This window comes from Anthonomus grandis, chromosome 11 (assembly GCF_022605725.1).
Source record: "Anthonomus grandis grandis chromosome 11, icAntGran1.3, whole genome shotgun sequence".
In the NCBI taxonomy this organism is placed as follows: Eukaryota; Metazoa; Arthropoda; class Insecta; order Coleoptera; family Curculionidae; genus Anthonomus; species Anthonomus grandis.
The window spans coordinates 20025396-20169574 of record NC_065556.1 but is presented as its reverse complement, the minus strand read 5'-3'; the positions used below and the strand labels follow the sequence as shown (position 1 = coordinate 20169574).

Here is a 144179-nt window from a genome sequence, read left to right as displayed (position 1 = left end):
TAATAAAAGCAGCCAGAAATCATATAGGTCTCTATTTGGCAAATGAAAATTACCTTTCGGCCTATCAAAGCAATAAAACACTGAAGTATTGGATTTCCAAAATTTAATTTTCAACTCACGTGCCGAAAATGAGGTTATTCATCCAATAAAAGCATCCGAAAATTAGTTGGCTCTGCTGTTTTTTTTTTTTGGAGATGTTTTTGGGTAAATCAATTTTTAAATAATTTTTTTATAATAAAAACATGAAATAAATTTAATTATAATTAATTTTGTAAATAATAATAATTAATTTTGAAAATTAGATATTAATTTTTTTAATGACTTGCTTCAGTGGAAATGAGTGGAAACACGTGCCGAAAATTCTACTTTCCTTACCACTCGATAATAATCTGGAACAGTAGAGGCTAATTAACTTTTCAAGCATTTTCGCACCCTTTGAATAATTAAATGTGAATAATAAAACCCTTTTTAAAGTATATTAAATAAGTTTAGTTTAGTGTATCTACATGATCTAATACCGTTTTTCTTTTTTATACATTTTGCTGCCCTTCCGGCGGCAAACCAATCTCTCTGTGCCACGTCACATCCCTCCTGTCATCTTTCTCTATCGTAGATGGTCACGCCTGACGCTCTCTTTACACTATTTGGTATGTTTTCATACTTACTTAAATTATATCGTATTCATTTTTTAATCGAGAACTTTGCTCTTTTAACTCTGTTTTTGTTTTTTTTTTTAATAAATTAAGTTAAAAGAGCAAAGTTCCTTAAAGCTCAATTTACTTTTTTCATGTACTTTTTAAAATTTATATAACGTAAGTTGAGCTTTTACCATCATTTTTTACTACTTATTTTCATTACGTTTGTATTTGTGTGTCTTATTTATTAAGCTTGCCGCTTAGACTCATCGTTGTTTGTTGATGATTTTTTCAATTTAATCTGTTTTTAACTTTTTCCTTTTTTATTTTAATATTAATTAGTAGATCACTTGCATGATTTAATTTGTTTTTTTTTTATTATTTTTTAGTATCTTTCAATCTTTTCCGATTCTTAAAGTTTGAATTTTGTTTATTTTTTACACAGTATTATTCATCGTACCACACACATTAAATCATTTGGAATGAGAAAATTTTAATTTAGGGCGAGTTTAAGCTATAGAATACGTTTTTTTTTTTTGAATGACAATTGGATATTAATGGTCATTAGTGAAAATTGTTAAGAAAACTTCCTTTGGTTTATAGAGTTTTTGGAATTTTGACTTATTTAGATTTTATTTATTTTTTAGGTATTGTTTTTAAAAATCTTGTTTCTCTCATTCACTGTTAAAGTCATTCTTTGTTTCTTCCAGGCAATTGAGTCCAGCTCTGGTTTTTTTTTAGGGTTAAGAAAAAATAATAAAAGAAAAATAAAAACAAAGTGAAACAGAATATTCAGAGAGAAAATTAAAATTTACATTTCTAGATTCTTAGGTGTAAAATTCTTATTTTTTTTATTTAAAGCAATTTTTATTTCTTAGGCAATTTTAAAATTTTTTTGTTTTTCTCACTCTGCTAGAATAATTGTTTGTTTCTTCCAGGCAGTTGAATCCAGCTCTGGATTTTCTTTTCAGATTTCTGGAGAAAAAAACAAAAAAAAACAAGAAAGAAACGATAACCTCTTAAAAGAATGAGAAGAATTTAAGTAAGAATTGATATAAGAATAGAGACAAAAATAGCATAATTATAAAAAAAAAATTAAATATGAGTAAAATTAAATGGCTTAAAGAAATTAATAATTAAAAAAATACATATAAAAAAGGAAATGAAAGTATTACGTGCTTCAGAAGTGAAAAAAAAAAATTAATTATTTTTGAATTATATTTTTTTAGCAATTTTGAATTTTTCTGTTAAAAGAAAATTATTAACAGAAATTAATGAAAAAAAAACAATTTTTGACTGATTTTCGAAGGAACCGATAAATATTTTATCACATACGTGATAAATCTTTTATAAATCACTACTGAGATAAATTGTTTAGTGCATACAGGAAAAACCCATTTTTTCTTGATTTTTTGGTGGACAAATCTTTAAAATCACTGCTGAGATATATATCATGTCACGTTTAATCCTATGTGGAAAAAATTAGTTTTTTTTCATAAAACATTTACTTAAAGATAACTAATTTATCAAGTCCATGGTAATAAAGGAAAAAAATGTTTTTCTAGTATTTGGGTAAAAAAACCTTTAAATCACGACGTTGAGAAATATTATAGCTCGTCCAGGCATATAGGGAAAAAATTCATTTTTTCACTTACCCGCAGATGTAAATAGCTCCGCACAGAGCTATTTACATGGTTACATGATTTACGGTGCGGAGCTATTTACATCTGTGCACTTACCAATAATGGAAGAGAAAAACTGTTTCACTGATTTTCTACCTCAAATTTTCTTTTACTTATTTTTTTTACTTGATAATGCACTAGACAAAAATTTATAACTTAAGAATTTTAAACGGTATTTACTTACATTTAACACAATGTCTGAGTAGAATACTGCCTTAATCCTCTGCTTTTTATTTCATTAAGCTACGTGAAGAAGTTGTTGAGATATTGAACCTTTTTGACAAGTATGACCTATAAAATCAATTCTTCTTACTGGACCAGGCACTCGGAAAACTTATATACCTCAAAAAGTTTTAATGCAATCCATTTATATCCACAACAAATATTATAGTAAAATGTTTTCTTAATATTCTGCTTTTCGTTTCATTAAGCTACGTGAAGGATTTTTTGAGAAATTGACCTTTTTTGATAGGAATGACCTATAAAGCCAAATCTACTTACTGGACCAGGCACTCGAAAAACTTCTATAATTCAAAAAGTTTTAATGAAATCCATTTACATCCAAAACAAATTTTACAGTAGAATGTTCTCCTAACGTTCTGCTTTTTGTTTCATTAAGCTACAGGAAGGATTTTTTAATATATTGAACTTTTTTTGATAGAAATGACCTATAAAGCCAAATCTACTTACTGGATCAGGCAGTGGAAAAGCTGTCATAACTCACAAAGGTTTAATGAAATCCATTGAGACCATTTCACCTAAAACAAAGTTTTTAATGGAATCCTTTCTAAACGTTCCTTTTTCTGTTTGAAAAATTGAACTTTTTTGACATGAATGACCTTTAAAGCCAGGCATTGGGAAAACTTCTGTAACTCAAAAAGTCTTAACGGAATTCAGTTACACTTAAAACAAAGTTTAGGTATAGTAAAATGTTCTCTAAACCTTCTGCTTTTTGTTTCATTAACCTACTAGTCCTATAGTTAGAAGCTTTAGTATGATACTCAAATTGCGAGACAGTTTTACCACTAACCAAAAATATTTATTTTACTCTCGACACCTGTTTCGCTAACGATGTTAGCATCTTCGGGAGAAGTCAAATAAATCTTCTTCACTATAAAGCCTTATGTGAACCTACTGGAAGAAAATCACTAATGACCATCTATATGCAATACAGTAAAACCCAAACCCTAAACGATTCTATAAGCTTGCGAAATTCGCCAAAAAAACCCTTAAAAAAACAACCTCTACGAAAAAAAAACCCTAAAATTAAACCATCACCTTTTAGGGGTGTACGGTGACGTGCAGCGGGTAAAAATCTTGTACAACAAAAAAGACTCCGCTCTGGTGCAACTGGCCGAGCCACATCAGGCACATTTGGGTATGCCGATGCCGCGTTACGTCAAATTTTGTACTAAAAACTGATTTTTCTTTAGCGATCACTCACATGGACAAACTGAAAGTATTCGGCAAACATATCAGGGTGATGCTGAGCAAACATCAGACTGTCCAGATGCCTAAAGAGGGACAACCAGATGCCGGATTAACCAAGGATTACACGCAGAGTCCTTTGCACAGGTTGGACTCACACCCTCTCTAGGTACTTTTAGGTACTAATAATTGTTTTGTTTCTAAAGATTTAAGAAGCCAGGCTCCAAGAACTATCAGAATATCTACCCGCCGTCCGCGACTTTGCATCTGAGCAATATCCCCGCCACCATCAATGAAGAGGATATCAAAAAGGCCTTTTTGGATAACGGGTTTACCGTTAAGGCCTTCAAATTTTTCCCGTAAGTATAGACTTGTTTGTTAAAATGGCTACTCAAGCTATAGGCAACCCGCTTTACAAGTATTGACTAATCAAGTTGGTTGCCTATAAGATAGAGATGGAAGTTAGGCAACTTGTCAAACTTTGCAGAATAGCTGATTTGCTGATTGGCAACACTGTAGATCGCAGTATCTTAAAGTTTTCCATTGGCCGGAATATTCAAAATTGTGGTTTTTGGCGGTGGTTTTTAACTTTAAGTTTTTCTGCAATAATAAAAATTAATAAGGGCAAAATAACCGGAAGGATGGATCTTTGTAATCTCCGATGAGTTTTTTCTCTTTTTTTCCGGGTGATTTTAGCAACATAATAAAAAATGTTTAACACTGATAGAGGAAAAATTACATTTCTAAAGGGATCTGTTAAATCATAAATTATAAAGAAAAAATAATTTTTTTCAGTGAAATTACAAAATCACTGCTGTGATAAATATGTCAATACAGTCAAGTCTATAAAAAAAATTAACTATGTCTGAATGTTTCAAAAATGGTCAACAAAGTCAGGACAAGTATTTAACGGAAGGTGGATTTATTGGACATGTATACGATAATTGGAAAAAAAAGTTAGCGGTATTTCTAATTTTTTTTACACCTTTTGTGAGCCATCTTCAATGTAGAAACTGCAAAATATTGTGAAAAAAATCGGTTTTAAAAGAAAATAGAAAACACTGTTGCTATTAAAAATGAGATAATTTCATACCAAAATATGGTAAACAATATTTCACTCTTCAGTTTTTCTTAATAAATTACTACATCAAATAAATTTTTTACATTCTTTTCTTGAATAGAAAACCCTAATTCAGAAACCCAATTATTTTCACAAGGAACTCTTTAAAGATGCAAGTCCTTTAAGGCCATTTATTACTCCAAAAACCCAGTTATAAGCTAACGATAACCGCGATTTTTAAAAATTTATCCTTAATCAAAAGCACGAAAAAATCGTCTTAAAAATGTTTAATTGCAAAATTTTACTTTTGTAATGCCCGTAAAAAATTTTGCCATTTTTTATATTTTCCTTATTTAATTACTATTTACTATTAACAGGGATTTTTAATTATTTACTTAACTACGAAATTTTAATTTAAAAGATCCCTAGAACTGCTAATGTAACCAATAATATTTTTGTAACAAAAGTTTACTTACCTGTTAAATCTTTACAGTATAGTTGTTTTTTTTACGTTACTACTTAATATAAAATTCCCTATAAACATTTAAAAATGCCAAAACAAACTGGATTTTTTATAGAACTAGAGAATATAAATAAAAATACTAGCTAGAACTGTCAGTGTTACCAATAATCATTTATATGCGGCGTAAAAAATATTTTCCCAAATTAATGGTAATTTTTTTGAATTTTGGTGTGAAAAATTTTTTCGAAAAAAAAATTCCTAGAACTGTTTAGGTATGCCAAAAATAGTTTTGGCAATTTTTATATTTTTTCTATTTAACAGTAATTTTTACTTATTTACAGAACTACAAAATTTTACTTTAAAAAATCTCTAGAACTGCCAGTGTTACCCATAAAATATTTTTATACAAAATATGCCCATAGCAAATGTTTACACTATTGTGTTTTTTACGTTACTACTTAGAAAAAAAATCCCTAGAAATATTCAATAATGCAGCTTTAGGAAATATAAATAAATATCATAAAACCAAAAATCATTTAAATGCGTTTATAAAAAAAGGTTAAAAAACTAATAAGTTGATGGTAATTTTTTTACAGCTTTTTTTGATTTTGAAAAATAACTTATTTAACCTAGGACTATTTAGTATTATCAAAAATCATCTTTGGCATTTTTTACAAAATATATTGAAATTTTGCAAGAAAAACTTTGTAGTTATATTTTTACATTTTTTTTTGACTTGGTTTTTAATTCTAAAATTTTAATTTATTTTTTTTTTTAAATAAAAATCCTCAGAACTGCAATTATTTCCATTAACTTTTTTACAAAATCTACCACTGTTTAACAGTAATTTTCGCTTACCGACAACTGCTCAGTAATAGCAAAAATCAATCACTGTTTTTTTTTACAAAATGTACTCATGGTTGTCAAATTTTCTAAGTAACAGAACTCTCTTCGTTCACATCTTGCACCTAGTTGTTATTGCTTCCCGGTTTTCTGGATTGCGTTCTGTTCTCAATTTGGGACAAACATGAGATCTGGAATAAATGATTCATGTCTTAGAAGTTCAAACATGAATCATTTATGTCGCAGAATATTCTTCCGAAGGTTTTAAGACCAAGTAATAATAAGTCCGATCATGAGAAAGAGACAATTTTCACTTCATATAAGAAAGGGGTTCAACTAGAGAACCTTTCTACATTTACACATTCTTCTAAAGGTTTTAAGAGCGAAATGAATAAAATCCGATAATTAAATCTTTCTGGTAAGAAAAAAAACTTACTTTGGTTGTTCTTTATGGCTGCATGCAGTGATCACTGGTACGTTTACTCACTGGGGTCACTACAACTTTTTAGAATATTTAATTGTTTGAAAAAACGGTGCGTTTATTATTTGCAATTTAACTCTAAATCATGCTGTAGTATTATTTCCCTAATTGTTATATTTAGATATGACATTTATCACTTAGGAGGTATACTAAATGGTAAGCTCTTATTTTGAAAAGTGAATATACAGGGTGTCCCGGTTCATGTGGGAAATCTCTCGGATTCAGGTAGAACTTCGAAAAATAATACCGAACGTTCCTATAAAAAAATTCCTATAGGCCTTCTTTACGAAGATGCAGCCTCCTAAAGGACGCTGCTGGAAATTGGTTTTTCATAAATTACTTTTAAACTACCCGGTAGAATTTAATAAAAATTTTAGATGATGAACACTATTAGGGACCTCTTAAAATGACATCCTTAAAATACATTTACCTTGTTTAGTTTACCAGGGGCGGACTAGGTTGTACACTTTAATGCGTATATTTTTTACACCCTGTATGTTAAAGTCAAAAAAAAATAAATTTGGATACCTTGAACCCTGGGCTAAAAAAAGGTACTCTTGTTCATTATCGATAAAATGAATTGTTTTGTAGAAAAAAAATAATAAACGAGCCAATGTTTTTTTTTTTATTTTTTTTTTAAATGAGATAAGTACGCTAGTTATTTAAAGAACAGAGAAATTTCGATGTAAGTCATTTAATTTAAAATAATACATGTTTCTAAAAATACAGTGGTGTCCTAAAAAATACTTTTACAAAATAATAAAAAAAACTTACAATACGAGCAATAAACCATTAATTATTAAAAACTTCATAAGTAGGTTCGACGTGGGCTCCGTGAACTTTAACACATTCGCGGGCACGACGAATCGAGGACTGCTGCACTCGCCACAATAACCCAAGATTGTTTTTTATATTATCACAATGAAATATAATTCTTTGGAGCAGTTCTTCCCGAGTATCGACTGGGGTGGAATACACCAAGGTTTTGAGGTGACCCCATAGATAAAAATCTAATGGCGTTAGATCGGGAGACCGAGGAGGCCAAGCAACAGGTCCTCCTCTACCTATCCAACGGTTTTCAAAAGTATTATTTAAGTGGTGTCTTACAGCAAGGTTAAAATGGGGTGGGGCTCCATCATGCATAAAATACATATCTCGGCGGCTTGCAAGGGGCAAATCTTCTAATAAATCTGGAAGATTGTTCTGGAAGAACTCAAATACAGAACTCAAATAAAGTTCTCCGTTTAAACGTGATGGCAGTTCAAATGGCCCAATCAAAAAATTGCCAATAATTCCTGCCCAGATATTTATTGATTGGAATTGATGTTGATGATGAGAAATAATAGTATCACGGGGATTTTCATCAGCCCATACATGCGAGTTATGTAAGTTTTCAATTCCATTTTTGGTAAACCCTGCTTCATCCGTAAAAAGAATCGTGCTGATAAAGTTAGGGTTATTTCGCTGCTGATCTAACAGCCAGTTTGCGAAGTGTATTCTAGGAGCAAAATCTCTAGGCAGTAGTTCATGCACTTTTTGTAAGTGATATGGGTACAACAGTTGTTCTTGAAGTACCATATGTACAATTGTTTTGGACGAATGAAGCTGAGCGGCTAATTTTCGAGTAGTCGTTGTAGGAGTCTCAGCTACAGCGTCTAAAATATTTTCTTCCAATTGCACTGTACGTGCTGTTCTCCTCCGACCACCATTATTCTTTTTTTTTTCAAAACATCCTAAAATTGCATTAAGGAAATTTAATAGTATTACTTCCTTAAGTGGAAGACAGAAACCTACCAGTTTCCCTTAGACGTTAATCAACACGTTGAAATGTTTTCTGATCCGGAATAATGCGATTGGGAAATCTTTCTTCGTACAATCTTTTTGCTTCCAATGCATTGCAGGACGCCAGACCATACATAAGATGCATATCTGCATACTCAATAAAAGTAAACTCCATATTTTGACATAATTTAAATTAAAAGTTACCAAAAAATACAAAAATTAAAAAAATATTATCAAATAAAGGATTAATATGTTGACAAAAATTAGGTTTAAATGATAGGTATTTGCTAAATTTGGAGTATAGCAACGTTTCTAACAATAATGCGTTCAAAAATGCAAAAATTCCGATAAATAAGTCAGGTACAATACAGTTGGTTTACATTTTTTTTTAGTTTTTTTATGTTTCGTTTTTATCTTAAGAATAACAAAAAAGAAATAAACGTATAATAAATAAGAAATATTTTGTAAAAGTATTTTTTAGGACATCACTGTATTTTTAAGAACATGTATTTGTTTTAGATTAAATGACTTACATCGAAATTTTCTGGTCTTTGAATAACTGGCGTACTTATCTCATTTAAAAAAAAAAAAAAAAAAACATTGGCTCGTTTATTATTTTTTTTCTCCAAAACGGTTCATTTTATCGATAATGAGCAAGAGTACCTTTTTTTTAGCCTAGGGTTCAAGGTATCCAAATTTTTTTTTTTTAAACTTTAACATACAGGTGTTAAAAATATACGCTTTAAAGTGTACAACCTAGTCCGCCCCTGGTAAAGTAAACAAGGTAAATGTATTTTAAGGATATCATTTTAAGAGGTCCCTAATAGTGTTCATCACCTAAAATTTTTATTAAATTCTATTGGGTAAGCAGCGTCCTTTAGGAGGAAAGTAAAGAAGGCCTGTAGGAATTTTTTTTATAGGAACGTTCGGTATTATTTTTCGATGTTCTGCCTGGATCCGAGAGATTTCCCACATGAACCGGGACACCCTGTATACATAATATTTACAGATATTATATACATATATAATATATACAGAAACTATAATTTTAGATTAAACTTTTACCATGTTTTTAATGTGATATGCTAAGAATTTAAAAAATGATTGCATACTTAAGATTATTTCGGTTGGGAATTTCACTTTATATAAAAAAGGAGCTCAACTGTAGGACTTTGATACATTTATATATAAAGCAAGTTTCACTGATCCAATTTGAATCACCTATGTCTAAAAACTTGCAGAACATTATTCCAAAGGCTTTAAGACCAAAATGAATAAAATCCGGTCATCAGAAAAAGATGATTTTTACTTTATATAAAAAAAGGGGTCCAATTGAGGAAATTTTACAAATTTATAGATAAAGCAAGTCTTACTGATCCAATTTGAATCATTCTTGACTTAAAAGCTACACAACGTTCTTTCAAAGGTTTTAAGACTAGAATAATTAAAATCCGATCATTAGAAAAGAAATATTTTTCACTTTATACAGAAATGGAACTCAACCAGAGAATTTTTACGTTCCCATCTAAATGCATGTACATAAAAAAAACTTATATTTTTCCCAATTTAACTCTGATTTTTTTTTAATTACAGAAAAGACAAAAAAATGGCCCTGATTCAACTGCCGACCATGGAAGAGGCAGTAATAGCCCTGATAAAAATGCACAACTATCAACTGTCAGAGTCGAACCATCTGAGGGTCTCGTTCTCAAAATCGAGTATATAATGGCCCTTTGGGGATGTTCCGATTCGCGCACAACAGTATTCATTCCATTATTAGCCGACAGGAGGGCAGCTAAACAACCTTTAGGGCCCCAATTATTCAACAAATTGTCGATAAACAAAAAAGAAAAAAAACGTTAAACCCCGTCGCAAATATTTTTTGTTTGTTATATAGACTGTTTTTTGAGAAATCGTCGTTCTTTATAAACGATTGGGTTTTTTTCGAACTGCTAATGGCACTCGCAATAGAGAATTTTGGAAAAATCATTTGTTATTGCTGTAGTGAAAAAATTGTAAATATTGAAAAAGTAGGCACTTTTCGGTTCCATTGGCAGTTCTTTTTTTTAATAATAATTATTATTATGGATAATTTAAAATTTTAGGTTTATGACATATTTAATATTAATGCAATAATATATTTTCTTATTATTATGACTTATTTTTCTATATATGTACTTGTTTTTCGCAATGATTGATAATCTCTCACCCCAGTATTATGATTATCGCTTTAATTTTCTTTTGTGTTTTTATTATTGGGCGTAAATGGAATGTTAGTGTTAAATTTTTTTAGAAATTTATTGCGCCGCGATATGTTTTCTTTTTTTTATATAAGTTTATATAGAGATGTTTAACACATGTTATTATAAGAATGTGGTGGGATAGGTGAGAGCCATAGAGTTTGTGATGCTAAGTGAGTTTTGTCGGCAGCTAGTTTTCACTTTTTTTTAACCCAAATACAAATATTAAATGCAGAGATATTTTTTTACAATTATTGTTATCTCTCACACGCTTTGAAGGATCAAAGTGAAATTAAGGCAGTATATGTTAAGGCACAGGCAAAAGATTGTTGAGAAATTCGGATTTAAAGTTCGTGAAAACTTGGTCTCATTTTGTTTACCCTTAATTTTTTGCATACTGCTTGGGATATTTTAGTTATTGTACTGTCAAAAAATTTACCTGAACATAAAAAACTGTGGACAGAACCGTACTTACGCAAAATTAGTTACAGGGCAGCTTTTAATGGAACGACTAACATTGCAAAACACACTTTTAGCCAACGGAAATATTTTAAGGGGGTAGTTAGCATACATATAGAGCTATACAGGGAGAAATTCGTTCAAAGAAATTTTTATCTCTACCTTATAAAATTCTTAAGTTAAACAAAATTGCGGGAGTAAACTTTAACCAGAGTAAACTTTTAAACTTCCTGACTAAATTACAGGAAGTTGAGGCTTTCTAAATTACGGGGAATATAAATTGGGAATTTTTAATTATAATAAATTCAAAAGTGTTATATTTTATGTAATTTATAAATTGCCTTAAGTTTTCATAGAAAAAATTTAATTCAGTTTTTGTCAGTTAAAAATCGGATTTTTCAAGATATTTCTTGGATTTGACAAATTTTTAAATTAAAGGAAAATTAAAATTATATAAATATGGCAACCACTTTTCCAAAATGGATTAATTTTTCCAAATTTCATATAATTATTATCAAAAACTAATTAAATCCATTAAATGAGAAGAAAAGAAATCCCCTTACAAATATATCCAGTATTATCAAACATCAATTTTTTCCCTAACATCCGTCAAATCAAAAAACCCCTAGACAATTTATATTAATATATTTTGAAACCCTGTTGAGACACCCTGCACTCAACCCTCAATACAAGATAAGCTCCAATGTTGTCAAGGTTAAGTAAGTTTTAACGCTACTTATAACGGATTATAAAAACAGTGATGGAATAACAAAATCTGGTTAACATTAAACCCCAGCTTCTCGGGTCAAAACAGTAGCAATATCGCGGTACAGCATGCTTTCTTCAGACCTTCCTCAAGAAAAAGTTGCCTGCGACATATTTGCTGGTGTAGACAACATATTGAGCTTCTCCTTAACCTAAAAATATTTTGGCAAACTGGAGCTTAGTGGCTAGTGATCTGACTACAGTCATCACGTCAATCCAGTGGCGTAGTATTTGGGTTAAAAAAAGGATCGTTGTTCTTTTCTAACTTAAAAAGGTTTTTCTGTTGGCCCGCCCTTCCACCATAATAAAATAGGTTATTTCATGTGCAATATGTTAAGAAATATGAAACTAGACGTGAAAATTTAGTCGCCAAGTGTTAAAATTAGAAAATCAGCTGGTTATAAACGCAAACAAACGTTATTTGGTGTGCTAAACGTTAGCGAATTAGTTTTATTAGTACAAATTGCGTTTATACCCGGTGTATTAAGGGCACGTTGGGAAAAGTTGTTTCTTTTTGCAGATTTTGTTTTTTAGTGCCCAATCAGGTCAGTATAATATAGTGCGACTCTAAACTAGGGATTTAAATTTAAACAAACAAAAAAATGATATTTATATACATGAAGAAACCTTAAAATCTAGTATTAAATAATGGCTAGTAATTGTTAATTGTCGCGGAGTTTTTTTAGAATACATTTGGTAGTTTATAGCCAGTGAACTAGTTTAGGATAATCACACAGGGTGTAGCCTTACCCTAGAAATGTGAATATTTGTCAATGCTATGAGGAAAATTCACATTTTCTCGATACAGGCAATCGTGTTTAAAAACAAAATGAAATCTCGTTATCCGAGATATGATGAATCTCAATTAATATAAATAATTATAGACGATAGTCGAGCGGTCTTCTTTTATATATGTTTGTCTCTTCAACTGTGACTTTTTAACAAGTTTGCCTGAATCTATTGGTCTATGATAATTCTCTTATAAATGTGTATAATCTCTTTGACAATCATGAATTTCATAATAATTTTTCTAAATGCTTTAACTGTGAAAATGAAAGCGTGATCCTGCTTTGTCTGATGTACAAACAATGGAGGGAAGCTTAGAATCATAGCGAAGTTTTTGGTTTTTAAATATTTCTTGTGGAAACCAAGCAGAAACTGGATGTTCTTGAATTTAGGTGAATAGGCACTAAAACTTTAATTTTAAACCTAAGTCTAAAATTTGTTTCAAAAAAATTATGAAAAAAACAAAAATTTAGATTAGTTTACAAAAAAGTACGTCACTTAAATTATGACTTGTTCTGTTACTTAAGCTCAAGGACACCCAGTATAAATTGCCCATAAGAAATTTTTTTTTTTACAACCAACACGTGCAAATCCCGTGCCGAAAGTTACTACTTTCCGCACTAGTGAAACAATAAAAATATCAAATGAAAATTTTACCCAGCAGATAAAACATCCCTTTCATTTTCCCTTAAATTTCCCATTTTTTCTCCCTTTCCCTCTCTCTATCTACTTCCTCCCTGTTATTTGTATGATCAAAAATTTTATATACTGTCGAATGACATATCACGCAAGCGAGCATTTGCCAAATTCGAAGTCAATATCTTACAATATAAATGTGTGTGAAAGGTTTATTTAATTTTATTATTTAATCATTACTAACATGTATTATTTTAAAAGTATTTCTTTTTTTGTTTTAATTTTCGCTTTTGTTTATTCAGAACGCTTCTCAGGTTTATTCTTAGTCTTTTATATTACTTACTCCCTTATGTATTATGCATTTACTCTCTTTAGTTACGTTTCCACTTGATTTTTATTGAATTAAATTCGATTTTCAAGTAATTTTTTTTTTGTTTTTTTTTTTTTTTATTTTTAGGTTTGGGTGGTTCTTCTGAAAATAGAAATTAGTATAATGTATGAATGGCAATCAATATTATATTCATAGGCGTACTTGTTTTTTTTGTTTGTAAATACAGTAATTCACCCACTTATCTATGGAATTAATAAAAAAAAATAAAAACGTGAAATAAAAAGAGTTTCAGCTTTGTACAGAAAATTTTAAAAAAATCGTTTTTTTATTAATAGGCTGTTGATTATGTGAAAAAAAGTGTTTAAGGTTATGTTCGTTTTTTAGTGTTTTCACTCTAACTCAAAAACGATGCGTGTCGATAATAGAAATGTCATATTGGATGGTCCAAATAGTTACATTTTTTATGAAATTAGTCGGAAAATTAACAGAATATGTATCAAAAAATATATTCTATATCTATATCTATTATAGAAATTATTGAAAGAAATTAGAAATTACTTTCGATGCTTAGGAAACATTAAAAAATCTACTTCCGGAATGCTGCTGGATGCCTGGAAAATCTGAGGGGTTATGTTTATCCCTATATTATATTAATAACAACATCAAAAACTTATTTAAAATAGATGAAAAATTTGAACATTAGTCTTTATAAAAATGTCACTATATTTTGAATTTTTTTTGTGATTATTGACTAATTTAATAGAACTTTATAATTATGACATTAAAATAATAAGTTATTTAGAATTAATGGCATGTGAAAGTTAAAAGCCTAGAATATGTTGAAATTTTTCTTTCAAATGCCTGGAATATATAAAAAATTACTCTAAAAGCCTGAAATGGAGTAAAAAACTATGCCGGAAAGAAATGTTAAAAACGCACTAAATGAACATATTTAAAATTAATTAAAATGCCTAAAATATGGAACAAAGGGTTTCAAAAGTTTTCCAAAGACGTAAGAAGTAATTTCTAAACATTAATTTATCAATTTTTATGTAATAATTGCATCATAAGGGCACCATCACCACTTTTTTTTCCAAATGGGATCTATACAATTTTTTTTTGGTGGATTTAACCATGAATTAACGGAAAGTTTTTTATGAATTTTGAGATAAAGATAAGGCCTTTTCCAAAACTTGTTCAAAGAAAAAATTATTTCCAATTTCAGGTCGTTGTATGAACCAAGGTACACAACGTACAAAAGGAGGTTCAAAGTTCACGTTAGAACTGCCTGGGCGTAATTGTTTATTTGTTTCAAATAATTGATGTTACTCCTAGTTTATCATACAACATATGAAAAAATGCCCGATAGTGGTGCTTTCACGATTTTGTTATGATAGTGTTGTTATTCAATTTTTTTATTCAATTTTACAAGCAAAAATTTTGAATTAATTGCAAAAATTTGCCTTCATATTTTGCCTTCAAATAGTAATGCCTTTAGCATTTTTTTTACGACTGAATTTTTTCAGGCCAATTTTACTAGCAAAAACTATAAGTAATGGTACTTTATTATTCATTTTTGTTCGAAGATAGGGATTTTTATATTCATAATTTTAATCCTTTGCACTAAAATTTGATAAAAAAAATATCTCCTATTTCCTGAAAGGTGTCAAAAACTACCTGGAAAATGCCTGGTATGCGCCTTCACCATTTTTTTTACAAGTTTTTTTTGGTTAGTTTTATTCCCAGAAACCGTGAATTTAGTGGCACTTTTTTATTAATTTTGATCCAAAATTAATGCAATTAAATAAAAACTCATAATTTTGGTCTTTTTGAAAAAATAGTTTTAAAATGCCCAAAGACGTAAGAAGTAATTTTTAATTTGTAAGTAAGTCCTTATTCTTCAAATAAATAATAAATAATAAAGGCAAAACAAAATACCCAATTGGTTCTTCAATAACATCTTAAAGAAAAATTAACTTTTTGAACTTCCAAAGGTAACATTTTAATAAAAAAACGACAACTTTCCGGTAGAACAGATAAATCGAACATAACCTCAAAAATCTAACATTGGATATGCAATGATTTTTATTAATCATTTAAATGAAAACGTTTAAACTTCTATTTCAAACACATAATAAATAGCCTACTCTACTTGTCGAATAGAGAAACTGTACAATAAGTCACTAATCAAAAAAAAATAAGAAAAAAAAATATTCCAGTTTTATTCAATATGCGACGCGGAAACGTTATTGCTAATACCTAAAAGACAAGTCAAAACCGAATTTGAAAAGTGTATTTTTGATATTCAGCATATTTACATAACATTTTAAAATACCTGACGATATTCCTGCAATGTAAGCGGGCTTCATGTTCTCCCTAATACTAATATTTCATTATCTGGGTAACTAAACTGTACTTTGCTGTTATAAGATACAGGGGCGTTTCTTGGTTTGCGTTAAAATATATAAGAAAAATTGAATAGTCTTAATTTACACCCGTAAAACGAGTGACCTTATGTATATTTTTTTTTGCTTTTTTTTTCACGCTATATATGAAATTATTCACCTCTCATTATGCAAAGTGTTTCATGTTTTAACGAGCATTTTATGAAGAAAAATTCATTGGGACGAGAAGAAGTACGAATTTTCTCTTGCTTGAAGCTTATTATAAAGTTTTCTGTAATATTAGAAAATTGTTTAGTGGATTATTCTCTGATTTGGCCTAAAAATACAAAAATTCACGTGAAATTGGACTTTCTTGAAACTATCCCAGATATATTCCACTTATTGCATAAACGTCCCGATCGATGTTTTTAAAATATCCTAGTATGTACCATCAACGTCTGAAAATGTACATATTTAGTTCTTTTAAAGTAGACCTCTCTAGAGATCTTCTGAGAAGAATCTTGTCTCGACTTCTGGATGAATAACTGATTCACGTATTACATGGCACATTTATATAAACTTTTATTTTAATTGTCTAGTTTATCATGAATATGAAACACTCTGCATAATAAAAATATTTGGGATTTATTGCAATTCGATAATTGAAGCAGAGGCGATTCACTAAATTTATCCAAAAAACGGTGTAAAATAGTTTAACACCTTACTATTTAATTTAAAAAAAAGGTTTCGCATTCACCATAATAACATTAAACCACCATTTGCAAGATATTGCACACCACGTTCGGGAATATCCACAAAAAGGTGAAGGCGCCTTAATAATTTTCGACTAGGACATGAAATAAATATATAATTCAGAGTATTTCTGGGAGTATTAAATTACTTAAAAAAATTAATTTTTTTAAACATTCCCATAACCTACTTAGCATAGTCATATTGCAAGGATGTTCTATGAATATCTCGTTCCTGATTCCAGTTATTTTATTTTTTAATTTTCTCATCGTTAGTTATCTTCGACGAAGACTAAGAAAATGTAGTTCACTTTCAAATTCTTCATAAACCATACGTAAATTAATTACTCTTAAAAACAATGATTTTTATAATATGGTGATCATACATAGAAGCTCAATATTTGTAGAGACATAGACACAGTTGACATAACATGAGAAGAAAAATTAATCCTTCACACTAGTGACAACTTCCAAAGGAATGCCTTCAATAGAATAAATATAACCCAGTAAGTTAACACTTGGACTACAATTTATAGAGTAAAATTGTTCCGATATTTAGATTCATACAGTTAATTTCACACCAAGCAACAAGCCTCGAGATCATGCTGCACTTTAAGGTTGTTACAAGGATTTAAAAATTTGCAATAGAACTTCAGAGATCATCAGCAAATAATAGACATATACAGTGTTTAAAACAATTAGCAATGTGATTACTGTAGAGAGAAAAAAGGAGGGATCTCAAGTGGGAGCCTTGGAGAACATTGAAAATAATTGAGATCTAATTAGAGTTGTAATTATACACACTCACAATCTGCTTACGATTAGGTAAGTAGCTTTCAAGCCAATTGTATAAGGATCCACTAAAGCTGAGATAATTTATTTAACAAAACAGATCAAAAGCTTTTGAGAAATCAGTATACACTGCGTGTACCTGAGCTCCCAATACGATAGAATGTAATTTTGAGAATATTTCTATATCATTTTTTCCTAAGCACACTGCCGCATCTTCACATAGCGTCATTAAACCACCATTTGCAAAGCATGAAACACCACATTTCGAACGTGGGTATTGATCAAAAATATGGTGCTCCCCAAAACTTGTTTCGTACGTGAAAATAAAATTTAACTTATACACAAAATGGTGAATGCTCCCGTAAAAGTTTTTACCTCAAAGGCAGATTTCTTCGAGATTATTACACTTTTTAAGCACAAATCTCCCTGCATATTTCTCCCCAGATTACAAATGTTCTTGCAATGTGCCTCGTTCTCATATTATAATATAGAAGTGATTGGAATGTTCTTTAATTGTTTTGTGCGATCAGCATTATATCATTAAAAGACCATTTCTTGGTTGCCGATAAAATGGATAATGCATTATACATGTATTTTCTTTGGTGGGTAGCCTCTGCAAACTGTTTTTTGCTTGATAAAAAAAACAACTTCTACTTAGGTTATACAGGGTAAACATTTGAATTATGTAAATAATTTAACAGAGACCATTTTTAATCCAAAACTAGCTTATTAAAGTAAATAAATGGGGGAAACGCTTATATAACTTTCATTTAGTGTACATAAGATTTTAGCGTAAAGAGACAAAAAAAATGTCAAAGTATACAAACTCAATTATTGTTGATGTTTACACGATATATTTTATGATAAAGTTGTTATTATAAATATGCATTTCAAGGAACGCCCGTGCTTCGCATCTTTATCGTCTCCGAATAATAAAACGAGGAAAAAAAAGCTCTTTTTAATTTCAACTCTATTTTCAGAAGCATCAAAGATTTGTGATTGGTAAAACATATATAGTGGAGCGTGAACTGGCACACGCGTAGGTAAAAAAAAACAAATTACAATTTTCGGCATTATCGGTGCCTGACCGTGGGATCAACGTGAAACAACTCATTTACTTCAAGAAAAAGTATAATAACAATTTTGCACCCATAAAGTACTATAACCGACACACGCGTATATCTATATCTATATTCCCATTATACTCTTAAAACTATAACTAGATATTACTTACCTAGATAAACTGTAGATTTAATTATTAAACTTAAGTCAGGTTTAGCTAAGACTATGGGCACAATTTAAATTAACCAGTGATGAATTTATTCAGTCTTTTTTGCACCCTACAATTTCTGTTTTAAGCCGTCAGTTTCATAAGGATTTTGGGACAAATTTTAAATGTCTTATCATGGGACAGATACAGCCATGCTAGAGTCAAAAAATCTGAATGTTTCATGGTGTGCACCAGAGTTTGCCAGAGTTTTATAAGGATTTAGGTGTACAGGAACACAGAATCACTATTTTGGCAAATTTTTATCAGTGTTTACATGATAATATTCCCAGTGAAAGGAACACCATTTTTCACCTCTCGGAGTTTCTCTTGTACCTCTTTTTGCTGAGATTGGAGTGTCCAGAAATTTCTGGGTATTGCAAGCAAAGACCATGAATTTCTCCTTAATGCAAGTTAAAACTAAATAAACTTGTCCTTTAATAGTTGAGGATCTCTGGATATTGTCAGCTGTACTAATTCTAAGTTAGTTTCTGAATTAAAGGATTTTTTAAAGGACACTGATAGACCAAGAGTATCTGAACTTTCTAACATGAAACCGTGAAGTTATCCTTAAAAAGTTCAAGATTTCTGGATATTTCAAGGTATACAAAATCTGGATTTACATAAAAATTATTTTAATTGAAGGATTTTTCAAGGAAGAAGTCAAAGCATCCTAAAATTCCTTGATATTTCAACCCAAAAATATACGTGTCACTTCTGAAAATTTTCTGAATTTCTGAATATTGCAATAGTGAAAACCAAATAAATTTGCCATTGAATGGTTCAGAATCTCGGGATATTTCCAGGTGCATTATTCTCCCAACTAAAGGATTTTTTAGAGATACTAAAAGGCCAATGGATTTTTACTTTGGACTTTTTACACTTGGACTTTAAACTTCAAGATTTCTGGATATTTGAAGGTGCACTAAATATGGATTTACACACAAATTAGTCCAGAGTGTTGAAGGAGTTAAAATGCTAAAAAAGGCTGGATTTGTCCAACTAAAACGGTAAATTGATAATTTAAACATTTCATTATTGCTGACCTAATTCGAGCTTTCGTACATAATTTGCCTATATAAGGGAATTTTCGAGATGGCCAGGAATTTCTTTTCCAGGAAGATTTTTTTATTGAATTTTAAGGTATTGCAAGTTAAAACTAAATAAATTTGTCTTTATACGGTTTAGAACATCTGGGTATTTCCAAGTTTACTAACCCTTTATTTTTCCAACTAAAGACTTTTTAGGGGCTAAATTAGGACACTAAGAAGACCAGTATCCTAGGCTTCTTAAACTTCGATTTCCTCTTAAAAAGTTAAAAATTTCTGTAAATTTCAAGGTGCACTGGATTTATACCCAAATTAGTCCAAAATGTCCCGGGACTTGAAATGCCAAGAATATCTGGATTTTTCTAACAAGAACATAAAGTGAAAAAGTTAAAGTTAGAACTCAACTGTCTGGAGTCCAGCGCAGTTTGAGCCATATGTCTATGTGTGTGGGTGTTTTGATAAGTACTCAGCCTCACCTGACAATAAGCACCAACCTGAGACCACGTCAGAGAAGCGTTTGAGTGAGAGGGCTGTTTAAGTGAAATCTAAAGGACGTCCTGCGCCGTGTCATATAAAAATGTCATGGTTTTAAAATTTCCCAATTAAGGATATTTTTAATATCTAGGAATTTCTGAATATTGCAACTTTAATTTTTGTCATTCTGAACAATCCACGGTATACAAGATATCTGGGAGTACGTCCATGTTCTTCGATTTAAAGGATATTTTAATTCCTAGATATTTCTAGCTTAAAAAGCTCAGAATTGTTCGGATATTTACAGATGCACTAGATCTGAGCTATTTTCCCAATTAAAGAAATTCTTCAGGGCTGAAATGGGTGCATGGAAGTCTCTGGATACTTCCAACTACCCCGTGAATTTGACCTTAGACAGCCTGAGAATTTCCAGACATTTGAATGTAAAACCTTGAATATATCGCCGGAAGGCTAAAAAAATTTCTTTGTAATCTAAATTTGGGCACAAATTACCCCAATAGATGTAATTAACCCAAATTTTGACCTCGAAAAGAATCTTGCATTTACCCTAAGTTTCTCACTCACTACAGTAGATTCAAAAGCCCCAACTCATATCTACTAATTTGCGCCAATAGAGCAATTTAAAATTATTACACTACTGAAACAAGTGGAAAAATCCATGGTGGAACAGCTGCGTGAAAGAATCAGTTTCTTGCTCCTAAATGGTACTGGTTACTAGCACAAAGTTTCCTTATGAAATGATGGAATAAAACAGCGTAGAAAACATTTTAAAATGAATATACCTAAATCTGCAGGATCGTATTCATAGCTCTCTAAGGGCTTCCCTATATATTATGTAAAATATCGTTTATTTTTTAAATATTTAACGGAATATGACTAGTAATTATGCGGAAGTGTCATATTCCTTAACTAGTACCGAGGTATGACGACTATTGATATATTATGTAAGTTCAATAGTCGTAATATTTAAATTGCTTTTTAAACAAACATGTATGCTCACATTTTTTGCTAAAATACCCAAAAAGTAGCTCTTAAGAAATCTTTTAAAAGGTCTGATAATCAATGATAGGGTTCTTGTATTTTAGTGATCTAGTGAATTTTCTAGTGCCAGTTGAAAAGCTTGACAAATTAGATAATTTTTGTTAAAAGAAAATTATATATAGTATCAAAGAAGGTTCACTCATATCTTTTTCAGATCATCGATATTTTCCTTAAAAGGATATGAGTTTACCGAGAAACGTTCGCCTAGACTAATTAGTACCAATCTTAAGTACAAAACTGGCAAAAGGGGTACTTCTGTGAAGTTGTGTAGAACAATCAATAATATTTCATTTTGAAACAATCCTGCAAGAACCAAGCTAAAGGCAATCATTACATAAGGATATTCCCTATATAGTTTGCAGTCCAAGTACGCTGCTTGGCCTTTCGATTCCATCTAAAAACCATTTTCGACGGGTGCCAAGATCAGTATTAAATAAATAATTATTAGAACGGCCAGTTCAGTTGGTGTAATTTAAGTATATAAGTTTAGAAGAATTACTAATTTGTATGGGTAAGATAAATAATATATTTATTTAGTTGAAGATTGTCTATATCATGTAATCCAATACATATTATATCTATATCAACTATATATTGATTCTGAAAATTTTAGAGTTATTCTTGGTCATTTTACAATAAAAAGAAGTTGAAACATCGCAGGAGTCTCATTTTACTTTTATCACCCCAATGCTGACACACAAAAAAACGCCATTATAACACACTAGTCAAACTAGTTATCGTAATCTGACAGGGGCAGGAAGGCATTTCAGCTTCGTGCTTTTAAGTTGCTTCTAAATCCCAACTAAGAGTAGGAATTTCTTTTCTGTAGCATGGGGCTTCATTTATTTTTTCGCACAATAATAAAAAATTATGATTGGTCACGGGCCATACAGGAATGTCCTCTGCTTCTGATGGGCAGTGACTGCATGGCTCCAGTGACTGTGGACTGCGAGGGATTCGTGATGCACATTGCAGGCAGAGAGGAGTGGCAGCATTCCAACAGACCTGCATTGCTAAATAGGGGGACCATCTGGTACACAGATGGCTCCAGAATGAATAACAGAGCTGGATCAGGGCTTATTGGTGGGATCCCACATACCAGTAGGGCATACTCGCTGGGGGAGCACGCCACTGTCTTCCAGGCCGAAGTATTCGCTGTATTAAAATGCGGACAGAAAATCCTAAGCTGCGGATACCGCAATACAGTCGTATCAATATGCTCGGACAGCAGAGCTGCCATTAAGGCTATCACAGCCGCAAAGGTAAGCTCCAAGCTTGTACTAGAGTGCATAAAAGTCCTGAAAAAACTGGTACAGGTTAGATGCAGGGTCCAGCTCGTCTGGATACCTGGCCATGCAGGCCATGCAGGTAATGAGGAAGCGGACTCTCTTGCCAGACTGAAGCCATCTCCATACTATCGGTATTGCGGACAACCCGGAATGCCGATGGTGCCGTGAGGAGGATGAAACCGTTGACCATCTAGTCGGGGAGTGCCAAACACTCACGCGCGCCAGGTTCAAATACTTGCGTAACACTTTCAGTGTACCGAGCGAGTTTAAGTCCTTCAGACCAGAGAGCTTTATCGGTTTCTCTAAGGCCGTTGGGCTCTGGTAACCCCCGGTGGGGCATGACGGGTCCATCAGGAGACCTATATGAACAACTGCCTTGGCAGCCCACTGTTTCGTCAATTCAAATAATTATAGTTTCAGTTTCTACTAGACTCGTGAGTAGCCATTTCTGGGTAATAAATCCCTAGTCAAATCCAATTCTCCCTAATCACGACTCTGCTGGAAAGTCAATTTTCCACTCCATAAAGTTTCTCCAGGTATTTATTTACTTGACGGCTTTAGGATTGACATTATTTTACACAATTTATTTAATCGGTGCATATTGCATAACTTGAACTAGACAGCCTTTACCTTTGAAAAAAATATGCATTTCTGAATCAAGTCAAAAACGCAAATACGTGAAATGATAGTGCACTACTGAAATAAATGGAAAATGCTATAATTTGAGTTTCTACTACACTTGTAACTATCTATCTTTTTTTCTCTCATGATTCAAATTTGTCTGCTCCTACAACAAACACGCTCCTACCTGCACACTTACTCATATGTACTTACATAAGTGAGGAGTGACATTTGATTATTGCTGACAGAACCTATTTACACGCGTCAAAGCTTCCACTCCTTATGTTCAATCTCCATGGTCCTAACCTTAAAAAACTAACGCCAAACATAACCTAACCTCACTCATCTTGTGACAATACGCAGAAGTCCTTTTAAATTTTGTGGAAAAAAAAACAAAAAAATGTATTAAAGACTTTCATTCAGTAATATCCAAAAAAGTGAATATTTCAACAAAAACACACACTAAAAAGCAGGTACTGTTTTCTTCTATCCTCCTGTCCTGAAGAAATGTTATGTAATTTCCCAAAGAAAACTCATTAATTTTAGCAAGAAAAACGATGGGTAATACAGTGTCAGCGGCTGAAATAGCTGCAGCCCAAATCGTTCATCCGAACGAACCCATTGAAAAAATTTTAGACCCACACATGCATAAACATGCATTTGACACAAGTAAATACTCAGGTGAGATTCCCGAGGAGTGTCCTATGCATAAGAAACAACAACCAGCTGCTTCAGAATGTCCAGTACAACATGGAGACAAAGAGATCAATCCCTTGAATATGGTAAGAGTTTCTATGAATTTTTGCCTCTCTTTTCATGCTCTTTATAACTTAAATAGATGGGGCCCGCAAATCAAAATCCAGCTCCCGGACAACCATTTCCTCTTTCCAAGGAGAGACAAGTTTCCACCATACCAAAAGCCATAGTAAAGGAAGGTGAAGGCTCGTTTTGGGTGTATCCTAGTGCACAGGTAATATATTGAGCTTTTTTTATTAACTTTTTAAAACATGTTTTGTGGTTATTTTGTCTGGTTTTGTCAGTGTCTTATAGAGCCACTAGGGAAGCATTTATATTTAATTTTTTATATACTGAGCAACACATTTCCATAAGCAGTATAATGTTAGTATATTAGCATCCTTAAAAGCAATTCTGTAGTATAGATTTTAAGGGTAAAATAAACAGATTTCACAGAGTCTGTTCATACAATACAATATATACAATTGCAGTAAACATGTACTGGTTAGTGTCTCGAAGCTAATAGGTGTTAAGTAAACTATCATCCGAGGAATCTGATGCAGTTGGTTATAGGAAAATGGTTTTCCTGGATAATATCTCTTAAATTGTTTATCTAAAATTTTTGAAAATATTCTCTATGACAATTTATATGAACATGTTAAACATAAAATTAACAAATGCTGAGAGCTTTTAATGTGAAAAAAAAAACTTAAGATATGGACGAATATATGCCTGGTAAAGCATTTTATGAGGCATAGATTGTCTTGCCGTAAGTTGTTGGGATGTATACCCTTTAGTTTTAAAGAGACTTCTAACTTTTTGCGAAGCCGCCTTACTTGTTCCTGCTACATAGTTATGCCAAGACATATTGACCATATAACCTGACGAAGACAGCAGCAAAGTAAGCCCAGACATAATAAGGTTGAAGGCAGCCAGAGGAAGCCAAGTCTTAACTCCAATAAACTCAATCATATTGCACTCACATGTGTTTTCGAAAATGTCGTCCATTTTTGCGACCGTCAAGACGCTAATCATATTCATGACTCCAGGTATTTCAATAATTATGAATTGTAATAAGTTTTACCGTTTCTTTGGTGATTCCCCGGGCTAAAACAATCGGACGATATGTTGTCTTTTTTCCTTTTTTAAAATCTTGCGCGCGCGAATAAAGCCCTTCTGTATGAAAAAAAAACTTTTTGCACAATGATGGTCTCAGCACGACTTTTTAATACTACTGGCAGGATTTCATCAGGGCCAATGGTCTTGGTGTTTTGCCTTGTGGGTCAACGGTAGATGTGATTATGCGTGACCCGGCAAGTCTACCTTTTCTATTGCGGGCATTTCAATTTAACCATCTTCCCTAAATTTAATCTACAGAAACCTTGACCAATTGCTTTTGCTACAGACACCGAACAATAACAAGACTAGAAGTCCCACTCTCGGTCGGGTGTTTGAAGTAGCTCTCTCAAATACGAGCCGCCGATCGCAAAAAAAACCACGCAAGTGTTCAGCTGTGTCGGCTCGTACGAGGGTAATGCAGACAGTTAACGGTGCGTTGGCCATCAAAATAAAATAAAGGTTCACTTACCGGGGTGTTTCAAAACAATCAAACTATGTAATTAATATTATTGTGTCCCATTCTGTTTTAGTTGTAGGTATTTAAATAAAAAAGAAAATATTTTAAACTGTTTAATTGATTGAAGATCATAATTATAACATATCCTAAATTATTATATTACACATTACATGCATACAATCATATAACTAAAAAATAAAAAAACGACATTAACAGTAATCTTAATCTGTTTCATTGCTGAATAATACTTGTTCTACACTTGTTTGTGTTGCTTTTGTTTATTTTAATCTTCTAGCCTCACCTGAAATATTAATTTTCTTATTTTATCTTAACAATAATGTTTTATAACAAATTGTTACAATTCATCAAATAAATCAAGGTAAATTTATCTGTATAAAAAATGAACACACTTACTAGTTTCTCCGCTATTTTGCCATACATTTTTTGACGGGACAGCGTTATACAGCAGATTTGTTCTTACGGTATTACGCATTAAGGTTTCTTGAGGAAAATGTAAATCGCAGACTCTTAATTTATTACTACATTCTTCTGGAGTCATATTGGTATACCTATGATTATTAACAAATCCCAAAGCCCGGGAGCGACTTCGAGAGACTTAAAAAGAGTAGCGTCCGATATTCGAGTGAGATAGGCATAAGAAGAGGCGGAGCGTTAAGTGAACCTTCTAGTCTTGTTATTGTTCGGTGCTTCAGACTAGAACAATTTTGATTCATTTGAGCAATTGAGATTTGTAGGTATTGATCGTCTGCTTGCACGCCTTTCTCAAGGCAACAAACTCAAACTCAAAAATGCTTTAATGTCAATATAAACATAGAAGTTGTAGACAAAGCCAATAGACTGTACATGAAATGAATAAAAACGAGAAACTAATTTAAAATTAAATAAAACTTTGAAAAATACTTAAATGCTAATCATTAAAAAAATCACTTAAACTATAGTACGCTTTTACAAATACTTCACAAATTTGACACAATTTGCAGAGTGTGGATCAAAATGAAAGTAATTCTTACAGTTGTATCATTAAGAAGGTTTTTCTATGAAAACTAAGGTTTCTGAGCTCTTTCTTTTCTCAAAGCATTCGACGAATTATGACCTCTTGTATAGCGCCTTGGCTAATTATTTTAAAGACACTTCACAGCATGATGAATCCGATCGTTTTCTATAAAGATTAGAACTTTTTAGAGAGTATGTTGACACACTGGTTTAACACGATCAACGAGTTTTAAAACTATACTATTTTCCTACAAAAGTCTAACTGTCTACCGTGTAAGCTATGTGTCTTGAAAATTATCTAAATCAGATAAAAATTTATTAGTTTTCTTTAGCAATGGAATTTTCCCTTAACCATTTTTTTTATGTAGTATGCACCATAAATTTTAAAATTGTATTAGGTAACTAAATTTTTAATTCATCAAAAAAATGGTTTACCACGATATTTTATTTGCAATCGTAGTTCTCAAATTATTCAGTCATGCTCTTTTCATAGGCAATTTCATGTTCTAGTATATAATTATGTTTTATTTTGTTTATAAGTATTCTACGTTTAGTCAGTTTATTTTGCTATAAATTCTTTTGTATTAATATAAATTTGCTACAATAACCGGTCGTTTCCAACCCAACCCAATATCCTTTGGAAAATATGTAGAATGACCGGGGAACCTAATAAATATATTGATATTTTTCAAACTTACCACTGTCTTTGGTGATTATATACAGGGTGTCCGGAAAAAGGAGGGCAATTCGCCTGCCACATATAGGGTGGACCAAAATAATGCTACTTTCGTTATGCCATTTTTTAATTGGGCGCTCGGTATTCAATATACAGGGCGTCATGAGAAATATAAAATCGTTTCTTTGAAGTAAGTCATGTGTTAAGTCAATATTACATTAAAATTTGGTGTGAGGGAGTTTTTGATTCGCTATACCTTGCAGAGGGCGCCCCCTGGGGTATATTGCATGTGTTAAAAATACTAAAACTTTTTTGTACCCCTGTATAATAAAGTTCTAGTAAAACATTCTGCAGCATGGTTTTGTTATTGATAGTGACAAATCTGTGTATCCTCTCAGAACAAATCTCTAAGGCAATTGAGTCTATGGAGCAGTTAGATGTGCTATACACCGATTGTGAGAAGGCATTTGACAAGGTAGATCACTGTGTGCTTTTAAATAAATTGGTTGGCTTTGGTTTTTCTAAAAAAGCTTTTAATTTCATGAAATCTTATTTATCTGGGAGAAATAACGTGGTTAAGATTGGTAATTGTCTATCAGATCAATATATGTCAACCTCAGGTGTTCTCCAGGGTAATAAGCTTGGTCACTTGCTTTTTGTTCTTTTTATTAATGACCTGCCTGATTGTGTCTCCTCATCTGTAAGTCTGATGTATGCTGATGATTTTAAACTATTTAAAACTATTGCTGTCAAGTAACATGCTGTAAAAAATTACCTATGTTCTGTGGTTGATTGGTTCAAGATTAATAAGATGTCCCTTAGTGTTCAAAAATGTGCTGTGGTTACTTTCACTCGTAAAGTTAACTATTTTCTTGAAGACTACTATATTGATAATACCAAAATTCTCAGAAAAAACTTTATTAGAGATTTGGGAGTAACTTTTCAGACCAATATGAAATTTAATTGTCACTATAGTGAAATAGTTAATAAGGCTTACCGTTCTTTGGGTTTTGTAACAAGAAACAGTAAAAATTTTAAAGTCAGCACTATAATTAGACTTTATAATGCCCTTGTTATGCCACATATGGAGTATGCCTCTACTATCTGGTCACCTGAAGCATCATCACATTTAGACATGATTGAGAAGATACAGAAAAGATTTTTAAGATCTGTATGTCAAAAAGAACAAAGAATACCCATATATGGTGTCATACAGGGCAATGTTAAAAACGTTTGACTTCCAGATGCTCTGTATCAGAAGGCAGAATCGGGCAGTCATTTTTACATATTTCATTGTAAATAATGTTAAATACTTGAGATGGGATCTAATTGAATACATTTCTTTTAAGATACCAAAGATTAGATTAAGAATAACTAATAATGAGCTGTTTTATATAAATAATTTTAATACTACATCTCTAATCAATAATATGTTAGGGTTTTGTAACAATGTCTTAAATGGCTTTGAAGATGTAGATATATTTAATATCAGGGTTAAGGAAATTAGGAGGTTGCTTGAGCATCGGGACATAGTTTAGGACTCATGTTTTACTTTTTTTTTCTTATCTTTTTTTTTTCTCTTAGGTTTAGTATTATTGTTGTGAAATTATTTTAATATGTTTCTTGTTTGTTTTTCTTTCCTTTTATAGGCTTTACGTGTAATTACTATTACCCGATTTATAGTGTTTGTAAAGTTTTTTGATTACCTAAATAAATTAAATTAAAAAAATATTCAATTATTTGTTTGTACACATAAAATGGTTGTGTCATCTAGGAAAACTGTTAATTGTTACAAAATGGGGCTAAGCACAGACCTTTGCGAAACCCTATGACTCATTGAACAAACATCAGACATAACTGCCATGGATCTATCTGCTGTACACAAAAGAACTTAACTGATTTCATTCTGGTTCATATTTTCTTAACTAGGAGCACTACTTAACAAATTTCCCAAGCAATATTTTCAATTTACACAATTGAATGCACTCATCATACTTTTCTCAACAACCATTTTAATAATTCTTGATCGATAGCCAAGGTAAAAGTAAAATAGCTCTATAACTACCTGCATTGTTATTTTGATTCCAGATGTTTTGGAATGCAATGCTAAGAAAAGGCTGGAGATGGCGGGACGAGGATATCAGCCAAAAAGACATGAATGACATCATCAAAATCCACAATGCCAATAACGAGCAAGCCTGGCAAGAAGTTTTAAAATGGGAGGCTTTACACGCCCACGAATGTATGGACCCGAGACTAAAAAGTTTTGGTGGTAAAGCGGCAGACTACAGTCCAAGGGCGCGAATTCGTCAACTCTTGGGTTATGAATTACCGTTCGACAGGCATGACTGGATAGTTGACAGATGTGGCAAAGATGTCAGATATGTCATCGATTATTATGATGGAGGACAAGTGGATAGCAAGTATCAGTTTGCTATTTTGGATGTCAGGCCTGCTATGGACAGGTAAAAATTTTCTCAAATTAATCAACACATTTTGATCTTTCGGTGTAATAAAATTAGTATAGGAAAGTGATTTAAAAGAGGTAATTTTGCTACTAAAATCAATTTAATTCAGTGGGACTTTTTCAAAAAAGTCAAGTCAAAAAAAGATTTATTATCCTAAGATATGGATCTTCTTGACAAAGCCAATATAAATTATCGTAGTTCAAAGGCTTGATTTTACAATAATAGCACTATCTATAAACTATAAAAGAAGTCTTAACATACATGCACACATCAGATATGAAATACAAACATGAAATTAAAATATAATGGGGTAAAATATTTGTTACTCATTTTAGTAAGACTAACACAAGTTACTGTAAAGCATATATGAAGGTTTCCCATAAATTCAGGGCTTCAACGAACTTCCGTCGCGATGGAGAGGGCTTACTCAAATCTGACAACAGCGCCGTATCTCCTATTTCTCCCACCACCATTGTGGCCAATCCGTACATCTCTGCAACGCTCAGTATTGGCTTAGCAGCCGTTAATGGTGAAACTGATGCTCCATAAAAATATTTCAAAAGAGTCTATAAAAAACGCACCATGGTTCATTAGAACCACCGATCTACTTAAAGATTTGAAAATAGGCCCAATAAAAGACTGAATTATGAAGAACCATACAAAATTTAAAGACATAATCTCCAACTCAGACAATGAAATTACACACTTTTTAATATGACATAGAACTGAAAATGCATCTTTGAAAACTCACAACTCTAGTCCCTAAAGCACAGCCTCCTTAACAAAAAAAAAACGACAAGTTTGATCAAGTCTCAAACTTATATTAAAATTAAGAATATCTTACACGTGTTCCGCCCCTTAAGGCATCATCAGACTCTATAAACACCTTCTAAAAAGTACGTTTTTAAAAAACGGCAACTTTAAGACATGTACTCTATTGATAGATTATGTATACGTAGTCTGTCTCTTTAAAAAAAAATAGAGGACTACTTTCAGTAGTTCTACTTGCAGAGCTTACACGTTTCGCATCTTAACTAACACAGTTTTTAACATTTTCCCATAATTAACCCCCTTGAAACTTACAATCACAAAATTAATATTACTGAATTTTTGTCGTTTTTGAAAACTTCTAATCTATTACTCCCGAACATTCTTGTGTAGTTTATTCTCCCGAATAATATCACGCAGTCTATCTATCTAATCTATAGTCAAAATGTGTATGTTTTTTACTAAAATGACCCATTTGAACAAAAAATTCCATTGAAATAAGTTGATTTTAACAAAAGTTACTTATACAGCAGAATTTTGAAAGAAAGTTACTCATACAGTAGAATAGCTGCGACATTACAAGATTTATTTTAGTGTGGAAAACGTTTGGGACAGAATGAGGGTCGCATGGTGGAGATGGTTCTACAGTAATCAATAGAAAATGCCGACTTACCAAGTAGTGATACCCATTAAGATTCTTCTTTTAACAGCACTATTTATTATATTAATGAACTCAAGTTTCATGTGTAAAAGTAATTTATTAGATGTGATTCTGCAATAAAGTACTATTATGTGAAATATTTAAGAGTTTCATTCATTTTAGGGCAAATAAAAGAGTATTTAATTTTTTTACACTTTATTACATAATAAGCAATTCTCCATGTCAACTAATCTCTATTATAATTAGCTTTTTAATTCCGTCTGATCTAAAAGTTTATTATAAAATGTAGCAAAATTATAGTTTCTGTGGTGAACTTTGTACAGCGAAAAACACTTATCCTTGTACTGATAACAAAAATATTAATAGTATCATCATATACCCTGGAAATTGGTTACTTTTTGCCTGTTATATGTCTTATGCAATGGATGGATTACACTAGTGAGCAATAACCTATTTACAATCTCTTCTTATTTATAAAATTTAGTGCACTCAATTTAAATTTGATTGTGAAATTTGTTTATACAAATTTATTATTATAGACAGCTTTTGATGATCACCAAACACTGTCTACAGAACATTTATAACAAATACGAGTGAAGTATACAAACATATAATATTAAGTGTGTTATTTGTGCATATTATATTATTCCTTACAGTCAGTATAATAAAAAAATAAAATCACAATCTAAAATGTATATTATTAAACAAAGCAATTTTATAGGACACACAATATTTATATTATTCATTTTTAGGTTTAATTTATTATTATAGTAAACATTCTTTACATGTCACATAAGTCATTTAACTTATAATCATTTTAACTTACCCCGAGACTCTGAGAGCTATAAGGGTTTAAAAACAAGTTATTATTATTACAAAATTGCTGCAAAAACAACCGTGCCAGTCACGTCCTAGGCAAGACAGTACTACCGGATCCCACGTAACTCCAAACAAACATAAATGAGCGAGAATGAAAGCTTTTGCTCTAATTGCACAGTCATCACACAAGTCTGGCCAACTTCGGTTTTCGGGGCGGCAATCAACCTGCATTCCATCATTAGCATGCAGTGACAGATTTGTCACAAGTCCAAAGAGGAGAACGATACCGTTTAGAGAATAGTTGAAACTGTAGAAACAGCGTTGCCGTCCTGAATGGACTTTTACAATTTTCTGAGGCATTGGTATTTCGGTACCCAAGAAAGAAATTTAGTGATGTATTGGTGATGATTTTGTGTATGTCGGAAAGTTTTTTGACCTTTGGGGGCCTATATGTCCAAAATAAACCCTAAAACATTTTTTCCTAAAATTTGACCGAAAGTTTTACATTTAGAGTTAGGTGGGGCTCTTTTAAGAGAATTTCTGCAATAGCTCCAGGTGCAAATCAACCTTCGATATGACTATTAGACCATCTGCTTATCATATTTTTTAATTTTTAAGACATCGCAAACAAATGTTGGATTTCAGTTCAAATTCTGATAAGAAATTCCTTGCCTTTTAACAAGTGGCGCAAAAATAATGTCATTATTTGTATTGGCTGCCATTTTGGCAGATGGCGTCAAACGTCACTGTAATTTGACATTTAGGATGTAGATATATAGAAAATTAGTTTTCAACAGCGATGGAGCCATACACACACACAGCTCAAGAACGTGGAATTATTGTTACTGCTTATTTGACAAATTTTCAGTCTATTGTTTTCACGCAGCGTGAATTTCGTCATGGTGCTCCATCTGCTCGATCAATCAACGGTTTGGCCTCATGCAAACTGGCGATAAACTATAGATGTTGCAAGAAGTGACCAGCAGAGAACATGGCTACTGTTTGTGATCAAATAGAATCCACAAACATCAACGAGCTAACCATGCACATAATTAGGCCTCAGTAGACAGTTGCAGCGAATTTTAGTGGAAGAATTGGAAGTGCTTCCATACAAAGTGCAAATTGGTCACTGCTGACCATTGGACAAGGTTAACCTATTGCCATACTCTGCTAAACTTAATGCAAGAAGAGTTGATGATTCCATATAAAAAAATCATAATGTTCGCCGAAGTTTATTTCCATTTAAGTGGTTAACAAACAAAATTTGCATTTCTGGGGCACAGAGAATCAACGCAACCATTCAACTTCATCCCCTGCAAGCGACTATTTTATGCGACATTTACAGTGAAAAACTTATAGGCCCTAATGTTTTTTTGAAGACACCGACTCTTCCAACGTAACCATAACTGGTGAACAGTGCAGGCATATGCTAAACCAGTTTTTTTTGCCTGCATTGAGTCTCGATCGTTGTGGGTTCTAACCGGACGCAGCAACCACTCACACAGCTCGGGCAACGATGGAGATTTTGAAACAGCAATTCCCAAGTCGAGTGGCCGATTGGCCCTCCAGATTGCCAGGTCTAACAGTACAGTATCAGACTTCTTCCTTTGGGGCTTTTTAAAATCTCGCGAGACAAATCACGCAGCTTACAAGCCCTGAATGCTAACGTTAAAGAGATGGCCAATTTATAGTTAAATGTTTGACGAGCAACAATTCAAAATGCCGTAAAACGAGCGCAATTTATTGATGCCATTAATAATTGAATGGCTCCGCCGAACAATGTTGTAAGCGACATAAATTGCGATATTGAGATTTTCAGAAAATAACGTTGTAAACGACATTTTCTACCGCATGGCAGTTTTTGGTATCAGTTTTATATGAATGTGGTTTAGATGGCAGCACGTTAAATGACTTCGAAAACAGGTTGACGCGCTCGGAACAACGTTGCAACCGACAAAATGTCCGGCGCGGCGAGTGTTGTTTTTTCGCCTGGTGATCAAAAGCGCTTAAATAATGGTAAAAAGAGGAAAATTAAAGTTAGTGAGTGGAAAGATAAGTGTCGTAAGCGTTCAAGGGATTCTGGAAATACATATCCAAAAGAAAGCGGCCAGTGCCTGGAAACTTACCACCTGAAGAGGAGTCACAACATTTTCAATGTGCGTTACAGTTTTATAGGTTAGTTATTTTGCTGTTTTAGCGTAGAATATGCAAGTGTCAATACAAGTGTGGATTGGTTGCCCCTGAAGATATGCTAAAATTATTTAGATACTTCTACAGTATGGACTATAATCAACAAACAAGGTTTCTTGCTTCTTGCATCAAGGTAGGGGATATAAATCGCCGTCGAGTGAATGTAAACATCTCTACTAGACATTGTTCAGTTCAATATTATGTCCCAAAGAAAGATGATACCCTTCGCGTATGCCAAAAGACACTTAATGCCACGTAATGAAGGTTACACCTCGACGCCTACAGATTCTCGTTGACAAAATAAAGTTCACCACGCCCTTGACCGATGGCAGAGGCGCGCATGGAAATCATACTAGGATCCCTGATGAAACAAAAGAACAGATCAAACAGCATATTTCTTCTTTTCCTCGTCAAGAAAACCACTACTCCAGAAATATGAGCAAAAAGGAATGTTTGAATCCTGACCTGAGTATCAAGAAAATGTGGCAGCTTTTCTGCATTAAATACACCGAGAGTACTGCAAAACTTCACATGTCACTATTTTTCAAAGTGAGTTCAACCTAAGATTTGGTCTGCCTAGGTCCGATACCTGTACTTATTGTGATCAGCTGCACATTCAGCTGCCACTGAAGAGAGAAAAAAAATTATTGAAAATCAAAGCAAACCTCATCATATGAGGGCTGACTCTGCTTACAAGGCGCTTGCTGAATATAAAGAGAGTGCCATATTAAGTTCTGAAAACGTTGTGCTTTGTGTAGACCTACAACAAGTTTTATTTTGCCCAAACCTCACGCATAGTAACGTATTTTACCAGAGGCAACTATCGTGCTACAATTTGGCTATACATGAGCAGGGGAGAAACATGGCTTATATGTTTTTCTGGGATGAGACCACTGCCAAGCGAGGTGCTGCGGAAATAGCATCATGCATTTTAAAATATGTTGAGCTTAACTTTACAAAGTTGAAGCCAGGCCAAGTGAGAATTCTTAAGCTTTGGTCTGACAGATGCGTAGGTCAGAACAACAACTGGCGGATTATAGCTGTTTTGCAGCACCTGCTCTTGAATTAATATTTCACTACCGTTGAGCAAAAGTTTATGACGACGGGTTATAGTTTTCTACCCTTCTACCCGTTGCAAGCGCCGTCGCTTACAACGTTGTACCCGAAAAAATACTTTTAAAATGTCAATATCTCAGTAAAATATGAGAGTATAATAATATTTTCTCTTATAGGTGATTTCACTCAATAACAAAGCCTCGTTTATAATAAGAAATTGTAAATTAGAAATTAATTTCATTGAACAATCAGTGTTTTTTTGAATTTCTGAAAAAATAAGTTTTTGTCACTCGCAACGTTGTTCGGCGGAGCCATTCAATTAATGGCATGAATTTTCAATAGCCGGTTCAAATAATGACATTATTTTTGCACCGCCTAGCATAACCAAGGCTGCATCTATTACCAATTTCAAAATCCATCCAATGGTACACACTTTAAACTACCACTCAATTTTACAATTATCTTTTTTTCTAAGTTACAACCCACAAAATACCAAATTATTAAAACGATTTATCTTCAGCAACACCTTGAACACATTCATTCCAATGCATTCAACACAGTTTCCTCTCTGTTTCTGCGTTCTTTATTTAGCAAATCATATTGCACTTCATACTACAAAAAAAAACAAGTCTATTGCACGCATCCAAATACACGCGGAGAAATTAAACTACAATTAAATATTTATAACAAACGGGTAACAAATCATTATAATGTGAACGAACCGTGGATTAACAAAAACAATACAGAAAGCGCGAGTAAACTATTCGGAAATGAGAGGCTGACTTTTGATAGTAAAATTATTTTATTTAAGCAGGCAAAGGGGTTTCAGTCTTAACACCATCTTCAATACTATTTTTTAATGGACATTCTTCGTTGTTAAAGAAACAAAATTCCTATTTAAATCAAACCCAAAAACCTCTAATTCTAAACTGTTTTGAGCAATGTTTAGTGTTAATGATGTATGATGTGATAGTGACGAATAAGTGTATGAATATACGACACACGTAAAAAGTTAGCGGAACAGTAGTCTACCTAATAAACAGGGTAGTCGGTAGTGAATGCGCCAAAAAGCAATTCTAGGTTAAACTCGTGAAAATATGACTCAGTAAAATGTCGCTCATAAATAAGATACAGAGTGTTAAAATTCAATTTTCGAATCGACGATGTTTCTTAAAATGTACAACAAAACATGTGGTGTATGCACGCTGAAGCTCTACCGCATAATTCAGTTGCAGTTTTTTAGATGAATGGTTGCTTCACTGATGGTTTGGTCGTGGCAGTGAATTTCCTTGGCCTCCGCGTAGGCCAGATCTTAATCCTTTGGCTTTTTTCTTTTGGGGTTATATGAAGTCTTTAGTTTACACAGTAGAAATCTGTACACAAACGCGACTATTGCAAAAAATTCATGATTCTACCAATTTTATAAGAAAGGATTAGGAAAATGACTGGTGAATGGTGGTTCCGCATTTGTTTGTGTTTTCCATTAGTTTATTCGTTATTAATAATATCTCAATTTAGTGTTAAACTATTTTTTAACTGTGCAACAGAATATTTATATACAAATATTTCGAAAATGCTTTGTTTCAACAAAATAAATGTACTTTCCTTTTTTACTTCAAAATCATCATTCTATCAGTTACTTTAATAAAAAAATAATAAAAACGGTACTAGTAAGAAAGTCATGGCATGAAACAGCGGGCAAAGATGGTGTAACTAGCGCTTTTTAAAAAAAATCATATTACTCATCCCCAAAAACCTCCGATCCCCCGTTTTTATCTTTACCCCGTTTTTTATTTATTTGTCGATATGTAAAAAACAACTTGAGCTATAGAGATATTTTAATTATTAGCGACATTTTACTAAGGCATATTTGGCTTAACATCGATATTTTCACGAGTTTTTCATTACCGACCACTCTGAACAAGGAGTCTTCGCCGCTAGGACGACAATTCAATTCTGGTGCAATTTTTAAATCGAAATAGATACAGTGTAAATAAATGTCTTAAGTCAGTTGACTATTTTTGCACATCGAGTGTTTTAATTCACACCTAAATGAACAGTAAGAACGTTACACTATATAGAAGTTTGTTTATTTCAAATTTATTCACTGAAAATGGTCTCTGAGGCGAAACCGTTTTGCCTATGTTGTTCAAAATACAAAAACCAGCTTTTTACTTCCAAAAGTTGTCTACTTTTCTTGAATATGCTTCCTCTTTTAACAAACTATTTGGTTAAGAACAATTTATGCCCAAAAAACTTGAAAAGTGTCCGGTGACAAATTTAAACTATATTCACACAATATCCATTAACTACTAAGTCACATGCCATTCCCAAAAAATGTCCCTTAATAAATTTGGTCATTTCTCCAGCCCTCAACTATGACTCATAAGTGAACACTAAAACTAGAATTATCAGAAACTAGGATTTGATATTCGATTTCCGGTTGGTCCTCGGGCTAGCTGATCTTGTGCCGTTTGTTCAGATGATCGGATGGGCTTACGCAGCCCAATTTTTGACTAGACATGGAATTGCAAATGTTGTCGCCGCTGGTGCCGTATACGCTCAAACTGTTTTGCATCACGTCCTGCTTCTACATTAAAATTAATCATTTACATCAATAATATAATAAAAACTCTTAATTATACACGTTCGGCGGTTGAAAAATTTTGAATATGATTTTTGCGTAATGTGTAAGAAGGAGACGGAATAGACCGAGAACAAACTTGGTTCCACCAGTCCGGTTAAAGTTCGGTTGCAATTCCTCGCATACCTATGTACGTGTTAGCCGATCATGTTTACAATTTATTTCAACCTTTGGTACGAAGACGGATACAGTAATAAAATAAAAATGGTTTTCACTGTTGATCAAAAGATTAATATCATTAAATGGTATTGTCATGCGGATAGTGCAGAAGAAGTTGTCGGCCGTTTTATATTTGCATATCCTGATCAGCAAGTCCCTACTGCTAAAACAATTTATAATATCTGGCATAAGTTTGAGCAGTCGGGATGTGTAAATCGGTGTGCAAAATGTTCTAGTGGCGATCAGGAACCTCGTCGAACATCTGACGCTAGGATTGAAAAGGAGGTCAAGGTGTGCGCTTTTGTGGAAGTAAGTGAACCTTGTTCTAGCTCCCAAATTTCTGAAGAACTTGATATTCCAAGTCGTACAGTGCGTGATATTTAGAAAAGAAATAAGTACAAAGCCTATAAAATTAAAAAAACTCAAGAAATTTTTCCAGAAGATCAAATAAAACGCTTGGAGTTTTGTGAAACCTTAAGAGAAAAAATTGATCAAAATGACGACTTCGCAAGTAATATTTTATTTACAGACGAGTCATCTTTTTCTCTTCTAGGTCGACATAATTCTTCAGTCGTGAGATATTGGTCTCGGGAAAATCTACATTCGAGTGTACCATTACGAACTCAATACCCGCAAAAGGTAAATGTTTGGGCTGGTATTTTAGCCAATCACCTTATAGGGCCTTTTTTTATTGATGGTACCTTAAACTCTGAGAGATATTTACTTTTATTGCAACAAAATATTATACCCGCTGTACGAAACTTGGATGTTAATTTTGAGGAAATTTGGTTTCAACAAGACGGATGTCCCGCTCCCAACGCTAGACAAGTGCAGGACTATTTAACAAACACTTTTCCTGAACGGCTTATTTCCACAAGAGGACCATACCATCGCCTCCGCGATCTCCAGATCTGACGCCTTGCGACTACTTATGGGGCTATTTGACGGAAATTCTTTACTAACACCGACATGAAAGAGTCGTTAATTTGGACGAATTGCGACTTAGAATTATTAATATTTCTAGGTCCATTACACCTGAAATGTGAGCCAATATACGTAGAGAATTTTACGAAAGGTTGGGATACTGTGAAGCCCAACAAGGAGGTGTATTTGAACACCTTATTAAATAATCCGTTTAATTAGAATTATTATTTTGTTTAAAAGTTATTTATCATTTTATTTTAGAATATTGTATTTGATTTTCACCAAAGGTTTTTAAGATTTGAGCATATTAAAGTTGTTTTTTTGACTTGCGATTATGAGCACGTTAAAAAACAACAGAAATTTTTATCTTTCGTGTGCGCGTAAAATTCCAATACTTGATTCGAGGCTAACCTACCCATCTCCAAGCGCTTGCTAAACATCACTGCGAGCAAGCCGAAATTAAATTCACATTGCGAGCGGTACGGAGAATCGGCGTCGTTATCGGTGGGAGGTTACCGATGCAGTCATTCTCTGTCTACTCTCTATCTATTAGGTCTAATACATTAAAACTCAATCCGTAAGATTCAACTCGCCAAACGTGTATATATAGTAGTATATAATAGTATAGGAGCATGTAATTTAACTAGATATTAATTTATTGCAGGCAAATTAATAGTAAGGCTTTTTGCTAGCAGTTTGTACGGAGCTCATTAGTAAATAATCGAATAGAATTGTGAACAAAGACTTTCGAATATTTTTGAACGATTCCTCTAATTACGTCTGTTGCAATCTCTTTTTATTGCAAGGTAAATTATACTCATCTGACAGTAAATGATTCTGATCCTGCTCTGCTGCGCCGGATGTCACTTATTCAACATTTTGGCATCTTTTTTTACAATATTTGCACTGAGGAGCACTAATCCAATAAATTTTACATTTCATTCGTAAAAAAGTGGCTATTTTATACAGGACGTTAAAAAATGAGGTTTAAATTATTACAGTTCTTACAAGGCAATAATTGGCTTAATATAAATGGAACACCCTGTAGTTTATATCAGCAATAAATACGACAATGAATTTCCTGTGAATAACCCTGTATAGTGCCATTAGTGTCTATAACCAAACTGCAGAAACCATTGTGTCATTACAAAACTAAGAAAATGTGTAAAAAACTGAAACTTTTGTTGTAAAATAAATAAGTAATGCAAGCCATATATCTCAATATTTAATACGATTTACTATCTATATCCAACTTATTAAGGATTAAGTATTGTAATTTTTTTTTCTTTTCAGATATACTTATGTTTTATTTAAAAGATGTAGGCCCTGGTACCAGTTTTTGTAATTTATTTTAGGGTCATTAATAACGTTTTGTAAAAAAAAATCTGTCGGATCACTTAAAGTCTGTTTTTGTATTACTTACAATTCCTTCCAATATAACTGCTATAGGAACGACTCCGGTGGCTTCCGCCACCTGATGCTCGATGAGGTAAAACATATATTCGTCATAAAGTAATCGTATTAAGTGAAACGACCCAAAACTGGCAGCCGATCTTAAAGTTAGATCTCTTATGACCATCGAGCTAAAAAAGTGCAAATCCGAGTAAGAAAAAACACTTTAAAAAACATAATTTTACCTGTAAAAGCTCCATTTCAACAAAAACTGTCTGGCCGCTTTAGAAAAACTCGGTCTGCCTTCGTACGGTTTCAGGGCACTTTTCACCACATTCTTCAACCAAGAGGCCCACTGTTCCAGCGAGTTTTGTTGCTGCAAAGTAAGTTTGAAGTCATTCTCGAATTGGGAAACTAGATCGCTGTCACATTGGCAAACCTGAAATGAAAAAGAAATCAAACAAAACATAAGATTTTCCTAAGAGTAGGACGAAAAAACATAAGACAGGATATAAATCAATACAATTTTAAATTAAGTTACTTAGTCTTATGGTAGGAACCTTTGGTGTGACACACAAATCACAAGACAGTTTTACCAGTAACCAAAACTCTTTATTTTACTCTCGACATGTGATTACGATGCGACAACGATGTTGGAATTTTCGGGAGAACATTGAAACTAATCTAAAACTACTTACAAGTGCCTTATATACCAAAGATGTAACTAATAGAGCGACACACTAACTAAACTATAGAATTGACTATAAGGCATTGGACCCTAATCTCTTTTAAGATTTCTTTTTTGAATATTGCTAAACTTTCGTATGCATCTAATTTTCTATTGTTAGTAACTGGATTAAGTAATTTTTAAGTTGTCTATCCCTGCAAAGTGAAAAGTATTTAAAACATATTCAGTTAAACTTGTCTTCTCAACTCTTCCATATTTCACATGAGCTACGTGTTTTTTTAAATCTGACATAAATAATTGATCTTCTTGTTTATCCTATGTACTTTTTATCACAATCGTTGCAATTAATCTCATAGATCTTCTGGGTTTCCTAAAAGATTTCATAACTTGGCCGAACTTTGATAAACCATTCTTAGAACTAAGTTTTTGAAGACCCTATTAAAGCCTCTTGTCATAACTCAAAGTCAACATTTGTCAAAGTCAGCATAACCCTTATGCTAAAGATTCATGATTCTTTAATTTTTTTGTATTAACTTAGCATTTCAGACAAAGTAAATGCTTTTATTGTAGTTTAAGGACTCAAAGTATCGTAGTTGACGGGTAATATCGAGAACTACTCTTAAATTGACAAACTTTCATAACTTCTTCGTCTTTGGGTCTTCTTCTTCAAATAAAAATTAATTTTTAAAATATTTGTTTTTAATTCTTGCGTCATATATTATATTGTGACTTTCTGTGAAAAGAAATCATTCAAACTTTTTTAATAATGTGACACTAAAATAAATTTGAAATAAAAATATACAAACAGTATATATTTATGTACGGTGGGGTTGTCAGTCAGGTAAAAACTAAGCCACAGTGAATTAAAAATCTGTATTACCATACCACAGACAATACGGAAAACAGAACTACGATTTGAATAAAACTTAAAAATATCGAAAAACGGAAAATCAGATTTAAATGAGTTATAAAATAAAATGACAGAACCCAAATAAAAATAGAATTATGTAAGAGAAAGGACAATTAGTATTAAAGTTAAAGGAAGTTTGTGTATATGGGGTTGTTACTATTTCAATTGATCAAGTTTAACCGGTCTGAGTTAATTTTTATTTTTTTGTCAATTTGAAATTCTTATAAATCATCCAGTTCTTATGGTTAAATTCTGCTGTTCTCCGAATTAGAAAAACTGTGATTAGATATTTGTAAATGTAGACCAAACCCAGATTTACATAATTATTAGGTTTAGAAATGGGTTCTTCAATTCTTGTCTCGATTTTTCTAGTGGTTTTACCGATGTAAGTGGCAGCACAGTCTTGAAAATCTACCTTATATGCCACGCTTTTAGGATTTTTTGTTTGTTATTAATTAAAGTTGACGAAATTTTTATGCTGCGGGCTTTGTTAGTTAATATTTTGGAAACATGATGTAAAGGCCAATGATGTGAGAGCCAATATGAGACAGTGACAAATAAGTATTTAGAGGTTTTCTTGGTCGTGAATTTTTAATTTGGGGGTAAGCAATAAGTAAATTGGTTTTGTTTTTGTGCTTTTTTATTTAATGTTCAACCGTTTCGACATTATAACCTAGGTTTTTAGTTCCAGGTAGTTGAAGAAATAAAACAATATGTAACTTCTACTCCATGAAAAAAAAATGCCTTTTTATTATTTTTAATTATCTGGATTGTCTTTTTGCCACCTACAAAGAGAATGTAATTTTTCAACTGCCTGGCACAAATACTTTAATTTGACTTAATTTCCAAGCAGTTAATGATTTTTTTTTAAATCAACTTCCCGAAAGAAGGAATTATGATGATGGACTAAAAATGTTATAAAATATAATAAAATATACAGTACCTAATATAGACTTACATTTCTAATTTATTTTCTCAATGACTCATCCCTTGACAAACAGCTTAATTAGAAGGGCCATAAATACATTATTAAAATTTAATTTGGTTCTCATACCATGATACAAAACAACTTTAACTCTTTGAAGTACACGTAGGGACAAAATTTAATCCACCTACAATTGTTTTTTTCCCAGTAATGTACGTCGGTTTATTTATTATACCGTCTGACTATATGATCATCTAAGCCTTACAGATTAAGCGTATAAAGTGCAGATGTCGCTTGTGCCTAGTGATTCAAGTGGTTATTCGTTTGTTTATGTTTTGTTGTTGCACGTTTCGTTCTAAAAAGGGTAAGATATTTTTGTTCTTTTTTTAAGTTTTATTGTTTTTTTTTTGTTAAAAATATTTGATATACTTTTTATATAACTGTTTTATACTAAATAACTTGAAATTATTGAGTTACTTACTTCTATATTATGTATTTTTAACTATGGGTTAAATTTTGTCCCACCATACAAGTAAGGTTTTTTTTAGGTAGGAGCAAAATATGGCAAGTGACCGATTTCCAGAACCACTACCTTTTAAGCTTATTGGTTTGACCGAAAAGGATCTTTATAACGAAATTGAGAATATTGAAAATTCGGACAGTGAATTTGTACGCATTCCATCGGATATCGACTCGGATAATGATAGTTGTAATGGAAATGATGTAGACGAGCCAGAAATCGCAAATAATTTATCAGAACCGGATAATATGGTAATATCATCATCTGATGAAGAACCGGAGGAATGGGACCCTTATTCCTTAAGACCTTATTCCACTGAGCGAATTAAAAACATTATTCAAAATACAGTGGAGTAAGAATAATAAAACGGTTCCACCTGTCCAATTTATGGAATACTCAGGACTAGCCCAAGTCATAAAGGAACTAGATAGGGTGACACCATATAATATTTTTGATTTCAGACAAAATTGTCCAACATATGGACAAAACAAAAGTTTAAGCCCACCGATAGTGTAGAAATGCGTACATTTATTGATATAAACTTACTAATGGGTATCAAAAAGCTGCCGTCATATCGGGATTACTGGAGTACAGATCCAATTTTACATGATCCCTATATTAGTAGACTAATAACTGTCCATGGCTTTGGTTGGCTCCTAAGTAATGTACATCTTAATGACAACAACTTCATGCCCAACCGAAATTCCGATAATTTTGATAAATTATATAAGGTAAGACCATTTTTAGAAATGTTGAAATCCAATTTTCAAGCCTGTCTGCATCCTCACGAATTTTTATCAGTGGACGAGTCTATGATAAAGTTTAAAGGCCGATCTACGATGAAACAATACATGCCTGCAAAGCCAGTAAAGAGAGGCTATAAAGTGTGGATGATAGCTACTGGATATTGATGGGATTTTGAAATATATTGTGGCAAAACCGGTCCTGTTGCAGAAAAATATTTGGGTACCAAAGTAGTGCTTCAGATGAAACAAAATTTAAAACACAGGTATCATAAAGTTTTATTTGTTAACTTTTTTACAAATGTAGCCCTAATGAATCAACTGTATCAAGAAAAGTTATATGCCTGTGGTACTGTTAGACATACCAGAAAAAATATGCCCCAATTTCTGGAAGATAAAGCAATGCACAGAGGTGACTGTGACTGGTACGTGAGTTCTACAGGACTCTCTCAGCATTTAAATGGCGCGATAAAAGAACAGTTTACCTTCTTTCAAATTATCACAACCACCCAGTTAACAAAACTGAGGTGAAAAGGAAAGCGCAAGACGGCAGTGTAGAAAACATACCTTGCCCAATAGCGCTGACTGATTACAATAAACATATGAACTCAGTAAATAAATTTGACCAAATGAGGGCAGTTTACGGCCTCGACCGAAAAAACAAAAAATTGTGGCATAGAATCATGTTTTTCTTTATTGATGCTGCTGTTGTTAATGCTTACGTGCTTTACAAGTTATCTGAAGGGCCTAAAATGAACATGAAAGAATTTCGTTTGAATCTTATAGAGATCTAGTTACTGACAAATTGGTAACATCATTACAGGGTACCGAAAAACCATTACCAACTCCCATCAAAAAAAGGAAACCTTTCCAACCAGAAACGATTAGACTTACTCAAAGTACACATCAGCCAGTACAAACCAGTAGACGAAGATGTGCAGTCTGTAGTTCCAAGGAATTTGAACTATGCACAAACTTTCCCCTATGTTTGGGAAAGAACAAGTCTTGTTTTCAGTCCTACCATACAAAATAACTTTAGGCAGTGATATGGTGGGTCAAAATATGTACCATGGGTTTTAAAAAAAAAAAGCAACAAATTTGATATTTCTCAATGTTATATTTTATTTTAGAGCACCTTGAATTAGTTTTTATGTTTTTTTGTTATAAATAAGAATAAATGTCTTTTTGTACCACTTGGGTAAATTTTTACCATTTTTTCTGTACCTCAAAGAGTTAAAGATAAGCCCTTGCTATGGTATAAATTTTATGACCCACAGTATGTTTTATTTAAACCATTTTTTATGAGGCAGCAATGTTTACTTTTATGTAATGTATGCTGTTTATGTAAAATGAAATTTGCCTGATTATTAATAACTATTTGACTAATGATACTAATTTCCCTTTCGAAGTCTGTACTGTCTCTCACCCAGGAGCTTAGGGGTGGCCCCTAAGTGTAGTGTAAAGTGGTCAATGTTTATTAGGGTGGAGCGATATTTTTTATTTTTAAAAATTGACATGCCTGATACGTAGAAAGTTGTGTATTGCAAAAATAAGTAATTAGCCAAAAACTTAATTTTTTGGCTGAAGTCATTCTACCGCCCCACCCCTTTCATTCTAATTTCTGGAATATTGTCATTGGGGCGGTGGAAAGACTAATGTAATAATTTTTGTTCATAACAAAATAAAAATTTGTAATATCACAATACATCTTTTCCCCAGTCCGCCTTTTGGTAAAAAAAATAAATAATACAAAACATTATTTCGCACATGGCATGAGCGGCCATTAATCGGTTACTTATATTTATCCGAAGTGCAATTGAATGTCCAATTTTTGGTGCACCAAAAGACTTAGTTTGTTCGGTTTTACCTACTTTTTCCGATGTAATAAAGTTTTTTTTATGGATTCGACATAAGTTGGAAGAAAGTCAAGTTAATCGCAATCTTCTTGTATCCGCTGCAGAAGTTGTCGCTCAAAAAATAGAAGAGAGTCAGAGAGAGAGAGAAGAGAAGTCAGCAGAGAATTGTGGCGCTAATTAATAGAGTACCAGAAAAAAAAAGAAAAGATCTCCTGAAGCCATACCGACAAAGAAAAGACATTCCTTCGTATAAGTCCAAAATTGAAAATTTTGTAAAGGATAGCCAACGATTATTTGACGTTGCCGCATGCAAATGTGTTGACTTTCAAAAGTGTTCATGTTTAAAACCAAATAAGGTAAGAGTATGGGTAATTAATGTTTGTTTGTGTTGGTGACTCTTCAAATGTCAATATTTGTAGGTTCCTATAAATGAACGCCCATTCCTGCAAGATCAGAGGTCGGACAGAAAAATGATGATTGGGTCTGTTGATTTTAAGGCTGTTCGACATCAACAAAAAAGAGAAAATAGGAGTCAAAAAGACAACATAGCGGAAAAGACAACATAGCGGAAAAGCCGAAACCGAGCACATCTTTTGACAGCAGTGATATTTTGCTGCTCGAAGGTCAACCTGATTTCGAAAGTGAGCAAGGTAAATATGATAACGATGAAGACAATCTTTCTCCCGAACTGCCACTATTTTCTGATAATCCAAGTACGTTAAACAGCAATCGTAATACTAGCAGTCTTTGCGTGTTGGCAAATACGTTAGACAGATACGCGGTGTCAGACAGACCAGGTGCAGCGATAACTTCAGCAGTGCTTCAATATTATGGAATTATTAGTAGCGAAGACTCCCAGAACATCATTGATCGTCATAAAGTCAGACGTGCAAGACAGAAAAAAAGACAAGAGCTACAAAAATCTTCAAAGACAGGTCTGTTGCGGGGTTTTTACTTCGATGGGCGTGGACAAAACATTAATATTTACGGACAATAGAAAAAGGACAGTAGTTAAGGAACATATAACTTTATTACAAGAACCAGGTTCAAACTCTATCGGTCATCTTTCCCCTGTTTCTGGAACTGCCTTAAGCATTTTGAATTCTTTGACTGAATTCTTAGATAACTCCTCAATTTCGCTCGACAGTTTAGAAACGGTTGGTTGCGACGGAACAAACATCAATGTGGGATCCAAGGGAGGAATTATTTCATTACTCGAAAGAAACATTAAGGGACCCCTGCAATGGTTTATTTGCCAGTTGCATACGAATGAGCTTCCTCTGCGACATATACTGCAATACCTTGACGGTGAAACAACTGGACCTCGAGCATTTCGTGGGCCTATAGGAAAGCTGTTAAACGATTGCGAAAAATTACCAAGCGTAGAATTTTCTATAATAGCGTGTGAATTACCTGATATTGATACTAACTTAGAGTTAAGTACTGATCAAAAATACCTTTATGAAATGTGTTTAGCTATTAAAAATGGTTACTGCTCCGAATCTCTCTTAAAACGTGACCCAGGCCGACTAGTCCATTCCCGATGGTTGACTACTGCAAACAGACTATTACGTTTATATGTAAGCACCGCAAATCCAACTCAAAACTTAATTACATTAGTAACATTCATAATTAAAGTGTATGGCCCTATGTGGTTTTTTATTAAAACGAAGCCTTCATGCATTCATGGTGCAAAACATATTTTCAAAACCATTCAATTATGCAATTATTTGTCAGATGACTTAAAAAAAATCATTCACAAAGTGATTAATAGGAATGGTTTTTTTGGACACCCGGAAAATATAATATTGTCTATGTTGTGGGATGATCGGAGATATATAAGGCAGCTAGCTTATTGCAGAATTTTGGCCAGGGCTAAAACACATCATAGTCAATTAAGACAACGAAATTTTGTCGTTCCAGATTTTAATTTTCAAGGTTCAGATTACTATGAGCTAGTAGACTGCCAACATGTAAGTTGGACTGAACCACCAATAACGTTTTCATTAACAGAAGTTGAGCTACAAGAAATAGTAAACGATCCAGAACATACCGCAATATCATATATTAAACATTACCCTTGCCACACACAAGCTGTGGAAAGAACCGTAAAACTGGTGACTGAGGTATCTACTACGGTTTGTGATTATGAAAGAAGAGATGGAGCAATAAAAAGTAAATTAGAGTCACGGTCCATTATGCCAAAATTTGAGACTAAAAAAGATTTTCCTTCAAAGTAGTGTTGCACAATTATTAGTATATTTTTTAAATAAATTTTTGCTTTACAAAACCATAATATGTGTATTTTTATTCTGGGTTATTTATAGGGATTTTGGTCGGTGAGTTGTTGGGATATGAAAAAAAAACATAAAACATCAAAAAACCTCTTATTCCCAAGCATATTCTTCCCAAAACCAGGTATCATGATACTTAAAAAAAATATTTATATATATGTAGACCCCCTGTGGCGGTGGAGAGGATGCTAGTAAAAAAAAATAAAAACAGCAAAAATCTCCTTAATCCTAAACACATCTTTCCCAAAGCCAGGCATCTTAATTTAAAAAAAAAAAAACGACAAAAATTCAGACCCTGTGGCGGTGGAGGGATGTCAGTAAAAAATAAATAAAAAGAGAAAAAAACCTCTTACTCCCAAGCACATCTTTACCAAAGTCAGGCATTTTGATTTTCAAAAAAAAAAATTTAAGTCATACTGTCGCTCCACCCTAATGTTTATAGCAATTAAGGGCTGCCATTTTATGACTTGTAGGGTGGCTAGAGTTAGCAGGAATTATGTGGTGTGTGTTTGTAGGTTTTTGACAAATATTGCATATTAAGCTATTAATGTACTTTCCTAAAGCCAGGAAAGTAATACTTTTTTGTTGTTTTATTTCAATTGTGAATTGATTATAAGCTGAATAACAACTGATACACTTATTATAAGATTCTTCAACATTAGTCGATGGTAATGCTTACCCAGGACGCTTGCTCTCTTACACTATGAAAATCGACCCTATTCAAGTCGGCCAACATTTGTCCGATTTGATTGCCATTATGTAAAACGGCCCTGGCAGCCTGTGCGAGATGATTTAAGGAAGTGTAACGTCTCAGGCTGGAACTGAAGGCCGAAACGGCGGTCAGTTTGATCTGGAGCATCGCTGGAGGAGCTCCCGCCATCGCGCTCGTTAACCAACTTTCCAAATCTTAAAACACAAAAAAAAATTAAAAATGAATCGATTTTTCATACTACTCAAATGTACTTTTGGCAAAATTTCGGATCGATTGTGTAAGAGTGGCGGGTATGGGTTTCAATACGTCCGGCACCAGAACCTGAATAAGGTTTTGGTAAAAGATCAGGTCCACTTGCTTCATGAATTGCTGCAGGGGCTCCAAGGAACACAGGCTGAACAGTTTTGACCTAACAAAGCCATTAATTGAGTGATTACAATTAAAAAAGTATCCTTAATTACAAACTTTGACAAATATTTTTCCTCTTCGCATTCGTCTCCGTTGTTGTTATACTGGGACCTCCAGAACTCTCTCCAGAGGGACTCTACGGTGTTAAACTCCAAACTGAGTATGGCATCCAGGAAAGCTTCCAGATGTTCTCGGTAAATTGACCTGGAAGTGTCACATTAGTACTATCAAAAAAAAGTATATGTTTTAACAAGAATGTTTTAGATGGCAGTAATATTAAGGGCGGTTAAATTGGGTGATTATTGAGTAAATTAAAAATTTTGTTAAATGGAAGAATAGTTTATATTTAAGGCATTTCTTCACGGTTTTAATCAGGAAAATTGGAAGAAAAATCTTTAAAAATCGCTGCTACAGTTAACTCATAACTGGGTAAAAAAATAAATCTTTGGTAAAAAAATAAATAAACAAATTTTTGTACTTAATATGCAACTCTTAAAACCCCTTAAAACACTTCTTACCTAAGAGTATCGACGTCCTCAAAGCCACAATCCTCAGGTAATGGCTCCGAAAATTGAATATCCGGAAACGTGGGAATGGCATTACTTCCGTCCCCCAAATAAGCGGCGTGTTGCAAAAGTGTTCCGTTACAGCTGGAGCTATCCGAACTATCGCTGTTCCGCTTAAACGGTCGGACAGTTCCCTGTGCTTTTCCGGTATTATTGTTGGAAGTTAAAATAACCCGACTGGAGGAGTCCTCAATATTTACCAAAGAAGAGCCGGGTTTCACCCTGATACCGTAATAGTGATATTTCGAATTGCCCCTGTCGAAAAAATTAACTTTTAAACAGTTATATAAGGTGGTAAAAATATTGTCAGGTTTGCCCTTTATATTATTAAATAATTGCTTATCGGTTCGTGATATTTAGGTTAAAGGGAGAGCTTAATTTACACTCCATAAATGCCATATTTGTATTTAATTTATACATTAACGAACTTCATGGAAAAAACGTTAATTTTAAACGTTACGGTTAGTTTTTTTAAGTAATTTTTATAACTATATATAAGGAAACGAGTGACTGGAGATAAAAAAATTGCCTATTTGCACTCAGGATTTTTATTGATTTTCTCCAATAGTTGTTGGTTTTTCAAATGAATGTATAGAAACTTTTTATTTTGAGCTTCAAGGGTGCATCCATTTTATAAATGTTTAAATTTCCCATGAGAAAATCAGCTACTTTCCATTGAGGGTTATTAATGAGTTTCTCGCATTGCATTGAAAACAGGATAAAAATTTCTTTTGCTAAAGATAAATATTAATATTCCAAACAACCTTTGAAGCACACATATTTTTTCATGAACCCATAGACTTTTTGGGAAAAATTAAAATATTATTTTAAAAAATCTATTAAAAAAAGTACGGGTTTCTACGCGTTTTTTTCATTAAAAAATCAGTTCTAGGCCATTTTCAAGTCTTTTTCATACCCAGGCGGCCAGATTAAAACTTAGTACAAAGCCGTATAACGTGATGTCAAATTTCGAAAAACCAATGTTCTAGGCAAGGAAAAAAGATGGGAACAGGAATTTTAACGATTTTTTTAACGTTATATTGCTGCTTTCAAAACTGGATAACTCGGCCCTAATTTAAACCGTTTTGTACCTCCTTTAGTTATAAAATAGAAAGTGCTAATTTTTAAAATAACTGATTATCTCTTACCTAGTTCCCAACCGTCTAGTCCTAAGTCCCAAAAAGACCGATCTAATCAACTTTCCAAACGAGGCAGCATTTACAGGCTCCAACTTATGTTCGGAACAGTGTCTCAGGTAATGGGCGTACAAGGTAGAGCGAGGTAGAGACACACCTTCGGCTGTTTCGTAGTTTTCCAGAAGCCATTGCACCTATAAAAGTGTCCATAAACTTGATTTTTTTGTGTCTTAAGCCCTTAAGTTTTTTAAGATAAAGGCTTTAGAAGTCTCAACTTCAAAAAGTCAATGATTTACTGCAAGCATTTTTAAGTTGTATTTATCAAAAAGCATATAAAATAGGGAAAAGGACACAAAAAGTGCTATTGTAAGTAGTCTATACTTTGTGCAATTCCTACAATCAATACATGTAATAGAAAGTGATGCAAAAGGGTTTTTCTCAGGGACAGGTAAGATCTGTTTATAATGATTTGGTCATTACTGGCAAACCATAATGTTTCTATTCAGTAAATGGCGTGGATTTTTTTTTGTATAATTGTATTGAAATTAGTCATAGATATGCTCTGGTGTTAAAAAATATCTAAAAAATGTGTTTCTATGCCCAAATTCCATCTGTCAAAGTTTAGTTTAAAATCCTAAACTGTCTTTGAATTTTTGAAATAAAAATTTAATAATTTTACAGTTTTCTCCTTAGTATCGGCTCCTAACAATAAAATTAAGGAATTATTGGCTTTTAGGATTCTTTGCAGGGATTTTAGGGCTCTTCTGAAAAGAACAGTACAAATCCTTATAATCGGAGTCTAGAAATTGTAATTTTCAGTACAGGAATGCCTGTAAGAAACAAAATTATTTATCTTTTATGGAGCAGTAAATATATCAGTTCCCAATAGTCAAAATTTAAAAATTATTGGCTCTTGGGATTCCTTGGAGACTTTTTGAGGATCGTCTGTAAAAAACAGTAAAATCCTTGTAATAGGAGTCAAGAAATTGGAATTTTATGTACAGAAGTGCCTGTAAGAAGCAAAATCATTTATCACTTAGTAATGGTCAACATTGGCTCTTTTTCTGAAAAAAACAGTAAAAACTTTACAATAGAAGTCTAGAAATTGGAATTTTAAGTATAGGAGTGCCTATAAGAAACGAACTCATTTAAAACTTATGAAAAAGTAAATAAATCAGTTCCTATTAGTCAAAATTAAGGAATTATTAGCTCTTGAGATTCTTTAGAGGGCTTTTTAGGTTCTTCAAAAAAAAAACAAATAAAAAGCCTATAAGAGGAGTCGAGAAATTGGAAATTGAAGTAAATGAGTGCCTGTAAGAAAGAAAATCATTTATTACTTATGGCACCGTAAATATATCATTTCCTAATATTTAAAATTAAAGAATTATTGGCTCTCTCGAATTCTTTAACGCCTTTTTTAGACTCCTAAAATTGAATGAAAATCCTAAAGCAAAATTGGCAGCATCTGACTCACCAAACTGACATCACTGTGGTTGTCAATTGATTGTTAAAAACAATGACGCCGGAACGTTTGTCTTACTTTTGTTTGGCATAAATTGGCAAATATACAACCACTAGTTTAAGGGATAAAAATCTCCTTAGATATTACAACAATTATTTCATTAGTGTAGGTCATGTGTATGTGGGTTCACACATGTATTCTGATTAGGTTTTCAATAAAAAACACTATTTTACTATTAAAGGTATACTTACAGAGTAAGGCTACTGGTTTACATGAAATTATGTTTAAATTTCATATATAAATAATTCTAGCCGAATTATTTAATGAAAAGTGATGTTCCACACCAGTAAAGAGGTACATTAAAGGAGATCGCACGCTTAAGGACCATTATTTTTATATAAACGACGGAACAGTAGGAATTAAGAGTTACCTAGAGCAACTGGTGCCAACATTTTTCAATAGGTTATGAGTATATTTCTTCAACGATTATACAAGAAATTATATTTATTTTTAGCGTCAAAGTTTTACGCAATATAAGTTAGACGGAGCTATATGCTGGCCTGTATTTCTGTGAGGCCTAAATTTACACTGAACTTACATAGTGGTGGCGATAACTTCAAATATCTGTTCAGAAAGTTGCCTATCTCGAACCATTACAGTTGATAGGCAACCAGCCTATTTAAACTAATATACTCTCTCACTAAACTATCCAAGCGAGCTGCTTACAAACTGCGGGGACGTGACTATTCTAGAACGAAGCTACTGGTGATTGGAAGTGACAAAGCAAAACAAAGGCTGCTATTGAAGCAAAAAAAAAACAAAAACACACTTTAGTGCGGGATATAGGAGGGAAAGAGGACTTACAGTAGCAGGGGAGACCCTTGTAGCGTGCCCTAACGTAGATCCGACGTCATCCCCGTTACTGGAAACCGCAACCATTTGCGCCGGTTGCACAGTAGCCACATTAGTACCGCCATACTCCTGATTATCAAGTTAGTGGTTAAAGCAAGCATATTATACCAGAAAAATGATCCGTTAGAACATTAATGCCACTTACATTAATATACAGAAGGTTACTTACGGCATTGGCCGCCTGCGGCGCGATTCTCGTAGTGGGTATCAAAGATTCTGGGTCTACGGTGTGCTGCACCACATACTGTCCAGCTGCTGAGTAGCCGACGGTGGCGCCAGCTACAGCACCAGTGGTGGAGCTGGTAGAGTTTGATGCCGGTGTTGTGGCGTAATATTGGCTCTGTGACTGACCGGCATTTGTTATGGGGTATAAGGTTGTGGAGTCGCCCACGGTGTATACGGGATATGCCCTACGGTAAGAGATTTTGCAAGTCTTTTTTTCATATAAAGTTAAGTTGGCATAAGTCTATCTCACAGTCGAACATTCGCACAAAAGTGATATCTTATTGGCTACCCATCCTTAAGATTATGTCAATCCACGATAAGAAATTTTTAAGGATACACACGTTGCTTAATTCCACTATGAGATAGACTTATGCGTTATAACGTCTTCTAATATCGCTCTCTAAGTTGGCGATGTTACCAGTGATCGTGAATTCATATCGACTAATTTATTAAAATTTAAAAAAATGTTGTTGGATTTTTATTTTGTTATTAAGATGGTGTGAGCTTTTGTGAAAAGCCCTGAGGTCCAAATTAAATTGAGTGAACCTTAAGGTAGTGTACGCTTACTTAAATTATTAGTTTGGGAAAGCTGATTTTTTTTTGTTATTTCAGCGGTTCTAAATTTCAACTACAATAGATGAATGTTTGTAAAGAACCTAAGAATTCAATTTTAGTTGATCAATGTTGATTACTCGGTAGTTCTAAAGATAAATGTATTCAAGCCATAAATATTATGGTGAAAACTAATAAGAATTTAAAATCCAGAAATATGGAAAACTTCTAGGGTCTGTTCTATTTATAAAATCAATATATGCTTTATTGTCATTAAAGTAAATTTGTTGACAAAACTGTAAAAAGAGCAAATACATATACACAAACACTATCTTTAGGTTAAATAAGAAACAGAATTACTCCTCCAGGACCCAGAATCAAACATGCCAAGCCAATGCAATATCAAGGGTATCAATATGTAGAACACAAACAGATATTATTAATTCCCGAAATATACAATTTTATTTAATGTAAGTGAAACAAAAATGACATGAAAAAATCAGGACTAAAATCTGACAAAAACTCAGTTATTTCATAATAGCCTTTCGCAACTAAAGAGTACTTTAACACATTTCCTAAAAAGTTTCCGGCTTTCTAAAGCTTTCAAATGTTGTTGAAAGGTGATTATTTTTTTCACCATCAAATATAAATGTTCTTTGGATTAATGAACTTCTAGGCATAATCATTAGATCGTCGACTGCTATATTCATGACTATTTGCTGTGATATTTCTAAATTTCTTATGATATACAAACAGATTCGAATAAAAATAAGGAAGGAAAGGTTAGGATTTTATGAGTAACAAACAGCTGTCTGACACTCTTATACTCGCATTTTGCAAGGCAATGATACTATTTAATAAATTATATGTGCATGCGCCTCAAAAGAACACAAAGCATACCTTAAATGGGATTCAATTAAAGAAAAATAAATACTTCTCATCATTTCAATATCAACCTCTTCTGCTACCACCTTAGGAGCATAACAATTTTCTGTTATTTTTCGACACAACTGTATAATATGAGTTTTAAATTGTTCAGAGTGTTTTTCCAAAAACACATTATTGATACACATTTAAATTACACGAAATTGCATTTAAATAACATTAATAACAGTAGTTTTTGAAATATTTAAATACAGTTTATTATTCACACCATTTCTTGATTTCAATACATCTCTGTTAAGTGTAGTATTTATTGCATTATTTGTATCATCCGCAAACTGACTAAATTTCCCCGAGATTCCAAGGTTAACATAAATGAGGAACAGAACTGGTCCAAGAACTGAACCTATACCGCTCAAGTTTCCACAGCAATATGTCAAGACTAACACAGTCAAATGCCTTAGCCAAGTCACAAAAAACTGCTGCAGTTGGATCACCATTCAAGGTTAAAAATAAGGATTGAAAGAATGAAAACGTTGCATACGATGTTCCCTTGGCACTTTGAAACCCAAATTGCTGTGACCTAATAGTTTTCTTTTCAGTTAATTATGACATAAGTCGCTTTTTAATCAATTTCTCAATGATTTTTAAGAAGGTGATTCTGAAACTCCCTCCTTAAACAGGCAACATTCTGGCCACCTTACAAAACAATTGCGATATTGGTCAGTATTGAAAAAATTATGAATTGCAGATACTAGCACTAACTTGAAAAATAACCGTACATTAAGTTTATCAAAGCCCGACGTATTTTTTCTCTTTATATCCCCCAAAGCAGACTTAAGGCCAAGTGAATCAGGTCCAGCCCTAGAATCAAAGAACTTTTCATAGTTCGAAAAGCCCACAGTATAGGAGAAGTTATTAGGTATTAGCCTATCAGCGTTGATTGAATATTATTCAAATATTCAATCAACGCTATCAGGCTCAATATTTATTTTCACAATATTCCCCCGTTTACCTCTTTCAGTTCATTTACAACATTCATCTTCCAAGCCTCCCGGAATATTGTTTAAAATTTTTTAAATAACTTTTAAAGTATTTTTGCTTTGCTGTCTTAATCGTTAGTCTGCAGATCTAGGATTTGCGGCATTGTTACTAAATCCGACACTTAGGATTTTTGGGACTTTACATCCATAAATTGGATGGGTGCTTCTTCTAATACATCCAAGCTGAAACGTCTTAACAAACGCTTTACCTAAATGAACAATAGACGGGGCATTTTAATCCAGTGCCACACATTCTTTAGAAACTGTATTTATTGGTTAATTTCCTAATTGAATTCTGTACAACGTCTAGTGGGGAAAAAGCTCATTAGTGGGATTCAATGGCATACCAACACCAGTCAAATAGGTTTCCAGATTTTATTTTAATTATTTCACAATCCTGGAATCTTTTGACAATACAGCTTAGCTTCAGATCATCTGTAAAAAGCAGGTAAAAGACATTGAAAATGAGTGGCCAGACTCAAGGAACACCAGATGGGACCCCAATTACCTTACATATTAGAACAATAAGCCTTCTATTGGATAAATAACACCTGAACCAATACAATGAAGTTCAAGTTTATGAACATATCAGCAACATATTGTGTGGTACTGTATCCATACATGCCTTGGAGACGGTTTATATGCTAAAAATCCTATCCTACATCTGCCTAAAAATCCTTCTCCAAGGCATCCAATATAAAGTCCGTATGACTAAGGAGGCTTATTTCTGAACAAGATCTAAATCCAAATTATTGTTGCAATAATAACAAATCTAACAGTGGGGACAGAAAGGCGCAGAACAAACTTTCAAAAACCTTGGGATGCAAATAAGAGGATAATTAGTGATAAAAACTCTATGATCTGACTTAAAAATAGATTCTATAAAGCTCTCATTTCAAACTGAATCTCATTTAATTTTGTTTTTGTTTATTTTTGGATAATGTACACAAAAGGAAATACTTGAGGTGTTAAGTCGCCTAGGTGTCGAGGTGTTAAGGCAACATGCCACAACTAAAAGGGCGCTACTATGTACTTACACCTAATCAGTTACCAAAGAAACAAATTTTTCTCAAGTTCCCTAAGCAACCGCCGTAATTATTATTAAAAATATACTATTCCCTTATAAATATGGAAAAACTTACCAAAACACTTGCGCTTCGTTGTAACTGTTATTCATTTTAACCGATTTAGAGGTAAAATAAAACTTTTTTTGGAATTTAATTGTCTTTGTTGACGTATGTCATCGGTTGCCATGGTAATTGACCAGTTCTTGTTTCCATAGGCCTCTATGGTGATACCGTTCACATGTGCACCGATTTAAATATTTTGGCGGACCATATTCGGAAATACAAAATTGATGATGGTCGAACGAAACGTCGACCCGAACAGTGTTTTAGGTTCTTAAGATTTCTGCTAGAGGGCGCAATTGGGAAAAAAATCATACGGAGGCCATTTATAGGGAAGTTTTTTAGTCGGGTTATTTAAATAATTTAAACAATGATATTCTTTCGAAGTCTTTGAAAAAACGCCGTCTACTCATCTCTGTTTAACACATGGTTTTTGCCATAAGTTTACTTTGTCCAGCTCATTGTTCAATAAACATGAATGAACTAAACCTTGATTTATAATGAGTTAGACCAAGACAAACTTATATTATGGCAACTGTAAATAATACACTATAGAAATATAATGCTAATGTGAGGTAGAGATGGCATGGTATTACTTTTATTTTAAATAATGTTTTTTTTTATTAATTCAACTTACCCGCCAGAAAGCACAAACGTTACCTTAGTAATAAATCCCAATACTTATTTACTTACATCTGTGGTTGTCCGCCGTTGTTCTGCGAGGAGTAGATCTCCTGTTCGACATATTGGATGTGATAACTTTGGTGTGAAGCCACAGCGTCGCCCTCGGCCACTAAAAAATTTAATTTCAATTTTGACGCATAGAATTTTTTTTATGCTCATAAGAAAACAAAACAATAATAGTGTTTATTTAGCAGGAAATTGCTTCAAAGGTATAATAAAATAAGGCAAAATAAATAATAAATATGGAATAAGTACTAAATAGAAAACCCTAGACAATAACAAAAAACCAAAAGTATATAAGCGTAATAAGAACAAAACAATTATTGTATAAATAACATAAAACAAACTGTATAAATTAAGCAGACATAAATAAATAAAATCAAGCCATAAAACTTCCAAACTAAAATATTCTAATATACAAGGGTTAAAAATAATAAAATATAAAAGTATAATCAATAGATAAAAATAAAAATAATTAAAATAAGACTAAGGTCCAGAAATAAAATGTCACACTTAAAAATATAAATTTCCTTCCTTCTAAACAGAGTTCAGCATTTGACTAGTGTTACATGTACAAAATATGTTCGATTTCGAGTTTTATAATTGTAGACTTCTCCAAACACTCTTATTTTATCACAGATATAAGCTAGCAACAAACACTTTTGTAAATTAAAAATAAATACATACACATTAAACATAACTCTTTGGTTTACATATAACATACCCAAAACACTTAACACGGATACAACAGGAGTATAACGATTACATTTGAGGATAACTCTCATTGCTCTATATTGGATGATCTCAAAGTGTTTTATTTTATATTGGGGTAAATTTGACAATAATGTTGAGCAAAATTGCAATTGGGGAAATGCATTGGCATTATAGAGCCTTAGTTTTGCATGCATCGATACATATTTTTAAACTCTATTTATAAAAGCAACTTTTTTGCAAATTTTCCTATATTATGTAGTTTGTTTAAAATTGTACGCTTTATTTCCTTCTCATAAATAATGCTTTACCCATTAACATGAATTAGTTATTGTCAATGTCCACCTAATTATACAAAATTTCGATTTATTCGTATACAAACATGGTTTGTTGATCCATGCACACAGTTAAGATCCTTATTAAGGGCCAAATTATGGACCAGCTGTTAAATTTTCTGTGTTATCAGGCAGATAAATTTCTATGCTCTCGGTAAACCTACCAATAGCTGTAGGAGAAATTATGAACTAAATTTTAACCTGTTGTTAAGTAGCAGAAGGTTTACAGTTTGGTAACAACATAATTGTTGTGGCCGGTATACTATTCTTAAGAAAAAAGAAAGATTAGGGTTATGAATATCCGGTCCTGAGAAAATAAATAAAATAAACAAAAATAATGGAAGTGTTTGGTTTTTAATTTGTGATAATTGTTACAGGTACTTGTATACTTGTTTTGTGCCAAATCTGATATTCTTTCTGTTAGTACTAGTACTAATACATACTTGCATTTTTGCTAATTGTTTGTAAGTATCCCACCAGATATTTGCCAGGGAATCACAGTACACCGCTTTTTAGAAACTGTATACTGTGCAGTGAATTTGGTAGAATTTTAATCATTTTTTTAGAGAATGTCTCAATAATCTAATAAAAAAAGAGGTCGGTAAAATTTTCTGAAAAAGAAGTTATTTTGCTCTGTAGTTTAGTAAGACAATATGCAAATATAATTGAATAAAAAAAGACTGATGCAACATCTTGGAAAGAAAAAGATCAGGCCTGGGAAAAATTGACAGCAGAGTTTAATGTAAAAAAACCTTATGTCAGGGGTGGTTCTAACCCTGAATAATCTTCGAACAAAGTATGAGGGTATAAAACAAACAGAAAATATTTAAAACTGGTGGCGGTAGTGCAACCATAACACCTCTTAGCACCTATGAGGAAATAATTTATAATTTAATAACACTGCAAAATTGCAAAATACTCATACAGATTAAGAACAAAATTTAGAATATTATAAACACACTTCTTGCAAAACTATGCAAGCTCCAACTCTTTGAAAAATTTGAGGTTATACTGGTAAACCTTTTATACGCTGCTTTTTCCTGTTGTTCACTTATTCTACTGATAAGCACGAATTATCCCGCTGGTAAGACTAACAAGAAGTTCATAATTCAATTTTTAATGTTACCAGTAGGATAACTTTTCCAGCCGGTCCATAATTTGGCCCTAATATCAAAAAACATCTGGTCGAGGTTGTCGCCTACTAAATAAATCATTAAGTCATCTGCAAGCAACACACTTCTACATTTTTTGAGAACTTGCACTATACCGTTAATGTTCCCCGAGGGACACCGAATATAACAGTAAGAGTTTCAGATAGTATATTTACAAACTTTACACAATGGACTCTATTATACAAATAAGATCTGAACCAGTTCAAGACATCATCCCTAATTTCTAAGCGTTCGAATTTAAAAAGTTAAAAAATTTCCCTATCTATAGTTTCAAGCGCCCATTTAAAATATAAAAATAGGGCAACGACAGAGTTACGATCAATGGCTCTAAGAAGAAATCTAGAGGTTGCTCAAGTTGAAGTTCATAGGCAGACACAGTGCTAATGGGTTGGTACTCATTATGTTTGTATGGTATTTGGACCTTGGGAATAGGAATAACAGTTTCACGAGTGATAGAAGAATACATGAATGAGTCTCGAAAGACTCATGAATAAATGAAAGAGTATTTAAGAGACGGTCAATGACAGCGCAAGATGCATCGCAAAGAATTGTTTTTGATATACAACTCTCTCCACCTACAACATTTTTTAAACATTTAAGAATAGTCTTCATTTTATTTATGGTTAATAATAATAATAATAATAATGTGTTTATTTTGTAAATCATATAAAACAATCCGAGATAGATAAATATATATAATATTAATTTTGTTATTGATTTACAAAAGAGAGCCAAAAAAAAATAAAAATTAAAAAACAAATCTACAATTGAAAAATATTATATACTACCACTGTTGCCTGCAGAAAACTAAGCAAACCGTACAAAAAGAAATACATATATATATATACATACATATTATAAACCTTGATCAAAGCATCAGATAAGACGTAACCAAACAGATTAACTGTATTAAACTTGGAGAATACTGTATTCGGTTCAAGAGGCCCTGGTTATATTATATCTTACATTATGTATAACGGTGGAATATTCTGAACAATATTTTCTATACTTTCTACAAAATATTTATTCAATTTCTGTGCTGTACATGTTTTTTCGCTCAGTAATTCCCGTTCAAAATGTATTCTATTGAAAAAAATTGTTTTTTTTACCGGGTACTACAGTTTTAAACTTCTTTGGGGTTGGTTTGTCTAAGCACTCTAAAGAATTTTTCCTTCTGTACTCTAATACTATTCACAATAAAATTTATTTTAGCGTTATATTGACCATAGGCACTTTCACTTTTATGCAAAACTGGCATTCTATATAAAATATCTCTTTCTCGCATAAATTCTCTAAGGTCGGTCATTATCCACTTCTTATCCACATAGACAATATTGAATGGTCACTAATTTTTGGTGTTAGATGTATGTAACTTATGCATCATTAGTGATTATAAAATCAATTAATGTCTGGCTTGTAGGAACTATTTTGGCGGGTTTCTCTACAATCTGCGAAAATCCATTTGCGTATATAATTTTATTACCGTAAAACGTGTTATTAAGAAGATCGAAATTACCATCCCAATGATAGTATTAGTTAAGTTGGAGTGAATTTTTACTTGGACCAAAAGAAGTGTTATTCCCATTTTCTAAGCAGTTTTTGACCGAATTATTTTGTCAATTCTTTTAGGCACGCTGACTCATCAAAATCTGTGCAGAACAAACGTAAAATAACTCCAAATACCTAAAAGCACTCACACATTTGTCCTAATGCTTCGAAAGGGGTAAAACAAGCATACGTTTAAAGACGAATATGCCCAGCCAATGAGAATTGAAGATGGGACCAAACCGATTGATCCCTTCGTTTACGCCCGTAAAATTTCGCGTGCGGTTGGCATTGGCATAATGGAATATTAATTTTGTTTTGTTTTCCTTAACCCAGATTGCAGATTTTATTTTATTTGCTTTGCTTCCTAAATGATTTAATTATGGCCGATAATTATTATTTATATCGATTTTGCCACTATTTGAGTGCTTACAGCAATTATAGTACTTAGTCTTGACTCTGTTGGCTATAATATTCGGTTCTACGCTAATTTTCAGTTCAAAAACAAACATTTTAGTGTTTGATTTTCAATTTCTAGTAAACTGTCTAGTGATTTCTTTTCTGTATAATTTCTTTTTTAGCTGCTGCAGTATCTGTTTACGATAATTATGGCAACACTAAGGTAAGATATAATTTTTTTCAGGTCTAATCTGAATTATTATGTACTTTCCAGCCAACAAAATGCAATCTGCGAAGTCTGTGAGAAGGAATTGTCAAGCACATCCATGAGAAACAGACATCTTAAGAAGTTCCACCCAGAATTTTTTGGCCAATTTTTTTGTGAATATTAAACATTTTTGTTTAATATTCACAAAATAAAGATAAAACATCATTCATTTCAAAGATAAAAAATCATTTTTAAATTTTAGGAATTTTGAAGAACATACCTCTTATAGAAAACAAAGTAACAGGGAAGTTGATTATGCTTGTCAGACCCAAAATAAATTTAAGAATGGAGAAGAACATATATTTTACAATTGTAACAGGAGCAACATCAGTGGTTGTATAAACTCTTAGTTATCAGATATAATTGTATATTTTGTTGTTTACTTTTAGGATTTAATAGGTCATGTAAAATGAGAAACATTAAATCTGGAGGAAACATACCCATCAAGGGACATGCCCCTCAAGAATTTTTGTTAAGGTTTTAAAGAATGGTAACAATATTGCATAAATTTTTATATTCCTATAATAGACCTTATAGACTAATTCATCATTTTAATCCTTTGTAGGATCAGTTGTGATCAGAAGTGCTAGTTTACAGACCAAGCTTGATGCTTGATTTAGTTTCTTCTCTACTATTTTAGTTTTAAGTTGTTGATGTAATATAATATAATACATTTTATTATAGTATAGAGTCCATAGTATAGTTTATCTTAAAAATTATTATTATAAAATATGTTAATATAAAATTTAAAGTATATTTAAAGTATATAAAAGTTAAAACATTTCAGTAAGCTAGTCGACATTAAGATATTTGATAAATATGATGAATTTTTTTAAATTTCAAAGTAATTTCAAAACTGCCATTACAATGATTTGTATAATTTTCATTCATATAGCCATTATGATGATGCATCATCACCCATGGGATTTTATCAAAACGATGCCTAAACAGTTATAAAAAAATTAAAATAAATACACATATTTTTTAGCAGTATATGTTTTATATATTTTGATTTTAATTGTTGTTAAATAAAAGTTTATATTTATATGGTGATTTTTTCTTGAAAATTCATATACTTTTAGTTGTTTATTGCCTGGCAATCTTTATCATCTACCTACTCGATATTCTCAGATCCACATATTTCAATCTCCGTATGTATAATTGGCTATTTAAATGAACTTCAAACGTTCATTGATAATTATTATATTATAAAAATTTTAAATTATCGATACCTATCATAGGAATATGACATGTAAGAACTAATTTCACACTAAATTTTAATATAATACCATAAAAAACATCTATAAAACAAGCTAAAATAAAAATTCCAAAAAAACTTTAAAGTGTTATCATTAATAATAATGGCAATATTTTTGGATGGTTTAATGTTTTATACAAAACATTAAGTATTACACGGTATATATACCATACTCACTGATGCACTTGTAAATTTCTTACTCCATGCAACAACTGTCTATTTTCATGTTATTAAAAATCTTGATTACGCTGTAAATATATATAAAAAAAAATAATTAATTTACTAATATATAACAGCTACAAATATTTCTTTGAAAAACATCTTGTCGGACTTGCATTGTCTTATTTATTTATTGTAACACGACGTTTCGGTTGGTAAGTATCTCCAACCGTTATCAAGTGTAAACTGACTACTGAAACTGATAACGGTTGGAGATACTTACCAACCGAAACGTCGTGTTACAATAAATAAATAAGACAATGCAAGTCCGACAAGATGTTTTCACTGTACCATTGTCTACCACCTTCAAAAACAAATATTTCTTTATTAGGCGTCTTTTATATGCACATCGCATTTCTTTTTTGATCTAAAATATAAATGCCTAACAAAACAAAGTCCTATATTAGCAAATATATAGGTCAGAGATGCCAAATTTCGCTGGCAGCTCTACAGGCAACGAAAAATTCGTATTTTGAATTTTGGCGGCATGCAAGCTACGCCTCTGTAGTGCCGGAATGCTCTAATTGGCTGGGCATATTCGTCTTTTAACGTATGCTGGGAAAACAGTTCTCTTGCCTCAAAGAAAAAAAAAATGTCTTACATGTAATAATACAATCCAAGAGGAAAAGTACATTTCTCAAATGGCGAAGTCTAGCTGACTTTAAGGCCAGCTACTCAACATTAACCCTAAAATTTCTTAAATTAACTGGATTAAGTAATAAATTTTATTTTTAACAATTTTTTCAAATTTATTAAATACGATATAATCTAATAGCACAATATTAACAGGCTATACCTCAACAACGTCTTGCTGAGAACTAAAAAGTATTTCTTTAATTTTTTTGCGAAATGTAAAAAGATTTTTTAAACTAAAATGCTTGATATACTTATTATACAATGATACTATATTATATGTAAAACAACGTTGAAAAATTGCCTTGTAATGATTCGGCATAGAAAGAGTATTAGATCTAACGGGTCCGTTATGAAAATCTTGTCGAAACCATAATTTGGATCTTAAATACTGCGGAACAGATGTTTTAAGTAATCAAAAAGTACTGAAACGAAAAAGAAACATTAAGCCACTGAAGCTGATTAATGTTGTGAGAAATATGTTCGTTTTTTTTTCAAGTTGTAAGCAAAATGTACAAAAAGAAATACATATATATATATACATACATATTATAAATCTTGATCAAAGCATCAGATAAGACGTAACCAAACAGATTAACTGTATTAAACTTGCAGAATACTGTATTCGGCTCAAGGCGCCCTGGTTATACTCGTATTATGTCTTACATTATGTGACGGTGGAATATTCTTAACAATATTTTCTATACGTTCTACAAAATATTTATTCAATTTCTGTGCTATACATGTTTTTTCGCTCACTAATTCCCGTTCAAAATGTATTCTATTGAAAAAATTGGTTTTTTACCGGGTACTACAGTTTTAAAGTTTTTTGGGGTTGGTTTGTCTAAGCACTCTGTAAAGAATTTTTCCTTCTGTACTCTAATACTATTCACAATAAAATTTATTTTAGCCTTATAATGACCATAGGCACTTTCACTTTTATCCAAAACTGGCGTTTTATATAAAATATCTCTTTCTCGCATAAATTCTCTAAGATCGGTCATTATCCACTTCTTATCCACATAGACAATATTGAATGGTCACTAATTTTTGGTGTTAGATGTATGTAACTTATGCATCATTAGTGATTATAAAATCAATTAATGTCTGGCTTGTAGGAACTATTTTGGCGGGTTTCTCTACAATCTGCGAAAATCCATTTGCATATATAATTTTATTACCGTAAAACGTTTTATTAAGAAGATCGAAATTAACATCCCAATGATAGTATTAATTAAGTTGGAGTGAATTTTTACTTGTACCGAAAGAAGTGTTATTCCCATTTTCCAAGTAGTTGCAGCAGTTTTTGACCGAATTATTTTGTCAATTCTTTTAGGCACGCTGACTCATCAAAAATCTGTGCAGAACAAATGTAAAATAACTCCAAATAGCTAAAAGCACTCAAACATTTGTCCAAATGTTTCGAACGGGGGAAAACAGTTCTCCTGCCTCAAAGAAATATTATACCCTAAAATTTCTTAAATTAACTGGATTAAGTAATAAATATAATTTTCAACAATTTTTTAATTTTTTTAAATTAACAATTATTAAATACGATATAATCTAATAGCACAATATTAACAGGCTATACCTCAACAACGTCTTGCTGAGAACTAAAAAGAATTTCTTTAAATTTTTTGGGAAATGTAAAAAGATCTTTTAAACTAAAATATTTGATATACTTATTATACAGTGACACTATATTATATGTAAAACAACGTTGTATGTAAACAACGCAAAAATTGCCTTGTGATGATTCGGCATAGAAAAAGTATTAGATCTAATGGGTACTATATGAACATCTTGTCGAAACCATAATTTGGATCTTAAATACTGCGGAACAGATGTTTTAAGTAATCAAAAAGTACTGAAACGAAGAAGAAACATTAAGCCACTGAAGCTGATTAATGTTGTGAGAAATATGTTCGTTTTTTTTAAGTTGTAAATAAATCTACCGCAATTATTTTGGATTATCTGCACTCGTTGTCTGTCTACAAAACTTAAACCTGGATAATATAAAATTACTTTGGACAAAACATAACACTCGCAAAGCTTTTTCCGAACTTTAAAATAATTTTGTTCGCATACAGCACCTTTAGCGATAAGTAGCAGGCCTTGCATAAATTAGATATATGTTGGGAAAATATTAATTGAGAATTCAAACAAACACCCAAATCTCTGGAAGCCTCAGTGAACTTCAACACTTCGCCATTCATTTCAAAGTTAAGGTATTCCTTTAAAAACTCAACACAAACTAAAAAATAAGTTGCGTTTCTTGTTGTATACGGAGATTTTTCTAAGGTCCGAATTTACAATTGCTTCAATTTCATTATATTCCAATGGATCAAAAGTATCAATAAGCTGTGTATCATCGGCATAACTTTGAGTTTGGGAAAATTCAACAGCTTTGCTTAAATCAAAATTATACAGCAAAAATAAAAGTGGCCCTAGAATGGAGCCCAGTGGCACCCCAGACATAACTTCTGCACAATTGATTCACTAGCGGGAATTCTAACAAATTGCTTTCTATTATAGATAGTTTAGCCCCTCTTTCATTTAAGCAACCAAAGACACTTTTCCAACCAACTTCACTATTTTATCAAAATAAACACAATCAAAAATATACATTCAAACTCTCATAATAAATCCCTCTAACGAGACGTCATTGACGAAACCGGCGCAATCAACTGCAATTAAGGGTTCTTTTCCCATCACGAGTCTCTCGTAATAATTACAAAACGCGGCGGCAGCTTTATTATGGGCAGGTAGAGCCAGTTAATACTTGATAATTGGGAAGGGCAGATTTCAAAGGGCGGCGCAACGGGTAGCACGGACGATCGCTACCGGATTATGTTTATTACTTGTTTGGATGAATGCCCTGCGTAATTTAAATTGGGACGTTAAAGGGCTTCTTAAATTGAACGTAATACGACCATCTCATTTCCCTGGATAATTTTGTTGATATGTGGTGGGTAAGTTCCAGGGGCAAGGAAGACTTTCTTGCTTGGAAACTAGCAAACAGTTATTCGGAAAAAACGAGTGGAAAAATAAAGAAGTTTTAATTAACTAAGTCTTAAGGCGGTTTCCAGTGGCACTGAATAGTATGCGTGTAAGATTGAAGTTTTGTGTATTGAAACATGGCTCTTTGAAAGAACAATTTTGATTCGATAAACTTATCATTTAGAAACCCGTTTTGTAACTGAAAACCGTCTTCAAAAACCTTCCTTTATATTTTTTTGTAAAAAAATCCCAGTCAATTTTCCAGTGTCACTCAATAGTATGCTTTTGAGATTGTCTACTTAGAAACCCGTTTTGTATATAAAATCATCTTCAGAAATCCTCGTATAAAATTTTTGAAAAATTTGTTAGAAATTCCAAGTAGTTTTCCGATGTCACTCAGTAGGATGCTTTGAGATTGTCTACTTAGAAACCTGTTTTGTATTTAAAATCCATCGTCAGGAATCCTCGTATAAATTTTTTGAAAAATTTGTGAAAAATTCCAAGTAGTTTTCCAGTGTCACTCAATAGTATGCTTTTGAGATTGTCTACTTAGAAACCTGTTTTGTATCTAAAATCCATCTTCAAGAAACTTCTTTATTTGTTAAAATATTGTGAAAAAATCCCATACCGTTTTCCATTGACACGTAACAGTATGCATTTGATAATGTCGACTTAGAAACCGATTTTGGATCTAAAAACCGTCTTTGGGAATCTTCCTTTTTATTTTTTAGCAAATGGTGAGAAAATTCCAGGTATTCATCTTCAGGAATTATTCTATAATTAAAAAGGAAAATATGAAAAAAATTCCAGTGCTACTCAATATTATGCAGTTGAGACTGACCCTTTAGAAATCAGGTTTGTATCTAAAAATTCATATTCGGGAATTATCCTATAATTAAACAAAAATTGAAAAAATCCCAAGCGATTTTTCAGTGACACTTAATATTGTCGATTTAAAATTGAATATGAAAAGTAATTAGAAAATACTTTCAAGCACTCAAATTTCCAAAATAGACTCTTCAATAACCTAGAAGAGGCTTAAGAGTATCTAGAAGACACCTAGAGCCAGTAAAAGTTTCTCAAGTTCTTTGAATAGGCTTTCAAATTGATCTTAAATGTCTGAGAGAGCATTAAGAACACTTCAAAGATACTTCTAGGCTCTTAAACTCCTGTAATACACTCTCCAATATTCTTTAAGTGCCTGGAAGAGGCTTAAGAGTATCTAGAAGAGACTTACAGGTGACAAAAGTGGATCAAATTTCTTGAATTGAGTCTCCGGTCTGGAAGATCATTAAGCGTACTTAAAAAATACTTCCAGGCACTCAAATTCCTAGCATAGACTCTCCAATAACCTTTAAGTTCTTGATAGAGCCTTAAGAGTACGTAGAAGACACTTATAGGTAGTAAAAGTGACTCAAATTCCTTGAATAAATCTCAGATTACCGTCAAGTTGCTGGACAAGCATTAAAAGTACTTAGAAGATAATTCCAGGCACTCAAATTTCCAAAATAGATTCTCCAATAACCTCTAAGTGCCTAGAAGAGGCTTAAGAGTATCTAGAAGATACTTAGAGGCAGTAAAAGTGACTCAAATTCTTTGAGTACACTTTCAGATTAGTCGTAAGTGTCTGAAAGAGCATTAGGAACACTTCAAAGATACTTCCAGCTTAAACTCCTGTAATACACTCTCCAATATCCTTTAAGTTCTTGAAAGAGGCTTAAGAGTACGTAGAAGATATCTTATAGGTAGTAAAAGTGACTCAAATTCCTCGAATAAATCTGAGATTACCGTTAAGTTCCTGGACAAGCATTAAAAGTACTTAGAAGATACTTCCAGGCACTAAAATTTCCAAAATAGATTCTCTAATAACCTCTAGAGTAAGAGTATCTACAAGACACTTAGAGGCAGTAAAAGTGACTCAAATTCTTTGAGTACACTTTTAGATTACTCTGAAGTGTCTGAAAGAGCATTAGGAACACTTCAAAGATACTTCCAGGCACTCAAACTCCTGTAATACACTCTCCAATATCCTTTAAATGCCTGAAAGAGGCTGAGGAGTATCTAGAAAATACTTACAGGCGAGAAAAGTGACTCGAATTGCTTAAATTAAGTGCCTGGAAGAGCATTAGTAATAAAGTACTTAGAAAATAGGTTAATAGGAAAATTCCAGGCACGCAAATAGACTGTCCAATAACCTTTGATTGCCTGGAAGAGGCTTAAGAATTCCTAGAAGATACATACAGGCAGTATGTGACTCAAATTCCTTAAATTCACTCTCAGATTGCCCTTAAGTGCCTGGAAGAGCATTGACAATACTTAGATAGTTCGAGGTACTAACATTTCGGCAATAGACGCTCCAATAACCTTTAACTGCTTGGAAGAAGTTTAAGAGTATCTAGAAGACACTTACAGCCAGTAAAAGTGACTCGAGTTCTTTGAGTAGACCCTCAGATTACCCCTAAGTACCTGGAAAAGCATTAGAAGTACTTAGAAGATACTTCCAGGTACTTAAATTCCTGGAATAGACTCTCCAATAACCTCAAAGTGCCTGGAAAAGGCACTAATAAGACACTTACAGGAAACTATCATCTACTACTGACAGAATCAGGAAGACAGTTGCGATGGCATGGAAACAAAAGATCTCACTTCAACTTTTCGGGAGAAACAATACATTTTAAGTCGAAAATTGTTCCAACTACCTAAAAAGGGGGAAAAATACTACTTGTTTCTGGCAGAAATATGCATTAGCTCCAACGTCCTGAAAGATAGAAAAATTACCCCCTAAAAGAAACAAAAAATGGTGTCATTTCCTAAAAGAAGGGCGAATACAGCTCATAGCCTAGAAGAAATAAAAAAATGTCTCCAACTGTCTGGAATAAAATACAAGAATCGATCAAGAACGCTTGGAATTACGAGAAACTTCATGGAATTTTGGGGAATTACAGCTGATCAAACATTGATAAATTAAAGAAGATTTGGACTGTAAAATAAAACTGGTTAATAGCAATTAATTCTAAAAGTCGTTACGCAGAAAGATTCGGAATCTTATTGCCAGTATAAACTTAACTGTAATAACTTTGAAAAGGAATGATTAGTTTAGTTTCACCGTACAGCACCTTTACAAAATTGAGTAACACCTGAGAAAAAATATATAAAATGATTTAACTATACGTTAAAAATGTTAAATTATGTCATATTGAAAAGCTAGTTCAGAAAGTGTATAGAAATCTAGGATTTACAACTAGATGCAGTCAAGACTTCTCATGCTCTGTCTATAAAGTTATGTATTGTTCGTTACTCCGTCCTAGTTTGGAGTATGCCTAGCTCTGTATGGTCTCCATTTTATAAATCGCATGTTGAAAATATTGAGAAAGTTGAAAATAAATTCTTAAGAAACTGTTCTTTTCAACTTAATGTTCCATTACCTAATGGCCACACTGATTACAACATGTCAGTTCTCTCTTTGGACCCACTTGAATTAAGGCGTAATAATTCAGACGTATTATGTTTTATTTTTAAATTAATATCTTGCCAGACTGATTCTGATTATCTTTAAAATAGCCTTACCTTTTGGGCGCAAAAATTGACCAGACTTAAAAAACCCTTGTATGTGTAATTTTTTACAGATCTTTGAATACATTGAACGATTCTAACATTTTGATCTTGTTAGTAGTTCTTATGGACAGCACAACTCTCTACATCTCTACATCTAGAATGCAACGTTCTTTCGATAAGTATAGTCTTGACATGCACGTTTATTTTAACAGTTTTAGGAGTTCTCTCAAATTCATTAGTGACTAGTGACCTTAACATGTTTCTTTAAATTAATTTGTAACACTGATTTATATTTTAGTATGATCTAGCTTAAGTTGTATTAATATTAGTAAGTTTTGTATTTATTTTTGTAAAATTGTTGGATACTGTTAATAAATAAATAAACTGGAATATTCCAATATCTGTACCCCAAGACACACTTTTTTTTGCCAAACAATAGGGAGGCTTAGTACGTACGGTTGATTTGGCACGTGTCTGACGCACGTCGTTCACCTGAACGAGTCGCACGTATCAGATTAACGGACCGTCGAATTTGATCATTGAGCATTAGTATTAGACAGTATATATGAAGTTTCTAACCGGATTAGCGTATATCAACCCTGATGTTATAATAATGTTAAAAGGGAAGATTTTCATGAGGGAGACTGATATATTGACGAATCAGTGGGAATTTGTGGTATTTGTACCATAGCCGGATTCTCTCCTTAAAATGAAATTAGGAATTGAACCCAGGAAAGTGACTGTAACGTTTATTTCTTCTACGCAATTGAACGATTTTTCTTAAAATCTTGAAAGATACTAAGTAAAGTAATTTTTTTTTGGATCTTTTCCAGGCAGTTTTAGTACTTTTGTGTTTCTTCCAGATAGTTGTTGTTTTTTCAGAGGTATTGGAAGCGTTTCCTTAATTCTTTTAAATTATAATTTTCACTTTTTTAACTTTTTGCATGAAGTATTGTAAGTTTGAAAAGTATTATAATAAAAATATGAGAAAATAATTTAACACGTTAACTGCCACGTGAATCAAGTGTGTCTCAAAGGTAGCATATTAGTTTATGCCACGTGAATCAGCCGTGATTCACAGGAAAACTATTGTAATTATGCCTGTAGCTCGCCGGTGATTCTCAGTAACCATATAAATCAATGGTAATTTAAAAAGCGTGGCCTGGCGTATAAAATGTAATGATTAGCACATGAAATTTTTGTATCAATGGCGTTAAATGCAAGATTTTTTAAATTTTTGTCGAACAAAAACAAAATTTATTTTTGAAGATATTTTTATTAGGAAAAATTAAAGACATTTTAGAAGCTCAAAGTAAAGATTAGGTATACAAGGTACACAGTTTTAAAAGCATAAAAATAATTATTCTTTTAAACAGACATGACACTCGGTGAAACAAATGACGCAGTAGTACTTATCGCACTGAATGCACTTCCATCTAGTTTGTGCAGAATTTTTAGCTGCCACAGACCTGCCCTTTTCTTGGGATATTTTGGAATAACAAAAGCAGCATCTTCGCCGGTTAGCAGTACCGACGTCTTCCAAAATATGTTTCACTCGATTTGCGTTTATTTGTGAATCTCTTCGCTCATTTTGGTTTTCTTGGGAAAGATGTAAAAGGGATGTAGCAACTTCTTCTCTAAATGCTGTTATTGTCATTTTTTGTCCAGTTACTACCCTAAACAATATGTACGTGCAACCACTGCAATTTTTCGGTACCATTTAATACCCTTTCTCAAAGCTGAGGAATATGCTTTGATTGGGTCCGATAAATCGATAAAAGTTTTACATGTGTTATAGTCAGCAACGACATCTGGCTTCTCTATATCCGCATTACGCCGTGCTTGGTAGATAAAGTAAGGACATCCCGTTTGTCTTGCCATTTTGTAATTACAACTCCTGTATTACTCTCTTGACTATATGCTTCGCCTTTCTTTAGCTTTTTTTTATAAGATCTTTTGGATTATTTTTAAGTGTACCTACTAAATGAGTTTTTCTTTCTAGTAACTTGTGAGCCAGCTCTATACTTGTGTAGTAGTTATCTACGTAATTGCACCGCCCACAGTCCAAAAGTGGTTCGCAAAGGTTCATAACAACGTTAGTTGGCACGCTTGAGCCATCTATTTTTTCCTTGCCACAATATATTTCCAGATCATAAGTATATTCTCCTTCAAGACATAATTTGTATAACTTCACGCCGAACCTATGCCGTTTATTCTTGATGTACTGCATGAAAGAAAGAAAGAAAGAAAATGTGCTATATTACGTAAGAATAATCTTGTGTACAAGCATCCTACAAGCTAAAAAAACAAAACAAAAATACAATTTCAAAAATTGACAAAACAATGAACAAAATTAAACACAAGAAGACAAAACTTTCTGAACAAAAAATAAAAAAATCAATTACTAAATAAAGGTAAACTTGTTGACAAAACTAGAGAAGAAAAGAGGAAAAAAAGAAAACTTTCCAACATGTCCAAGGTTAAAACCTATCATTAAAAAAGTCATCCAGGTTATAATATGCCTGAGCTAATAAAAGCGACTTTAATTCTCTTTTAAATTTCTTAATATCCGATATATGTCTAACACATAGAGGAATATGTTTGTAAATTTTTTTACTTATGTAAATTAATGAGTTTTTGGTAAGGGAAGACGTAGGAATAGGTAGGGAAACATCATTTACACGACGAGTCAAATGGCCAGTGTCAGAGGGTAGTTTGGGAATTTTGTGAATAAGAACAGCTGTTTCTAAGATAAAGAGTGAAAAAAGAGTTTTTTTCAGAAATGAAGAGGGGTTTGCAAGAATCTCTTAACTTAGCAGAACACAGGTATCTAACTGCTTTTTTTTGAATAACAAAGATAATGTTAAGTAGCCCCTTATTGGTTAAACCCCAAAAAGACAAGCCATACGGAATATGAGATTCAATAAGGGAAAAGTACACTGAACGTGCAACCACCCCTCCCAGCTCTTGTTTTGCCATTCTTACTGCAAAACATCCAAAAGATAATTTCCCAGCTAAATGTAAAATATGATCTTCAAACCGAAGGCGACCATCAATGGGAATTCCTAGGAACTTGCAGCACTCTTTATTCTGCAAGAGGGAATTTTCGTCAAACATCAGACCCTGAACATCGCACTTAAACCCCATAATAAACGTCTTTCTTACATTAAACACGAGCCTGATGAAAGCACACAAGGTCTTCAAGGATACAAGTCTTAATATAATCAGAATTTTTATGGCTCCATAGTATGGTGGTATCATCAGCAAACTGAACCATCTTGCCCTGCAGTTTCAATGGACTCAAGTCATCCACATACAGTAAAAATAACAGTGGTCCCAACACTGAACCCTGGGGAACGCCGCATTTTAGGGATCTAGAAGCAGACAAACGCCCAGACACTGTAACCTTCTGAGTACGATTTGATAGATAGGACTCAAGCCATCGCAACGCTACGCCTCTAAAACCATATTTATCGAGCTTAGATAACAGTATTCCATGATCCACACAGTCAAATGCTTTGGATAGATCACAAAACACTGCCGCCGATGACTCTCCAAAATTCAAGAACACATAGACGCTCTCCAAAAAGCTAAAAACAGCATCATGAGTCCCTTTACCGGCTTGAAATCCAAACTGATTTGCAGACAAAATGCCATTATGATATAAAAAGGACAAAATTCTGCTTTTTGCAAGTTTTTCAATTATCTTAGAGAGGGTAGACCAAATTGAAATGGGACGGAAATTACAAGGCTGATCCAAATCTCCACCCTTATGAAGAGGAATAACCACTGCCTCTTTTAAACATGAAGGAAAAATGCCATTATGTAAAGAATTGTTTATGGCAGAAACTATAAGGCATGAAAGCCAGCCTTCCACGAAAAGGGACAAGCGTTTCGTCAACGCATATTTGCTCTTTGGGAATATAGAACTTTTGAAAATTCCCTTTCAGCTTGTCCAAAAGGGGTCCAAGTTTGTATAATCGATTAGAACTATCAGCATTTTCATTATCTTTGTTTGCGGCTTTGCTTTTTTTTATATTATAAACAAAATGTGTTCTTGAAACTTTTATAAATAATGGACTGTTTAAAAATGCTAATCTACCAACACGTGCGTTTTTGTTTATTAAGCATCTTCTTTGTACCAATACTGACGCCGCCGCCGTTTAGAGACGTGATTACATTAAAATAAGCTTTTTTTAATTTTATTCGCATTTTACATTTTAGACCTGTCACTTCACTCCATAATTTTACAAACTTAGAAAAATTTGGAGTGTTATTGTGTTTTCCTTCTTTTTAAGAAGAAGAGGTTTGAAGTGAAGTATAATACATATAATACCACCCCGGTATTAATCATGGTCCTTCGAGCCGGATACCAGAAGGCGAATCACTGGGTCTGGAAAATTGTTTTTTTGTTTAACCTACAAATTTAAGGGGTTGAAAATTTGTACCAGTGCAGTAGTGAGTCACAGCGGCCGCAGATAAGAGCATGGTTTATGGTTAGCGCCGATTCTTGCTGTTTTGGAAACCTGTATGGAAATTAGACGTCACAATAATTACTAGGAAAAGGGTAACGCGTGAGTAAGATCTATTTTGTGATTGTTTTTAAACATTTAATTGTGTTTTTGTTGCAACTTGCAACTTATTTATTTTGTATTTTTATAACTAGATTAATCTATAGTAGGTAACTGAAAGTATTAAATTTCTAGTAAGTAGATAAGTAAGTACATCATATTTAAAGAAAAGAAAATTATCTTTGATTCTTAATATATTTACTTAAATAAACAACCTTCTTAAATTTAGTGAACTTTAAATCGTGATAATTAATAAAATCATTACTTACATAATAGGGTAAAATACGAAGGACAAGAGTAAAATACAAAACCCTAAATGCAGGAATAGGAAAATTAAATTTCGTGATTTTGAAGAGCTTTATTAAAAATATTATCGATTTGTTATATTATGTTATATTATCGATGCAACAGTACTTTGGCATGATGTTAGTGTTGAAAACCTAAATAATACAGTAAATAGAGATTTAGGCAACAAGCTAACTTTAAATGTTCTTAAGACAATTGTCATGAACTTTAAATGCAGTTTGAGCAGAGTTTGCCTCGGAAACATTGATTTAAATAATTTAAATGTGAATAAGTTCTTGGGAATAAGTCTTGACAGCAAATTGAAGTTTGAAAGTCATATCAGATTATTGTGCAACAAGTTGGCGTCTAATTGTTATGTACTTAAAATCATAACAAGAGAAGTAGAGTTTGGTATGGCCAGGAATGCCTATTTTGCACTGACTGAGTCACATCTGAGGTATGGTTTGTGTTTTTGGGGTGCGTGTACCAATCAATTATTTATGAGTGTTTTTATCTTGAAAAAGAGGGCTATCAGATATATTTGCAAAGTAGGTATAAGAGATTCATTTAGAGAACTTTTTATTAGTCACAAAATCCTTACGTTGCCTTCTTTATTTATACTGGAAACGGTGTGCTTAATTCACAAAAAGTACAGAGATCTCAATGTTGGAGATAGGCACCATTATAGCAGCAGAAGGGCTAATGATGTGATTTTGCTTGTACCCTCAAACTCACTAATAAAAAGGTCATTTGTATTTGGTGGTAAAAAAATGTTTAATCATCTTCCAGCGGATATTAAGGCAGTGCAAAGTAATAGAGTCTTTAGGAAAAGGGTTAAAAAATTGTTGGTTGCAAGAGGCTACTATGAAGTAAATGACTTCTTTTTAGATAGATTTTAATATATGACATATATTTTATATTTTCTGACGAATATTTGTCTGTGCCCTGTCAGAAATGTGTATGTAGTACTTAAGTTTTGCTGTAATAGATTTTCTTTTTTGAGCATTATTTTAGTTGCTATTTTATACTTATGTATGATTTGTGTATTGTATGTGTTTTCTTTTTTGTTTGTACCTATGTATGGTAATGCCATTCTTCCCATACAGCTTTGTCGACAAGATTATCTCTTATGACAATAAAGCATATTTTGATTTGATGGATTGATTGATTGATAGTGAACCTCTGGTATAAACAAACTGAACCCTTTTACTAAAGTAACTACTTAGCCATGAAAGAAACCATGTCAGGAAAACTGTAACACTTTAACTTAAAAATAAGTAATGCATGAACAACAATGTCGAAGGCTTTCGAGAAATCGGTATATATTGAGTCAACTTGGTAACCATTCTCGAAAGGCCTTGTCAATATAGTCACAAAACAAGATTTGTAGAAGTAGATTTACCCTGCCTGAATTCATGCTGTTCGTCTATGAAAAGTTAACTATTCATTTAATATTAGCTCAAAGCGCTTAGAAATTACATACAACATAACCACCGGTCTATAATTTTTTATATTATCTCTGTCACCACTCTTATATACAGGAGTTATGTAGCTGTCCCGCCATGTATCATGAAAGTTGGAATTAAATAAATGGAATATCTGTTTCTGTATCTGTTAACTGTGTTTTTTATAGGTAGGTTGAAATTATTACAGTCAATTTTATCAGAAATATATCCACATGTGGAGTGGCTCCCAAATAAGTTGGCTATATCGTAGCTTGTTTCAAGTTAATCATTAAAATGCCTAACATTTGGTGGGATACCATTATTTTTGTTCAAAGAGTTTACATGGTTTCAAAACTTCTTCCATGGAGGAAATATAAAATTAGGTTATTAGCTTGCACTGCAACCGAAGGTTAGAGAAAAAAGCATAATCAGCAGTTGGTGGTGCACCAACGAGGGAAACTCGAGGGTTTATATATTTTTTTAGGTACAAAATGGATATAGCATGACTGTGAAATCACTTCATAGAAATTGTTAACTGAACTGTTAATATTTATTTCGTTAAAGATTTCGCTCCAGTCAACTGAGTATTTAAGCCTACAAAACTTGCATTTCTAAAGTCAAGAAGTTGAATTATAAATCTAACTGATTTATACTGCTATTATAAGATATATCACAGGTAATTTATTCGTCAGAAGAGTATCAGCTGCTTGTTGGATTAATAGTTTATGATTTTCATCAATGCTGTTCAATATGAATATGATGAATCGCATTGTAATATTGCGCTACGAAGTTGGTTTAACCTGGTACGCACGACTGAAAATGAATTTTACTGTGTTGAGTTTTTTTGGCAATAGTAGGAATCCCTCTATCAAATTTAATAGTCATAGCAGACTCTTTTTTTGTTCACGAGAATTGTTCGGTATTGTTTTCAATTATTTTCTGCTTTATATCAGTACTTCTTGGTTCCGGAATAGTTCATACCATCAAATTATTGGCCCGTTCAGCTCGGTTTTCAACTTCATGCATTTTTAATTCCATGCCACTTGTGGTGATTGTTGTTGCTTAATTGCATCAATTTCGTCCTTCAAGGACTACAGTGATTTTTTTAGGTCATTACAGGTATTTTTTTTTAAGAAAAACTCGCAAAAAAACAGTATGATGCGTTCCTGAACAACTATGGCTCTCTGTTCACTGGCACACAGATCCGAACATTTTTCCTCTAGGTGAAAAAATACACGGCGACTAGGAGCTTTTTCAATCTGGTCATCATTAATAGGTTTTGCACATTTTTTACAATGGTTCAAAATATAATAATTTGAGTAAGTAATTATAACAAAAATAAGCATGTGTTCTGAAGCTTGGTACAATTCTGTCAGTGTATTAAATTACCTTGCGTCATAAAACGTCAGAAATAAAATTCAAATGTGTATAAATGTGGCATATAACACCCTTTATCATCATAACAGACATTTTTTCCAGGAAACCGAGAACTGTTTCCTGTTTGTTTTAAGCAAATAGAGCAATTATTAGGCCTTTTAGGGAGCATTTTTTATATATTCCAGAAAGTCGGTGTCATTTGTGACTCATTTTAACACATCTTTATCCTGTTTCAAAAGAAGGATCAGACAGCGGCTTCTCAGTGAATGAGTTTTTATGGGCGTTTATATACATTTCAGAGAAAATAAGATATTATATACATACAATTTTCTTTTATTTTTTTCTGATCAGAGCTTAATAGTTTTCCCATGTACTATCTCTGTACCGCTTAACATAATGGACCGAGTCATCTGACTTCATTAATGTATTGGGTTTTATTAGGCTTAGGTTAGGTAACTAAATGTAAGTACGGCTTAGAATTTTGCTACGGCTTTAACAGCCTCTCCTTTTGGAGAGAAGCTGACTATCAAGGCCATTTGTTTCATTTATATATTTGTTTTGTATTTGCAAAATTGTCATAATGAATTGGAACAATAAAATGATTTATTTATTTATATTTATTATTATTTCCATTTTTCCTGAAAAAATACTTCTGTTTTCTTGATTGAACCAAAATCAGGAAAGGAACATAAAAATTTAATGTTTATATCCCTAAGGCTCTGTAGACTCTCAATTTAAGACATATGGTTTCATAAAATGTTTGACTTAGAAGCATTCATAAACCATTGACAGTTAATAATCAAAAATAGCAGAAACTGAATTGCATTCTTTGTTATAAAAAGAAAAAATGAAATTCTTTAAATGAACTTTTTAATTTGGATTCTTTAATTTGCCAAATTTTCGTCCTAAAATGGCAACGCTGTATATTTCGCTCGTAAATATTCTCTCGATAGAGTTATTTGGCAACTGCGCTCGTTGTTTACGTTTAGATGGTGTACTCATATGTCATATAGTATTAGTAGGATATTTTTAGTGATTTCAGTGGATTTTTTAAATTAATTATAAAATTAAAAACTTCCTTTTTGCGGAAAAATGATAAAGAAGTTTGAAATGGGTCACATATATTGGGAAAAAGGAAATTCAAATCGTTCCTTTCACAGGCGAGATGGGTGTCATCCTTATAAATGTCCATATATATATGAAGGATCTATTGAGAGTTGGATACCAAAATTAAGCTTTTTCCCTTCATTTATTGCAGGAAAATATTAAGAAAAACGTGTGTTAAGTATATTATTTTAATCTGGCAAATTTTTTGCTTATTCGAATAAGTTAACACCGGAAAAATAATGTGTGCAAAAATAAAGCTAGTGTCCGGTCGATATCCAGCAACAGAGTTGCCAACTATTTATAGTCCGCGCTCCCTATGATTTAATGGATACAGGCATTATCTCCTGGAATTCCTAAGGAATTTTAATAATTTTTTAGTTTAGATATTAAGAGTGAATAACTAAATCGATTTATGGTGGTTACAAATCTCTACAAACTAAGTCTTTTTTGTGAAAATTAATTAAAAAGTCAAATTTTAAAGAAATAAGAATAGACAGCCTAAGGATTTGAATTAAACTTTTTTCAATAATATATATTAAATATCTATGCGAATTTAAGATGGTTGCAAACCTCTACACATGTTATAGCCGTTTATATTTTTGAACATCTAACAATTCAATAATTTTTTACCAAAAAACTTTCGTTTGTAGACGTTTGCAAGCATCCCAAATCCGATTAGGATCTACTTTAACAAAAAAGCCTTAGTCTGTAGAGGTCTGTAACCACCATAAATCGATTAAGTTATTGACTGTTATTAACTGGACAAAAAAATTATTAAAATTATTTGGTAATTATAGGAGATACGGGCATTATATCCATTAAATAACAGCGGGCGCGGACTATAAATAGATTACTAACAGTATATCTCGTTTGACTTATGCTGTGTGGTAGATAATGGTTGCAGACTTTCGATCGGACCCTAGCTTCACACATATGCAAAAATATCACAAAGTGGCAACATCGGATACTTGCATTGTAAACATATAGGTTATTCTAGGTGCCAAGTTGCTTTTTTTTTCATTAACTTATTAACAAATTTGTTGATTAGTCTCAAAGGATATATTATTAGTTAGCAAATAAAAGAAAATTTTAAAGAATAATTTTTTTAGCTGTTACAAGATACAGCACATTAAAAAAACACTCAGTAGATTAAGAAAAATATATATTGTATGAAAATATGAAAAATTCATTTGACATCATTATCTGAGAGATTGTGACCTTGGAAACCTCGCGCATACAATTTTTAGCTGTTACAAGATACAGCACATTAAAAAAACATTCAGTGGATTAAGTAAAAATATATATTGTATAAAAATGTGGAAAATTCATTTGACATCATTGTCTGAGAGACGGTGAACTCAAAAACCTCGCCTATGGTTTGCAGCTAGGCTTATTCTAGGCATTCAGTGTTCTAAGCAGATAACCAAAACTTAATATTTTGTTTAAAAGCATACAAGAAATCCGCTTTAAAAGAAAAAATTGTCATTTCATGCACATATCCCTATAAAGTGAATTATCAACAAGAGATCAATAGCCAGTGGGAGAAATGAAAAATTCCAATGAAAATCTAAACTGAAACCATTGAATTGCAATAACATCCAGGGCACTTACCAGTTACTGTTATAAAATGCGGCGGTGTGGTGGCGATGGGATCCTCCTGGGGTTCAGTATCCTGGTCTCCAGCCCCTGTGCTTTCGTTGCTGGATTCTCCAGTCTGTTCTAGGGCGATCACTGGCACTCCGTTTACCAACGTTCCTGCGGTCGCACTCTGAAACCGAACGTTCTTACATAATAAAGTCCGTATCCAGAAGAAGTAAAAATGCACCAAAGATGTAGAAGAGAGGAGCAGAGAGAGAAATAGAAGATGAGTGATAATGTCTAAGATAGTGATTAGTAGATGCTAAATATTGAGATGAGAAAACATTGATGGAACGCAGTGATAATAAAATAGAATTAAGAAAGATAATGAGGCCAAAAAGTGGTCAAACAGATGCTTAGGATTCTTGGTATTATTGTCCAGGATATTTCACGAAATAAATAGAATAATTTTTTTAAAAAATCGGGCAAAGAGAGAGAATTTCGTGCCACTGAGATAAAACAATGTTATGGACGTATTAGGCTTAAACTTACTCGCCTATCTACTCGACACAATAATATCCTGTAAAAATCCAAATTTAAAGAGCACACAGATTATACTGACTTGTCAATAAACTAATGAATACATTAACATACTGAGCAAGTAAAACTGAGAAAAATGTTTATATACTTAGTATCAATCAAACAATATCCAAGAGATGAAATTACCTGATGTAAACTGGCCGGCAGGACGATAAGCTGAGTCGGCTGGGGAGGCTGAGTAGGGGGCGTGGTCGCAGGAGCGGGCGTGGGCGGGCTACTGTCGCCCCCAGCTGCAAATCGTGCTGCAGTCGCCATGGCAGCTTCCTCCCGAATGATCCCTTCGCCCTCTGAAAACGACCAATCGGATAAATGGAGTTTCCTGTGAAACTTTCCCGTCTCCCTCCTCCCCCTCCCCCTTAAGTAGGAAAAAAATAAACCGGTTTTCGAGTAATGAATAGGCCGCCCTCCCCCCGACATCATGTCAAAAGGGCCAAATATTTGGTCGAAAGGTATGTCGCTGAAAATGTTTTTGAAAAGATGAGTTTTGTTTAGTGGAAAATTAACGGATTTTCACGGGCAGTTATTAAATTAATAAATACCTTATAGTTGGTGTACGCAGAGTTAGTTTTTAAGTATGCACACTTTAACTCTATTAAGTATGTTGGGTTACAGTTCAAACTATTTTTTTATGTATATAATACAGTTACTTTAGCAATCCAACTAGGAAAACTAGTTTTATAAAATTTGTTAGAACAATTATACAGGGTGTCCCAAATTCGAGGGTGACCACCATTGTGATCTCGGAAATCGTAAGTTACCGGGTCGGTTAAATGGAGACAAAATTGCGCAATTTGGAGCTTAATAAAATGACGTTTAAAAAATTTTAAAATGCCGGATGCTTTCGAAGATATCCAAAAAAAAACGAAATTTATCAAAATCGTTTTTACCTTCTACCGACTTACCTGTATTCAATTGATACATTTTCATTGAATTGGTTTAAAAAAAAACTATATCAAATACAGAGTAGGTACTTTATAGCTTCAGTTTCTATAAAATTAATTTATTTGGAAATCCCATTGATATACCTTTTTCTCTTGCACTCATGGAGTTCTTATGGGAAGTACTAGGAGTAATCGGATATGCAAGTGCGATACCTCATTTTAAAGGCAATTAAAAATACTTCTTAAAAATGAGAAAATCCAATATGGCGGTCATAAGAAAAAATAAAGTTGATGATGATCGAAAAAAAAAACGAAACGTCGGATTATTTTTTTTGGTCATGTTATAGAGCATAAAAAGTGGCAATGAAAAACTGTTTTTAGTTTTCCGATTTCTCTTTAAATAAAGTCGGTATAAGGTAAAAATGATTTTGATAATTTTTAATTTTCTTCGGATAACTCCGGAGTTTTAAAATTTTTTAAACGTCATTTTATTAAGCTCCAAATTGCGCAACTTTGCCTCCATTTAACCGACCCTGTAACTCTTACGGTTTCCGAGATTCCAATGGTCACCCTCGAATTTGGGACACCCTGTACAGCATATCTTACAGAAACGTAAAAATCTTATAACGTGGCTATAAACCACTATACAATGTCTTTACAACCAAAAAGAGCCCCAGTTTTTACAACAGTATAGTAATCTTAGGAAATCCTTTAGTACATTACACAACCGGTATCTTAATTTTCAAGGGAAAGAAAAAAATGGGAGGTTTTTTTCACCAAAGCGACAAAAAAGGTGTTTTTATTGAAGATCTTTATGCTTGTATAAATTCTTTTCAACAATGGCGGCGATATCTGAACAACGAATATAATAATAAATTGGGCGATTATTATAATACAATAATTTTCGTTTTACGATGCTACAAAACTGTTTTCAGCGCCTCAAGTGGTTTGATTCTTAATGACTTTATATTGTTTGCCAGTCTTCACTCGACAGAAAATCCAGTTTCAAGTATGTTTTAAGTACAAGTACACGATATAACATAACTGTTTGAAATAATTTTATATTACCATAGTCTATACTGCCTAATCTAACAACATAGCAAGTTCAATTTCCGTGATATCCTATAGCGCATTAGGGAGCTACATACTAGGACTAAAGTATCAATAAGATACATAATTTTACGCTTTACAATTTTTGTTCTGAACATTTTTTTCTGCGACTTACACTTTTTGAGAAAAATCAAATCCAGAATTTTACAAAAATTGCATCTTTTGTCAATCCTGATCAACACTCAAAATATGAATGGTGATATTATACCTCCAAATTCTACCAAAATCCAGAGGTATCATAAAAAGTAACTAATTGTTTAGCTTATTAATTTCTTCTTGCACAATATTGTAGCAGGCTCTGAATTCTCGCCGTAAGGTAATCTTGAAAGATCTTAAGATGGTAAAAAGGTAGTTCGATTCTAATTTACTTAGACTGAATCCAACAAAAACCAAATTGGTATCTTTTAAATGCGGTCTTATCCAGATTAAACATGACAGCAATACTCTGTCAGGAGGTCCACAATTTGAATCCCATCTGGTATCGTTTTTGGATAAAATATTAAGTCACTAATGTCAGTAAATTCCTGAAACGTTTATGGTCAGGAATACCCAGTATCAAAGCAGGAATCAGATGATTTTACCCCTTCTCGACGTACTTCATCTTTGACATTTTTTTTATGACTATTCTATTTTTAATCATCTCCACTTCTTTATTAAAAACTTAATTTCACCTAGAATTTTTAAAAGACAGTTAAAGAGATCTCTGGCTGCTAAGACCTATTACTCTGTTGAAGAATTTTTTAATGATGAGTGATGGTACAACAATTTTTTAGCAATCTTTTTCAATGCCCTTTAATTTATATACGTATGTTTTATGGATCATGTTTCTGTACCTCTTTCCATTATTTTATATTTTGAGCACCCATTTCTTTTTTAGTTTTTACTTGTATACTCTGTACTTTGTAGGTTTATATTTTTAATTCTTTAGCTTTATTAATAACATATTTATGTTAGATAACAATAAAGCGATATTATAATTATTTTACTTCACTGGAGCCAAAAAATACCTTTATGTTCGGAGAACGATGAAGGTTGTGATAGCAATCATGAGTGTTGCTCCAGAATATGAGTTGGTATCCTCTGCAACAACTGATGAAGATGATGGTTCGGGATACAATAGTGACGATTTAGTGCCTTTAGTTCAATTACAGATAAAACTAAAAGCTGATTTCAAACTACATATTTCATGGAAAAAGAATTGAGCAATGTTCCTAAAACAATTATATTTACAGTAGATACAGGACTGCCACAGTTTATTAGAAATCTTGTGAATACTACTCCAATTGTATTTTCAGCTTTATACTTTTTACTGCTAGTCTTATCATTAATATAGAATTTCAGACTAACTTGTACGCGGAACAAGAATTTGCTTTCAAAGGTAAAATATATACAAAAAACCAGGCGAAATTAAAGCTTTCTTAGGAATAAATTTATTTATGGGTATAAAAAATATCCCAGTTATAGGGAGGACAGCACAGGATCTGGCATGCCTTACAACAGTAAAATAATGGTACTGTATCGATTTGGTTGGCTCATATCAAACATTCACCTCAATGACAACCCTGTAATTTCACGGAAAGTCGGGCTGTTTTTGGAATCTCTGAAAGCAAATTTTAAAAATTGTCTACAGCCACACAACTATGTTACAGTTGATGTTTCCATGATTAAGTTCTACTACCCGTCATATTTCTACTATATATATTATATAAGGTGTGGGTCTTAGCTGATTCAATGGGTAAATTAACGAATGAAGTTAAACACAAATCGGGAACTCCAGTAGTTAAAACTATGGCCTCTAAACTAGTGAATAAAAGTTATAAAGTCTATTTTGATCATTATTTTGTTAGCGCTTTTTGATCAGAAGTTGTATGCTTGCGGTACTATTGATTCTACAAGGATTTATCAAAATTCAAAGCCGACAAAGAAATTTCGATTCGTATTTAAGTAATTCAGGATAGCGGCTGTAAATGAACGCGATAAAAGGTCAGTGTGTTTGTTATCTAATTATCATAACCCCTCTTTAAGCACTGAAGTAAAAAAAATGAGAAAGATCGCACGCATTATGGTTACAGATTATATTACATGAATTTAGCGGACAAATTTGATCAACTCAGATCATGTTACGGCATGGATAGAAAAAGCCACAAATGGTGGCATCGAATTTTCTTCTTTTTCCTTGATACAGCGGTCGTAAACGCTTTTATTATAAATAAGTTACTAAAAATAACCCCTTAATTATCAATGAAAGATTTTCGAAGTTTCAGAAGGACTTGTTGCAAATAGTTTAGTCTAAAGGGAGTGTCTAACCATAAAGAGTCACAAACCAAGTGTCTCAAAATCAATAAGAGTCACGTCAAGTAGCCATCAACCTATGGGCACTTGTAGGAAATGCGCTATTTGTAGCAAAAAAATAAGGATATTTGAACCCACTGGCAATGTTCCACTTTGTTTAGGAAAATGTTACTGCCAGACGTACCATGAAAAATAATATATAATTTTTAATATCCACATACCGCTCTTAATCGTTTCTAACAATTAGTTTAGATTGTTACATTTGCTTTCTTGTTTGTTTTTTGACATGTCCTTTCACAAAACAGTGAAATAAAGGCTTTTTGCAATAACATTCCTTTCCTACCGTTGACGTTTTTTTCCCGAATTTTCTCTACCTGAAAAAGTTAAAACACTGACTTTTAAAAGTAGTGACGCAGTATTCTGGAGTAATAAAGTACACAATGCGGCGTCATTGACTCCCTTACTTATTTTTTTTGGAAAACTTTTCTATTGCGTCACTATTTTGTTCAACGGTCTGTTTTATCCATGATGGTTCGCCATTTTGAAAGTGATTTTACGTTACAATAAAGTTGTTTAATTGCCGCTATATGCTACGCCCATTTTTTTTAAATAAAATCCAGTGACGTCACTTTTTGTGGACATTCTGTAATAAATGACTCTGAGAAACAGAATGTGGCTCATCAAGTTATTCAATCAGTTGCGTTATTCGGTTTTAGGAGTGGGATAAAAAGAGATGTAAGTCATTTCATTGGAAATTTTCCTCTGTTGTAAAGTTGCTTTTATAGCCTCTTAATACTTTCGTTGTCTACTTATTTAAGCAATTCAACAGGCACTAAATCTGATCCAACCTTTTTTTTATCTTTCGAGCTTTTTATTGCTCTAATAATCTCTTTTATCGCAATTAAAGACTCAGACAATCTGCAAACTGAGATCTATTGTCTGCAAAGAGATTGCTATTGTTCCCAAATAGCTTTTCTCTGTACGTTATTTTGTGTCATTTGTCCTTGATTATTTTGTATGTTAGAGAAAGTCGATTTGCTCCATTTCTTTGCGCTGTTCCTTCAGCCATTTATTTTTTTCTTGTATTTCTTTCTCACTTCAAACAATGTTAAGTATTTCTTTCTTCTTTAATATAAGGTTTTAAGAAGCAAAAATTGTAGTCTTTAATTTCTTATTTCTTAGACTCATTTTAATTGATTTATTAATACATCGACCACTATATTTACTATATTTTTTGTTACTATATTTACTATACCACTATATTTACTCTATATACCGCTATATTTTGTCCACGAACAGCTGTCAACATGCTTGTCATTCTTTTTCCAAAATGGCGCCTACCAGCCATTTTCCTCAAAAAAGTGGTTTAGTTGCCACGCCCATTTCTTTTTAAATAATCAAAGAAACGGTAAAATGATTTTAGAATTAATAGACCGACCACTGTGCGCAACTCTCAACTACAGGTCTGTAATTTTTCTCCAAAATGTGCCCAGTGGTCATTTTGAAATCTGCAACTGTCATTTTTATATTAGAAGAAAGTACCTTGTTTAATTGCCACGCCCAAATTTTATTAACAGGAAAAAAAACTACGGGAAGAAAATAAATAAATAGGAATCCTAATGGACCGACAACTCGTCGAAAACAATTTCTCGGTAAACGGTAAAGTTCAAAAACGGCATTTTCAACCGATTTTTTTAGGGTAGAAAAAAAAGGGATACAAGGGAGTTAGGATGCATGGTCGTATAGGTGGAAAAAAGACAATTTTTTCGATGAAACCGTACAGCCATTCCGAAAACGTGCAGTTTCTTCTACATTTTTTATTGTTTTTCGCTTTGGTTGACAAAATTTGCGGAGAGTGGGCACTGCAAAACCCCGCGAGAAATTCGTGGAAAAAACGTGTTCATGTCTTTTCTTGGTTCTTTAAAATAATTGAAATTCTGAGCGGAAAAAATACCTAAAAAAGCCCTATAGTTTTGGACCCATACTGCGTTCGAAGCAAACTGACGTCAATATACCAACAATGGATAAAAATTCACAACTTTTAAACGTTTCACTCACCACGCATCTAAACACTCGAAAACTTTATTATCCAACGATTAGTAACGATTCTCTTCCGAGCTTTACACCTATCAAGGCACAACAACACAACCCGACTACAATGAAAAAAAAACAAAAATTATTATACCCCCATATACCAAATGTTGGCGAGGAAACGGAATGAAACCCCCACGCCCCTTACGGCACGTGCAACTAAAAACTGAAAAATATTGGAAAACTAGTCAATGAATCGGTTATTTTATCACGGAAGCCAGGTGCGTCGTGGTGGGCAGGTTTAACGACCCACATGGAAATTTTTTGTCAATTTTAAACGTTAAAAAAATTAAAATACCAATTTAGTTCCATATACTGGACTAGTGTGGATAATGACGAATTTTGCACAGGAGGTTTTATAACCGAGACTTGGAGGCAAACTTTACATGATCATGGCATCTAAATTATTCATTCTCACTAATCATTTACTTTAGTACTTAGCTTATAATAACCAGGACAATAGGTCAACTACTAGAGAAGAGATTTTTTTATCATGACTATGTTGAAGAGGACACTCTTCTTACAACATAAATATCTCCAGGAGTATTGGGTTTAAAGTTTTCATTTTAAAAATAGTTAATTCAACAAATTAGTTTTTACTTGGTAGGTATCATCTTTAAGCAAACTATTTTCGTGTATTGATTCAAATACTCGACAAACATTGATTGAGCATAATAAAACTGTACAGTCACATCTTACTACATCAGGTCAACTATGTACTGGTGACTATAATATCCTAACCAGGCAGAACTTGCTAGGCAGTGATGTGAACTTGTCTAAAGAATTTCATTGTGAATTATCAGCTGTTGAAATTAAACATTTGAATGTTCTAATTGTAACTATTTATAGAGCTAGTGGTTAATTTGTTTCTGGATATAATCGAAATAATAATAATAGGAATGTCTTTGTCAACCTCGTTGGAGAGTACAACTTACATCAACAAATCTTTAAAAATACAAGAAATAACGACAATTGCATTGATAAAACTGACTGAACAACTCGTTGTTAATTTCTGGATCCAGTTTCCTTGCTTGCTAAGGAAGGATCGAATTGTTACATGTTATGATTAATGAAGGCCTTAAGCAAGTCACGTATTGGTGTGACGCTAACCTCTGAAACTTCAATAATAAATCTAAACTAATCTTTTAAACTTTAAATGTAACAATAGGGGATAATTCCTGTGTAGCAGACTTAACTGAATGCAGATTCTTGGCAATCTTTATTGATATCAAATTTCTGCTGGTGCTGTTGCAGTACGACCTTATTCAAACATGTGTTTATCTTGCAAAAAAGAGCAGTGCGACATATCTATAATCTTTCTTCCATAATTTATAAGGAGTAAAATCCTTTTATTATGGAATCTGTTGGCTTAATGCATAGAAAGTACACCTCAATGATCTTTTATGCAGACAGAATATATACTCGGTCTTCACACGTGATTTCCCTGAACCTGTCAATCCCCCATTCCACTAATCTACCAATTAGCATTAGGTAAATTAGACTATGGAAAACTTAAAGCTAATGTGAAGAAAATGCTAATTAACTATGGATTTTATCATGTGGATAAATATTTCGAACATCAGTTTTAACTACTATTATTTTGTTAAGATTTTTTTATGTGGTTACTGGTATTGTATCCATAATTTTACATTAATTTGCCTATATGTTTTCCTATGATATTTGAGTCAAATTTAAATTGTCTGTACTACTGTAGGGCAGGTAAAAGTCGACCATTGTGAAAACTATGTTGTTGTACAGCAATATATTCATTTTGCTGTTAACTGGTTAAACAAATAAAAAAATTGATAAAAGCTGGATCAAGATGAACTGGCTACAATCAGGAATAGATTGGTGTACTTTAATCATGTACATCTACAATTCTTTACCCTCCGGGTTTGTTGAATCAGATTTTGTTAGCTACACGTTAAAGACTTTATAATTTCAATTGCTTCAGTAGGTTTAATTCAACATTTTTGTTTCATTATCTGGCTGGATAAGTTTTGACGCTGTATAATGTGAAGAAACATGCAAGGGTTCGCATTATAGAAACCCACAGGCTACCAAGTGTTATACTATTATGTGCAATTCCTGTCAGGTACTTGGAATTTATTGAAAGATAGTAATATTGAAAAAAAAATTAATGAAAGATGAGGATACTAAACAATATAAAACAATTGGTGGTCTCTGTAAGAAGTTTCTTGTCTATTTATAGTCATTAAGATGACACTGTAGTTGTCAAACCCAACTTTATTTATAATAGGTATCTCAATTATTTCTTTCTATAAAGAATTTATACATCTCACCAACCACAGGTAAAAGTGGACACTTTTGTGAATGTTATTATAATAAAAAATATTTAATTTGATATTAATTCGCTACCAACTACCTTGAAGAAATTAAAATATTCTTCCAGGCAGTTAAGTCAGTTACTCTCTTTGTTCACTATGAGATGAAAGAATTCACTTAACTGCCTGGAAGAAATTATAACTACCTGGAATATTTTTCCAGTTAGTTGAGTCAGTTATTCTCTTTGTTTATTGTGAGATGATTAAATTCATTCAACTGTCTGGAAGTACATAAATTATTTCAAGAAATTTGAGGGTTCCTTAATAGTATAGTGTATAGTAATAGGGCAATATAATAGTATACTATATGATAGATATTGTTTCGAAATTAATGGATCTGATGATTTTTTGGGTGGTATTACTTGACATTCTACTACTATACATGGAAATGCGAAAATATTACATGAATATACAAAAGGTAAAAAGTTGGACCTTCTAGAAAAATTGAAAATAACAAAAGTCAAGAAAAGTCCAGTTCTCACCTGTGTGAATGAAATTTTTAATTTTGATTTTCAACCTCATTTGATTTTCAACAATTTGACCTTGTCAGATTCTCCGAAGTATGAAGTAATTAGGTGTATTGTAATTTTAGCGTAAATTAGGTTCAACTAATAAGTGTTCATAAAGGTTATTACAGTAGATATGATGGTACCTAGTACAAGCAAAATACGTGTAATCATTTGACCTTTCATAATTTATTACTGTTTAAAAAAAATATATTTCATTAATTGATTAATTAAACAGTCATTGAAGAGTTTCACACTGTTAAACGAATGATTTTAACTTGACTTCTTTTATATTTCATCAAAAGTTATTATATTTAACATTAAAAAAAATTATTCATCAATGAAACTACAGCAAATTACAGAAAAGAACTTACAGCAATTTATATGACTAGTCATAGCAAAGAATGATGAAAATAGTTACATTAAAATTCGCAATCAAAAAACAACACGGTGGAGGTTTTAATATTCACTATGTTGCTGAAAAATCCAACAATTCCTGAACCGAATAAAATATATGCCCAGTCAGGAATTCTTTAGATTTAATTAAAAATTTGTTGGCGTTGAACTCTTCTTTCAATATGCATTTCATTCGGTTCACACACTTTACCCCTATACATGAAGGTGAGTTCTGGCTTACAGTTAATCTGCAGTATGGAAGAACTAAATTCTGTGCCCCCCTTGTTGAATACTGATGACTGGTGCAATGTTTATCAAGCTTTGATTCATTTTGTTTAACAAATATTATTAATTGGTAGATATATAAACAATGGAGGGTAAGAAAATTGTATTTTTGAAAAATCTCCGTGCATGAAGAGGTTGGTTTTATATTTTCTATACATCGCAAAATCTCTTTTTGCATTAGAAAAACTCTATTCATATGTGCTGATGAGCCCCAAAATATTAGACCATACTGCAAAGCAGACTGCACAAGCCCATAGTAAATTATTTTTAGTATTTCTACATTAACATTATTTAAGAAACATAGAGAACTCATTTTCTCACAAACTTTATCAATATGACTCACCCACGTTATTTTCTGATCAACATTGATGCGAAGAAACTTTACACTTGAAGAGCTTTCTATTCCTATGCTGTTTTGCCTGCTAGTTTAACTAGAAGATCATAATTTACGGTAGTGTTTTTGGGAAATAGTTGCATAATTATAGTTTAGTACAAGGCCATTATTCGCACAATATTTCTGAAATATATTCGGCGCAATTTTACAGTCTTCTGACAGTTTGGCAATGTTACCATTTCTTATTAAAATATTAGTATCATCAGCATAATATAGTGCGCGACCCGACGGTCCACAAAGATCCTGTATGCCACTCATAAATATTATAAGAAAAGCTTCATTTAACGTTTTTTTTGTTTCAGTGTATAAACAAAAGCTCCGAGCTTGACGCAGTAAGGGTCTACTGAGATGAAGCAACATTTAAGTCACATCCCACAAATACATGATCCATGTCTTCGGTTAAACTCATAAACTCTCTTGAAAGATGTTTCTGTAACTTCAGAATAATTTTTAGTTACTTTGTACCAAAGAGTGAAGAAAAATAAATTACTACCCCAATGCATTTAAGTCACGGTAAAGCTCCTAGATTGTCCTCCCTTCTTCGGTGTCACCCGGTGTAAGGATTAAATTTTCCACCCCCGAAAATGCACCACGGCAATGACTCACGATGTGATGGCAATTATAATATCCTCCGCCAGGTGGATGGATACTCTATCTATAATATACCTTTGATCTTCATGCCGATTATAATGAGCAAGCTGCACCCCTGTTTAATTTTTAATACTGGTGGTGGTGGCTCGGGTAAGGGGTTCAATTGGGGAAACAGGTGAATTAAACTAAGAGGGTCAATGTATTTATTATAAATTTCACTTCGCAGTGTCTTGTCAGAGCTTTGTCTTTTGAAATGGTGAATCTAAGGTGGATTAGTTAAGAGAAGATTTCATTAAAACTTTTTCCACATTTCCAAAGTTTCACTTGTCAATTAAGTGCCGTAAAAGTGCTCTAAGCGATAACAACTCAACAAAAAAAACCTCCTCCCTGCAGAAGAACAATTTAAGTGGAAACAACTCGAGTAATATCAATGTCGTGCCCGAATTTTTTCCACATCAAAAATTGATCTGACTCGGCAGAGTTTTCCCCCCGTTGACGAAAGTGAAACTCCCCAGTCGTTGCCATGGTGTGTCGTTATAGTGATACACCTTCTTGCTGCCGCTGGAGTTAACAAAAGAGATTACGTGGCCCCGTGAACGGATATACCTGGGTTATTACAATTAAGAAATTCTATATATACATATATATATTCCCTCGTTCGGCGTCGAGGCGCCATTATGTAAGATGTCTAACGGGCCAATATCCCAGAACCGTTTTCGTCAAGTAGAGTCGTTTGACACTTTTGGGATCAGATAGATTCGTAGATTATGTAGTGGGTATTATGAAGTTTTTAGAGAAAGAAATAATAGCAAGAATCATCTCACAGAGCCCACCTATTTTTTTATATCATTTAATATCCTGATCTTTCTTTCATCACTATCGTCTATGCTTATTTGTTGGAAGAACTGTCAATACTTGAAAGAAATTATAGTTATTTTATAATCACTTGGAAAGAAATCTTCAATAGGCATTAACATTTCTGACTAATGCATTGCACAAAATTCAAGTCTTGGAAGAGAAATTGTTTTTATTGGAACAACTGGTGACGTTGAAGTTACTAAGTTACATAAAACCGAATTATCAGTATAAACTATCTGGAGATAAAAATGCATGCAGCTTTCATGTTTTTCAAAATATTTTTATTTGGAATTTTTATTGGAAAAAGACAGCAAGGCTTTTGTAAATTTTCTAAACAGCAAATATTGTTAACGAAACTGTGCCATACTTTAAGAAGAGATTGATTCATAAATTCATCCAATGAGATTTTTGACAACCAAATTTGTTGCGTTAAAATTTTACCAATCATAATGACAGGTCTAATTAAACCAACAGGATCGAACATCTGAGCTATCATTGAGAGTACCTCTCTTTTAGTTTCTTCAAATTTTGGGAATATTGATCGAAAATTTACCATTTTGGGAACCCAAAATGAACCTAAAACTTTATTATTTATATTTTCGTCTTTGATATTATAATATTTAAGGACTGAATTATCAATACAATATTTTTTAAAGAAATTGAGAGTTACTGGACCCCCACACATTAATAAACATATTATTATTATTATTATTTATGTGTGTGAAAATTTGGGGATTTTAATAATTTAGTTAATTCAAAATAAAATATTCCAGATCATCATAATTATCACACCCAGCTAAAATGTCATCAGCGTGCAGCTGCATGATGATATTGTGAAATATTTCTTTCAGCAATTGCCCTTAAAACGCTAATCGCGAGATATGGAGCACTATTAGTTCCATATGTAACTACAGATAATTTAACACATTACAGAGATTAATCAGGATTTTCATGCCAAATAATATTTTGTAGGAACGTTTGTTCTGGGTTAACCTTTACTTGTCTGTACATTTTCTCTATATCGGAAGTACGGACATACTTAAAGAGCCAAAATCTACAGATAATGTCTTATAAATCAGGCTGCACTTGCAAACCCTTTCGAGTAATATTATCGAGACAATAACCTGAGGTAGTAACTGCAGATCCATCAAACACCACGGGAAGCTTGGTGGGTACACTATTTTCTTTTAGAATGCAATGAAATGCATGATTTAGCCAAAAATTCATCAATACTTGTTATACTTTTAAATCTTGTTTACTTTTAATTGGGCATTTTTGTTAAATCGATTTTCAAGATTAAGAAACCTTTTTTAGCCATTGCAAATGAATCACCAAGATTTTGATGTTCATTGCAGATTTTTAGAAAATTATCCTGAAAGGTTCCATTTTCTTGAATTTTTGTGGTTTTTGCAAAAATTTCTTCTCCTAGCTTTTCATTTGAAATAAAATGAGATTTACTAGGTATGTCTTCAAATCATCAGAAATTAGTAAAAAGTTTTATCAAAATCAGAGTTTGATATTTCAGTTGCTAAAAGCAGTGAGACACTTTGATTAATCAAGGTGACATGATAGTTCGTGTTAAAAACCTATTATTAATATTGTGTGCCTAAATATGTATTTTGTGGTTAGGGAAAATTTTTTTCCAACTTAAACTTTTCTTCTGTTAACAAATTTTAATAAAGACCAATGACAATGTCTATCTCTGAAGGAGTATGAATTGCAAATACTTAGGAAAACTTAAACTGGTGGTGTCAATAGGCACTCGTGACAGATTACATGTTATTTCTTCTAATATGGCACAAGATACTAAAAACCTTTAAATCGACATTAGAGTAAATAAATCTAAATATCAACCATTTTGTTGGATATTGACAAATTTTAAGATATACCTAAAATGTGTAATAAGTGGCTATTAGGAATATATTCCAGAGTTGATACACATTTTTTAGTTATAAATGAGTTTTGACTAGTATCTAAAAGTATTTTATCTTGTATGGGGGTAATATTTAGAGAGTATAGAGTTACCACAGCTGTTGCTAATAAAATATGAGAATTCTTTATTGAAAGAGGTCTTCTTGAGTCCTGTCCTGGCATTCATTTTGTTGATTATTATCTCTTGAAGGTTGTTGATACACATCAGACTTCTAAGTAGAGGGTGGATTATTTGCATGTGATGGTTTATTTTGAGCCAAGACAGGTACAGGATTTTCTGAGAAATTTATAATTATTGAATTAATATGCAAAAGTGTATGATGTCTTTTTGAACAAATTGAGCATTCGTGAGAGGAGCAAGAGCTTTCTGTATATTTAGGTCCTAAATAATTAATATGCATTTGTTTACTGAGAATAAATGTAGTTTTTTCTGTGCTGCAAATTTTTAAATTAGTGAATCAATACATTCTGGGTCTATCACATGGGCACTTTATACAATGTTTAGTAGAAAAAGGTGTGTTCCCAATAAACAATAACTTATTATTTTCAGAGGGCAACACAACAGTATTTCTTCTCATTAGAATAGATACTGAAGTTAAATTGAACCTACCCGAGCAATTGCAGTTACAAAGTCTTCAATATGTAAGCAACAAAATCTGATTTAACAAATGAGGGAGTAAAGGGTTGATAGGATTAAATCAAGGTTGATGTAGATCACTAAACTATACTAATCCAGCTTCTGGCTTGTTTAACCAATTGTATTGAAATGAAGTAAATATATTACTATGCAACCACATAATTTTTACAGTGGTCAATAGAGGATATATCTTGCATTAGCGTAAGACTAATTACATAAAAGATAGTTACAGACACAGTTTACAATTTCGTGTTAAATACAGAATAGGTATAAAATGTAAAAAGCAATAAAGTTATTATTACAATAACTTCTCAAGTTAAAAATTGTGACACATTATAAAAAACTTCCTTCACAAAAGGCTTATACCTTAATTGATGAATTGCTCTGGATATTCTATTTGTGAAATGATTAGTGGAGTGTTTTAAGAGTTCTTAGTCTAAGAAAATGCACAGAAGATCAATTCCTCTTCTAGTGAGGAAGATTACTGTCCTCAACATTTCTATATAGACTTATTTTTAAGTGCATAAAGAAGTGATTCATAGATATGCTGTGATGGAATGATGAGTATCTCAAAGCGGAGAAACACACATTTTGCATCATTTCACTCTGCTCATCTGTGCAAGCCATAAGCAGAAAGGCCTCAGACAAGTAAACCTTATACACAAGAGATTAGTGGGGCCACCAATCCAACCCTCTGCTCAATTCTTTGAGCTAAATTTCTTAAAAGAAATACACTATAGATGCACGCTTTTTATGAACAAGACATGTTTTACAAAAATTAATTTTTGGTAGATTTATTTCTAGTTATAAACTTTATTTTCTCAGGATTGCTTAGAGAGTCGGTGTGTTTTAATGTGAAAATCATGTTCTAGATTTAGGTTAAGATGATTTATCCTAACCCAGTCATACATCTAAAGTCAACCAATTAACAACCATCAAATTAACATGCTTTGGAAATAAACCGTGCAAGGGCATTGAGGAATGAGTCTAGGAATAAGCTTGAAATTTTTAATATCCATTCCCACATTCATAAATATTCATGGATAAAAATGGTGGGTTTGATAAGTATTGAAGAAGACTTGCCAAAACTAAACTCATGATACTTGTCAAGAATTAAGGGACCCAGAAAGGGTTTCATACATAACTTTCAGCTTTCAAAGGATTTTTCTGAATCTTCAGTCAAAGATTTGGGTATTTTCAGTTGAAGCATTTTTATTGCTTGATTTCTGATAGGAAATTTCCACTATTTTAATTAGAGCCAAGTTTATCAGCAGAGGCCCAAAACACACCGAATTTAAAGCACAATTTGCAAAATAAATACGAAACATAATTGGACAGAAATTGGGAACCACATAAAGATTTTAATAATTTTTTTAACACCAAGTTAGACACTCCTGAGGATGAGTTTAAGGGTAAAAACATGGTAGTGAGTTAAAGATTTATATTCCTTATAGGAATTTATGAGTATTTTTTGCTTGTAATGGCAAAAGCAGCATAACTCAAATGGTGCAAGTGCAGGGAAAATTGATTAAACATCTGATTTATTTATAGGCTCAACTTAGTAATTTTAATGTTTCAAGAGTTTCAGCTTGACAAAGAAGTTCATGAAGAAATGGTCCATATTTGCAGTGCAGTTGTAGGTTAAGGCAAAATAAAAAACATACAGCCACCCTCCATTCATCTTTAACAACATGAAAAGGCTATTGAATCATCAATTCTTTCAAATCCTTAAATACCCAATTTTAGTTTACTTTTTAAAAAGTTATTGTGCCTTCAAAAATTTTAACATGATAAACAGAAAAATTTTAAGATGGTATAAAAATTTTTTCCCAAGACTGAAAAATTGATGCACTGGTTAATGAATGGATGCTTACATGTCACTCCAACATAACTTTGTTAGAATGTTGTATTTTTTACATAAATTCAAGCCCTGTGTCCCATTGATGATGATGTTTAAAACATGTTGGGAGCTAGTTCCTCTTCTTTTTTGTATTTCATTTATCACCCTCTTCTGCTAATCTTTTGCTTGATCTGCATTTAATAGAGTAGAAGACCAAATTGATTAATGTTTGTCTCTCTTGAAATTTATTTAAACTTTTTGAGATTTATTCTATTAATAATTTAACTTATATATTGGATCACCTGATTAATGTTAAATGTTTCATCATCATTTTTATTAATTTTTAATGTTATTAATGCTATCGCAATCATTTTATATTGATCATTTTGATGAGGCAGTCTTTTACCATTTTGATAGTTACATCTTATTAATTTTTATTTTAAGAGGTCTTCAAAAGTATTTAAGAACTACATACTTCAACCTTATGGAATAAAATGTGTATCCATGGGCTCCGACTATTCTAAATATGAATATGTGTCATAGGATATATATACATACTACTCAAGGATCAATCTTAGGCTCAACATTTTTCCTCCTCTATCATTGGCTCTTGCTATTCTTGACATACAAGAAAAGACTATTTTATTTGTGGATGACACATGTCAACCTTAAGCTACTAAAACAACATGCAAGCAATATATTTCTTGGAGTTATTGTGAAGTGAAGTTTAAGGTGCACATAACTGATCTTGCCGGCTAAATTATTTGTTGTTATGCTGTGAGGTTCAGTTGGACCCCAAGTGGAGAGATCTGTATATTTCACTATTATTGAATCACATTTTTGACATGACATCTGTTGCAATGCAAGCAACTACCTCATTCAGTTGCTGTTTATCATAAAAAAGTGTGCTTTAAACCTCAAAGCACCATGCAGCCTCACTTTCTTTTTCATTGATGATATGGTGAATAAATTAACATTTTATTACAGGCAGTTAAGTAGTGTCTTTATATACTTAAATCACCAGTATAATTTTGAAAGGTTGCCATCGTTTAATAATAGAAAATCTCCCATATCAGACTTATCAGCACAGTGATCCGCATTTACCCATCCCACATCATTGGTTTCTTTGAGGGTGTGAGGATTTTCAACAAACTTCTATGTAACATTAAGGATTTGTATTGCTTGACAGGGTTAGACTAGTTAAAAAATTATTGAACTCTCGAGCATACTAGGAGTTTCTGCAGTGACTCTTTCTAGTGTATGTATTTTAGTTACTTTTTAATAAGATAATTATTATGTACTTTAAATAGGTCTACTAAGCAATATACGCCAAAGAAAAATTACTCTATATTCTAAGACATGTGGAGAAAATTATCTAGAAATATTTTTTATGCAGCCATTGTACTGGAAACCTACATCATTACACAATTTAACAGTAATATATAGGAAACAATGTTTAAACACTGCAGTTTGAAATTAGAGAAGAGATAGAAAAGGAGATGAAGATTATGGCGATATCCCAATTTTTTTCTTTAGATGTAAAGGGTTTCCTAACTAGTACTAGGTAAAGGTTACCAAATGAACTTTTCAGATATTGTTAAGAGGTGCCCATTGAAGATTCTAGGTATTAGAAACTGGCTCATATTTACATATTCTTTGTACCCTCTGTATATGGGTTTTATTTACCAAATTCAAACAAGGTCTAGAAATGATACAGTTATAATTAAAAATGTGGAACACTTGTAGGTTTAGTAATAGTACTCAAGCTAGAGGTCATGAGAATTTACTTATTTCATTTGGGATAAATGTGGATTATCAGGGGGATCAGGCTTATACCTATTTTGTCGTAAATATGTCACTAGTGCTTAGCTAATTGTCATGCCACTTTAAATACTATAAAAAAGATAATTTTCCATATAAATCTAAGGAATAAAACAAGACTATAAGTGGATTATTATGGATTTGTCATGACATTTCAGTAGCCATTTTTCTTTAAAATATAATGATTTAATGAACAAATTGTTGGGGGTTTAACGTATATTGAAGTTTATTAAGTAAAAACTAACACAAAAGGAAGTAAATATCATGTAAAAGCTAAAAAATACTAAAATATTTGCATTTACCTAAAGTTGCTATGTTGTTGTACCCGTTGCTAGGCCGTCACCAAGGATACCGAAGTAGATTTTCCGCTTTGACAGCTGATGGTCCACCACTCTCGAAATATCCCCGATTTTTAAGAGGTTACCGGAATACTCGAATTATTAAATAATTTCCTAACGCGTTAATATTATTTCATTTTTAACGGGGAAATTGTGAATTTTTACCACCCAAGGCGGAGAGGACCTCGTTTATTGATTATTTTATGTGGCGGACAGCTGGCCTAACTGCTACACCGGCGCCCTCGTCGGTAATAAAGAAAACTACCTTTCTACCACCTTTTTTTTTGGAAATTATGATCGATATAGACTTAAATTGTATATATAGAAGTAAATTGTTTATTATTTTCTCAGCAATTCTAAAGAGTAATTGGAATTTTTGTACAATGTAGTACTTTAGCTAGACTATTATTTTCCAGATAGAGGGTTTGTCCTGGAGGGTTTGTCCAGATTTGTCATTCCTGTCAGTTGTCAGTCATGGTGCCAGAGGAATCGAATCGTGGGATATGGAATTATTGAGAAAACAGCTTGGACGTTAGATGGCGCTGTAGACAACATTTTTTTTTGGTAACGTGGCAAGTGTAATATACAAGATGTAGCATAATACCGACACTACAGGGTGTTAAAATTTTAATTAAAAGAAATGTTTTAAGTTTTTTACTTTTTTATTACTTGAAATATTTTTATGAAATTAGGTGCACGACTTTGGAGTAACAAAAAGCATTATTTATTTAATCTGAAGAATTTTTTAAAATTTTTTATTAGTAGTGTGCTTACGGTATTTATATTTGAAAATTTTTGATAAAGATGTAATACGCCGCTGCACCAAAAATTATTTCTAAGATCCTTCTTTAATCTGGAGCAAATCTCATTATTTTTCTTTATTTGTTCGTACGGTGCAAGGTTTTTGAGTAAAAAAAAAAATAAAAACCATGCATGTTCTGCAAGGAAATTGTTTATTTTCTTCAGGGAAAAGTGAGTCATAATCCCAAGCTCTTAAGATGTGAAACCAAGATAACTCATTTGCATTTCCAAGTTCTTTAGCCTCTGATATACAGGGTGTTCCGTTGATCATATTACAAACTTCTAGGGCAGATAGAAAACGTCAAAAGAAAAACAAAAGTTCATATAAACATGGGTCCGGAAAAGCTTCCTCAGGGAGCTAGAGCTCTTTGAAAATAATCTTTAAAAACTAGTTTTTTTTAATAGCTCCGGAACTACTTTAGTTACCGCAACCAATTTTGGGAGGTAAATTATTGTTAGTACGTTTATTCTTCTGAACCTACTAAATAAAAAAAAAATTACCAGGGGCTTCAGAATCAGGGGGGTATTTGGTAAATTTAGGTCCATTTCTTTAAGACTTTAATTTCTGCCCGTTTGGGTATTAGATTATGATGTTCCTATGCTTTTTACATAAAAAAGGTGCTCTTAGTAAAAGTCGGTAAATATCACCGTTTTTGTGGAAATTGACTAAAACCAAACTCAGATACAGCACCTGAATTAATTATTTTAATAATAATAATAATGCTAATTCATTGCTACTGTCAGTATTTTTTAAATTTGTCACTGTCAGTATTTTTTACATGATATTAATTCCCTTTTTATTGCGGTTAAGTAATGGAAGATTACACTTTTGCTGAATACGCCGATATGCTTTTAATTTATGGGGAAGTTCGATGTAATGGTAGAGCTGCTTCTCGACTATATGAAGAGCGGTTTCCCGAAAGGCGAATCCCAGCTCACACACTTTTTGAAAGGGTCAATCAACGGCTCAGGGAGACTGGCTCCGTTAAAATAAAACGCCAAGATAATGGCGCGCAAAGGAACATCCGAATGCCGGATTTTGAGGAAGAAGTGCTTCAGCGATTTGAAGATAACCCATCAGTAAGTACTCGAGCAGTAGCTGATGCGATGCGTGTAAATCATGTTAGGGTATGGAACGTTGTTAATGAACAGCTTCTTCGGCCCTACCACCTGCAAAAGGTGCAATCATTAGGACCCAATGATTTTATGCCCCGCGTGATTTTTTGCCAGTGGTTTCTTGACCGGTGACAGAAGAACCTCAATTTCCAAAATATGTCCTTTTTACTGACAAGGCTTTATTTTACAAATGAAGGAATTTTAAATTTTGAATTTTACAAATTCTAAGAATAATCATGTGTGGAGTGAGGAAAACCCTTATGGTATTCATTTTAGGAGCTATCAACATAAGTTTTCGGTCAATATGTGGGCCGGCATTGTTGGAGAACGCTTAATTGGTCCAATTATGTAGCCTCCTCGTTTAACGAGAAATATTTATTTAGATTTTTTAAGAAATGTACTGCCAGAACTATTAGATGATCTGCCCCTAAATATACGACAGAACTTATGGCTATAACACAATGGAGCGCCAGCTCATTTTTCACTTATTGTCCGCGAGTTTATAAATGAAAATTTTGGAAGGCACTGGATTGGCCGCGGAGGCCCTGTCACCTGGCCAGCGCGCTCACCAGATTTGACACCCTTAGATTTTTTTCTTTGGGGGCATATGAAAAGTCTCGTATATGAAACTCCAGTCGAGTCAGAAGAAGACCTGGTGGCCAGAATTTCCGCAGCTGCTGAAGTAATCCAAACCACGTCTGATACTTTTAACCACGTCAACCTTAATATGGTGCGTAGATACAATAAATGTATCAATCGTGGCGGCCGGCATTTTGAGCAATTAATATTTTAAGTTTATTTTTGTAATACCAATCTTTAATAAAATTTGTTTACGTTTCTAAAATTGTTAATTTGTTGGTTTTTTATTACACTCAAAATCATTTAAACATTTTATGCCTCAAGGTAATTAAAGTGACAGTTAATTAATTTAAGTACCAATCTAATAAAGTGGCTACCTTAACTTTTTTTAAACATTTATTTTTTATTTACGCCAGATTTTTTTTTAATTGTTTATTAATAATAATAGGTAATTCATTTTTGTATTTCATAACTTGCTTTTTGTCAATTTTCACAAAAACGGTGATATTTACCATTTACCGACTTTTACTAAGAGCACCTTTTTTGTAAAAAGCATAGGAACATCATAATCTAATGCCCAAACGGGCAGAAATTAAAGTCTTAAAGAAATGGGCCTAAATTTACCAAATACCCCCCTGATTCTGAAGCCCCTGGTAAATATTTTTTTTATTTAGTAGGTTCAAAACAATAAACGTACTAACAATAATTTATCTCCCAAAATTGGTTGCGGTAGCTAAAGTAGTTCCGGAGCTATTAAAAAAAAAACTAGTTTTTAAAGGTTATTTTCAAAGAGCTCTAGCTCCCTGAGGAAGCTTTTCCGGACCCATGTTTATATGAACTTTTGTTTTTCTTTTGACGTTTTCTATCTACCCTAGAAGTTTGTAATATGATCAACGGAACACCCTGTATATGTAGCTCTGGGTAAGGCTTTAAAAATTCATCAGGATCCTTATATGTATACTTTTGATTCCTATCTGCAGTACTTTCAATGAACATAACTCATTCATTAATCGGTCGTTTTTCGAGAGCAAACTCTGAGCGTCCTAGATTGCCTCAGGATTTCATCAATAGCCATGAATATCAACTCCAGTTAAAATTCAACTTTCAATAAAATTGTACCTCTTCATTCAGTTTAGATAAGGATAAGAAAAGCTGAAGATGTGAAACCAAGATGACTCATTAGCTTTTATAAGAAAGAAAGAAAGAAAGAAAATATGCTATATTACGTATAAGAATAATCTTATGCACAAGCATCCTACAAGCTAAAAAAAAAACAAAACAAAAATACAATTTCAAAAATTGATAAAACAATGAACAAAATTAAACACAAGAAGACAAAACTTTTTGAACATACTTGAATTAAATATAACTAAATAAAACAATCAATTAATAAACTTGTTGACAAAACTAGAGAAGAAAAAAGGAAAAAAAACTTTCCAACATGTCCAAGGTTAAAACCTATCATTAAAAAAGTCATCAAGGTTATAATATGCCTTAGCCAATAAAAGCGTTTTTAATTCTCTTTTAAATTTCTTAACATCCGATATATGTCTAACACATAGAGGAACATGATTGTAAATTTTTTTACTTATGTAAATTAATGAGTTTTTGGTAAGGGAAGACGTAGGAATAGGTAGGGGAACATCATTTACACGACGAGTCAAATGGCCAGTGGCAGAGGGTATAGTTTGGGAATTTTGTGAATAAGAGCAGCTGTTTCTAAAATAAAGAGTAAAAAAGAGTTAGGATTTTTTCAGACATGAAGAGGGGTTTGCAAGAATATCTTAACTTAGCAGAACACAGGTAACTAACTGCTTTTTTTTGAATAACAAAGAAAATGCCCCTTATTGGTTAAACCCCAAAAAGGCAAGCCATACTGAATATGAGATTCAATAAGTGAAAAGTACACTGAACGTGCAACCACCCCTCCGAGCTCTTGTTTTGCCATTCTTACTGCAAAACATCCAGAAGATAATTTCCCAGCTAAATGTAAAATATGATCTTCAAACCGAAGGCGACCATCAATGGTAATTCCTAGGAACTTGCAGCACTCTTTGTTCTGCAAGAGGAAATTTTCGTCAAACATCAGACCCTGAACTTCGCACTTAAACCCCATAATAGACGTCTTTCTTACATTAAACACGAGCCTGTTGGAAGCACACCACCCTGATAGAATCTGAAGGTCTTCAAGGATACAAGTCTTAATATAATCAAAATTTTTATGGCTCCATAGTATGGTGGTATCATAAGCAAACTGAACCACCTTGCCCTGCAGTTTCAATGAACTCAAGTCATCCACATACAGTAAAAATAACAGTGGTCCCAACACTGAACCCTGGGGAACGCCGCATTTTAGGGATCTAGAAGCAGATAAACGCCCAGACACTGTAACCTTCTAAGTACGATTTGATAGATAGGACTCGAGCCATCGCAACGCTACGCTCCTTAAACCATATTTATCGAGCTTAGATAACAGTATTCCATGATCCACACAGTCAAATGCTTTGGATAGATCACAAAACACTGCAGCCGGTGACTCTCCAGAATTCAAGGACACATAGACGCTCTCCAAAAAGCTAAAAACAGCATCATGAATCCCTTTACCCGCTTGAAATCCAAACTGATTTGCAGACAAAATGCCATTATGATGTAAAAAGGACAAAATTCTGCTTTTTGCAAGTTTTTCAACTGTCTTAGAGAGGGTAGACAAAATAGGAATGGGACGGAAATTACAAGGCTGTTCCAAATCTCCACCCTTATGAAGAGGGATAACCACTGCCTCTTTTAAACATGAAGGAAAAATGAAGCCAATATGTAAAGAATTGTTTATGGCAGAAACTAAAGCATTTAAGGCTGAATCAGGCAAAAAGAGTAACAACCTCGAAGATATTTCATCAGCTCCAGATGATTTATGGTTTTTTAGGCGTTTGATTTCATTTTTTACTTCGGTAAGTTCGACAGGATCAAAGAAAAATGAATGCTCAACCGACACTTGTTGAAGATAGTATAAGGGATCAATGTTACTACGAATGCCCTTGAGCAAGATATTAGGTATATCACAATAATAGTCGTTTAAAATGTCAGGTCTTAACTCCGGTTCAGATACTTTTCTGTGGCAATGTCTAAAATCATTAATAATCGACCAACACTCTCTTTGCCTATTTGATAACATATTTAAGCGATCCCTATAATAATTAGGTTTTGCTGCTTTAATTGTCTTTCTGTACAGACTACGGTATTTCTAATGATATACAAAGATATTTTCATTTGTGGTATATTTGCACAATTTAATCAAAAAACGGAGGTTTTTAGCTGAAATTCTAAGGCCTGTTGTAACCCATGGTTTTCGTTTCTTAGTTTTAAGCCTCATTTTAGGAAAGCACTGATTGATCTTATCACACAGAACTTGAAAAAATAAAGTAAGTGGATCAGAAGCCGTTTCAAGTGCATTCCAATTTACCGAAGCTATAGCAGCAGAAAAAGCATTAAAATTTCTCCTGCTGAAAAATTTTCCCATATAATGAGATGAAGATAATACAGTATTATATGGCATATTAGCAAGAATAGCTTCATGGTCGGAAATACCTGATGGGAGTACTGTGCATAAAACGTCATCAAAATTTGTACAGAATAGTCAATTGTAGTTGCAGATGAAGAAGTTATTCGTGTGGGAGAAAGAACGTGCATTTTCAAGTCGTAAGAATTTAAAATACTTAAAAGAGAAGTACGTGGCAAGGTTTCATCAGGGTAGTTGATATTAAAGTCACCAGCCAATATAACCTTAGAGTGTAGGGACAACTGGGATAAAAGAGAATCAAGTTTGTCCAGAAACATAGCAATATCTCCTGTAGATGGCCTATAAACACAAAGAATATATAAATTAAAACGCTTACAAAAAGAACGAGAGAATTCAAAAACATTCTCTAACAGAAGATTATCATACTTATCAATATTACAAAAAATCGTTTTAATTGTTTGCCTAGCCAAGATCATGGTTCCTCCATGTATAGATTGTTGACGACAAAAATTTGATATAGGAACATAATCAGATATTACATTAACATTACAACATTACAAAAACATTCACTAGGCCTCAACCAGTGCTCAGTCAGAAGTACAATATCAGGAAAATTACATGTGTCCAGCAAAAGATGAAGCTCATCCTTCTTGTTTCTTAGGGATTGTATATTAGGAATAAAGATACTTAAGCTTTTCGAAGAGCTAATTATGTTCTTAGGCATCTGATAACTTTAAATGAGATTCTTAAAACCTATCAGGATCTTTATGCGGCGAACCTTTGATTCCTGTAAGTAGCTTTGCTTTAATGCACTTTTCTAACTTTTTGAATTTATCAGTGAATCAATCATTTTGAACAAAGCATTATAAGTTTTTATCTCAGTATCATGGGGTATGATATGCATCTCAACTTTAGTTATATTTTTCTTTGGGTAATGTGGTTCATCTGCAAAAAAATTCTTCATTTCCATCTAACCTGACATGGAACCTGCACAAGGTTTTTTTTTTAACCGAAACGCTTGAACCGGTATAGGATATATGTAAAGAAAACTCAGTAAATAATACTGGAAGTACATATATATTAAAACATAGAATTAGAAAACATTTGCTCATACGGAAAAAACAGGAAAATACACATATAAGGCACATTAACAATAAATTATGGTGTATATGGCAGCACTTATTAAAGGTACATAAGTACAAATAGCGTATATTATTAAGAGTATACCTACCTAAAATACAACATCTTAAAAATATAATTTTCCATAATAAACATTTAAAAAGATTAAATTACATAAAGAAAGAAACATTAATCCGACGTACACGTATATATTAAATAGCGTAATAAAATATATAGTACAACTGCTTTAAAAATGGTATATATATATAGTAAATTCTACAAATGTACGGCTTATTCGAGAAAAAACTCAGAAATGTGCTCAGAAGTTTTAAAACTTGGCGTCACTAATATGCGAAGACTGTCAGATTAATTCGCGACTCACTTATACATTTCTCGGGGATTTTAATGGCGGCGATAAAATTAAAAAAAAAAACAATACAAATAAAAACATATAAACAAATTAAAAAGAGAGATTTCCTGGATTTTACAATCCCTTATAACTTCTTTGGGCGAAAATGGTGCTCAACAGGTATAATCCAGCGTTGATAAGCCCCAATACCTGGAAAAAGAACGTAGCTTCAGCAACGAAGCATTATTTCAAAAAGATTGCTGAACCAGACAATCACGTCAGTGGTTCACAATGACCTTGGTAAAAAACTTGGCAACATTGTAATACTTACTGCAGCAGCGAAATAAGCCTCATAGTCGTTGGAATAGGAGTTTCTTTTATGGTTGACTTCGATGATAAACGTTAAGCTGGCCGCTAGTAGCATTAGGAATGCGAAACCGTGATATACCACCTCCTGTAAACAAGAATAATCTATTAAAAATTTAGAACAAACAAAGGTATTGCGCTTGTCCGAGGACGGAATCGGGAGTACTCGTCTTAACTCGTAGTTGATCGTGATGGCGTGGTTGCCATATTTTGTAAAAAGTTGCGGCGATCATTGATATCGGTCAGTTAAAATCGTTTTAGAAATTTGAATAAATATTATATTGATTTCCTCGAAAATGTCAAGGTTATGCGGTTTAGTTTCCGCGCGACGTAGTTAATAACTAATTAAATTTTAAATGGGTAGCTAATTAATAATAACAGGTCCATCCAATTGCATATATTTAGCTTTATTTTATTTTAGGCATTTAGTAGTATGTAAAAGCAGTATTTCCACCTAGTAGTGCCGAAATATGGAACTTTTCACACATGAAAGTGCATATTTAAAAGGGTGTCAAAATTATTGTTTAGTATTGGTAACATTTGACAACCAAATTCAATTTCAATTTTCAAATTCAATTCTTGTTCTTATATACTTACGTAAATCGTTTTGGATATAATCGAGGACGTCGATATAGATATAAGGCAGGACAGTAGCAGCAGAAATGTTCCAACCATAAAAGTGACTGCCATCAGCAGGAAAAATATCTCGGGGGTTTGCACGTATCTGCTGTATTTTTCAAAATAATAACTCACTAAACCCACCGTGATTATACCGAGAACCTGAAAAAGAAAAAAGACAATTGACAGATGACATATAACATATATAACAGACGCAGAACAACCTTTTGAATATTCAATATACAGGGTGTTTCAGAACTATGGGATCAAACTTCTGGGGGTTGTTCAGTGCAACAAAAGAATCCATTTGAGTATAGGAATGCATGTCCGGAAATGCATCACTACGCCACTACGGCCCTAAGACGCGTTAAAATTTATAAAAAAACATTAATTACCCAAATAGGATCTGCTGCATTTATTTTTACCTTTTGTACATGATACCATAACAACAATTGTTTAAAATCAACGCTTATCCATGTCAATTCTCAATGTCATGTTTAAAAATGTTATAGCTTACAATTTTTAAACATTTATTGCTAATGGAAAACTTTAGCAATCAAGAATTGGCGGATATGCATTTGGCATACGGAGCAACAAACTGCAATGCACGAGCAGCATCGCGGTTGTATCATGAACGTTATCCCGAACGACAGCATCCTGGATACAAAAAGTTTATTGCGATTTATCGGCGGCTCGCTGAGACAGGCATGTTTAAGACCAAGATGCATGATACTGGTGTTGCTCGAACCTAAGAGCGGTCGAATTTGAAGAGGTGCTTCAGCGAGTTGCCGATAAACCATCAAATAGCACACGTGACGTCGCTAAGAATATGAATACGAGTAACGCTTCTGTCTGGCGGGTACTACACGAGCAACAACTCCATCCTTACCACTTCCAGAAAGTTCAAGGTATGACTGCAGCCGATTATTATCCTAGAGTTCAATTTTGTCGATGGCTTCTGGATCACATCATTGCACAACCAAATTTTTTACGATATGTTTTGTGGACCGATGAAGCCTCTTTCACAAGAGACGGTATTTTTAATAGTAGGAATAGCCATGTTTGGGACGAAGAAAATCATCCTTTTCCAAGAAAACATCAGGATAGTTGGTCTGTCAACGTATGGGCAGGCATTGTTGATGATTATTTAACTGGGCCATACCTTCTATCGGAACGGTTAACAGGACCTATTTATCTGCGTTTCTTCGAGGAAGTTCTCCCAGAATTCCTTGAAAATGTTCAACTAAACGTTAGACAGCAAATGTGGGTTCAGCATGATGGAGCGCCGGCTCACCTTGCTGTACAAGTACGCGAGTATTTGGCTCAGCGGTTTGGGCACCGTTGGATTGCCAGAGGTGGAGCAGTTTCTTGGCCTGCTAGGTCACCCGATTTAACGTCGCTCGATTTTTTCTTGTGGGAACATGAACACAAGTCTTTAGTCTACGAAACTCCAGTAGAATCAGAGCTAGACTTAATTGGACCAATAACAGCAGCATTTGAAATCATTCAAAACGAGGATCAAATTTTTAGTGTAGTCCGCCGAAATCATGTGCGGCGTTTAAATCGGTGTATTGAGGCTGGAGGAAGACATTTTGAACAATTGTTGTGATGTTATCATATACAAAAGGTAAAAATAAATGCATCAGATCCTATTTAGGTAATTAATATTTTTTCTAAATTTAAACGCGTCTTAGGGCCGTAGTGGCGTAGTGACACATTTCCGGACATGGGTTCCTATACTCAAATGGATTCTACTGTTGCACTGAACAACCCCTAGAAGTTTGATCCCATAGTTCCGAAACACCCTGTATATTGTTCTTATGGACATTCCTTGACGAAGTAATGAATCAAGATCTTACTTAATTGTAAATGTGATGCTTAACGTGTATACCACATTTGGCTTCTTGAATTCTAATTGAGTTTAAAAAAAGACAGATGACAAGTGACAATTAACATATATGACGGAAATAGGATAGAAACCTTTACTTTTGGACACGTAATTGTACTTTAACAATTTTAATAATAATATAAGTTCAAATTGTACCCCAACATTTTTAAATATTCAGTATAAATACTTTTTTAATAAATAATTAAGGTGAGTCTGTATTGTTTTCCTTGACGAAATAATGGGTCAAGATCTTTTACTTAATTGTAAACGCGATGCCTAACACAGTCATAACTATATATGGCATCTTGAATTTTTATTGAGTTACATCATATGTATATGTTGGTCAGAGAACGTAAACATCGTTCAGAAATTAAAGTTTAATTCATGAAAAACATTTTTTTTGCAACGTAACGTTTCGAATTTATCTTCAGGACTTCTTACCAATTCAACGAATTTCAAAATCCCAGTCCAGGTCTTCAAATATCCGGTATTAATGATGATGGCCGAGGTGGTGGTGGTTGTTGTGGTCCTGGTGACTGTTACACTGTGAGACATTGTGTCTTTCGGGTCTGAAACATGTAATAAATACTTAATATTTAAATGGATTATGAATCTATTAGTACCTTTAAAAGGGTTAATAACAGGATAATATTCCTTTGTTCCAGCCCTAATCATTTTCATTTCCTCTATCATCATTTTGGTTTCATAGTTACTCATATTGTTAGAAATAATTCAATTTGTATACAAAGCAATCGCAGAGAGCCAACAAAAACAAAAATTTACAATAATAATAAGTTCATAAAAATTATAATTTTGCGATAACGCTGTAATGTTTTGTGTACTTTCCACGTGAAACATTACGATTCTTTTTTTTGTGTTTATCTCCTTATTTTAAAAAAAATAAGAGATAAGTTGACGTGAGTCACCAATTTAATGAAACTCAAGAATTCTTACATTAAAATCATTAGTTTTACATTTATCATAAAACACGCAAATGAGGTAATTTAAATTCATTCGAACACCACACGACCCCACTTCTATTTTTAAATATTACTTAAATAATTACATTATTTCACGAGTCGCGGATACGAACAAAATAAGCAACCTACGACATTGATTCCGTGAAAAAAACAATCCGAGTTGCTGATATATGATATTTAATCTGATTTATCAGCTGCCTTAATCTGCAGAAACGTAAATAATAAAATATACAGTATGGAGTATGATTATTGATGATTGAAGCCAAATTATCTACAGGGCAAGTCACCAAAACATGGCTGCCAATAGAGCATTAAAAGGGCCCGGTTCTTAGTAAACGTCAAATCTTTAAACGACCTTTCAGGCTTTTAAAGACCGAAGGGCTGTATGAATTGGACATATTCGGAAACTTTGAAACCTTTACATTAGAATGCTAAGCATTAATTTTTAAATTAAGTCAGTTTTAAGACGATTTTTAATGAATTTCTCAGGTAGGTTCCCATAGATTATCGGTTGACAACAGCTGTGACAACTTGAGTTTGAACACCAAAAGACACTTGATTGTAATGAGAATGAAAAAACGAGGAGCAGAAATAAATGAAAAAATGAATTAATTAGAGACACAGAAAGAGAGTAAAAAAATTGTATGTTTTTGGTTGGGTTGAAAGAGGACAAGAAATGAGAAGAACGAATGAGTCAGAAGAATATTTTTCTTTACTTTAAGCCTTGAAGGAGTTGAAGGAAAAAAGAAAAGTAGGAGGAAGGTAAAAAATCCGTTGAAAGTTAAGGAAAGGGAAAATGAAGAATAAGGGATCAAAATTTTTGGAATAGTAAAGGAAACGGAAAGGAATCATCAAAGTAAGGAACAAACAGGGAAAAAATCTGAAGTTTGCTAAATAAAAATTAAAATTTTTAAAGAAAAAAGTATAAATGGAGACACCTAAAAGTAATGAAAAAAATTACATTAAAATGAGAAAGATAAGAAATAGAAAGCAAAAAAGATTGAGGAAAAGTTGACATGCTTAAGTTGAGTTAAAAGAGGACAAGGATGAGTATATAGGAAACAAATGGAAGAAATAAATTTAGTGTAGAAAGAGAGGAAAAACACAGGAAAATTGAGAAAATTGAAAGGATACGACCTAAGAAATATAAGTATTCTTAGAGGAAAAATAATTGGAGATAAAGGAGCTGGGACAATTCGAGTTTGAACGTCAAAGACTCGAAAAAAAAACTTGAAAACTGAAGTTTGAAAATCGTAATGGGCGAAAGTGGGAAAAAGGAAAAAATAGAGAACGGAAAGACAAGCATAATGATGAAAAAATGAACTAATTAGATACACAGGAACAGAGAAAAAAAATTGGCTTGAGTTGGTTGAAAGAGGACAAAGACCAATTTAATGGAAAAGAATAAAAAGAAGGAGCGAGAACAAAATATTTTTTTTTACTTCCAAGGATTCCTGGAAGAGTAAATGAAGACAAAGGAGATAAATGGAGAAAAGAAATACCATGGAAATTTTGAAAAAAAAAATGAAGAATGAGAAAATTAAAATTTTAGGAATTTACGAAAACGAACTATTGAAACAAGGAACAAAGAGCGAAAGAAAGTCAAAGTTTCTATAAGAAAAAACGTGAGAATGAGAGTATGAGGAGGACTGAGAAGGACCAAAAAATCTGTATACTCTAAGAGGAAAGATAATTGAAGATAAAGGAGCTGTGACAAGGTATGAATTAACAATAATTATTAAGTATAACAATACGAAGTAATAAAATTAATTATGTCTAGACATTCCTGGACGAGTTAATAAAGACAAAAGGCATAGATGGAGAAAAGAGAAAGAAGGGAAAGGAAAAGAGGAGATAAAGAAAAGGAATACACAGAGAAAAGAGATTTCTCGAATCTTGGAAAAAAAGAAGAGGAATTATCGAAAAATTAAAGGTAAAATGAAATAGCAAAAGATAGAGAAGCGACAGTAAAAGTGAGAAAATAATATTTTGTTTTCTTATTTAAATTTGAGTTTGAAAGGAAACCAGTAATTAAGGAGGGAAAAAATCCGTAGTTTCTTCAAAAATTAAGAACTATAAGGAAAAACAGTGCGTAGAAAAAATTGCAGTAGAATGAAAAGAAAGAGAAAGGAGAGAGTGAGGACACGTTGTTATTGTTTTGTTTTGTGTTTTTTTTCGACTATTTGATGTAAGTTATAATGAAATTGCCATAGGTTAGATTGAGGACCTGAAAGAGTAAAAAAAGCAATTTTAACAAAAAGGAAAAAAAACAGGAAAATAATTATTATCTAGGGGATTCTAAGACCATCTTAAGGGAACATTTGTAAAACTCTAGGTTTGTTGCCAAAAAAATGTACAAAATCCAAGTTTTCTCACTGCCGTCTTGTCCAGTAGGTTACTGGGTCCAGACGCTCTAAGAAATGTATTTTAAAATTACACAAAATGCCTGGAAATTAATATAAATCCCAAGTAAAGTCAATGCAATCAAATGAAAAATTATTTTTCATTCGTGTAGGATATACAAAATGTTTGCAAACATATGGATAATGTAAAAATGTATTTTGAATAGCTTGAAAATAAAAACAATTACATAAAAGAGTCTGGGAAAAACATAGAATTACTTCAAATGCTTGGAATATAATAAATAATTATTTAAAATGGTTGAAATAAATTCAAATGTCTCTAAATATTTAAACAGAGTAGTTTTTTCAGTTTTTTAAGTTTTGATGACCAAGGCCCTTTTTATGCTTATCAAGAAGTGAGCAAATTTTTCTATTTTAAAGTTCATTTAAGAAAAAGGAGTAATATGAACATAACCAAGCAAAAATCAAAGCAGGATGATAAAAGTGAAGAAAGAAGAAGAAATAATAATGAAGAAATAGCAATTGAAGAGAGAAAAGAGGAGAAAACAGAAGCTGGAAAGATGTTAAAAATATGAACCTAATACGCATACTCTTGCTCTCTTTCTCTATTTTTTCTAACACCTATTTATTATTAGATGTATGATTTAGTACGAAAACATTAAAGGTGAGGATTAAAAAAACGTGCGTAGTGCGTATATAGCATGAAGGGAATGTGAAAACCGGGTAGGAGAACTTATGGAAAAATCATGGATATATTTGAATTTATAACTTACATATGCTTCAGTCCAATAAAATAAAATTCGATCCAATGGTCACACCCGCGCTATACGAATCACTAAGCGAAAAAGAATAAACAGACTGTCCGAAAATAACCGCGAGTAAAATCGAGCCGTGACTCAATCAACGCGCCAAGACGCCCGATTTCGATCAATAAAAACACAGCACTTATTTTTCTCCTTGTTCTTTTTCAATTTCAAAAATTAAAAAGTTTTTAGATAAGGAATATTCGCTGAAACGTTATTAAATTACATGAACAAATAATGTGTGTGGATGAAATCACCGTCGTTTTTACCACCGGTTGAACTCGTAATGCATCATCGTCGTCGTATCGTACCTGGTGGAAATAATCGTTGTTTTGGCCGAGGAAGGAGTGGGCGACCGCGAATTACATAATAATTCTTTAACTTTAAATTAAATCTAAATAATTATAGTTGCTCTATATGACCACCACCATTATTAATACAATTTATATAATCTTGTTCAATTTTTTGTGTCGTATTAATTATAAATTATCTATGGTTTTAGTTAATATCATTTATAAAAGAACTATCTGTTTCCTAGTAAACGTATCAAGCAATGCACACATGTACCGCCTACGAAGATCTTCAATATTTAATTTTTTTATAGTTTGAAGCCAGACATTTTGAAAAACCGTTTAATTAAAACTAACTAAACCATATATACATTTGCAATCAGAAAATTCTCTCAGAAAACTCTCTCTTTTTAACTATGAAGTCATATACAGGGTGTTCCATAAGAAATAAGAAAAAACTGACTGTCAACAAAAAAATTTGAAAGAAAAAAATATTTTTGACACCGGATTCAAAAATTTAAAGTAAAACCCCAAAATTTTATGTTTATGTTTATTTTTTTTCTACTTTTCACCTTACCCCTGAGTAGGAGGAGTATTAATATATGAGAAAAAAACCTGTTTATGAAATAAATAAAGTTAATTTGTCTCTACTAATAAATTGACCATGCATAAAGATGTTTTTTTTCGCGGTAATCGCATGTCGGACGAAAAAAAGTCAAGAAATAAAATTTTCCCTAAAATAAATGGAAATTATAAAAATCGTTTTTATTTTACGGAAAACCAGTGGCGTACAAAACATTTTTTGAAAATATTTAGTCTACGTTCCTATATGAACGCCACTGGTTAAACTTTAAAAAAATCTACTAGATCAAAAAATGGCTGCCGATACTCAGAGGGTGTGTGCATAATTTCATAAACATATCTATGATGTTTTTCCTAATATTTTAATAACCTGTAGCTCAAAAATTAAGGAGCTTAGGACATTTTTATTTAAATCACGTAGGGATTAACATCCGTAAGGATCAACATCTTATTCTGTAACACCCTGTATAAGTCTGACATCAATGTTACTTTAATGTCATAACTTTCAACACATTAGACATTAGAAGACATTTTTAAAATGATTTTTTAAATGATGATAATAGTAACTTAAGTTAGATTATAAATGTTTCATCTATATATGCTAGGGATCAACAAAATTCTAATTTTAAATGGCGGATCTGCGTCATCTTGGAATTTGTCTAAGAAGAGCTGGCAATGCCTTGACAATTGTTTGTATTTGTATAAATAAAACTCGCCTACTTAAAAATAAAAATATTTATTATTATAAGACATATTTTATTTATATTGGTGTAATAACTATATTTATGTATAACAATTTTTTTTTGTAAATTTCTATTGTAAGAACACTTATTTTATTTAAATAAATCTAGTAAAACTATATTTAACCTACGTCTTACACACTAAAACATTAATAAATCATTTTTAGCACATAATATACGTGTTCATAACACCCAAAAATAAATATAATCATTTCAAATTGCTTTAATTTGTTATTTTATTTAGACGGAATTGGTTTCTAGCAAAAAACGTAAAAAAGTACTTTCTGACTAACCCCTGTCGTAAATAAACTAACCAATATGGTCGATCATCACAAGTCACCTGACCAATTGTTTATTAGGGTGACGTGACAGTTACAATTGGACTAACATATACATTCAAGATGGCTGTCAAAATTAATAGAGACCGGGGGCGCTTTAAACAGCCACAAATCTTAAATAATTTTAGGAAAACAACTATTATATCAATACTTTTTAAACGATAAACAAAACATTGCGATACTTCTTCCAGTAACCTGATCAATTGTCCATTAATAAACAAACATTCACATGAAAGTTCTACAACTGCATTAACTTATAAATTCAAAATGGCTGCCGAAATTGACAGATACTGAGAGAGATAATCAATTTAAAACAATTTTAAAAAATGAATTATCTTGTGATAAACAAAACATGTTCATGCCTACGTGCAGTTACCTAATCAATTGTCTATTAAGAAACAAATGGTTACATGACAGATAAATTTGAGATGGTTGCTAAAAATGACAAGTTGAACAAATTTTAAATAATTTCAGAAAAATAATTATTATGCTTTTTAAATGACCTACCGGGAGAATTCAAAAAGGTCTAAAGTATAAAACTTTTTATTTTATTATTATTATCATTAAACAAATGTTTGATGTCATATTCTTCATGACGTGATGTATCGCTAGTTGAATAAAAAAACCGCCCAAAGGCGGTACTTTTATACAACTATTTATATAAAAATTTTAATTTTATTGCATTGAAACCATTTCTAACTCTAAAAAATATATAAAGCCATAAACTGATTATGTGCCTTTGTTAATACTTTCACAAACCATATAACAAATAATATAATTTATAAATAATTACGTAACTAATAATAAATGAACTGCTGCAAAAGGCACTTATTTTTGTTTGTTGTATATCTACAGCATGTGTAGGTACGATCTTAAAGCTAAACAGTCCTAATTTAGTCATCAGCATAACCTCATTTTTAACAACTAAAGATCTCATTGATTCGTCCTGCTGCCTTTCCATTCAAGGTGTAACAGATAGGTGGCAAATCCATACACTAGGAAGTTAAAAAGGCCGAAAACCTAAAAGAAAAAGAAATTAATAGAACAACGTGGCAACAATGGAAACATGCTTTAATAGTCCTAATTACTTTTGGAATATCGAATACAATATGGCAGTTCTCCCACGTAAATAAATGAATAGTCAACCTTGTTGAGCGAGGTCATTATTACGAGAGTAATAATTAAATAAATTTCTTATAAAATTTGATGTTTTTTTTTGTTAAATAATTGAGGAAAAATCAGTTTCATGTAATTGAAAACACGTAATTGTCTCCTACATTTTTGCTTAAGCCAAGATGACCTCTAATTTGACAGTTCACTGTCCAAAAACTGAATTAACCCATCCTAACCAATCAAAGGCTAAGTAGGTGACGCCATATTGTTCCTAACTTGTACCACGCAATCTTACGGATAATTAATTTCCATTTTTCCGATTCATAAAACATTTGTCCTTGTGACTTTAAAAAATTAGCAATTAAGAAATGTTTATAAGGCGAGTCGTCGTAGTTAATTAATATACCCGCTAAACAAGTTAAAAATAGACAAAATAACAATATTTCTAACGCGGTAACAATAACAAATTGATGGTCGTTTTTCTTATGCCCCGAGCATATTGTTGTGCTTGTGGCCTTACGTAATGCATTGTTAATGAACCCAAATTATCATTAACAGGGTTCTTCTTCTTAATGTGCCACTACAAAAAACTTTCTTCATATTCTATATATAACTGTTATTTGCAGCGTCTCTAACTGATTCTAATTCTTTAATATTCGTCGAATGTTTACTTCCTACGACAAATTATTATCTTTCGATTTTCCGTTCTAATATTAGCTATGGAAGCTCATATGTGATCCCTAACAGATTTTTGTCTTCTAATAACTTCTTCGTTTCTGATTCTCTCAATCCATGATATTTTAAGCATTTAACGAAGGATCCACATTTCAAATGATTCGAGCTTGTTAATTCTTCACGTTTCTATATAGTAGAACAGGCCACACAACATTTGGTCATCATGAATCTCAATTTAATGTCTAGTAGGTATTTGAATTTTCATACTTATATAATAACAAACTTAGTCTTAGGGGCATTTATTTTTGGACACAACGCATTGGTTGCATCATTTAGGGCATTCAATAGTGACTGCAAATCATCTGCAGTAACAACTAAGATCTCAGTATCTACAACGTGTTTGATATTGTGGAATGATGTTAACATTAAGTGCTTCCTGAAACTTTCTTTCCACGGATAGATTGAACAAACATCATTGGTGCCAAAATCCATCCTTGTCTTACACCTATTTTAATTGGAAATTCTTCTGTTTCACTTCCACATGGGAGACGTTTTTCGGCGGAACATCTGTGTCGTCCAGGCCTAAGACCTCCAAATATCGAAATAATAAATCATGCCTGATATTATGAATTAATGGTTTTTCGTAGTCGATATATATATTTGCGTTGATCTAGGCAGTTCTGGATTAGTATTTGCAGGTTGAATATAGCCTCTATGGTACCAAATCCACTTTTGAACGATAACTACATCCAGACTCTCCCCATGTAAAAGTTTTAGAGTCTCTAGCAACATTCCTGACCAGGAGCTTTTCCGTGTTTCATTAGTCTGATGCATGAGATACTACTGATTTTAAAATTGGATTCTCGTCTATTTATGGTGGTATTGTAGATTTATTGTCGTTAAACAAGTCTGCACGATGCGACTTCCAGATATTTAGAAGTTCATCTTTGTTAGTTACTAGTTCTCTTTTGTTGTCGTTTATACTCATGGTCGCTTTTTAGTGCACACCTGCAATTCCTTGATTTTTTATGGAGATGAAAACTATCGCCAACATGGAAACATCGATTGTTAATTCCTCGAACTCAGGTTTCTTTTTATTCGAATTATTGAACACAGGTTATGGTCCAATGCCAAATCTGCTCCTTGTAAAGAGGTTGTTTTTTTATTATTGACCAGCTAATATTAATCTGGTTACTCGTATATAAAAACCGCTAAGAATTATGTGGCAACGTCACCAAATAAGAATTGACAGCTGACACATTAGAAGCATAGTCCATTACTAACTGATCTTAACGCTGATGGACAGTGTTGATTTTAAGGTTATGTGCCTAATTTCCATTAAACGCTGTAATGTCGTTAAATTCTTCCAACATCTGTATTTTCACATTTGACATATTAAGACATTGTTGCCAAGTTATAAATTTTTTGTCATTTTCGAGTACGTTTTCTAGCTACTCCCCAATACCTAATATAAAGTCCAGTTTTGTCGTTAACGATAATTATTATTATAACAATTTTCCACTAAATGCACAAAATTACGGTAAAACGATACGAAATTACCGTGTTCCAATTAATGAGGATTTAACGTTATTTTTATTTGTTTTCGTCGTGGTCGTTCCTCGCCAATTGTTGACATTAAAAGGTATTTTATTTGAATTGAAAAAAAAATCTTACCCCAGCAGTGATATGCGCCCCTCGGCGATAATAAGAGTAGTGGAGTCCTGCAGAAGTGATCAGCTGAAGAATGAATCCGATGAAGTAGCCCACTGTTACTAGGCCCGTATTCACTAATTCCTAAAAGAAAAATTCTTAGTAAATAAATTATTATGTAACGACGGTAGAAAGTGATAATACCCGACCTCAAACTTGTAATTTTTCAAGATTTTAAGGTGATACAAGGTTGAAAATTATAGAAATTTAATATTTTTTCCATTTTTGATCATACAACCTATCTGAGTCTTAGGAATCTTGGACGATCGTAATGAAACTATGCTTACTTTTTAATCTCTGTGTATATAATAGTCCCCAGAAATTGACATAATTTCTTTGTATTTCTGTACTTCTCGAAAAGAAGATGTAGCAGAACTACTACTGACCTCTTATCTACTCAATTTTACATATTTCATATTTACTCGAATTATTATCACTCGACTGGAAAATAAATTAAAGGTTTTATATCAACCTATACAAAAGGTTGTTGTGGTCGTGAACGAATGACCAACTCCAAAGCATCAAAATACTTATAGAAAAACTAATCGAATACAACAGAGTTTTGGTCCTCATTACCATACAAACATTCGTGGACTTCTACAAAGCCTTCGATACAACAAAGCTAAGTGCATTGAGGAATACATTTCAGAAATATAGAGTCGACTACCAATATACCAAACTCATCTACAATATCCACAAAAATGTAATACTGACGGTAAAATATGAAAATACCAACCTCATACTTATTGAAAGTGGTGTTCGAAAGTGCATTCAAATAATTGGACTTGAGTCAAAGAGGTATAAACATAGATGGCAGATTTATGAGCAGATGAGGTCAGCATCTCTAAGGATAACCAGATATGCGAACTAAAGAGAAGGCTCACTCTCTCACCGACAGTTTCTGGAAGAGTTAAAGATGGTTTTGATATTCCCATTAATCTAAAAAGAAGGGTTTTTGATCAACTGGATACAAACAGTACAGATCCGATTGGAATGGAAAATGATTGGGGAGGCATATGTTCAACAATGGACACAGAGGGTTGAATGATTATGAGGTCTGCCCCGTTTGCCATTTTATCGTTTTTATTTGAGGTTTTCTATGCACTTGTATGTGAGCCTTCTGTGGGAATCTTTTGCGATCTAAGCAGGGTGTTCGACTGTATCAACCATGACGGTTTGTTGTGCAAAATTGAATCATACAGTATTAGAGATGTTTTCTTAAATTGGTTCGCCTCCTTTTTATCATATCGGATACAATACGTTAAAATAAAGAATAAATTAGTGTAAACAATATTTACACATCCATTTCTTCGTCTTCCTTTAAATTTATTCTAGGATAATGATATTGCAAAGGGGAGGTTTTTCTATAAGTATTTTTATTTTTCTATATGCAGTGTTCGCTTATTGTTTTTAATTTTAAGAAAGTTGAAAACAAACACAATTTTATATTTAATACTTTTAGTTTTTATCACCTCTGAATAAAAAAAACTCTTCCAGGAAATTTAACTTATTTTTTGGTCTTATATAATATTGAAATTTTAAGTATAGACTCTGGATCTTCTTTACCTTTTCACGAGTTGCTTCCAGAGAATTGAATTTCCCGAGCTTTCCTTTAAATTTGTTTAAATTTTTCTTCTCTGGATTTTATCGAGTGAAAATTCATTTCCTGTAAACTTGTCTTTTTGTTTTTTTCTGGATTTCTTTTTAAATACCCTCCAGGAAATTCAATTTTATTTTCTCTTTACTGTGGCTTTAATTTTTATCTTCTTTCGTTTTTTTTTAATTCCTTCCAGAAAATGAAAATTCCCAAAACAAATCCGTCAATTTTTATTCGCCTTCTTTTAAATTAATCTTTTCTAGATTTCAGTTTTTTCCAGTAAATCAAATTATATATTAACTAACATTTCCCCTTTCTGGATTTTTCCAAAAAATGAAAGGAAAAATTATTTGAGACTTTTTTGAATTTGTCGTTCCTAAAGTTCTTTTTCAAATTTTTCATTTTTCCGTCTTCTTCTATAAAAATAAAAACTTTCTTTGAAGAAAATACATTTTCAGGATCTTTCTTAAAATTGTAGTTTTTATTTTCTTTCTTGGCTTGTTTTTATTTCCATTTCAATTTGAATTTTCTAAATAAATTTTTTTTAAAATCCAGAAAAGATAAAAAGAAGTAAAAGATAATATTTAAATATAAAAAAAACGAGAAATTTAAAAGATTTCTTCAAGGAAATTGAAATTACTTGAAGAGATTTAAGAAAATTGTCTCCGGATTTTTTCTTATTTTAGGAAATTGAATTTCCTGGACATTCCTTTTCTTATTTCATGAACTTCTCTGCCAGGAATTTCCTTTGAATGTTTCTTCTTGTTTTTATATTAAATTTTTTTATAAAAGTTAATTTCCAGTTTACAGTAACAGTTAGAGTTATTTTTACTTTTAACTTTTTTATTTTTTCTTTTCTGGATTTTTTTTTAAATTCTTCAGAAAAGTTCCAGAAAAAAACAATATGACACCGGTGAGAAAAGACAAGGAAAACAAAATGAGAAATTTGAAAGACTTGTTTCAGGAAATTGAAATACCGGAAAGAGAACCTTTTCTTTAACGTTTTCTTCTTCCTTTGATTTTTCTTAAATTTCTTCTCATTCTTTTCTGAATTATGTTTTAAAAATTTAAAGAAAGGTATAGAAAAAAATCAAAAGAAATTTAAGAAAAATCCAGGAAAGAATGAAAGAATTAAAAAAAAACAATTAGTTCGTTTTCCTGAGAGGAATTAATCGAAAACTCAATCGGCTTAGTTTAAATAAACTTCTTCTTAATACAAAGAAAACAACTCATACAGTTTTTTTTACCCGTCAGGATACTTAAATTTTGACACTAACACTTATTTAAGCAGTAATGGTAGTTTCTTGCAACGTCGACAGCCAATAAAGTTTCTGGGCTTGGTACTAGATGATACTCCCTTATGGGAGGCACATAGCAATGATCTGGATAAAAACCAGTTGGTATGCGTATACTATCCCATAATTCACTCTAGGATTCTGTATGAGGTACAATTCTGTATTTATTGGTCAAAAACATGTTATTAGATGTATGGCGGGAGTAGGTACTCTTTAAAATTTCCTGTAGATCGTTTTTAGTCGCTTTGAGATTTTAACTACTCCATATTACATATATATTCCAAGTGTGTTTATTTGTTTTTAAAAATGTTTAATTTATTTGTAACAAATGGTTTTTCTCATAATTATCAAACTAGGCTAAGAAATGATTTATCTTTTTTGATCATAAAACCCATCCGAGGTCCAAGGATCTTCTACGATCGTAATAAAATTATGTTTATTAAACGTAGGGAGCTAAATTACGCCAATTGACTGCAATTTTAACGTAATTAATACTGTCATGGAAAACACTATTAATTACCTGTAAGGTGCGATAGAGAGGACAAAAGAAGTGAAAAGTGCAAAATTATTCCCTATTTATTTGTGTTATTTTTTAATATTTTTTTTTATTATATTTTACTCACCGTAAGAATCCAATTAATAGGGAAAGTGAGCGCCTCCCTAATACCCAACAAATAAATAAAGATCCAGATGATCGTTCCGATGAAGCTGACTGTAACTACGAACAGGAAGAAGTGTGATCCTCCACCGAAAGCAGGTGAGGCCAACCCCATACAAAATATACCCAATATCTGAAAGAAAAAATTAAAATTTATATAAAAACCGGGTGTGCAACACGAGGGAAATTTAAATTTAGTTAATAATAAAACCGCGTTAAAGTTATGATTGGTTATACGTAACCGTGTGGTAATAGGTACATTCCTCAACAACCAGCGTGGTATGTAAAAATAGATAATTGCGACATACATTTGCGAGATTAGTAATGAAAGGTAAATACTCGGTTGTACCTGTATCTTAGTTAGTACTTGCGTATTTTATGTAATTTATTGGAATTAAATAAAACAGTGTGCTGTGATAAGCTTAATTATGTTAGGTTGAAAAAATGTTGAGGAATACGTGTTAGTATTCCTCAACATATAAGTGCCCTGCTCGAAAACACACCAATGTATAGAGCAATTAAAGCTTATAATGCACTCCCACCTAACATCGAAAATCTGAACAATTTCAATTCATACAAAAATGAAATTAAGTTAGTCTTACTTGGGAATGTTCTGTCTTCACATAGCGACTACTTTAAGATTTTTCAGTAGAATTTCTCTATTTGCTGTCATTCATTCTATATTCTTCGGTTCAAGCTAAATATGCATGCCCTTAGTCTTGCCCAGTTTAAAGTTTTTCCGTGTTACGTTTTAAGTTTTGTTGAAGATATTGTGTCTTGTAATTTAGGATAGGTGAATTTTATTACTATTTTATTATATTATCTTTAGTGTTATCTAGGTTAAGACTTTTTGCTTTTGCTTATTTTTAATTTCTTAATTGTGTGACACAACCTATATGCATGTTATGTATCTTGAGGCTTTGCATGAATAAATAAATAATGTTTTTTTTATGTTGTGTATATAGAATACACATATAAACCTCATATCTATTTCATATACATATGTACGTATGTTGCGGTGAATAAAATACCGATAGATTGTCGTATGGTGTAAAACTAGTTTGTATATAAGAGATAACGGCACATTATATAAAAGTGGTAGTACTAGGACATTTGATGGGTGAAGTGCATTTTTCAATGTGATTGGTTTTAATCGTCTATGTATGCGATGAAAAATTATTTTTTTTAATATAAAATGTATGAGTCTCAGAGGAAAATGGTTAATAAAAAATTTGCCTTTAAAAAACCTGAATTTACTCTAAATGTTTGGGAAATTTGAGCACCTTTTATTTTTGCAACCGATGGCCCATTCAAACTCAAAATGAAAAGTTTTTTTACTTATAGATTTTCCAAAAATGAACAATAATTTGGTTTCTGGCCAAAACTAGCTGGAAAATTTCAACAATTCCTGGGGGCTATTGATTGGAGTATGAATTTTGATGGGTTGAATGTTGATGGTGCTGCGGGTATGTTAAATGATATTTTACAGGATTGCCTTGATTTGTATATTCCTAAAAAGAGACTAAGGTCTTCATCTTTTCCTAAATGGTTTAGTCCTTTACTTAAAGACTTAATTTGTAAAAAAAAAGGCTGCACACAGGAAATATACGTCTACTCCCTCACCTGACTCTTATGCTCGTTTTTCGACCCTTAGATCTCCATGTAAAGTAGAACACGATCGTTGCTTTAGTGAATATATTGGTAAAGTGGAGAGGTCAGTGGTGGATGATAATCGTTACTTTTGAAGGTTTGTCAATGACAAAAGAAAGAGCAATGCATTTCCAAATCGATGTTTTTGGGCCAGGAAATGGTTGCAAAGTTTTTTGCTACAGTTTACGACAACTCTACTTATCCTATTCCTGATTCTCTTGAATTTGGTTCTCAGAACATTATTGTTGGACGCTTCACTCTCTCGGAGGTATTTTCTAAGATCCAGAAATTACCTAACAAGTTTATCTGTGGGCCAGGTAATATACCTAATGTCTTTTTAAAGAACTGTATTTATACAATTCATCATACAGGTATACAGGCATCTCCAGATGATCTTTAATATGTCTTTACAGGACTTTACCTTCCCAGAAGCTTCGAAGCACATTTTTTTATCATGCCGATATTTAAGGGTGGCAATAGGGGGGATATTGCCAATTATCGTGAAGTATGTATTCATAACTCATTGGCCAAATTGTTTGATAGTTTGGTTTGCGGTCAGCTAACATGGCAATGCAAAGGAATCATTAGTGAAAAACAGTCAGGATTCTCTTCTGGGAAATCCACAACCAGCAGTTTGGTTCAATACGAGTGTGATCTGTTGGGGGCTTTGGAGGGGGGGGAGGGGGTTCAGACTGATGCGGTCTATACCGACTTCTCCAAGGCCTTCGACAGGGTAAACTTTGGTCTCTTGCTGGCCAAGTTGGAAAGTGCTGGTTTTCATGACTCTCTCTTAAAATGCCTAAAGAGTTTTCTGATAGGCAGAACTCAGAGTGTGAAGGTGCATGGCTGTACTTCTGCACCTACTAATGTAGTCTCAGAGGTTCCTCAGAGATCTCACTGTGCCCCTCTGCTCTTCAATCTATTTGTGAATGATATTGTTAATGTGATCAATCATAGTTCTGTAAGTATGTTTGCTGATGACCTGAAGCTCTACATGCAGATTAAGCAGGTGAATTATATAGCCAAACTTCAGGAAGAACTTGATGCTTTGTGTGAGTGGTCAGTGATAAACGGATTGAGGCTCAATATTTCCAAGTGTTGCCACATATCATTTCATAGAGGTTCGAAGAGATTCAATTCTACATAAAGTATCCTTGGTAAGTCCTTGCAGTATGTGAATGTAGTCAAGGATTTGGGCGTGTGGTTCGATGAGCATCTGAGATTTTTTCATCTATGTTATAAAATAACTTTAAAGGGACTAAGAGTGTTGGGTGCTGTAAACAGGTATAGTTCACATCTCTCTCTGCAAGCCTATAGACTCCTTTATGTCTCACTGGTTAGATCTAATCTTGAATTCTCTTCAGTAGTGTGGTCTCCTCTATATCAGAATTCAATAGATATGATTGAGAGAGTGCCAGATGGATTTTTACGGTGTGCTGCATTTAGAATGGGCATTAGCTTTAATGAGTACCATCGTGAGGACATGAGAGTAAGACTTAACCTGGATACATTGGCCAAAAGGCGTGTGAACGCTGATCTTTGTTTTGTCTTTAAGCTGGTTAATGGCATGATTAATGCTCCTGACCTTCTTTCTAAAGTGGGTCTCAATGTTCCAAATAGAACTCTACGCAATTTTGACCTTTGTCATGTTCCTATGCACAGAACTGAATATGGCCGTCATTCTCCTATCGATAGATCTCTGAGTGTCTTAAACGCTCATAACATTGATTTATGTAGTAGTTCACTGTCCGTTTTTAAGAATAGCCTGAGCAGACTGTAATGGTGTCAACTCAGTTCTTAGATATATATATATATATATATATATATATATATATATATATATATATATATATATATATGTATATATATATATATATTTATTTACATTGTATCAACTCACTAGGTTAAGTTATCTATTATGTAATAATCTATTTTGTAATCATTTATTTTGTAAAATGGGGATTCCCGTAAATTTAATAAAATTTAAAATTTAAATTTAATACAAAATACAATTATAGAATAATTAAATAATTAGAAATATATGCCTCGGGGTTTTTGCCCATTATACCGGGTCGTAATAAGGCGGGTTAGTAGCAGTTTGTTTCTCCTTTATGGCTAATGGGGAATATTAAGGTTTTTGGGTTCTTTTTCGGTATGTTAATGCTAGCATTCTTATTTATTTTTATTTGGTTAATGAACTAGATGTATTTGTTTTAGGTTAATTAATGTAAAATTGAGTCATAATAGCAAAAGATATTATTAGAATTTAGTACTATTTGATTTTTTTAAATTTATTTATTTAAAGTGGGAAATTAATCTTTTTTTATCGTTTTTATTGTAACATTTGCTTAATAGTCACGGATTTTCACATTCAATTTTTCAATAATTAACAAGAATAAATTAATAATAAATTCCTCCTTACCATTCCTGTTTATTATAAAATTAATATTAAACAGGAATGGTAAGATTTTATTTGATTTTTTAATAGGCCATAATATGAAAAAACGCCATATAAATGGAAAATTATTATTTATTTGGCCAGTTCTATTGCTGAAATTGCCTATTTAGTCACATTGATAATTTTGTTAGGATTTTTTTTGTTTTTTTAGGTCCAGGAATTAATCTTATAATTTGCGTATATATTTTTTATTGATTTGTCTCAAAAATAACAAATTAGCCACTTTTTGTGCTAATTTTTTTTGCTAAAATCAGCTATTTTTTGAGAATTTAGTGTTTTTTTTTGGGGTTAAACATTTCACAATCACTCAATTTTGCCGGGAATAATATGACTTATTCAGGTATTTGCTTTTTTTATGCTAATTGTTTAAAAGTTTGTACTAAAAATACCACGTGATTCCTCCAATTCTTGCATTAACACATTTAAGAAGTTTTTTAATTTTGCGAGATCTCTGGCCTTATCTAGGGCATGTTTAGTACAATTTTAGACACAAACCCTTTAGTAAATATATCTTTTTGTTGAGTTGTTTCTTTTATTACACCATTGAACTTTACTGATAACTGCTGTGTTGAGATGATAATTTATAGAGAATTTTACAATTTACAATTTTGGTCCAAGTTTTACTATGAGACTTAAGCTTATCGAAGAAATATCATTTTGATTTATCAGCCGGCTGCCTGTAATAGGAATACAGTTTCTTCCAAGCAGTTGTAATATCATTTTTTTGTGACTAAAAAATTTAAGTAATTTCCATTAAATAAAATGAAAAGGTATTTAAATTTACTGAAAAATCTACACTGTATTTTGATGATTAAATAAATAAATTTTGCTAGAATAGATGAGCTTCTTAGAAAAGAAAACCTTTGAAACTTCAATGGATTTTCACCATATTTGTGCCTTCTCTTTTCTGTCTCATTTATATTGTATATATTTATATATATCATATTGAGAAAAAAAGGATAATCTTGGAAACTTTATATTTTCCTTCTTATTTTTTAATCTGTATTAGATCTTCTTTGTATTGTTTATTTTTTCACGTTTCAACTGATAACCTTCTTTTTGAAAAATATGGATTCAATAAATGTTATTTAAATTCCCATAGGAACCATTATTGTGCACATTTTTTGAAAATTTTAAAAAAATCAGTAATCTGACAATTTTCAGGAAAGTATGAAAAAATAATTATTTTTTTGATTGATTTATAGGCATTTTTGTCGCACTTTGCATTCCTATGTAAAAACATTATTTTTGTAAAATTGGTTCTGTAAATTGTAAAGGGCTTTTTCATCCCTTCTTTATCTGTGCTTACTAGGGAAAACGGTTTTATAATCGAGAGGATAGTCCTATTTGTCAATGTAATTTTTTTTTCTTTGCAATTTTTATTGACCTATAAAACTGTAAACTTTGACAAATAAACCATTTTGAATTTGTATTTGAAATAATTAGCAAACGATATACTCTTTAAATTTGACCTCAATGAGAATAATTAAACTGGTGCTAAAAAAAGTTAAAATTAACCTTCTAAGTTGATCAAATTAAAAAGAAAAAACATCTGTGTGCATTATCGGACCGTTACGAATATTAACTTTAATAGACCGATGACGGTAAAACGCCTTATGGTACAGTTTTAATTAACGGCCTAGGACAGTTAGGTAAGATAATCATCTTAAACTGACCTATAGATTCTATTAAATTTTATTAAAATAGCTATTCGATAAGAATTCTTAGTTATATAAAAAAAATTTAATAATTTTCTTACGTGTTCATAACCATTTAAAAGAAATGCTGAATAAAATATGAATCGCTTTTATATAGCGTACATAACGACCTTCTAGAGGAAAAATAATTTGAAATTCCATTAATATTTCATGAAAAACGAACTTTCATGTCGCTAATTCAAGGCGAATTCCGTTCATGATGTTTAGTTTATTTGAAAACACATTTTCTGCGGTTTGATTAAATAAAAACAGAAAATGTTTATATACAAGGTTTATATGCTGAGACAAGAGACTAATATATCATCAGCAATTTTTTAGGTCAACACAGCATTATTTACCTCAAAACTCAGTTGAGGGATTACAATTAATTATGCATGATGTATCACAAAAAGCCTTAATTAGGCATACGAACTGGTTTTCTTTCGTCACTATAGTGACTCTTTTCAGCCTCCATATGCTGGTCATTCCGCACGCCCATCTTAAGACAGAAAAAAAACACCACAACATATAATGACGTAAGAGGAAAATTTATTCATATGAATCCTTTAATAGACAAGACGACCTCCTACGGACCTTTAAGTTTGAATACTATTATAAATAGAAATGGTGCATGGGCGTGTGTTGGCCCACAGATTAAACTCAATCAATGGATGATGGCATTTTTATAGAAGCACCAAAAGGATAACTATATATGGCAATGACAGTAAGAAAGAGATAAGAAGCAGATTTTTTATGATGTGCTTGGTTGGTTGTACTTGATAGGGCGTGTAATTTATATGTGAGTGAATTATCAAATGCTTAAAAGGTGAAGTAGGTGAGATGAGTAATACAATAAAAATAAGTGAATTTTGATGTCTCTAGCACATTTCAGGAATATCTTTTTTAATGTTTTTCTTGTGATTTTAGATTTCTAAAATACTCAAGTGTATAATCCTGTAACATTCCTGGTATTATTAGGCACGTTACTAAAGTCCCTTAAACTAGTATAATTTTTAAAATGCGCAAATGGGTTACAAAATACATATTTTCAGCATAAAGGTGTTAAAGAACTGTCATCTTTAAAATTACTCATTAATTAATGATAATTAGCTTAATAACAGTCGCTTATTAGAGTCATAAAACTTGTAGGCCAGGAAGTCAATTCGCACCAATTTGTTTGGGCGTAGCTGGGTATAGTAACGAAGTTTTTTTTAAGAATATTTGGACAGATCTGTAATTGTTTATACAGAATTCAGACATCTAAGACGTTCAAAATTGTTCAATGAGGTTTAAATCTGGGAATTTGGATGGTCCTTCTAGTAAAATTGAAAAATTCTCTTTCTTTTTTTAACTGAAACTAACTTTCTAACTTATGTGCGTGAAGAGGACAATTAGATTTTTTCTTCAATCTCTCTCATTCTTCTCTTCAAATTTTCTTGTAATTTTTTTATTGGATATTATTTAATTTTCTTTTCGTTCCTCGGTGTTGTAGCCCTGTTTATTTATTTATTGTTTTTTTTTTGTTCTCTAACAACTGCCTCTCTTTTGAGGCAAGGTGAAAAACCTTTTAATTCTAAATAGTTTATAATTTAATTATTATTATTATTTGTAACATTTTTTTACATATTGAGACAAAATATATAAACATATAACCAGTGGTGGAAAAACTGGTAAAGACCCATTCGGATGGCCATTCTCGTAAAATTCAAAAATTTCCTTTCTCTTTCTAACTGGATCATACTTCACATTCTAACTTAGGTATGAGGAGAACGAGAAGAGGTCAGTGAGAAATTTTTTACTCCCTCTCGCTCTTTTCTTCAAGTTCTATTGTAATTGTTTAATTGAAAATTATAATAATTTTTCTCATTCTTCATTGTTGTAGCAGTGTTTATTTACTTATTGTTTTTTGTGCTATAGCAACTGTCTCTCTTTTGATAAAAGCTGATGAGCTTGAATTTCCCAATAGCTAATAATTTTATTATTATTATTATTATTATTATTATTATTATTATTATTATTATTATTATCATTATTATTATTATTGTTATTATTATTATTATTAGTGTCATTTTTTAAACATATTGAGATAGAATATATAATCGGTGTTGGGAAAACTACTAAAGACTGATTTAACGATCTTTGATTGTTTATACAGAACTCGGAGATCTAAGACGTTTAAAATTGTTCAATCGGGTTTAAATCTGGGAATTCGGATGGCCATTCCAGTACAGTTGAAAAACTCCCTTTGAAGATTTGATGTAAGATTTAGCTGATAATAAATATTAAATGTGACAGTAGATACACTATATTATCATATCTCAAATCCAAGAGCTTTATCTCAGTATATACATATGATAAAGCAACAGCTGCAGTCAGAAAGAAATTCACTTTGGAAAAAGGTCATCAGCAGACAAGGAAAACCTCCACAAAACTATTCCCCGCCCTACTGCAGATCGCACAACAGTTTGGGAAATATTGGAGTCAAAATAAATGGGAACAACTGAAAGTTTGCAGATGACAGATCGAGTAGATTATGCATGTCAACTTCTTCAAGACCCTTAGAGTTGACCTAAAAATTAACTTGAACAACCTTGTTGTTTTGGCCAAAGACCTTTCACGAGATTAAATTGGGAGGAGACAACCAGACTGCAGAATTAAATAAGAAAATAGAAGTGATATGAACAGCTTACGGAAAACTGAAAGAGGTCTTTAAATCAGATATTCCCATGTGTTTGGAGAGGAAGGTCTTTGATCAGTGTGAGCTCCCGGCTCTAACATATAACGTATAAGCAGGAAGGTTATGAACCAAGTTCAAGTAGCACTGAGAGCGATGGAAAGATCAATGCTGAATTTGACAGAGTTCCGAATCATATAATTAGGGATAGTCGGACGGCATCAATGGATGCAAAGTATCCCAGATTGGAAGCAATGGAATGATCTACGGGAGACCTATGTCCAGCAATGGATTCGAACTATTGATGATGCCTATCAATGATGATGCATTTTTCAACCATATCTGTATAATGCAAATGAAAAATATTATCGTGTTGACCTAGTGACAAAGTGGGGCCTCCCTCGATATGGTTCATTTCCTATGACGATATCGCGACGTTAAATACGGCAAAAATGCCACTTCCGACTGGCAATCTCGGTTGCGTATGCCCGCGATTTTGTTGTTTTCTACTATTAAAGCCGCACCTGTAACCGAAACCGGGTCATACACCTCGGCGAGCTTCGAAAAACCGTTCAAAACACTCTCTCGAGTACTTCGGATGCATGATGCAGACAGTACATGGTGTAGATTGAATGTCTAGCAAGATCTCCAACAGTCTTGTCTTAAAAGACTCTATATGAGCAACTTGTTTTCTTTACATTATATATAATAAGCATATGCAGGAAAATGTTCAAGGGTATGTATCGTGTGACTATATCAAACAAATAACGCAATACATATTTACAAAACATGCAAATTTGTGTATCCAAAAATTACTTTAGCGCTCGCTTATCATTATTTTCCGTTAAAAAATGCATAATTTTCCCATATAACGTAAACCTGGTTGCTAATTGCAAAAGTAACAGCAGCGTTATTTAATATTTTGTAAGGCGATACCTGGTTAGAACAGATTGTTGTTGTTGTTAGGTGAATTGCGAGAGAACGTGAGCATAACCACATGTATAAAGAAATTATTATATTGTGATTGATTTTGCTGCAGTAAGGTAAAAATGATGGCAAAAGATGAAAATGTGAAAAAGAAGAAATGGTGCTCATGATCTGTAGCGACCATAAAGAAGAAAAATTACATTACAAGGTGTTTCAGAGCGTAATGGAAAATAGTCAAAAATCAATAAAAGAGCGGTTACAATGAAGTGATGCCTTTCGTCTGTAGAGAGTAGAATTGAGTAAAGTAATATTTCAAGAAATAAAAATCAAATGGAATCGGAAAAGTGAACTTTTTAGTCATTTTTTTGACATGGAAATCCACTTCAGCCTCAGGAATCATGGACCATCATAATGTAATGATATGTTTCGTCTGTAGAAAATATAAATATGTAAGAAATATAACATTTCAAGGCGATTCAAGACGTAATAGAGAAATTACTGAATAAAAGTGAATTTTTACCCACTTTTCATCGTGGATATCCTGGTCATCAGCCTCAAGTATCATGAACAATCGTAATAAAATGGTGTCTCTCGTCTGTAAGGAATATTATTACGTAAGAAAAATTATAGTTCAAAGTGATTGAGGATTGGCTGAAAAAGTGAAATGAGATAGAAAATGGGAAACTGGACTAGCAAGAACGGTCATAATAAAATGATTTTTTTTGTCTGTATGGAATATAATTGCGTAAGAAAAACGGAATTTTAAGCCTATTCAGAACATAATGGAAAGATATATTTCAATACTAATAATGTATGACTTCATCTACATTTTTTATTAATATCTTAAAAGTAATAAGATCTACGAACAAAAGTAGTTAAATTAAATTGTAGCTAAGATAATTCGCAATAAAAATGATAAGAATAATATTTTTTGTCAAAGCAACTGTTCATGATATATAGATATGGACTTTCAAAGTTGCAAAAGGAAATTATTTAAGAGGCAATAAATAATTTATGGCCTCATGTGCTTTTTTTATGAATATCTCAATAGTAATAAGATCTAGGAACAAAAGGTTTAAGGTTAAGTTGATAAAAATCATAAGAATAGTATTTTTGGTCAAACTAACTGTTGATGAGATATGGACTTTAAAAGTCTCAAAATGTGGCATTTAATTGAGGCAATATTTTTTTTTAGATTAATTTAGACCTTGTTTCATAATTTAAGCTCATCAAATTTTAAACTCAAATGCTTGGCAAAACTTGAAAATAATAAAATGTCTTTAATTGCAGGTAAAAATACCTTTAAATGTTAAAAAAAAAAAATTTAGTGTAAGAAATAACAGTCTGGAAAAAGTCAAAAGAGACCTCAATTGCCTGAAAGAAATTCAAAAATTACTCTAAATTCCTGAGAGAACTGATGCAATTTAATTATAATCGATGGTTTAATTAAATCAAAATTTAAACTTCCTTAAATTCTTGAAAAAAAATTAAAAGACCTTGCAAATTCCTGGAATACATCAAGAATTGTTCCAACTGCCTGGAAGAACTTATCAAATTTCACTTTAAATCCCCTTTAGAAAAAACTTTACAGAGGAAGATCATTTTTCTGTGATTAAATACGACGTTTCTTTTTCAAGCATTCATCATCAACTTCCAAATACAACTATATAAGTAGGCCAGGGAGTAGGAACATCGTGAATACATAATAAATAAATACAACGTTCGTAATATCGCTTGTGTGCTAAATATAATTAAATTTTAAACTAGGATTGTTTAATAAGAACCAGGTCACCGACATAAAGCTTTTAATGCTTATATATAGACATTGGCTCCATTTATTGCTATTTAGTTATATACTGCGATACTGGAGTTTGTATATTTTTGACTGATAAAATATATTATCCACCTATTTAAATGTATATTTAACATCAAAAGTGTTTATAGTTTCAAAACATTTAAAAAATTATGTAAAAACATTATTTTCGAAAATAACACAAAACTTAAAGAACTTTTCATCTAGGCTAGATTTTTGTGTAAATGAATTGGGGCTAGGGATAGGATGGTGTGTTTTTGTAGATTTGTATTTTTTGTTATTGTAGTTCTTTTTTTGTTGTAAAAACAATTAGGAGCACATTGGGTTATCTAGGTGCATAATTCGAAAATTTCGTATGTCTATGGTAAGCATTATATTTATGTATGTGGATATATGACACAAATAAAGATGCTAAATATGCTAAAAATATATGAAGGCAAAAGTAATAAAAGAGGTTCAACGATTCGAATTTTCTTTTTTATTTATTTATTATGAATACCTATGATGCTGTTTCTAATACGTAAAAGTACGAAGAAAACAGACGAAGTGCATTTTAAAATTGTATCCGGTTTCACAAACTATTTCAACTGCATCATCAAGCAAATAAAAAGTGGGGCGAATATTAGAAGCAAAAAGAATAAAATATTCATAAAATTTGACATTCATACAAACTTTCACTCAGTATATTTCAAAATAGTTATGAATGCCATATAAACTGCTTCCTGATAAATATAAAAGAAATTGTATTAAAGATGCAAATCACATTTAATTTAGGTGAGATAAATGAAATAAACAAAGTCTTCCTCCACTGCAAGAACGGACTGTTTCTTCATCATCTAATTTATGACTGTCTTTTTCTGAGGATAAAACAAAAGCCAACAAACACAAAGTAATTTTATTCAAAAAGTTCATCAAACCGAAACTTTTAAGGCTCATTTAGGTTACGAAGAAAGTGACCCAGTTAACTTGTCGCCGCACTGTAGGCCATCATGGCGCGTCAAAGAAATGGTTTTAAATTTTTTAACGGTCACTAAATAAAGAAGAGTTAATATGTGGCAGGTTGGTTCTAACCAAATAACAAACAACGTTGAACTTTACGGGCGTGCATAATCAACCTCGTAATAGAAACTCGCTGTTACCACTTTCTCCTACTGATGTTGATCCGAAGGACGCATATTTGTGATTAAGGAACGTTCCATCAAAATTCAAGAAATATTTGAATAGCTGAAGATGTAGGCTGATAAGAACAATTAGGCGTCAGAGAACTTGGTAATCCGACCTATATATAAAACGAATCTGTTGATTTCCAGCAAAAAAAAATAGATCACTTGGCAAGCGAACTCTGTATGGCACGAGGCCAAGTAGTAAAATTCTCGTAATCCGAAAATCAAGTGCAAACATTTGGGAGGAAGTCATTTATAATTGGGGTAATTTTGGTTGGCCATAGTGACATACTTTAGAAGTATTTTTTTGGCAAGGAATGAGTTTTTTTGGATTCAGAGAGCTTCTAGTTTCACTTGACCAACTTTTAATCGTTCTCCAGCTATAAAAGTATGGATAAGGATCGTATATGTTAGTTTTAGCTTGCAATTAAAGAAATCCCCTTGTTTTTTAGGCCAATAATTTGATCCATGTTATGTGACTGACTTTTGACCGTTTTTGACCAACTGCACTGAAAATTGCTGAAGTTCATTAATTAATATAACTAAATCCAGATTTATTTCATTCGATCCAAGGAAGATTTTTTTTATGTCCTGATTTAAGGATGAATGTCACAAGTACTTCCAGGCAGTTGGAGCGATTTTTGTTGTATTCCAGGAATTTGGAGGATCTTTTATTTTTTTTCCTGGAATTTAAGTAAATTTTAGCCAAGATTTTACGATCAAATTTCATCGGTTCTTTTATGCATAGAGTAATTTTTAATTTCTTCCGGGTAGCAATCAAGGCCTCATTTTACTTTTTCGATTAATTAAAGTCCTTTCTTTCTTTTCAGGCAATTTTGAGTATAAAATTTAATTAAGAAAAGAGTTCTAAATTTATCAAAAAAATATATATAAAGATATATAAAAGAAAACTAACTTTCAAAGTTCGTTTCAAATAAATATCATGGCAAATATTAGACAAAAAAAGTATTAGTAAATTGACGTAGTTTCGAAAATTAGTCAAAAATTAGACCTAAGTGAAAAAAATAAAATGTTGGTATTTTTAATTGAATCTTTTTGAAAATCTTAAATCGACAATTTTTTCCTTAATTTTATTTTCAAACATCGAAAATCATCGAAAGTCATGGAAAAAAAATTGAAAATCAATGAACATAAATGCTGAATATGTATGCAATCAAATTATTTGAAAAATGTGCGTAGAAGTTTTCAAATTTGTAATTTAAGTACTTTTTGAGTTATGATCATTTTGTCGATATTTTATTAAAAAAAATTACCTTTTTCAAATTTTTTTTGCAAAAGCCTTAATTTAAAAAAAAAACGCTAAAACCGGTATAAAATGAATTTAATTGAGGAATGTGTGTACACATTTTTAAATGTGTCATTTTGTTGATTTTTCATTAAAAAATGAAAATTCCTTAATTTTTTTTGAGAAATGTTAAAATTGATATCGAAGCAATTTAGTTAAAGAATGCGTGTGCAAATTTTCAAATATATATTTTGAGTACTTTTTAAGTTATAACCATTTTGTCGATTTTTTATAGAATTTAATAGAATTTTTCTAAAAATGCATTTTTTTGCAAAATCCTTTAATTTTTTGAAAAACGCTAAAATAGGTATCCAATCAATTTAATTGAGGAATGTATGCACAAATTTTCAAATATGTATTTCAAGTACTTTTTGAGTTATCGCCATTTTCTGAAATTTTCAATGGAAAAATTAACATCCTCAATTTTTTTTAAACATGCTAACATAGGTGCCCATTCAATTTAATTAGATAATGTGCGTACAAATTTTCAAATATCTATTTTAAGTACTTTTTAGTTATGGCCATTTTTATCCTCAAAATTGTATGTAATTTAAAATAACTGTTTTCTTTTTAATTTTATATGTTTCCAATAAACCAAAAAAATTAAGTTAACAATACTTTGTTAGATAAAAGGTGTAAAAAAAAATAAATAGAATTTATCACGATACAATTTGAATTAAAAAAATATTAATAAAAAATAAAAAAAAAAAAATAATTGGGCAAAACAAAAATTCAAAAATAATACAAGATTTAGAGAAAAAATTTCTCTTTCTTTTTCTTTTTTAATTTGACTGGTTTAACAATTGTTAATTAACTAATTGAGAAAAAAAGAGTAACAAAGAAGTAATATGCAAGAAATCAAAAATTCTTATTTTGAATAATATTCAATTAATTTTTGGAAATTAAATCTTTCTATTCTTTTTTGAAAAAAGTTAAACTCAAAAAAAACACAATTTTTAAGTTAAAATTATTTGTTTAAATCAAAAAATATAATCACCCTGAAACAAAAAAAAATTACATAGCTTTAAAACCTGAAAGTAACTACTCTAGGGTCATTTAAGGACGTATTGGGAATATTTATAGGTAAAACTCTGCATCACCAAATCCAAGGATCTCGATTTGGTGATGAACACAATATATGCTTCCGCAGGGAGATAAGTTGTGCATTATTAGGAAGTTAGGATCCAGAAGCAATTTAAAAATAAACCTGGGAAACCTTGTACATCCAATAAAGTAAACCTGATGATATATGAATATAATATACAATAACTGTTCCGAGTTTCACAAATTATAATCTACTAAAATATAATATATGGTATTCCGTATCTCCCTTTATACCTGGCGCGCATGATTTGCGTATTAAATGATAAAGATAATAAACAAGTTGATTACTTACGAACTCGGCAACTTTCAACAATCCAGGCGTAGTCTTAAAGTAATCAATGTTGATTTTAATCCAAGAAAGGGCCTGCTCGTTCCCCCTCTGCGGCTTATTAGGGGCGGCATTATTATTCGGCGCTTCCTGGACATTCACCACCGTCTCGGTCATCATTGGCACTTTCAAAATTCCCCCAAAAAAAAAAATAAAAATCCGAATAGAAAAACACCTGTTACTTTACACCACACCGCACCGCACATACACCGACCGTCGTAAGTATATCTCGTTAAATGTACTACTAAAAAAACGCGATTTTCTTACTGCTGCGCCTGCTGCCTGCAATAGAAAATAATAATGAAATAAAGGTGAAAGAGGAGTGTGGTGGTATCGCGGGAGAAGGCCAGCAGCGAATTGTGACTAGAAAGAGAAGCGGGCAGTAGGCGACACCGTTAAACGCGAATAGCAGGAGTAGAGGTAGAGAGAATTGTTTTTTGTTTGGTATTGAGGACGGCTCATGTTGACGAAACTGTGTCTTCTACGTGCTTGACTGAAAGAGACCACGCATGTCTTTGATTCACTGATTGACTCCTTCCATCATTCCACCCTAACCAAACCTAAATGGAAACACCCAGTATTAATATAAAACGATTTTTGTTTAATTTTTTTTTGTTGCAAACGATAAACAAATACATGTGTTTACTAACAAAAATAAGTAGACAAACGAATTCATTCATAATATTTGTCCTGCCACTGTCAATTCTATTGTATCGCTTGAAAGTCGTATTTAGTTTAAAATTTCTTTATTTTTAATTAAAAATTCACATTTAAATAAAAATGCCATAAATGCCATATGTGGGGTTATCGGAAGTCCAGAGGGGAAGAATTATTGCTCTGGAAAACAAAGCATGGCACAAAGGCAAATTAGTTTGAGGTTACCCAAGGGGGTGTTTTAAGAATCTATATTAATACCAAGAAAAAAACTCATTCGTGAAAGACTGACACTACAGAAGGGCAGGATCAGTATGTATCACTAATAAGAAAAATCCTGCAACATCTCATCCAGTACTTCAAATGCAACTTTGGCAACCTACAGGTATTATGAATTTCTGTTAAACTCTCAGAACAACTTTCAAAGCAAAATAAAACTGACTGTTTAAATTAATGTTTGGAGCATGAAAATTGGACTATTAGAAAATGAACAAATGTCTTATTTTCCGATAAAATCAGACTCGGAGGTAGCAATACAAGTTAGACTCCATGTTGCCAAACTTATCCCGAAATACAAAGAAGGTACTATAATGTTTCAGGGTGAAATTATGATTGGTAAAAGAACTCATTTAAATACCATTTCACAAACCCTAACAAGTCAAAGGTATATATATTATACCCTAGAGAGCTGATTTGAGTGTCACATCCACATGCCAGGAGAGTTGCAAAATGTTTTTTAGAAGATAAAGGCAGTTTTGGAGTGGCTCTCTTACTCACTGGGTCTTAATCCTATAGAGCACTTATGAGAGAAGGTCAAAAGAAAGATTAGAGCCCGTCAAAATCACGCTGGTAACATAGAACAAGTTATACAGGCGGTTTTAGAGGAATGGGCACATGTTCCCCGAGAAGAAATGAACGTTTTGATAGATACAATGTTTACTGATGCAATGCAATACTGATTAATAAAATAATTTAGTATAAGAACATTTTTAATGGCACACATCCTTTGTTTTTTTCATAATTTAATCTAATTTCTACGCGTGCTGAACTGAAATGTCTTTGATTGAATGGAGTTACTGAATTATGAATTAAAAGAGCAATTGTTACAGTTTGTATTAAACGTATATTGAGTTTCCAGAAAAAAAAAATTTAGTATCACAATTTTAAAAACTAAATATTTTTTTAAATTTTAATATTTTTTATTCTGCAAAGATTTTCCGAATTCAAATTAAATAAAACAATTTTTTTTAATAATTAAGTCTAAATTTGCATAATATTTCTGATTTTTTTTTATTAATTTATTCACATTTTTGAAAAATTGTATTTTTAAATTCTTGGAATGTATTTTTTTAAATTTAATTTTTGTTTATTTTATTAACATTTTTCATATTGAAATTTTGGAAAAATTATTTCATAGTTTTAATGATAGCCAGCTTGCTCAGCAAGTACTTTAAAAGCTTTCATAAAGTATTCTGGAAATTTGTTTATTTTACCAAAATTTCTCATATTGGCTTTTTGAAAAAAAATCACAATTTTTTAAAAATAAAACATTTTTTTTAAATAATTACATCTAAATTTATTTAGCATTTTTAAATTTTCTTTTTTATTACTAATTAATTCGGAAATTTTTAAATAACAAACTAATTTAAGAAAAAATTATAAATGAAATTTATTTTTAGAAAATTTAATTTTTCTGTTGTTTAGTTTAATTACTTGTCGATGTGTCTTACTGAAGTCTAGCGAACACAGTGTTCTATTTTTGCCAAGTGGAACAAAACTCACAATATATTTAAATTTTCTGTTTATTTTAAGGGAAATAAATGCAAATTTAGCTATTTCTTCAATCCAAATATTTAAAATACTTTGCGGTTATTTGAAAACAAAATCAAGATTTAACTTAAATTTTTGCTAAATTCTCCTATAATTTAATTACCAAAGTTGAAAATCGGTTTAATGTCCTGAAAACAATTCACAACTTTTTAATACATCCTGTGTTCTTAAAAATTACTTATAAACCCCTAGAACATTCCTGGAGTACCCCTAACAAAATCGTGAGATATCTTATTAATACTCCAATACTTCTGGATGCTCTTATTGTAAAGTTTTTGGCATAGAAATGTAAGGGTATAGTAGCATATAATAATAATAAATAATAAATCGTCTTTATTTTAAGGTCTGCGAATGGCAGCAAAGACTGTTAACAGAGCATGTATAAATGATACCTATTAGTACATATAGAGCAGTTACATAATAGTAAAAAATTTAAAAAATGTACAATACTTTAAATATATCTGGATATATACAAATTCTATACAGGGTGTTTCCTAACTACGGTACGAAACTATACAGGGTGAATCGTTAGGTCGTTTTATGAAAAAAAGTTCCTATGAACGTATGTCGGGAGTTGCTTTGTTTCTAAGATACAGGGCGATGAAGGTTCAAAAAAATAACGGTATTTTAAAAATACTATAACTATCCTTAAACCGATTTGGTTGAAATTTGGTGCAGTTATTTGAAGTTATAAGACGCTTATTTGGCTGCAGCTAGATTCAAATTTTTAGGTCCAGTGGCGTGTCAGTGGGCACCACATGCTTATTGTTGAGAAAAAAACAAGGCCAATAATTGTTTTGCAGCTTTTTATTTATTTTTGTATTTAAGCAACTAAAAATACAACTTTTTCATATCTTATATTATCTTCATATCTGGCTTTGTTTTCGAAAAAAAAAATTTTAAGTATCTTTAACTCATTCTAAAAATTATCAATGGACGACAACATGAAATAAAAACCAACGACTTTTTGGTCTCTTGTGTCTTGTTTACTATGATAATAAACATTCAACTTCTACGATTTTTATTATCAGATTTTTGAAATACAACAAAACAACAAATACATTGCTTCTTATGACAAATAATTGGCAAGTCCATTCAAGTACCTACTTTATACCTACCTGCTTTGGAGACCAGCTGACAGTGATAGAATTGCTATAAGTAAAATTCAGCTGTCAATTAGCAGTGATTCATTACTCCATCATGAATAATTTTACTAACCATGAAATGACCGACAGGCACTTTATTTATGGATTAGCAAATGGAAATGCGGAAGAAGCACGAAGAATTTACCAGGACAGATATCCTAACAGAGTAATTCCATGTGCAAAAACATTAAGAAAACTACATGCAAGATTATGTGAAACTGGGAGTTTTAATAAAAATATGGGTGGTGGAAGACCAGAAACTATAACAACGCCTGAACTGGAAGAAGCTATACTTGATGCGATAGAAGAAGATCCTTCCAATAGTATCAGGAAGATTGCACTGCAGCTTGAAGTCAGTTCAAAAACCGTTTGGAAAGTTCTAAAAAGAAACCTCCTGCATCCATATCACATACGGCGTGTACAAGCTCTACTGCCTCGGGATTTTCATCCAAGATTAATGTTTTGCAGGTGGTTGATTCATACGATGGCACCCAATAATAATTTCCTACCAAATATTTTATTTACGGACGAGGCAAAATTTTCAAGAGATGCTATTATGAACTTCCAAAATAATCATTTTTGGGCCGACGAAAATCCCCACGTTATTACAGAAACTCATTTTCAGCAACAATTTTCGCTAAACCTTTGGATAGGAATTATTGGTGACTACCTAATTGGCCCATTTTTTTACCGGCAAGATTAACAGGTGAATCCTACACGGATTTCTTGCAACACCATTTACCCACTTTATTAGAAGAAGTACCCCTACAAGTAAGAGTCAACATGTGGTTTATGCACGACGGGGCTCCAGCTCATTTCAGTGTTCTTGCTCTTCAGCATCTCGACGTCATCTACCCTAATTGCTGGATTGGACGTGCAGGACCTCAAAATTGGCCGGCTCGCAGTCCTGATATGAATCCCCTGGATTACTATTTATGGGGCCATCTGAAGGCTCTTGTTTATAAAACTCCTGTTCTAGATGTGAATGACTTGAGGAATCGGATAATTGTCAATTGCAATATCATAAGGGATACTCCAGGTATTTTTGAGCGTGTCAGACACTCAATGACAAATCGTTTGCAGTCGTGTATTTTATCAGAAGGTGGGCATTTTGCTCATTTACTTTAAGGTCGAAATTGTTTATCGAATTAAATGGTTTTTATTTCATGTTGTCGTCCATGGATAATTTTTAGAATGAGTTAAAGATACTTAAAATTTTTTTTTTCGAAAACAAAGCCAGATATGAAGATAATGTAGGATATGAAAAAGTTGTATTTTTGTTGCTTAAATACAAAAATAAATAAAAAGCTGCAAAACAATTAATGATTGGCCTTGTTTTTTTCTCAACAATAAGCATGTGGTGTCCACTGACACGCCACTGGACCTAATAATTTCAATCTAGTTACAGCTAAATAAGCGTCTTATAACTTCAAATAACTGCTCCAAATTTCAACCAAATCGGTTTAAGGATAGTTATAGTATTTTTAAAATACCGTTATTTTTTTGAACCTTCATCGCCCTGTAACTCAGAAACAAAGCAACTCCCGACATAC

At 32.3% G+C, this 144179-nt stretch overlaps 5 protein-coding genes and 2 long non-coding RNA genes across 15 annotated transcripts in view; 3 read left to right on the top strand and 4 right to left on the bottom strand.

Annotated features, from left to right (window-relative positions):
• The window catches only part of LOC126742426 (uncharacterized), a 98518-nt gene extending 90756 nt beyond the window's left edge, over nucleotides 1–7762 (bottom strand). Inside the window, exon 1 of the long non-coding RNA XR_007662563.1 lies at nucleotides 7367–7762. This is a non-coding gene — a long non-coding RNA (uncharacterized LOC126742426). The remainder of the gene's footprint in view (nucleotides 1–7366) is intronic.
• LOC126742423 (polypyrimidine tract-binding protein 2) overlaps nucleotides 1–10528 on the top strand; it is a 556294-nt gene extending 545766 nt beyond the window's left edge. For all 4 annotated transcript variants that reach the window (XM_050449074.1, XM_050449077.1, XM_050449076.1 and 1 more), the window contains 5 exons: nucleotides 614–647; nucleotides 3603–3695; nucleotides 3751–3892; nucleotides 3952–4104; nucleotides 9968–10528. In XM_050449074.1, the coding sequence (XP_050305031.1) occupies nucleotides 614–647; nucleotides 3603–3695; nucleotides 3751–3892; nucleotides 3952–4104; nucleotides 9968–10100 (555 nt within the window). In that variant the 3' untranslated portion in view covers nucleotides 10101–10528. The remainder of the gene's footprint in view (nucleotides 1–613; nucleotides 648–3602; nucleotides 3696–3750; nucleotides 3893–3951; nucleotides 4105–9967) is intronic.
• A 13056-nt stretch (nucleotides 10529–23584) lies between these two features.
• LOC126741973 (holocytochrome c-type synthase) lies at nucleotides 23585–31315 on the top strand. Its single transcript, XM_050448472.1, has 5 exons — nucleotides 23585–23751; nucleotides 23825–24060; nucleotides 24117–24248; nucleotides 29368–29744; nucleotides 31110–31315. Exons 2-5 carry the CDS (start codon nucleotides 23836–23838, stop codon nucleotides 31171–31173), a joined length of 798 nt encoding a protein of 265 aa, XP_050304429.1. The 5' UTR covers nucleotides 23585–23751; nucleotides 23825–23835; the 3' UTR covers nucleotides 31174–31315.
• Nucleotides 31316–35914: 4599 nt separating this feature from the next.
• LOC126741972 (transcription factor RFX3) lies at nucleotides 35915–100488 on the bottom strand. 4 transcript variants are annotated; one of them, XM_050448468.1, is made up of 14 exons: nucleotides 100345–100488; nucleotides 82190–82350; nucleotides 81497–81653; nucleotides 58015–58114; nucleotides 53638–53902; nucleotides 53445–53561; nucleotides 51131–51312; nucleotides 49935–50237; nucleotides 49474–49620; nucleotides 49260–49417; nucleotides 48976–49202; nucleotides 40606–40799; nucleotides 40392–40551; nucleotides 35915–37831 (listed from the first exon to the last, which is right to left on the bottom strand). In XM_050448468.1, exons 2-14 carry the CDS (start codon nucleotides 82316–82318, stop codon nucleotides 37697–37699), a joined length of 2274 nt encoding a protein of 757 aa, XP_050304425.1. In that variant the 5' UTR covers nucleotides 82319–82350; nucleotides 100345–100488; the 3' UTR covers nucleotides 35915–37696. The 4 variants fall into 4 exon arrangements, with proteins under 4 accessions (XP_050304425.1, XP_050304426.1, XP_050304427.1 ...); XM_050448469.1 differs by having other exon boundaries at nucleotides 53662–53902; XM_050448470.1 differs by lacking the exon at nucleotides 53445–53561 and having other exon boundaries at nucleotides 53662–53902.
• LOC126741974 (uncharacterized) lies at nucleotides 100485–101032 on the top strand. The gene is made up of 2 exons (XR_007662451.1): nucleotides 100485–100628; nucleotides 100797–101032. It is a non-coding gene; the product is annotated as an uncharacterized LOC126741974 (long non-coding RNA).
• Nucleotides 101033–107451: 6419 nt separating this feature from the next.
• On the bottom strand, nucleotides 107452–115177 carry LOC126742334 (uncharacterized). Of its 2 annotated transcripts, none has more exons than XM_050448975.1 (5): nucleotides 114850–115177; nucleotides 111175–111302; nucleotides 108825–109007; nucleotides 108193–108315; nucleotides 107452–108071 (listed from the first exon to the last, which is right to left on the bottom strand). In XM_050448975.1, the coding sequence occupies exons 2-5, from the start codon at nucleotides 111286–111288 to the stop codon at nucleotides 107997–107999; spliced, it is 495 nt and encodes a 164-aa protein (XP_050304932.1). In that variant the 5' UTR covers nucleotides 111289–111302; nucleotides 114850–115177; the 3' UTR covers nucleotides 107452–107996. The 2 variants fall into 2 exon arrangements, with proteins under 2 accessions (XP_050304932.1, XP_050304931.1); XM_050448974.1 differs by lacking the exon at nucleotides 114850–115177 and adding an exon at nucleotides 111357–111659.
• Nucleotides 115178–116471: 1294 nt separating this feature from the next.
• On the bottom strand, nucleotides 116472–139372 carry LOC126742255 (CKLF-like MARVEL transmembrane domain-containing protein 4). Of its 2 annotated transcripts, XR_007662512.1 has the most exons (5): nucleotides 138962–139372; nucleotides 123843–124010; nucleotides 120292–120411; nucleotides 117025–117849; nucleotides 116472–116831 (listed from the first exon to the last, which is right to left on the bottom strand). XR_007662512.1 is itself a non-coding variant. In XM_050448883.1 (4 exons), exons 1-4 carry the CDS (start codon nucleotides 139115–139117, stop codon nucleotides 117763–117765), a joined length of 531 nt encoding a protein of 176 aa, XP_050304840.1. In that variant the 5' UTR covers nucleotides 139118–139372; the 3' UTR covers nucleotides 116472–117762. The 2 variants fall into 2 exon arrangements, 1 of the variants encoding a protein (XP_050304840.1); XM_050448883.1 differs by having other exon boundaries at nucleotides 116472–117849.
• Nucleotides 139373–144179: the final 4807 nt, after the last annotated feature.

Bases quoted from the DNA above. Each gene is read 5' to 3' on its own strand.
- LOC126741973 (XM_050448472.1), top strand. From the start codon at position 23,836: ATGGGTAATACAGTGTCAGCGGCTGAAATAGCTGCAGCCCAAATCGTT. The intron at 24,249-29,367 runs GTAATATATTGA...TTTTGATTCCAG, and splicing joins GGGTGTATCCTAGTGCACAG to ATGTTTTGGAATGCAATGCT. The intron at 29,745-31,109 runs GTAAAAATTTTC...GATTTATTTTAG, and splicing joins GTCAGGCCTGCTATGGACAG to TGTGGAAAACGTTTGGGACA.
- LOC126742255 (XM_050448883.1), bottom strand. From the start codon at position 139,117: ATGATGACCGAGACGGTGGTGAATGTCCAGGAAGCGCCGAATAATAAT. The intron at 120,412-123,842 runs GTGAGTAAAATA...TTTTTCTTTTAG, and splicing joins CTATTAATTGGATTCTTACG to GAATTAGTGAATACGGGCCT. The intron at 117,850-120,291 runs GTAAGATTTTTT...TTTTTCTTTTAG, and splicing joins GGGCGCATATCACTGCTGGG to GTTTTCGGCCTTTTTAACTT.
- LOC126742334 (XM_050448974.1), bottom strand. From the start codon at position 111,450: ATGAGTAACTATGAAACCAAAATGATGATAGAGGAAATGAAAATGATT. The intron at 111,303-111,356 runs GTACTAATAGAT...TACATGTTTCAG, and splicing joins TGTTATTAACCCTTTTAAAG to ACCCGAAAGACACAATGTCT. The intron at 109,008-111,174 runs GTAAGAAGTCCT...TTTCTTTTTCAG, and splicing joins TTTTGAAATTCGTTGAATTG to GTTCTCGGTATAATCACGGT.
- LOC126741972 (XM_050448468.1), bottom strand. From the start codon at position 82,318: ATGGCGACTGCAGCACGATTTGCAGCTGGGGGCGACAGTAGCCCGCCC. The intron at 58,115-81,496 runs GTAAGTGCCCTG...TAAATTTTTTAG, and splicing joins GCATTTTATAACAGTAACTG to TGGCCGAGGGCGACGCTGTG. The intron at 49,203-49,259 runs GTACATTTGAGT...TTGTGTTTTAAG, and splicing joins GATCCGAAATTTTGCCAAAA to ATTTGGAAAGTTGGTTAACG.